This window comes from Ischnura elegans, chromosome 12, assembly GCF_921293095.1.
Source record: "Ischnura elegans chromosome 12, ioIscEleg1.1, whole genome shotgun sequence".
NCBI lineage: Eukaryota > Metazoa > Arthropoda > Insecta > Odonata > Coenagrionidae > Ischnura > Ischnura elegans.
In genome coordinates this window covers 16,571,207-16,693,102 of record NC_060257.1, presented here as the reverse complement: position 1 = coordinate 16,693,102, position 121,896 = coordinate 16,571,207, and the positions used below count along the sequence as shown (strand labels likewise).

The 121,896-nt window shown below is 37.5% G+C and overlaps 5 protein-coding genes across 10 annotated transcripts in view; 2 read left to right on the top strand and 3 right to left on the bottom strand.

Moving 5' to 3' along the window:
• Nucleotides 1–7,928: 7,928 nt before the first annotated feature.
• Nucleotides 7,929–14,048, bottom strand: LOC124169744 (unconventional prefoldin RPB5 interactor). Its single transcript, XM_046548440.1, has 6 exons — nt 13,874–14,048; nt 13,475–13,724; nt 13,117–13,266; nt 12,761–12,911; nt 9,588–10,107; nt 7,929–8,284 (listed from the first exon to the last, which is right to left on the bottom strand). Exons 1-6 carry the CDS (start codon nt 13,961–13,963, stop codon nt 8,159–8,161), a joined length of 1,287 nt encoding a protein of 428 aa, XP_046404396.1. The 5' UTR covers nt 13,964–14,048; the 3' UTR covers nt 7,929–8,158.
• Nucleotides 14,049–14,107: 59 nt separating this feature from the next.
• Nucleotides 14,108–67,142, top strand: LOC124169743. Of its 4 annotated transcripts, XR_006867224.1 has the most exons (11): nt 14,109–14,406; nt 14,476–14,604; nt 14,703–14,979; nt 15,199–15,394; nt 17,428–17,537; nt 20,563–20,704; nt 25,037–25,208; nt 27,384–27,546; nt 35,871–35,922; nt 36,005–36,166; nt 38,169–38,522. XR_006867224.1 is itself a non-coding variant. In XM_046548439.1 (9 exons), the coding sequence occupies exons 1-8, from the start codon at nt 14,239–14,241 to the stop codon at nt 27,537–27,539; spliced, it is 1,350 nt and encodes a 449-aa protein (XP_046404395.1). In that variant the 5' UTR covers nt 14,108–14,238; the 3' UTR covers nt 27,540–27,546; nt 64,663–67,142. The 4 variants fall into 4 exon arrangements, 2 of the variants coding, with proteins under 2 accessions (XP_046404395.1, XP_046404394.1); XR_006867223.1 differs by having other exon boundaries at nt 36,005–38,522; XM_046548439.1 differs by lacking the exons at nt 35,871–35,922; nt 36,005–36,166; nt 38,169–38,522 and adding an exon at nt 64,663–67,142 and having other exon boundaries at nt 14,108–14,406.
• Nucleotides 48,109–62,335, bottom strand: LOC124169742 (pentatricopeptide repeat-containing protein 1, mitochondrial). The gene is made up of 11 exons (XM_046548437.1): nt 61,867–62,335; nt 61,650–61,778; nt 61,401–61,572; nt 58,344–58,492; nt 56,129–56,302; nt 52,700–52,941; nt 51,023–51,146; nt 50,593–50,697; nt 50,300–50,430; nt 49,072–49,243; nt 48,109–48,382 (listed from the first exon to the last, which is right to left on the bottom strand). The coding sequence occupies exons 1-11, from the start codon at nt 62,185–62,187 to the stop codon at nt 48,194–48,196; spliced, it is 1,908 nt and encodes a 635-aa protein (XP_046404393.1). The 5' UTR covers nt 62,188–62,335; the 3' UTR covers nt 48,109–48,193.
• Nucleotides 67,143–72,036: 4,894 nt separating the features above from the next.
• Nucleotides 72,037–95,129, top strand: LOC124169293 (cyclin-H-like). 3 transcript variants are annotated; one of them, XM_046547859.1, is made up of 8 exons: nt 72,038–72,176; nt 72,283–72,445; nt 73,993–74,189; nt 75,579–75,780; nt 75,887–76,030; nt 82,688–82,781; nt 88,725–88,833; nt 94,685–95,129. In XM_046547859.1, exons 2-8 carry the CDS (start codon nt 72,329–72,331, stop codon nt 94,773–94,775), a joined length of 954 nt encoding a protein of 317 aa, XP_046403815.1. In that variant the 5' UTR covers nt 72,038–72,176; nt 72,283–72,328; the 3' UTR covers nt 94,776–95,129. The 3 variants fall into 3 exon arrangements, with proteins under 3 accessions (XP_046403817.1, XP_046403815.1, XP_046403816.1); XM_046547860.1 differs by having other exon boundaries at nt 72,038–72,179; nt 72,281–72,445; XM_046547861.1 differs by lacking the exon at nt 88,725–88,833 and having other exon boundaries at nt 72,037–72,176; nt 94,685–94,978.
• A 20,302-nt stretch (nt 95,130–115,431) lies between these two features.
• Nucleotides 115,432–121,896, bottom strand: part of LOC124168823 (ATP-dependent DNA helicase PIF1-like) — a 20,046-nt gene continuing 13,581 nt past the window's right edge. Inside the window, exons 4-6 of the mRNA XM_046547150.1 lie at nt 117,297–117,471; nt 116,325–116,487; nt 115,432–115,719 (exon numbers count right to left, since the gene is read on the bottom strand). Of these exons, the coding sequence (XP_046403106.1) occupies nt 117,353–117,471 (119 nt within the window). The 3' untranslated portion in view covers nt 115,432–115,719; nt 116,325–116,487; nt 117,297–117,352. The remainder of the gene's footprint in view (nt 115,720–116,324; nt 116,488–117,296; nt 117,472–121,896) is intronic.

Sequence of the window (121,896 nt, the reverse complement as noted above, 5' to 3'; positions counted from 1 at the left end):
GTTGGCGAGGAGAGAAAGCTTTTAGATGAGATACGCAGGAGACAGAAGGTTTGGATGGAGTTAGTGCTTAGCGGTGAGGGGATGTTGAAAATGGTGTTGGAGGGTAGAATGTTGGGGAAACGAGGGAGGGGAAGGAAAAGAATAGGATTTTTAGATAGATTGAAAGAGAGTAGGCCTTACAGTGAATTAAAGAAGGCAGTGCTGGAAGGAAAGGGAGGCTCCCAGATCACCTCTTTAGTACTCCATGGAAACCTACCTTAATCGGTAGAATACTATAATAATAATAAATAAAGAGCTTTTACAGTTTCCTAAAAATGCTGGTTTCACTCACCTTTTCCATGCTTATATCTTACCTATATCGTGAACAACCATGGCTTGCCCCCCCACCCCCCCAGTTTTGATCCTGGGTGCGCCCTTGATTAGTGAGTTTGTAGCAGCGATAGGGAAAACGTATTCTAGAACTCTTTTCTTCCGAGATGGCTTCGTTGCCTGGCATTCGCCCGGGACGTGTGGGAAATGGGCATAACCTCACGTAGGCTGCCGCATATCCAATTGCATGTATGGTTTTTGGGATTTGTTCTTGTCGATTGAGATGTTGTATTTTTCGTTGTTTTGGGGCGTGCATTAATTACGTCAGTTGATATAGGCGATTTTTGGACTCCGCCTCCTCCTCAGTGAAATATCGTGATTTTGTCTCAAACCCCCTCCCTCTATAATTTCGCGTAAGATTGTTCAAAATGCCTATTTTCAGTTTCAATACGTTAACTTATGCTTCGTTGCGTTGAATTTATGAAAAAAATCTTGTTAAATTATTTTTATTAAGATTAGTCAATAATAATAATGAGATGCCTTTATTAGGACTAGGTTGAGACTAATAAGTCCTCTCTTTCATCTAACCCCTCGTTAGCGTCATTCCAAACATATTTAATACGGTATAAACATCTACAATACAAAAATATACAATATACATTATTAGTGGAATATCAAATTAGATAAACAAGTATATTTGGAAATTTTGTGTGAAAAGATTTTAAGAGCTAAGACTGGTATTTAATACTACTAAGATCGAGTTAAGACTTGTATTTAATATTATTAAGGTCGTAGTCTAGAATCACAGGTGAAAAAATTGAACAATAAATTACTTAAATGAGGACCAATGAAATTGGTAAATGAATATTCATTCCAATTCAGTCCACGGGGACTTAGTGTACATGGAACCAAAATGTTCATGTGATTTTCAATTACTGTTTCTTGCGGAAAAAATTGCCACTTGATACTTGCCAGGACCTCCTCTCTCCCTCACGTGAGATTGGGTGAGAAAAGGCTTGACCCCTTTTCCCCACCTCCCTCTCCTCCCCCGAAAACGCCTTACGTAAATAATGGATGCCACCGATATCCTAGTCCGTCCATTGCCTCTTTATTTCACACGGTTGCGCCTAGTACCAGTTCACTTCGGAGCTATTAAATTGCCGTTTATCTGCCCCACTTCATTTAAACTAAGCCATTCGTGCGTTTTCATCACCAAGGTAATTAGAGTATTGTTGTAAATTGCACTGGCCATCACTATTGTCGCCGCGCAAAATTACTTCAGCCGTTTCCAAGTAGGCTTCCGTGGAGATTATGACGGTAGGCAGTGATTCTTCCGGGTATCCTTCCGTGTTTATCCATTTCTCTGGGCAATATTTCGCCAAATGGATAAACGCGGAAGGAAACCAGAAAGAATCGCTGCCTTACTACTGCTGGCCCAATAATATTTCTCCTCGAGTTGGAACAATATTTACTCCAAACAATAGCCGCTTAGATTTCTCAATAACTTACAGAATATTTTAGAAAGTTTGGTTTCCAATTCTTTTGATGCGACTAATTCTTTAAATCCAGAAAATTTGTTTGATTTATTGTTGTTATCTTCGTCTTACAAGGAAAGTCCTTCAAGTGTCAACACCAGATCTCGCTCAAAATTTTGCTCGGTGATGGAAACAGATACCCATGAGTTATTGTTGTTATCTTCGTCTTACAAGGAAAGTCCTTCAAGTGTCAACACCAGATCTCGCTCAAAATTTTGCTCGGTGATGGAAACAGATACCCATGAGGTATTGTTTTTGTTTCAACTGCCAACGCTCAATACTTTTCGTAATATTAGCGACGGAAAGTACCAGTAAAACGCCTTCATTTATGCGAGCCATAGCATGACAATACAACGTTAGTGCCCTTCCTCCTAGCAACGGAGTGTAAGGGTCTGTTTATGCGCAGAGGGTTGCATAAATTTAGTTTTCCTATTACTTTCCCTTGTTCATACCGGGAAAAGTATTGAGCGTTGGTGGCTGAAACAAAAACTACGCCTTATGGATATTCATTTTCTATCACCTAGTAAAATTTGAACTAGATCTACTGGTGACATTTGAGACTTCCCTCGTTAGAAGATCTTTGTTGGGCTCAAAATGTTGTACGTTAACGCATCTTCAGAAATGAGTCCAGAAAATTGAGTGGAAAAAACTCGCAAAAGTTAATATTTGTGTGCTTGTAGAGTAAAAATCAGTCCTCTTTTTAGCGTTCTGGCGTCACGCTTGCTTTGGAAACTGCATGAAAATGAAGCATAGAGTTTTACAAAGGACTGAAAAGAATTGCTTCGTTTTAACCTCAACAATTATTCAAGTTTTTAATTCTTGAACGAATCGTTTAATTAAACTCAACTTACGAATTCACTTTTGTTGTTAACCCCGCGTTTAGATGTAACGAGCATAAAAATCGTCTCCATAGTTCTATTTCCAAAATCGTCTCCCCATTTTCCCTAATTCTATCTCCTCGTCGTCTCCTCGCCAATGCCAAATATCCTCAAAGAATCAAGTACTTTAATTTTCTGTAAGTAATTACTTGCTATAAAAAGATTGATATTTGGTTCTCGGATGCTTTTGAGCACCACAGCAATGTCCCTATTTTAGAAGATCTTGTCCGTCAAATCCATTCCAAAATTTTGCACGTTAACGTACCTTCAAGGATGAGTTAAAAAAATTAAGTTGAAAAAATTCGCAAAAAGTTAATTTTCTAGAACATTTTAGACTTGCTTCCTTGGGACAGTCAAGACAAGGGATTTGCTTACAGGCGCTTATCTTTATTCAAGTTCGTGTAGACCGATTAGACTTGAATAGCTGGCATCAGTGGCATAGCATGGGCGAAAGGGGGTCGGACCCCCCCCCCCCCGAAATATAAAAACACAGTTACTTTGTTCATAAAGGAAAGCAAAATTTGAAAAATAATGAATTTACAAAAGATTTATTTGACAGATGAAGTTTTTAAATTTATTAAAGGTGAAACTTTCAAAAATGTCCGCGGTGAGGTGATGAGTGCCATGCGATTCACTTTTTTTCAATATTTGGCGGTATAATCATGTATAATGTTTGAAATTAGGAGGAATAACATTGATCTTTTATGAATTTGATAGATCACATCATCATGTAATTAGTTTAAATCCTCTAATTACTGTTAGTACTCTGTTTTTCTAAAATTTTCCCCTCTTGTTTTGGACCCCCCCCCCCCTCGAACGAAATTCCTAGCTACGCCACAGGCTGGCATGGATGGAAGCTATCTCCAGAAGTACTTTTGTTGACTTCAACCTCTATTTAGTAATTGCTAGGCAAAAACAAAGCGTGAAATCACGCCTTTTTTGAGCCACTAGTTGCCACTGTGGTCTGAGAATTCAACTGTCAGTATGGTGAGAGTTATTTAAGGATCCTTGCACACTTAAGGATTTTTGACCGTCGGTAAAATATCGGTCGCCCACATTCCGATAGTGAACCCAAGAAGACTGCATAGAGGAGGCCCTATTCCATCCCATAGAAGGCTGATTTCTGTTACCACTTCGGTCGCGTTTTAATCGGCTTTCAAAAATGTCCGCGGTGAGGTGATGAGTGCAATGCAATTCACTTTTTTTCAATATTTGGCGGTATAATCATGCATAATGTTTGAAATTAGGAGGAATAACATTGATCTTTTATGAATTTGATAGACCACATCATCATGTATATAAAATGGTTAACACCCCTAATTATACCTTATTTTTCCATGAAATTCGGATCACTCTGTCCGTCAGCGACGCGGGTGGCGACTTTTGTAAACCCATTTGAATGCGCGGTGTTTGACTGCACATTTAGAGGCCGACTCAAAGATTCTCTTTTGTAATATTGGTGAGTGAACCACTGGTGGGCATGAGAGCTTGCACATTGACCAGGTACCGATAAAAAGTCGGTTGATCACGACAACTATGCAAGTGATCGTTTGACCGGCGTGTGAGCAAGCAGCGCTCCAACGATATAATATCGGTCATCCAATAGCGGGGTGTGCAAGGAGCCTTAAGGACAATGCCGGATTTCAAGAGGGATTTAGCATAATATTGCTATCAACATAATGAGAATTCCTTGAACATTTTATGAAAAGGCGTTTATTTCCTTTGCAACCAGAGTACACGGTCGTTTACATATTAAGGCCGCTATCAACGATGAATGATCGCGTGATCATTCGCAGGATCATGCGAGCAAAGTAGAACATGTTCTAATTTTCACTGAATGACAATGCGCATGACGGTTCATTCGCGAATTTTTCCGTTAAACACGGAATGATCGCATTCGCATGATCATTCGCCGTGTGTGGCGGCCTTTACGGATGGTGTGATTATTAAGTATGCATACAGTAAGTAAGGGGGCGACCATTCATTACGTGTGGTGATTTTTGGACTCCCCCTTTCCCTTAGTTAGATATCGTGAGATTTGGATCGACCCCCTCTCTCTATTCCCACGTAAGATTGTTCAAATGCGTATTTTCAGTGTAAATACTATCTTATGCTATCGGCATAATGAAAATTCCTTAAAAAAATTATGAAAAAGCGTATGCTTCATTGAGTTGAATTTATGAAGAACAAACAATTTCTTTAATTATTTTTATTTTAGATTAGTTAAAAATAGTATTTAAGTTTACAAATATCGTAGTCAGAAATCATATTTTACAGTGTTTTTTTAGGAAAAAAATTTACGTGATACTTCCCAGGACCACTCCTGTCCCCTACGTGAGATTGGATGAGAATAGAATTGACCCCCGTTCCCCCCTAAACGCCTCACGTCATTAATGGATGGCCCCTAATCAATTATATCAAGTATTTCCGTTATTTTGTTGACTAAAATTCTTCCTCACCAGAGTTTTGTAAGTTGGATTCATGGTTGTTTGAAAGTTTGTAGCAGCGATAGGAGCAACTTATTTTCTGCAACTCTTTTTCTCCGGGATGGCTTCACGGCCTCGCAATCCCCTGAGACGTGAAAAAAACCGGCAAAACATATTGGCCGCCTTGTATGTCAGAGTGGTGAAACGCGTATTATTTCATGCGTCATGTTCATTGAGATGACTTCCGCTACATCCATTTCCTCCGGATTTCACTCCAACAATTACCTTAAGAATCATTTCGCATGGAACGACGAAAATATAGCCGTGTACGTCTATGGCCCGCTTCATTGTAACTGACGCATTCGTGCGTTTTCATCGCCATGGTAGCCAGAGCATTGTTGGTCTTCGACAGCGATCACCGCGGCAACTATTGTTGCCGCACGAATTGACTGGGCACAGTTCCCTGTCGCTAGGGCTGGGCAGTATTTTAAAATACATATTTGAAATATATTTGCAATTTGTATTGGTATTTCAAGTAGACCACCTGAATGTATCTTTAAATCATTTCAAGCAGTAGCGGATACAGAAAAAACTCGAGAGGGGGGCGAAAAAGATATCTTGAGTTACCTTTACTTGTATTCTAATAAAAAATAATCTAGTCACATGCAGAGTTTAAAAAAATTATTAAATTCATTACACATATATACAAGAAAATTCAGCCTTATGATATGAAAATTTATAATTCAGGTTCTGCGATGTTTGGCAATACGGGCGGGCCTGCAAGGGGGGCACGCGCCCCCTGTGCCCCTCATCTGTATCCGCCACTGATTTCAAGTACTCGTTTTTGGTATTTTCCCATTATAAAATAAAAGATATATTTGTAAAATACTGTTGAAGTAGCTCTGATAACTCTCCCGTAGCATATTATGACTAAGGGATTGCTTGGTTTTTGCTAGAATCGCTTTCTTCATGTTTGCAACTACCATGAAGTGCCAAGGCAGGTTATATTTTTTAAAGATCTGTTATAGTTTCCATACAAATGTATTTTGTATTTACCCAAAGAGGTATTCAAAATAATATTTTGTAGTTTTTTTTTCAAATACCTAAGTAAAAGCTATTTTGTATTTCAATTAGGTACATAAGTTTGGAGCAGTATTTTATATTTCGAATATGTTTGGAGTGGTATTTAGTCCTTCAAATACTCCTTGACCTGTATATTGCCCAGCCCTGCCTATTACCACCTTACCATTAAGGCCAAGAACAAAGGCGGAAGTGTAGCGGAATCAATTTGCTGAAAAATAAGATACTAATCATCAGGGGTGGTCTGGGATGTTTGGGGGCCCTCGGCTGAGGCTCATGATGCCAAATCCCCCTGTTAGATGGGCCCATCTCACGGGGGGTGGGGGTCCTTCCCATAAAATTTTAGGAAATGGAGTTTGATGCTAATTTGGATTTTAAAAACTAAAAAAAAATTTTAAAAATTGCAATTTTGTAAAAACGACTACTAAAAGTAAGAATTTCACAGCTTACAAAATTGAAGATGGTATTACGGTTCCATTATATGTTTAGTGAATTTGCTCCAAGAAACTGCACCGAAATCTAAAATAAATCTCTGAAATAACCTTATCGAAAATCCTTTCAAAAAAGCAACAGGTTAAATCATAGCTCAAAGCTTGTAGGTGGTGGAAGGGCTTCATATTAGCAATGAAAACATTTCGTGACTTTCACAATGTATTTTTTTAAATATTACGCCATTATCAAGTACATCAACACAAAAAAGGTTCAAGTTTTCCAATTATTTTGGTACTATCCTTGCCGAGCAATGCTGGGTGTCCTGCTAGTTTTTAATAGAATTAATGAGTGTGTTGCCACTCCTTTTATAGTTGAGTATTAATTTCTTTAAAAATTATTCATTAAATTCCTGCTAAACTTCATTTTAGAAGAGTCCAAAAGTGTAGTTTAATAATTTACGTACATTTTCTAATGATTGCAAAAGTAAAAGCTAGTGGTGGGTTCATATGGGGCTCATATGAGTAATTTTGATATTTAAAAATTTCTCCAGCACATCAATTCAGCTAATTCATAAGAAATACTACACACAGCAGGCTTATGCTACAATTATATGAGTATATTTATAGTGCCATACCATCCAATTAGAAAATCAAAAGTTAAAGAGTTGTAAAAAAATGAAATGAAAAGTATCCATGGACTTATGACACATATTGCTCATATCATTTCAAAACTTTTTTTCACTCTCTGATAGTCATACCCTCCAAATTTTTTAAATGTAAGTTACAATCTTGATAGCACATAGAATATTTTAAAATTTTGTTTTACAATAACATATTTAAACAATTAAACACAAAAGAAATATTTTAGGCATATTTTTTTTAGTTTTTAACAAAATGATTTATTTAATAAATTAGTTTTCAAATATCAGTTTATGTTGACTCCTTCCCCTTAAAGGTTATGCAAAATTTCATGCCTGCAAAATCCACCGTATAATTTGAAAACATCCATGATTTATCTGTTTTTTTGATTTTTATAAAGCAGTTCAAACAGTACCTTTTATTGATAATCGTCCAATTTTAATTCGAAAATGTCCATGATTTAACTGCTGTGGAGTAGAATGACCAATATGTCACGATAAGGGTACAAAACTGGAAGTCCATTTCTTTAAATCCATTGTGATGGAGGAGAGTTTTGGGAAATTGATGTATACAGTACATACTGAAGGCTAAGCCAGTGAAGACGTACAGCATTAAAAAAAGCCAAAGCACTTACAAAATGCACTATTTTATTAACCAATAAATTATGTACATAAGTAATTTCCAAAAATATTCGAATACTAAATTCGCTGCAATAGGATCAAGGATAACAATATTGTTTTCTGGCATTAAATGACTTGATCTGATAATGTTATCACAATAATAAGAAATTAAGAAGTTCCCAACAATTCAATCAAATAATTAATAAAAAAAAGAGTTTATTTTACATTAAAGGATGGGGTCTAATTATTTTTCTGCTTCTGCCTCATAGCTTTGAAGCGACTGACAGGTCTTGTAACTTGAGGATTGCTATTGGGTTCTGGAAGTTCTGCATCAACAGTGTGCTCAACAATAACATCCCCAAAAGCCTATAAAAATGAGCAATGAAATTGGTTAGCACAAACAGATACCTCATTGGCACATCACATTAAGTCACAGCAACAAATTGACTGCTACTTCGGTCACAGTGACCAGCAATGAAAGTCCCACCTCACCATGACAGTCAAAGAGACTGCCACAAAGCCACAGAATACCAGGGTATTTGTAATGCCAATGTTACCATTGTTTTAGCATGAGGTTTCTCGATTAGTTAACTTTTACTTACCCCACTACTTTTTTTTGCATAAAGCGACCTGGGCTTCGATGAGTAATCATCATAATTATTACTCAACAAAACCTGGGTAGGGTAATTCCACGTCAATTCTACACAGAAAAGTGACATTTTCAACCCGACCATGTCAGATTTCTTTCAAATTTGGTGTACTCAATGGTACTGGTAAGTGATGGAAAAATATCAATTTGTAGAGGTAAATTATGATTTTGACAAAAGTTACAGGTCCACAAATGTAGTGAATTTGTCGAAATTTCAGTGTCTCTCTAAAGGTAAATGACTATAATTCCGGTTCTATCTAATATAGAAAAATGAAATTTATGTTTTATGAAAGGTAATATGTAGGGCTTTACATTGATATACAACATGACCTATTTATAATAATTTCAATACTCGAGGTCAAAGACCTTGACCTTTGACCTTGAATATCTCAAAACTCCCCCCCTTCAATTTTTTTTATAAAAATATATGTTGTTGCTCATACATTTTACTATGTATACGCATACAAAATTTCAAGATGGCACACTAGGCATCATGCCCAAAAAATTATTTGTCTACAAAACTACATAAGCAAAATGCAAGAAGTACCACTTAAATATGAAATGCCCATTGTTGAACGGTATAGGTCATGGCTATATCATTTTTTTTTCTTACCTAAGAAAATATTGGTATAAGTAACAGTTAACTAACCAAGAAACCTTATAATGGAAAACCACACAGTTGAAAATGAGTTAATGAACCCCATCAAATGGCTTCAATATTTCCACTTAAGGAGGATTTGGATCATTTTATAGAGAGAACATATAAGTGTAGTTTTTCTGAGAAAGAAAAAAATAATATCTCAATATTTAATTGTGTAACTAGATACACTGATCTTCACCTTCAGGGAAATTGAACTTGCTTAAATAAATGAACTACCATCCACATGGCAGCCTCTATCACAATTCTGAGCATTTAATCTATCATTTTATAAGTAATGTACTTACCAATGAGGACAAATACACCCTGTAAAATCAGGTTCAAAGATAGCAATATAACTATGAGGAATTAAATGTGCTTACCATAGTTTTATGTTGGCTTGATTCAGTCTCACTACTTTCCCATTTGTTGAATGTCATTCCCTTCACCTCCTCTTCATTCATGTTCAACGATATATTGGCAATGTTTTCCTCAATACTCGGGGACCTACTTGATTGCTTGAGAATACCCTTAGGAGTGGGATTTGAAGAAAATAATGATGCATAGTGTGTGTACACATCTGACGGGCTCGCAAGTTCACCAGGGGACTTTGACGCACTTTCACTACGATTTTTTAATGCAGATTTATCACCAGAGTCACTATGTTCAAAGAATATCCTCAAAGGTGACGGCTTCTCTTCCTCCTCCACCTCCAAGTCCACTTCCTTCACCACTTTAGAAAACGAAACTCTCCTCTTCCCTTGGCTCTCGCTACTTGGAGGGTGTGAATCTTTTGAGCTCCCCTCGGTAGCAATTTCTGCAGTTACCAATGATGGGTCATCATCTGAGCTGCTTGTATCATCATCATCATCATCATCGTCGTCGTCAATGTCTCCTCCTGACCTAAATATTGCAAATACAAGCAAATATTAAATAAATTCAGTAAATTAACTTTCTTAGTGCCATGAGCCGATATATTAGCTTTTGCTCCCTGGGCAAAAAGTGCCACGAGCCGATATATCAGCTAGAGCATAGACTGGATTTCAAATCATATTAAGTAAATACATTTTGCTTCCTCCTTTTTCCAATTTATTAGAATATTATAACCAACAAATAATTATAATTTAGTAGTACTAAAAAAGTTATATCAATATCTAAAATACTAACTTCATATTGTGTTTATTCATTAAGTACTACACACCTATTTAATTTAAGTATGTGCTTTTCCCTAGTAACACCAAATTTTAGTGGCACTAAGACGGTTACGAATAGGGTCGTACACTCCGTACCAAAATCATAATTCCACTTTTTTAATATGGTAGATGGAAAAGAAAGATAAGGCAGAACAGAAAAAGAATCTTCTCCATGCAGCCATTATCTTGTAATTTTCAATAAGGACACCCAAAAGTTACCACCCATTTTTCATGACTTGAAGACATCATTAGAGCTCTGTTTCATAAATTTGTGGACGGAGAACCTTACGTTAAAACTGTAAAGAGAAACAACAATGAACTACACATCCATATGCCCAAGGGCAAGGAGTTGTGGGGAAACAACAACCTCCTTGGCATGAGTTTGTGATGCCATCAACTGATCTGGGAAAGGGTTAGAGCCATCCATTTTTTGCTGAACATAAATTGAGAAATAGGTGCTTGGTCGAAAAATGGATAAATGCAGGCCTCTTTATTTTACAAACTCTCCCGCCGTTTGTAATACAGCAGACTCCAGATTACCTGGCTGCGGCACATCCATGTTGGGGATTAGCCATGCATGATTTTCACTCTTGTTCAATGTTATCTGTGATCTTTATAAAAAATATAAAATCAGACGCAAAATATCGGAATTACTGCATTTTATAGCTGGGACACACCAGGCTTATTATCTCCATTGGAATCCCCTTAGTAAAAGAGAAGAGATGGCATGCTATCTGCACTCTCGGGAGCTCCGAGTTCCTGTTTTCAACAGCTCGCAGTGCGCGACCGCACTCCGTGATCACTGATACACATCCCACAGCAGTTGCAACCCAGGGAACTTGTGCAAGACATGACTACATGGCATGGTGCCTGACAGTGGGTCCTTTCCATCCATGCGTTGACTAGTGTTGACTCATGGAAATGGGTTGTAACACTCAAATTCCTCCCCATAATCGTTTGTTGACTTGTGTCACAACAGTCGGCGACACACACAGAATGGAACACACAAACAGCGATACAAGTCCACTTGTGTTGACGTGTGTCGATGAATGGAAAGCACCCAGTGTAGTTTCCGATGTTGCGCAGTGGTTTTGAAGCATTCGTGTAAACGAATTTCCTGTATCCATGATCATACAGCCACACGTGCTTGGTTTTCAAAACCAGGTTTTAAATGGAGAAGTAGTTATGTGAGTGTAATGATGTTATCGCTTCTAAAATGATGGCGATCTAGCGAAGAAAGCTTGCAATGAGTTCGGGAAGCATTTTAAAATAACAGAGTAAGTTCATAAATCATAATATTTTGTTTTTTTTTACGTAAATTATGAACATTACATGACATGATTAAAAAGAAAGTTTGTGTTATCTGTGATTCCCAATTATTCGTGCTGCCTCACCATCATTAGCCTCAATAATCATGAATGTGTTGCACAGGAAAATTTTTGAATGAGCCCATTTCAGGTATAGACCAAATTCTAACCATTTTGGGGTACATTAAGCATACTTAAATTACCCATTTGCAGAAGTGATGACACATTTTTCGACTTTCGACATAATATTATCATCGAAGGGAAAATTTATGTCCTTCAATCCTTCATTAGCATTTTAATTTAAAAATATGGTGGGAACTGGGACATGCCTAGATGTACAGAGTGACAAGTATATGACAATTACCTGCAAGAAATACAAGGCCATGTGATTTTGTCATGCTTAACGAGCAAGGAGGTCGAGGTTTAATGCAAAAGTAGATGACTACAAGCTTGAACAGACAAAATAATTGGACTACTATTACGAGAGCTGGTGAGATGAGGATTGCTTAAAATGTAAATTAAAGACTGCAAAGAAAAGTGTGATATTGAGGGTATTACATCATATAGCAGGACAGAAAGGCAATATGCACAGAGAGGCAAAATAACAAAAAAGCTATGCAAATGGTGGGTGAGGAAACTTCTACAGGAGATAAGGAGGGGATGGAGAGAGTGAATTGAGCACGTAGCTGAACACTGAGATCTGAATATTTCCAAGACCTCATTCCTTGATACCATTAGGTTAACAATCCGAGATGTAAAACATAATAACTAGACAAAATGTTACAGCTATCTTGTTCCTCCATATTCTGCAGAGTCGTATGAATTACTTACATGCCGAAAGAGAAATCTTAAAGCTAGCCAAAACATAACTGGTCACACGCAAAAAAATGTTGATGCAATTCTGGCAGAAAACATATTAAACTAATATTTTATTGTACATTATGCGTGAAATCAATGGCTTATTCTTTCACCAATGCTATCAGCCAATAAAATAGAAATCACAAGTTGGTTTTTGAGGCATACATCATATATTATTTAACATAAAAATTCAGATACCTTATTAGCTCATCTTCCATTTCTTCTTTCTTTTCCAGCTCATCCAATCGGCGGTTTAAAGCTTCTTCATCATCCAATTCCGTCCAATTTTCCTTATTCCTTAACTTTGACAGCTCCACATAGTGCTTCCGTACATTTTCTCGGTGTTTTTCTGCGTTGAAACGATAAAAATATCCGAGTATGAAATCAATTACATCCAAAAACTTGAAAAGTATCACTGACCACATGCTCTTCTGAGAGCAATTTCTCAAACCGCGTTCCAAATTAACCAACTACTTCCTGTTGTTACTCTCTAAGCCGTATCCATGGTACTAAAGCGTGAAGAGATCTGTATTTACAATTTAAAATCGACTCACCACGCCACTCTCTCTCTTTCGCCTCATCGTACTCTTCGTAGATTTCGCGAGTATTTTCCTCCGGAGGTTGTAAAACCTCATTTGTTGTTTCACGCCACGTCTTGATGAGTTCACGCTCTTTCACACATTCGTTGAGAAGAGCATCACAACCTGAAATAAGTAACGCAATGGAGTGGAAAGAGTAGTGCATTTTTACCAATTATATCCTTAATTCCTATAGTGCAAATATTAGTCTGGTAATTAATTTTTTCTTCCTTACTCCAGATTTCTGCATAATCTATTTTGATTCAATGTTTGTAAAAAGGGTTACTGTCAGTAAATAAATGTGTGTATATGAATAAATACTACAATGACTTACGTTCAATACGTCTTTGGCAAATTTCGGCGGCGTGCATTGCTGATGTTTTGACATACCAGTTATCACCAACTAAGGCTAGTATTTCGTTTGTATGCACCATTTTACCCCTCATCAGCCCTTGCGACCCGATTGGTATCATAACATCATATGACAACTCTTTGGGCAATGTTTCTAAATGGGAACGAACAGAAGACAATTCAGCTCTGTGTTTCTCACAGGTGTCATGCTTCTCCCTGTTAGCATCCAAGCTCTGGAAGAAACACAAAAGATACATGTCATTTTCACCGTTGGAAAATGAAAGAGGGCTACGGCTATTGATCCTTCTCACATGTGGCACATGAAATACATAAGATACCAGCAAAATGCCACTTGGATCAATCTGAGTTTTAGGATACTAACTCGCTCATATTGCTTGTTAAAAACATCAAACGCAGACAGCGGATTTAAGCTATTCTTTACGTCGCTATCACTTGAAGTTTTTGCATCCATTCCATCAGAAAGCGTGAACACTTGCAAAAATATATTTTTGTAATTCGCCTGCAAGCGCGAAAAACAACTGAGTTCTGATAGGTTCCGATCTATCGACCAGCAACCTGTCGACTCTCGACCAAATATCGGAAACAACGAAGAAACGAGGGGGCGAGGTTATGTGAAGTAATACACCAATGTTTTGGTTTGGTATAGTTAATGGTTGTCATCCTTTACAACGCACTCTAAAGCTACAGGCTATATGATAGAATTGATTTCGAAAAGCAGCGTCATTAATGCATGCAGGTGTGTATGAAAGAAGTTTGAAGATGCCGAGTAGCCCCTTTGGTGAAGCAAGTGCAGCTGCTGAGAATTCAGCACGAAGTCTTGTTAATACCTTGCATACCGATGAAGAGAACAGCCATAATTATTTTGAAGAATTCACAGAAGATTTCAACTATGAGGTTAGTATTTGAGACCTGTTTTGACCCGTATCAGGTGATGTATATTTCTCTAATGCTCTTCATTTTCAGTATGTGACATGCTATATGTGTAATGGATATTATGGACCCTGTTTTGACGAGCCAGTGTGTGCGACATGCCATGCCTTCTTATTTCCTGGAGATTTCAGTTACCCTGAAGCAATGGCAATATTTAGTGAGGTGCGTCTCTCCTTTTCTTCCCAGTATAATCAATGTTGACACACATTATCATGAATTAAGTTCATTCATCAACTGTTACGTTTGTTCCATACTAGCAGAAGACTGATGATGAAGACTCAGGAAATGATGAACCTTCTGACCCCACGTATTATGGCTCAGAGAGAAGGCAATCTTCTGCTGCTCGTGGATCATCTCCTGCGATGCCTCCTTTAGGTCCACCACCGTATGCGGCCGTACCTCCCAATAACAACAACAACGTCAGTCCTCCGCCTCCAGTGGTGGATCGTTTGGCTGAGAGGCTACAGATTTTAAGTACACCTCGTCAGATGCCGGATGATCTTAGCCCAGGACTTGTGGAATGCCTTCCTCCAGAAGGTATTTTTTTCTGTTTAAAGTTTTGTGCCGATACACAAAGTTGTTGCTTTATTAATCGTTTTTCTTCACGGGACAAATTTGCATCAATATTCAAAATAACTGATTTAATGGCAGCATACGCTAGTATAGCCCAAGCCTAATTTATAATGTTGTTGAATGTCATCAGTTTCCTACTTAACTGTGTCAATAGTGTTGATGTTTTTTTTTCTTTCCGCCCAGTTCTCCTTGTGGTATTTTCATATCTTGATGACCTATCCCTTTGGAGTGTTGCTCATGTTTGTCGAAGATGGCGACGATTGGTTCTTCGTCATGTCAGTGGAGAACAGTGGAAGAAACACACCACAACACGATGGCCTCTATTTTCTCCGTTGGTTCATGTTCCTATTGATTGCTGGGCAGCTGTGCACTCAAATCTGTAAGTCCATTACTTAGTTTATGTATTTAACAGTACTTCAGTGCAATTGAGTATGCAATGCCCGACTTGATTTTATAGAATTTCGTACATTTAGTGGTCATTTCCAAGAAAGCTTCCATAGGGAAGGAGCTGTCACAACTCTGAAAACTCCCCACTCCTGTTTCCCAACCCTTTCATTCATTATGACATGGTTTTTACCTCATCTCATCTGAAACAACCTGTTTTAGTAAAGATGCTGTGGCAGATGATGTTTATAATTTGATATTTAACAACTGATGCAGGCAGTTTGTTTTCATAGTTTGTGAATTGTAAAGGCCGTTTTGCACTGGGCACGTAGGTGCTCAGGTTAGAACTGCATCAATGTGTCATCGTGGTGTTTAATTGTGCGATTGCACAAAAAATATTAGAATGGGCTATTTTACCATCAAACGTCCATGCATTCTCTCAAGCGTTCTACCAAGTCTCTGCTTTACACAGTGCAATTTTGACTGTGTACTTTTGACTTCGTACACACACCAGATTATGCACTTATAATTAATGAATGTGCCTTTTGTAAAATGGACTTTAGTGTCTCTTTCAATTTAAATGGATCTGGATGAAACAGAGAGAATATTTTCAAGTATTTGTATGATATACCTTCTGGGCATGTCAGTGCTTACCTCTCCTGAGTCTGCACTGGTTTAACTCTCTAATGGGTGGAAAAATGTGTAAAGAAATGAATTTTTTGAGAAATAAGAGGTAGTGGATAAGCATAGGGATCTCTGTCTTTGCCTAGGAAGAATGTGTGTTTGGAAGGATATCACTGGCCACTGAGAGAGAGAAGTATACAAATGACATTTATTGCGAAGAGACTTTATTTTAAGGACATGTAAAAGCTGTTCTGTAGTTGGGAAAAATATTTAAGCGGTACTCACCAAAAATTGCCAACAGCTGAACATTTAGTATACATTCGGCGGCGATTGAAATGTCAAACTCCAACTCTTATATTAGTTCCAAGTTGTGCCACGAGATAACTCTGAACAAGTAAATCATTTCCGATTTTTCTTTCTGAAACCCATTGGACAATATACAGTGGAAACGAGACTCCAGGGCGGGCTGGAGAGGTTACACTCCTGGGGCAGGGACTGTAAGCGCTAGCTTTTCTCCTCTGCACCCAGGAGGGGAAGGAACGTGGAAGGAGGCGCCGCCGCAATAGGAGCCCGATGATGCCTCCTGGGAGGGGATAGGGAAGGAAGGGAAGGGACAAGGAATCCCGCACTGTCACAAAGGCGGGTGGGTCCTACCATTAGCGAAACCAAGCATAAGCAATTAATGTGCCAGCGATTTTAGTGCATTTTCCTATGAGGAAGAAAAATCCATCGATCAAATCGCTAGATTGGACAATATACAGTAAGGCTATTTTTTTATATATGTTAAAACGTAGTTTAACCGGTATGCTTATAACGATTTTGGATTTTAGGGGGCACGCCGGACCAGCCCAATTACACCACTGTGTAAAAGGTTTACTGAACATCTTAAATGTTCAGTGGGGAAGGGTTATTTATGTAGTATAATTGAGTTGGTAAATGTAAGTATTCACAGAAGTGGCCTAAATCACTTCTTACATGTACATAGAATATTTTCTCCTTAAGTACTCCATTCAATCTGAAATATTTTTATAGTGGAATTAATCCTGAAAACTAGATGATATTTTTCTGTCGCATGAATTTGGTCTTCAAGTGATGGGAATGTGCACTCTTTGGCATCTTGGCATTGTAGGATATAGACACATATTAGCATAGAATGGACTGCATCTGTTGCATAGAATGTGTTAAGCAAGGATTAATGATATAGTTTAGATCTTAATTAGTCAGAAAAACATATGGTCTCATTGCCAATCATATTTGCAAACACCTTTTGACAAAATGTTAAGATTGTAATGTATAACTTTTGAAGTTGAAAACTATTGTAATTTTTTCATCAAAGCATTTTTTTTCCAATACCATTACATAATCAGTGCTTATGTGTTAATCTAAGATTATATGATTTTGCAGGATAGACAGTGCTCCATGTAAGGTATGTCTTCAACAGATGGCACTAAGGTCACATCCTCCTGGAGAGGAGAATACATGGAGAAGAAATCGCTTACGGAATGAATTAAAGAGTGAGTATGAGCATGTGTTATCCATTTGCATTTACTTTGTCCAAGGCAACTGGCATTGTTGGAAAAATTTGAAGGAAAAAAGGAGTTAGTAAGGGGTATGCGGCAGCCATATGATGTGTGTAAACAGTATGTTCAGTGCAAATATTCCTCTAAGAATCATTTGCCTTTATCGGTATTGGAAACTGGATTTTCCAAAGACATGCCAAGTGTTCTGCCACTGGAATTACCAAAATATCGTCTCCCTTGGAAAATTTTTTGTCACTTTTAGATGACAAGATGGTTTACTTGACTCCATAGTGGTACACTGCTATGTAGTTAATTAATTTTTATTTCCTTGAATAATACCTATCATTATGTGTACTCTTAGCATTCTTAAGTTCTGGATTTAGCACGAGGACTGTGGCACTTTGCACACTAACATGTGGCCTAGTAGCATTGTATGACCTATAGCATAAATAAAATTGTATTATAAAGCTAACAGAACTCCACAGAGAGAAGACTTGCTGGAATAGTTCAAGTGGTAGAACTCCTGATAAGAATTAAAGAGATAGAGTTTTGAATCCCAGTCAAGGCAAATGATTTTTCCTCGCTGGACTTTTCGCAATTGCAGATGACTCAACAGGGTTCCCACTAAACCGTGAAAACCTTAAAACGGTGAATAAGCCATGAATTTAGTTTACCGTGAAAAAACCTGGAAATAGCCGTGAAATTCATCATAAAATGTTAAAAATCTCTCCAAATTGGTTGTAGAACTACGATTGACAGATGGAAAGAAAAATCCATATTTTGATCATGTTTAAAGGCCGAGTCACGTGCAGACACTGTCCCCACATTCTTCTACACACATGTATTCGAAGAGCAGTTATTGGTCCGTGTGCCATGACGACACATTGACCTGTGTTTGGAAGAGTGGTTACTGGTAAAGTGTCCATTAACCCTGGCGAAAAATCAGACACATCTTCATTTCCCTGCCACCCTACTCCCTCCATTTCCTCACTCACAACCAGGCCCTGCATTTTGCTAACGATAGGTGACGTTATGTGAGATGGCACTGTCATTGCTGCGTTTGCACTCACGGCATCTGTTGTGTTTGTTACATGTTTAGTTAACGTGCATCCGATGATTGTTACGTGATCAATATTTCTATCTAAGATGGTGTAACGTTTTTTTATTTCCTCTCAAAACTTCACAAATTTGGTATTACACTTGAAAACACATTTTATATGTTAAAAACTCGGGAGCAAAGACATCCGCACGCCACAACTTTTACAATCCAACTTCCCATACACTCCCTCCCCCGCCGTCAACAACAATTGCTCCATTCCCCTCTGCTACTCATTATTGCCCCTTTCATTGTCAGTCTCCCATCAATCGCCACAGCCACATCCAGCCCAAAACAACTCAAAATTAAGTGTTACAATGGCGTGTCAACAGACCGTGAATTTGACGACATTCAGACCATGAAAACCAGGAAAAAACCGTGAATTTTACAATTTAGTTGGAGTGGGAACCCTGCTCAGTAACGGTGCATCCTTGTATATTTCACAGTTATTTCCTTGAATTAAACTAGTTAATTTAAGTCATAATGTACTAATACTACAAGCAGCTGCTCATATGCAACATTCCTTGAAGCATACTCTACCTCCTTATCTGAGTTGAAGTCAGACCTGGCTTTTATGCACAATAGTTTCCTTATTGTTGGCTACGTTATTATGAATCAAACTGATGATGAACTGTGTGATGAACCATCCAATACAGGCTGAAATATAGTGTCCCTACTATTGGTTTCACAAGTTTTGTGGAAAAATTTTACCCAGCTCCATACCATCATCATATGTGTCACTGCTTTACTTATGAATGAATTTCTAATTATATTTTTGTGTAATTAAAAATTTAAATTTGCTTTTTGGAAAAAGGCAAGCAATTAAAGGAAGAAGAATTGATTATTGGAGAGGTACCCACTTAAAATGTATAGGGAAAGTATTGAAGATTGTATAGAAGCCTAAATTCCAATAATCCATATTATTCTGCTATTTTCTGCATACGGGTGAAATATTGCATTTAAAAGTTCTTGATTTGCATTTTTTATTTTTTTCCTGGCATGATGTTGTGATTCTTTATTTCTACTTGCCTAAAAGTGGCAGATGGTTGTAAATTATAGTGGTGGATGAACTTCCAATGGGAAGGGAATTTAGAAATGAAGTGTAAACGCGCAGTTTCTGTTGGGCTGGCACCCCAGAGGAATTATTGGAACAAGCCATTTAGTGAAGGACCTACGGACTGATCCCCCATTGACAACAACACACATTGCGTCGCGCACACGCCCTCCAACTTTTTCACATGAGTACCTTCCGCCGACTGCCTGCTGCCTACGGCGTCATCCGCCGTCCCTTTCCCCATGTGGCCACCAGCTTCCTGTAAGGTGCTGATGGCAGTATCGCTTCCCACGCAGGCACTTCTCATAAGTGCCATGTATGGGGATCAGAATACCATTACCATCCGGTTTCACGTCCCCGCGAACATAAGTTGTTCCGCTTACAGAAGCTTGTTTCAATTTTTTATCTGCTGTGAGTACATGGTTACTTGGTAATTTTTATTGCCTTTTACAATTTTCTTGAGGCTTCTTTTGTCATTAAACGTATGATGAAACATTGCACCAGTCATTTACATATTAGGTCTTGATTGGCAAACTTTCAGTTCTATGTAACTTAATGCCTTTCATGTGTTACTATCTGAACCCTCACCTTGAATATCTCCGGTTTTGAATGATTTGCCATTGTGTATTTCCTTCTCATCTGCAAGTGCTTCAGGTTTCACCTCCCATCTATAGTCAGTCTATGCGTTGTCATTTTCATGACTTTCATATTTCGACACCACTGTGTGGTGTAACCATTTGATTAGTTTAATTCTACTTCATGATGGCAGTGTCATATTACTTAAATTTTTTGGGTAAGTAGTTCCTCTCTTTCCTTCTAACTAATGATGAGTATCTTTACTTTTTTTTAATTATTTTTTTCGGTGGCAGACCTACGGACTGATCCCCCAGAAGGTATAAGAGCCACCCCCCTTGACCGGGAGTGTTGCCATTGGCAGGCAACTATCACTGGACCAACTGGCAGCCCATATGAGGGAGGGGTCTTCTACCTCTACCTTCAAGTGCCCTACAGGTATGTCATACATTGGGGTACATATTTTGTTGTGAGCTATCATGTTAGGTTTAAGTGATAAAAGATATGCTTCGGTTCTTTAATCCCAATTTTTTAAAAATATTTAGTTGTACAAGATGACGAAGTTGTCTAATGTTTTGTATGTATGAATTTATTATAAGAGGCTGTCTTCTATAAAAAAGTATGAGTATCTTTAAGTATGTATAAATATAATGTATACATGTATTATCAAGTGTAAATATGTTAAGTTAGACAAATTACTTACAGTGGAGTTTAAAGTATACCGGGACTAGCCGTGGTGAAAACTTTTACGGGAGTCACCCACAATGCACAATCGTGCAAAAGATCCACAGAGAAAAAATCATTCGCCTAGACCGGGATTCGAACCCGGATCCCCCGATTTCCGGATTCCGATTCTTCCCTGTGGATATTTTCGGACACTACCGGACAGTGGAGCCCATTTACTGCAAAGTTGAGGGGGCTGGCAGTTTGCTTCATTATTACCTTACTTGGTTATATTACCTGCACTCGTGAACTTTAAATTTAACCTCAAACCAAGCTTATTGTAGTTATATAGCGGAAATTATTTTCTAACCTCTAATCGGAAGGAGGAAAAATGTTTGAAAGCTTTTCGAAAAAAAAGCTACCATCTAAATCAAATGAGAAAACAGCTGCCTTTCTTCATTTGAGAGCCTGCATCTTCCACCAACCTCTAAAGAATTTCTCACTAGAGATGCTTAAAAGAATGTAAAAATTCAACTACCTTCCACACAATCACGAAAATAACAGGGGGAGGGATTTTTTTCGAACTGATTCATGTATTCTTGAAATTCGCCTGTTTTCATTGCAAAATTTTCACCATACCTCAGAATAAGCATCTGAGATATTTTCTGATACAAGCCACCCTTTCGAGACGAGGTCGTCTTTCAGCTTGGGTATGGCTTCTGTTCAAATACCCCTTCAATCGTGGTTAAACGTTGATTGGGGATACTGAATTCTCATAAATGCTCAATAAGTTTCAGTAGTACATGGCTATAATTAAATAATATAATTAATTAGTTGCTCTCATGATTAATAGGTTTCCAGGTAACTTGTCTTTATTCAATTTATCTCATCAGCAAGGACCAAGAGATTTGTGAATGTTTACAACTACATATTTTGATTTAGAGGGAGTTGGAGCTGCATGTTGTTTTTGGAGTCAGTTTTTCTCATCAGAAATAGGTGCCAATAAGAGGTTTGACTGGAGGTATTTTTGCTGGCTGGTTAGGCAGACTGGAGGTTAGGCATTTTTGCTGGGAAAGTGCAAGTATATAATTAAACTCACAACCCAAGAACTAATAAATACAAAATTTTATCTTAAGCTTGTATTTTAATGCATTTTCATCTATTATTTTGCAAGAACAAGAACTTGGTCCGAATAGTGCAAAATAATTCCATGAAGTGGAGTCACTAATCACAATGCAAAAAGGCGTAAAAATATGTGACCAGACCAATACTGTTGGATGCGGAAACTGGACATTATATAAGGGGATCATTATGTATTAAGTGCCATGCTCACTAGATTTTTCAATTTTCTCCCTATTTTTCAATCTACCTGGTAGAGTACTGAGTGGAATCTTGTGCTTTTTTGCAACATTATTCATCTTATTGTCGATTTCCGTAATAATTTAAAATTTTCTATTTAAACTTAACACTAGAGATGGGTCGAATAGCAGATTTCTCGAACTCGAATATCGAATTCGAATATTAAATCATTGCTCGAATACCTCGAATACTAAACGATGAATGCTGGAATGTTTGACTCGGTTGCCTATGCAACAGGCAACACAAGATTTTGGGGAGTAATTTTGATTTCCTTTAAAGGAATCTAACAGGAATTTAGCTGATTAATGGAATATTTTAATTTTATGGAAACAATAGGGTGGTTTCCTATTATTTTTTATTGCCTAAATCGAAAGATTATTACTCCTGGAGTACGTATTTCACGCTTTTAGATTTTTAAATGACGATATCTATTTTTCGCGATTAAATGAAAAGTGAAAATTTTTAAGCACGCAAAAACGCAACGCTTAAGTATGAATGTCGGGAAGTCTCTCCGCGTGACGTATTTCTGGTTCCCCCTCCCGCCCTGCAAGGTGACCTTGAGGCGAGGCTTAGCGCTGATACGACGCAGGCTGCTAGCGGCTAGCCTAGTACCCTGCTGGCTGGTAGCGCTTGGCTTAAATAAGGATTATTAATAACTTATCAAACGAGGAAAACTTTCCGACCGTAGCCAGTTTTAATAAGTGATTGTTAAGACATGTTTCCCTGAGCTCTGCGCCTCATGCATGCAATGGTAACCTCAGACGACGTATAACTCCTATCTTCTCGTATAGAAACTAGGTCCCTGTGACGTCACGTGGAGTGGCATCGCATGGGCGCCAATCTGGCCCTTTTCAAATGAGGATAAAAATGGACCATTGCCATTTGTCTAACCCTGTATTTCTAAAACAAAATAATTTGTATATTATGAATACACTAATGGTGGGTAACGAATCGCAATCAATGCCTTTCGTTTTCTTTGATGAAGGAAACCACCCTATTGGGCATACAATTAATTAAACTAACATCGCTTTACCTCCACTCCTGCTGCCAAGTGCTAGCTGACAATCTGAGGCATTTTGTAAAATACAAGCTCTTCTCCACCGGATTTTCTTCAATTATTTTCAATCCATCTTTGGGAGTTCTCACGAGATAAGAAGATGAATTGGAATTTCTATCAGGGAGAAACCAAATATCCTGAGAAGATATCCCTCCGTCTGGGACTGTAACAATAAAGATTAATAGCACCACTCATAAATTGTAACTTGATGTATGTTTTCGGAAAAAAAATACCGCATCAACTTCCGAGAAGCTCTGCTGCTCATATCGAGTCTCGCCAGAATGCCAAGTCTCCGTCGTATTTTTGACATTTATTTCCTCGCGTAAAATACTTGAATAAAGACAGAAATGCGTCGCGTTTGGTCTTGTTCTTTTTTAAATTACGCGCACATTACTAATATTTCAATCCAACAAAGGTGTAATATCAATTGCCGAAATTCATTGTTAGACACCTTTTGGGCTAATAGGTGATTCATGCAGCAGTTGACCTCCAGAAACTGGAAACTTAGAAGCAGGTAGGCCGAAAAAGGTCAGTGGGTGAGAAAAGGGGAGGGGGCGCGAAACACATTTCTTTTGATCTTGTGTAACTTGATATTTTTTTCGAAGCTAAGGTCTTCGTAATATGATCCCTGTGCGAGCTGGGATCTTTTTTTATTTCGGAGAAAAGGAAAGCCTCAGAGGGGGGGCTAGTGCTGAATGGAGGGGGATGTCGGATCTTGGGAAATGCGCAAATGTAACTATCCCATGGTACTCATGCAGCAGTTGACCTCCAGAAATGGGGAACTTCGCAGCAGGTAGGCAGAAAAAGGTCAGTGGGTTAGAAAAGGGGGGCGTGAGACACGTCTTTATTGTTCTCGTGTAACTTGATATTTTTTTCGAAGCTAAGGCCTTCGTAATACGATCCCTGCGTGAGCGAGGACCTTTTGTTTGATTTTGGAGAAGAGGAAAGCGTCTAAGTGGGTGAGGCGAGTGCTGAATGGAGGGGGATAGCAGATTTTGGGAAATGCGCCAATGTTACTATCCCACGGCACTGAGTTTCTCCCTATGATAGTTTCATCTCCTGGAAAAGATTCAAACTAAGTGCCTGTCCTTATTAGCCATAAATGACACAGGGTAAACACTTCGTCTAATTTATACGAAATCTGCGCGAGCTGGGGCCTTTTGTTTTATTTCGAAGAGGAGGAAAGCGTCGGAGGAGGGGCTGAGGGCTGATGGATGGAGGGGGAATCGGGTTGTGGGAATTGTGCTACGTAGTTACTATCCCACGGCACTGAGGTTTTCCTGGTGGAGGAAACCGGGGATTTTCGGATTTTTTCGCCCGGATCAATTTAGGTTCCCCGCGTCGAACTCTTTTCACCGCTCTAACCCGCGAATTTGATGTAGTTCGTCAACTTGCCTAAAACGGCACGGCATGCACTAAAAGACTAGAGTTTTCTACATTTTTCCGAGTCAACTACCAACGATGTGCGTGCGACAGTGTACGAATTGAAATTCAAAGTATTCGAGGCGGTACTTTTCGCATAACTATTCGAGGCCTCGAATATCGAATACTTTCTAGTATTCGAGTATTCGCGAATACTATTCGCACATCTCTAGTTATTATGTATATTTTATATAGTTTTTTAACTTAACCATGTAAAATTGATTCTTAAAATTTATGCTAATTTGGTTCTTGATAAAATTGATTTTCAGCTATCCAATGTTCCCTCCAGTGGTGAGATTTGTCACAAGAATATTTCATCCTAATGTTTCTCGCCATGGAGACGTCGGTATTGACTCTATCCACCATAATTGGTCCCTGGCGTTGACCCTATCCAAGGTACTGATTTCAGTACAAAGCCTCCTTACGGACCCTTACACAGAGGTATGTGTAATTATTATTACCTTTCATTATGTATTTTTTTATCAATTCAATTTATAAATCAAAGTAATTTATGTTCTAAATTGACATAAATTGCAGATCACGGAGAGATGTTTTCTCACGAGAAAAAATTCCCTTAGTCGAGGAATCGAACCAAACCTTTGCCTTTTCAGGTCAATTGGGAGATCACTATGCTCTCCAGGTTCCTGAAGTACCATGGCCAGTGGTGTAACTAGGCATTTGCTTTGTGGGGGGATGGTGGGTCATATGGGTTGACACCCCCCCCCCTCCCCGTCTGTGATAATTTTTGAAAAATGACATGTCTGGAAATACATTTCACATCATTTTGGCACTTAAAATTTAACTTTCACCAGATGCAGTTATTATATTTATTTATTTTCATACCACCGAAAACGGCTCATGTTGGCCTTTACATCGGGGCTTCTCAATAATTTTTAGCACAAACCCGTGACCTCTTGTTTGCCAGGCGAGGACTTTACCCTGCTGCCACCGAGGCCGGCGACTATGCCAAAACTAGACAATGGTTTTAAATATTTTTCTATTTCTCACCGGCTTTGGGGGGGGGGGGGGGGAACTATCCCCTCATCCCCCCCCTATAGTTACGCCACTGCACCATGGCCATTGTGCTGAGAGTCTTGGTACTAGGTGTAAGATGCTTACACATTACTTGTTCTAAATTGAATAATTGCACCTTTAAACCTTTATCTCTGGTGTCTCACTGATGAAATTTAATTATGGCTAGATAAAATACATAGGTGCAGAAATTATCATTTTAAATGCAAAATTTCATTTACAAGAATACTAAATTTTGTGTGTGGGTACAAGTTTGTGCATTCTGTCGACTGGTAATTTCTCATGATGCAACTTTTGCTCCATTGAATTAAAATCTTTCCAGAAGGGTTTATTTGTGCAGTGAATGCAAACATTTGTCGAGTTATTCATTCAAATATAATTTTTGCAATTATAACATTAAATTTTGTCATTTGATTCTTTCTCCCTCCACACACGTGGCACATCTTTCAAGCCAAACAAAATTCTTTTGTTTCCTTCTCCTCCTTTTGGAAACGTATAGTTGCCAAAATCATTCTCCTCTTATTTTGTATGAATGGTTTTTTTTAATTCAAGCATCCTTTTTTAAAATTCTGATAGTTAAACATTAATTTAAAGCATCTTTTTTAAGTGTTCTGCCACCCTCTCGTTTGCCATAGATTTCTGAATGTACATATGTACCTCGTTTTGCAAATTTTTTTACAGCTAAGCACATTTTAAATTTTAATAACTAACAGTAAGTAAGTAACATAACTTTGTTAGATGTATGCCTGCTGGTGGAGTCACAAAACCCATTTACAACCATGCTTACCTACAAAATCTAGATGGGTATCTGAGGGGAAGATATAGGTGTTGGAGTTTGTCTTCTTGTGCACGAGTCAGAAGGGAAAAGACAGTAGGAGAAAGGTCTGCACTGAACTCAGTAGGTATCTTCTGGCATTGATGGGTCTCCCGGCCATTGGGGGTGTAGCAAGTTTGGAGAAAGAAAGGAATGTTCAGCACGGAGCATAATACCCCAATATATTTTTTGATAACTTTTATGTACTTAAGCCACTACAGAGAATAAGCAAACCGAGGATAATAGTGGCTTCGTAGGACATTAATAGGTAATTTTTTCCAGCTTTGGTAAGCACAATGCGTGCGAAAGGTAATACGCTTGGATTTGGAACTGCTACATATTTCTAGGAATCTGCAAATGGGTCACCAATGGCTAGGTGTTCAGAAATTTTAATGTGAAGTTGAAGAAGGAAGTGCTTTTGAACTCTGTCACTGATGAAACCATTTTGGTTGGCAGGTAGAGGAAAGAGGGGTGAGATCTTCACTTGCTCTCTGCAGGGCATTTTAAGGGAATTTTTTGAAAGTTTGGTGAGCAGAATGCTTTTGAAAGAAAAAGCCCACAGTTATGGAAATGTAAAATCTTAAAATTAGACTGTTATTGCCTACAATAATTTGGACAGAGTAAATTTCTGTGTGGCTCAGGAGGTTTGAGGTTGAAGAGTAATGTTGTATAATGTAATGCTATATCACTGTACCACCCTCATCAATGTAAGCTATAACTGTTTGTGGACTAAGTGAGGTAGTGCTCACATATGCATTTCTCCCTCATAGATTTGTATGGAGCCCCGTGTTGGTGAGCTCTACAACCAGGACAGGAAAACATTTGAAGACGTAGCTAGAGCATGGACCTGGAGGTATGCAATGCATGATGTGCTAGTTCCTCTGAGCAGAGGTCTTCCTACATCTGACAAAGAAGACAAAAACTAATGTGATGGTGAGTAATCTATTGGTGTTTCCCTCTTTTTAGCACGTTTTCTGCTGCTTCGGTCACAATGACTGAAACATGTACTCCATCTTCACACTGATTTGGTCATTACGACCAAAGAATGAGTCACTTTTTTTGGCCTCTCGTAGTTTGCTGTTGGTCACAGCTACTTTGGTGCCTTGTATATGACTTGACCTACACGGCGCGCATAGTTGAATGCACACAAAAACTAAAATGGAAAGGATCCAAGTATTAAAGTGAATGGGAAAAGAAAAACACTTGCATACAATGGGTCAGTTTGTCTGAAAATCCGTGGCAAGGGACATGTTAACGCATTCGCTCTCACAGCAATTCCCATTTTCACTCCCAGGAGGCTCAAGCCCAAATTTTTTATTCAATTTTTAATTTAAAAATGGAATGAAAAAATTTGGGGATAGCCCGTGTGACGTCATTCTGGTTCCAGCTGCTGCTATGTGAGGCCACCTTGGTGCGAGGCTATTAGCGCCGCTGTAATGCAGGGTGCTAGCAGGTAGCAGAGTACCATGCTAGCAGGTAGAGCTTGGCTTAAATAAGGATTATTAATACCCTATCAAACAGAGGAAACTTTCCGACCATAGGCAGTTTTAATAGGTGATTATTAACACGTTCGCGGCTATCGTGAAATTTGCCGTTTCTTCCCCATGGGCGTCAATTTTCATAGAAATTAAATCGATCCAATCATGTTAAAATTAATGCACACTTCTTTGGTATAGTTGAAAATGATGAATAGCAATAAATTTTGGAAAACCTATGCACCGATATTTAGTAATTAATTAATCCCCTTTTGCATATGCAACCACGCATTACACGTTTTATTTTTTTCTGTATTTATTTATTGTCACCTAAAATACCTTCAAAATGTACAAAATGGAAACAATGAAATAATTTATACACTTAATCTTATTATAATCCCAGAATGAAATATTTAGCTATTAATTAATCCCCTTTTGCATATGCAACAACGTATTATACGAATTATTTTCTTCGATATTTATTTACTGTCACATAAATGCCTTCAAAATGAACAAACGAGTCGTGCTTTTAGGTATGAAAACGATGAAAGTATCAGAAAAAATTCGATATTTCATAGTTTTTTGCAACTGTTTCGAATTTATCTTCTGAGCCTTCATTACACTCTTTTTATTTCGCTGTGATGCCTTGCTTCGGTTTTATTGCTTTGGGAACAAAATGCAGCAGGAGGAAATCATACATCACGTTCCTACTGTCATTGTTAGAGGTTCTATGCTTTCAGGAAGTCGCGAAAATGATTATCCCCAAAAGAACCGGGAAAACCTCTACCTTTGTGACGCTGGCGACTGACCGCTCAGTCCGTAGCGCCCTATACGAAACAATGGCTTTCCCCTTCTCTCGCCTTTTGGGGTGGACGTTCCATGGGATTTCGTAGAGACTCAAGACAGGCCTAACCGCACTTGTCCGGTGCTTAGAAAAGGCTAGGGCTGAGGATGTTCCGCACCCAACCTCACGCCTCCTAGGAGAGGGGTGGTGGTTGGGGCAGAACCTTTGAATCTATTATTTCCATAGTCTGTGGATAAGAAACCAAATTATTATTGGCATAGGTGAAGCTTTGCTTACAGTTTTATTACAGGAAGACCCACTCGTGGGTGCAGTTATTATGGTAAGCTTACCCACAATTGGGTGTGGCAAGTAACCCTTAGGAGGCTAATCCCCTGACAGTGGCCTTGTCACAACAATGCAATCCACACGTCTTGTTTCAAATTAGTCGAGCCGAGCGGAGGGCCTTACATGTACAATGGTGAAAAATTTTTCCTTGCTTTGAGAGAAGAACTTTCAGTCTTGGCTAATAAATGAGTGCCACTAGATATACAAGTCTAATTTGCTTGTCTTTTTGTGGAGCAGTGATTTTTGTGTTATTAGTGGCTAAGAAAAATTAGAGGAGATGGCTGACACAGATGCATCTCAATTTAGTTCTGACTCCGATAATTCATACATTCCATCCCATTTCGAAGAAGACAGTGAATCTTCATATTCAGAGGACGAAATTGGAGAAGATTCACCTGAAGAGGAAGAGCATGTCGCATTATCAAGCTCCGATGAATGGGGAGACTGCACCAATGGTACAGATGGTACCTTGGAGAGGTCGATTACATTTTAGGCAGTATCTGCCTGGAAAGGCTCATAAATATGGAATAAAATGCTACAAACTGTGTAGCCCTGACTCATTCACGCATAATTTGCAAGTGTACTCTGGGAAAAGTGAAGTACCATACACGAGGGAGAAGGTTGGACATGGACACAAAGTGGTACTGCAACTGATGGAGGGACTTTTTGATGCTGGGTGGACATTGTACATTGATAATTTTTATACAAGTGTGGGCCCAGCTGAAGACCTTTTGGGTAGGGAGACCTATGTTTGTGGCACAATGCAGGGGAATCGGAAAGGTAATCCACCAGAGGTTCGTCAAAAAAGTTGAAAAGGGGGGAAATTATTGCAAGGCAAAATGGAAAAGGTTATAGAATGATGAAATGGCAGGACAAAAGACCACTTATGATGATATCTTTTAATCCCGACCTTGGTGAGATTTTGCAACCAACCACGTCGAAATCTAAGCGAGGGGAAATAATGAAACCAAAAGCCATCATAGTCTACAATAGCGCGAAAAAGGGGGTAGACATTTCCGACCAAATGTCTGCTTATTATAGTTGCATCAGACGATCTCTCCAGTGGTATAAGAAACTGGCATTAGAACTGCTTCTTGGGACATGCATGGTGAATTCATGGGTTTTATATAATAATTATGGCCAAAATAAAAAAATGGAAATGCTGAATTTTCGAGAGAAAGTTATTGATGGATTATTGAAAGAAGATGTTGTCTTTAGCGATGTGGCTGGGGGAGGTGTTCCAGCTTCGAAGAAGAGGAAGTCCTCGCACAACCTAAGTAAATATGAAGGTACTGCAAGGATAAGTAGGAAGAGATGCCTCAATTGTTACGATAGAATACATAAAGAAAAGGGAACGAAAGAGGCAAGCAAGAGGGCAAAAAAAGTGAACACATTTTGTGAGGAATGGGATGGACACTTTAAAATGTGCTTGGATTGTTTCAACAAAATTCACCATTGACATTGTCAAAGAAAATAAGTGAATATATTGAAAATAATGTAAATAAGTGATTATATTGAAAATAGTTTGAAATTATATTTGAGATTCGGCAAGTTTTCGATGTGCTCATTTGTATTCCCCATTTAGAAAATTGTTTCCATTGATTCAATTAGGATATCCAAACTGAAAATGACATTTATAATAGCTTTGAAATGTTTTCTCCATTTTTGTTTTCGATCTAAATAATTTTTCCGGTGTGTGCTACCCTCTAAATATCTAGAGAAGTGGAACATCTTCAATATCTGAAAGCCATATAATTGAAACGGTGAGTGTAGTAGTATTTCAACGTGTAAACAAGGAAGGTAATCGTCCTTCTTGTAGGGCCATCTTACAGTCTTATTGAAAACGAAAAAAGCATTTCTAGCGATGCATAACGCCACGTAAATAGTAGGAATACTTTAGTTAACCTATCTTTGTCATTAAATGTAAATTAAGCCAAACCAACTTAATTCATATTTAGATATACTTTTGATAGGCGATGCAAAACATAAAATTTACGTCTAGAGATTGCCGTGTCAGAGAAAATAATGGCTCAATAACGAATCAACTATATGTAGCTCTCGTCTACCTTCAATATGACTGCAATATTCTTTATTTTCTTTTATTACTGAAAACATAAACATAAACTTCATAAAACTGCCTGCGGAATTGACAGGGGCGCCGACTTATAGAAAATATTGGGGGGGCCCATATCGGGGGTCTTGCCCCGGGAAGAGGTTAAATTCAAAGTGTGTCGCAGCACCGTAACACTATCATGATTCTCACCACCTGATTCAGTTAACCTGCTTAACCTTATAATTATTTGTTTTAACACATTGTTGAATTTATTTTAAAAGGTAACTATTGTCAAACATGGGAAATAAAAATTACCAATATATTTTTGTGATTTCACAAAGCATAATATAACTTAATTATTTTCTTGAAACATTGAGGGGGCTCCACCCCCCCAAACGAATCTTTGAGGGGGCTCGGGCCCCCTCAGGCCCCATGGAGTCGGCACCACTGGGAATTGATATGATTGAGAAATTCTTACGCAACACAACTAGAATTTTTTAAACCCCTGTAATCGACGGATAGGCAACCCGCAATTCAAGGATTACGTATATCATAAAATTATGGAAGTTGATTACCGATGATCGAGTTCATTTGAATATCTTTACGATTAGTTAAACTAAAATTGAAAATATTTCACGCAAAAAATGCAAATAAAACATCAAATACTGAATCTTTACATCATTGCCCGTCATTTTACTTGCTACCTTTCTCTAGGCAAAAAGTTCGGTTTGGCATCAGTTAACAGTTTCCTAAAAACACCTTCATGGGCGATGAAGAACGTAATAAGTCCGTCCTCATGGGCGTACGTGGGCAGAAGCTCCTTTAATTCGCATGGGAAACGTGACCACCGGTGAGTCATGCCGCCCATAGAGCTTAGAAACGCATGACCCACCGGTAGGTCATGTCGCCCACGGGGATAGGCCAGCCATGACCCACTGGTGGGTCATGCCGCCCTGAACGTGTTAAGAGGTGTTTCCCTGAGCTCTGTGCCTTATGCATGCATAGTAATCTCAGACGATGTAAAACTCCTGACTGCTCTTATTGCAACTGGGCCCCTGTGATGTGATGTGGAGTGGCATCGCATGGCCGCCAGTCTGGCCTTTTTCAAATGAAGTTAAAATTGCCATTGACATTCGTCTAAACTGGGATTTCTAAAACCAAATACCTAATTTCTATATAATGAATATGTATACTAATGGTGGGTAACGAATCGCAATCAATGCCTTTCGTTTTCCTTGATGAAGGAAACTACATTGTTGGAGTTTTTGTATTTTGTGGTTAACAATGCTTTTCCACTCACTGCTTAACACGTTGCATACCGGGGTACAGTCGGATCCGGATTCAACATCTTCGCATTTAACGTTTTTCCGCATTTAGCGTTTATTTTTTTGGGTCCCGATTCATTCCCTATTAGGACAATGTATAAATTATCCGTATTTAGTGTTTCCGCATTTTGCGTTTTTCCGCATTTATGGTCGTAAAAATTTGTCCCGCTCAAGATTTTTTTGCCCGATTAAACGTTTTTTCATGACGGTTCATCCAAATCTTCGAATTTATGCTCATCAACAAGAACAGTCTCATGAAAGTTAACCAAGAGTCGATAGAATCTACCGGGGAACGCTTCTTCAACTGCTTTCTTCCGCGAGTGCAGCGCTGCGACCTTCAACTCGCAAGTTGGGTGATTTGTCTTCTCGTAACGTTTCGCTCCCCTTCTGATCCAAACACCAGGCACTTTTTGTATCAGATCCGATCTAATGGAGCAAAGTCATTCCTTAATATCCTCGAACTACCTTATCCTTCACTTCTTGAACTTGACTTCGATGATACGTGACGACTGATGACACGAGTTATCCTCCAAGGGCCGCTACAATAATGGTTTTCTCGTTATGTTTTCAATTGATGGCTTATGCCCCTTTCAACTCTACTCCTTACGGGCAGTCTATTATTAGTCCAATATTTTTCCAGTCTGCTACTTTCCCTTTTCAAAAGAGGAGGCCCAATATCAATTGCTCAGTTCACTAGAAGATTCTTTCTATAATCCATTCCAAGGTCTGTTTCCACGGAGGAGCAGCGAAAGAACAGAGGAAGTGTTTCCCCTGTCATGACCGTGAGTGAGAGAATTCTTTCCCAACGGAACAACATTATTTTACATCGTAATTTAGATATCCCGGAGCCAATTTATCGACATGCGGCTGGTTGGTATCGCTGTCGATTCAAAAATATTTATCTGGTGCTAATTAATGTCAAAAGTGAATGAAAATCGGAGTTTTGACGAACTATCACGGTCCATGACTCTAAATAAATCGCTCATGCTGGAAAAAAATCACCGCATACTCACGGTAGAATAGATGAGCGTGGAAAAATACGAAAATCCGGCAGGTATCCCTTGGTGGTTGACTTCGACATCATAGCCCTGACGAAATTGCCAAACTCCAGAGGCACTGACAATTTTTCGGATGAAATCCAGTTCTGTTGAAGATTAAACCTTTTCACTTAACAGAGTTTAGCTAATCGTTATTCAAGGTCCAACCAAATTTTATTAAAAGCTGCCGAGAAACAAGGCGAGTCGGAGTCAAGGTGATCAGCGCGCCGCGTAAGAACTTCTCCCGGCTCCATTCGACCTGCGTAAGGCCGCGGATATATGACAACGAATCTGGTGTTATCATCGAGTTGAATCACCATCGACTTGTACGCTTGCTAAAATAAGATTCTACTTTTTTGGATGACCTCAAAATCCAAAATGTGTGCATAGGAGGCTTTTTAAAGGCTCATAAATCCCTTGTTTCGCCGAGGCAACAGAAAACGTTAAGTTGGCAAAATTCCAGGAAACCTCCCTTTTACTAGATATTCGGTAGTTGAGAATTCGGGATTAGCAATCTTCTGCTGTCCCTTTATTTCACTCATTCCTCATGATTTTTCGAGTACCTACTTACACCTTTTCTTATTATACATATTAGAAATGCTATAGTCACCAACATGTCACTTTTACAGAAAAAATTCTAAATTTCATCGAGACCACTGAAATATGCATAAAAATGGAATCACTAATGTCCATAATAATAATCTGTGTGGGAATGCTTTTAAGTTGATGTTTATTAGAATTTTCTTAAAATATTTCATTAAAACAATTGTCATCCTCTCATTACTTATTTTTACTACCCATTTTTTTAGCTGATTCCTGAAAAGTATTATCCAACCTTCATAGGGCGGAGAACATTTCATTAAAGAATTTTTTGCTGCATTCAGCACCTTTTAGTTACTTATAAATAATATTTTTTATTCATAAAAAGCCATTCCAATCATTACAGACCCTAAAACCTGAAAAAAAATGGCAGGTACTCATTTAGTGTTTTTCTGCATTTAGTGTTTTAAGTTTTGTAAATCAGGATTCTTCTGTATTTAAATTCCTAGGAACGCCAATTTGGAAATATGTGCCTATTAGGGCGTAATGCCTTTGGTTTAAACATGGTTAAAAAGCTAATGTTAAGAATATAACTTTACCCAATCAAATGTTATGATGCATCAATTCATTATGAATTATGAACAACAACTGAAAACGTACAAACGAATACGTATTGAATGCTTTATAATTGTTTAGGTTGACGCACCTAAATGACGAGAATCTTCGTCATCCGTCTGGAACGTTCGGGAAAAAAATTACGAGAATTCTCGCCATCCGTACGCAACGTGTTAACTAGAATCCTTTCCCTGTTGAATGTTTTTGCCACCAGCCTAATTTCTATGCCCTCTTTTCTGATACCCCTTGAAATTTTAGTGTCAACTGATATTAGCAAATGATGAGAAACCCAAAGACATCTTCCCACAAACATGTTCTGGAAAATATGTAGTATCTTAATAGCTGCATTTTTCTAATTGTAGTGAAGCATCCACCAACCAACCCCAAATCTACCATACCATCTGAGACTTCTTACAAGGAGACGTCGCCAAAGTGATGTTCGGGATCTGGATACGGATGTTATTTTCTGAAACTATATAGGTAGGGTAGAAAAAGTGCTGCGGCTTTCTTCCACATAGGCCTGGGTTCGAGAGATATTCGCTTGTAAAGACTTCGCGCAACATGACATCCCTTGAGTAATCGCCTTGGTAAGGCACAATTTGGAGTTTCGTTTAAAATCCATAAATTGATATTAAATTTAAAAAATCGCGAAGTAACTATATAAAACGAATGGGGATTAAATGTTACAGTGATTTCAAAAATTAGAAGAGAGAAAAACACGGCTGTAAGTTAAGAGGTAGCGATTACTCAAGGGATGTCATGCTGCGCGAAATCTTTACAAGCGAATATCTCTCGAACCTGGGCCTATGTGGAAGAAAGCCGTGACACTTTTTCTACCTTACCTATATAGTTTCAGTTAATAACATCCGCATGCAGATCCCCAACATCACTTTAGCGATGTCTCCTTGTTAGTATCAACAAACTTTGTGTATGTGTCTTAAAGAGCCATCGTTTTTGTTGGAGCCCTCTTTTGTTTGTAGCGTTCAGAAGTAGAAGAGAATAAGGATTCTTGGCTGGAATCAATCTATGCATGAATGATGGAAACTATTGTGCATTTTTATGTGCTTCTATTCCTTTTTTCAGGTCCCTTGAAGAGGACACTGATGCCAGAAACTCAGTATTATTTATTTTATTGGTAAGGAATTATTGCATTTGATGACTTATATGATAAAAGATTGGTGAGAATATATAAGTAATTGCTTTGTTTCTATTTTTAGAACACTTCTGAAGATTCAAGTTTCCATGTATAATTGCTGGAGGCTACTTGTTAGCATTAAATATTTCATGATTTCTTTGGTGCTGATAATTTGAAATTGAAGTAGCTTGTGGACCTTAAATAGCACTGAGTCTTGCTTGGTGCTTTAAGAGATCTGAGTGAGGTACTTTACTGAAGATATATGTTTTGTAAAAAGTGCTTTCATATGAACTTCTTTGTTCGATTTGCTTTTTTAATTCATACCAGTGATAAAACCAAATGAATAATTTATTATAATCTCTCTTCTACTTTTGTCAAGTTTAATTTTGATTGTGACATTGTCACAAGCAATTGACTTTCATCTGGATGAGGTGTTTATCTCATCTGAACTTCTCTAGGTAGATTTTCTCATTTGATACCTATTTAAAATGGATCGCAGTTATTGTGAAATTCTATGATGAATGACTTCATAATTTTGTTTCAGATAACAAAACATTTAAGTACCCATGGCTTACTGTTGAATGTTTTTGTGTCAATGAGCATACTATACATTTATGATCGAAATTAAAATTTTATTATCGATTAAACATTTTTAGCAATACATTTTCATTTTGTATGATGCAGCTTTGTTTAAAAAAATTAATAAATATTTCGTATGAGATTAATTTTAGTAATAACTGCATTATACCCACATTAGTATTTTTTTCAAAAATATAGTCACCTTTAATTTGTGGCAACAGGTTTATTTAAATGCTGTTCAAAAAGTGTGGGTTATTTGGTACAAACAAGAATTTCAAAAGCATGAATAAAAATTCTGGTGTGGAGAAAACTATGAATCTTATTTTTGTTTTGTTGTTAGTCATTGGGCCAATGAAATAATTATTCAATTAGTTATTCATTCTCATAAGTATGAGGATGTTGTTTTTTTATTTTTCCTCTGATTATTCACTCCTAACTTTCTTGTTTCACTTTTAAAATTTTTATTCTTAGAAATACCTTTTTATATTGTTTTATGATGGGATGAGATGGAATTGAATCAATAATATCCACACCAATATTTCCATTTATTGGTGTTAAAATGTGAAAGGTCAGGTAGACATAAGATTGTCAAATCTTCATTCAAATTGTGGCTTAGGTTCCTCAATTGTTATTGGGCTGTATTCATACATGTTTGTTTTTTTTTTTGTGGGAGATTTGTCTTTGTTCAGAAAGTTCTCTGTGGTTTCATACCGAGACAGGATGTGTTGCATCAATAGGCATTGCCTCAATGGCTACATAAGCCTATATGATTAGGGTTAGGTTGGTTAGTCCTGATAATGATGCAATGGTTGACCATGAAATATTGAGAGTGTCGACAGTATTGACTTATAATTGAAAACCCAGCAGAACTTACTGAAAATTGTTTGCCAGGATACTGTACCACTCGTAATCACATCCCCTGTAATAATAGGTGTGAGAAATATGTGAACATGTTGTATGATAATTCGTTTTGAGAATTACCATTTTCATAATTTGTAGAAGATTATTTTGCACACTCAAGTGGCTCTAAAGGTCAAGGACCTCGGGGATAAGTGTTGAAAAGGTGTGTGCAAAAATATTTTTTATCTTTATTTCTCTAACCCCATTTTTTTATGAAGGCAGAAATTTTCATTATATAGCAGTGTTGTATGAGGGTTAATCTGGTGATTAAATGGCCGCCATCGGGAAATCCTGAAAGAACCATCAGTTGAAAGTCATACTCATAGGACAGAATCTGCTGTGAATGCTGGGTCAGGGTGAAATTAAGTCAACTCATGATTTAAATTTGAAGTAGATATGAGTGTATATTTCCATTCGTGTATGTCTGCCCTTTTTTTTCTTTTTATGCCGTGGTATAATTGATGAACAAATTACTAAAGAGAAACAGAGAAGCATTAAAATAAATCATTTTTCAGTACTTTGTTGAAAATTCCGAAGTGTTGCTAATACTGCATGATTGCACACAAAGTCTCACTATTTCGTCGAAGTAATGCAGGTGGCTCTTAAAGTTCTTACATTACATTACAATCATAGTACCGAAAAAACAATCGTTCCTGTACTGATTTTACAAGGGCCAAAATGTATGTCCTAAAAAAATGAGTCTCTGCAAAATTTATCAGTGAGGAATTAATTGCTCAAATTGATTGATCTTACTTTTCTCATTTCAGTTGTAGATATAATGATAATGGTAAAATTCATTGTTATCAATGAAACCCATCAGAATTTAGTTAATGTAACCTCCGATTAAGCAAAATGAAAGAATTGAAATCATCAAAAATGCCTAATTTTCTGAGATTGGACTGAAATCTCACCAAAGGAGAGTACTATAGCCTTAGAAACACATATTTGTTAACTAAAGCATGAATCTATTTCTCTCTTTTAATTAGTCTGTGATTCAAATTTAACATGTATTTTTTCAATGAAACTTAATGTAACCTAGAGTAGTAATTAAAAATGTAAAATTGTCATTATGTGTTTTGGTTTTTGTCTGATCTGTTTATTGAATAAAAATTTTTGTAATACTTCTTGAGTATTCTGTACGAGTAAATCCATCATTTCTTTAAGTTTTTAATAAACTCAGAGCTGGAATCTTATGTAAGTGAATAAGTAAGGAATATGTAAGTGATTATAAGGTGAGCCAATGTCTGGGCCGATATAGGTCATTGTTTATGGGAGCCAGGTAATTACTTGTATGATAAATTCCTCCAAAAGCTATGGCATATTGTCTGTTTTACACTGATATATACTGTATTGGTTTGCAGGGATGGAATAAAGATCGCAGGGACTAAACATTTCCTTTCAACCGGCAAGACACTCTCTCTCACACATACGTACACCGAGAGAGAGACAGGCTGAAAATGCCAGGAGGAGAAGCTCAAGAAGAGAGGGTCAAGATGTATATTAAGACGAAAGAGGTGTGAATAGCGCTATTTCAGCTTCCAAGAGGCCCTTTTTAAAGCCGAAGTGATGTCTTCACAACAGTGCGAAGTTGAATTGAGGACATCACCAGAATAAATAAGGGAAATGAATGTGAAGGAGGAAAGAGGTATTGCTGCGCTGTAAAGTTGGGGGCTGACCGGGGAAAGGGAGAGGGATAGAAATGGTCAGTGACCATTACCACTAATAAATAGGAAGTGGATAAGGGTTCAATGGTGAATGAGGTTGGTGTAGTGTGTGGAAAAGTCTGTTATATAGGCATTAAAAAAATATGCCGCAGCGAACAAATTCTGCGTTGTGCACGCAAAACTTTGCTTCCCGGTAACCGGCACTGGCCCAGCGCGGCCCCGTTTGGCAACATGACATTAGTAGAAGTTATTGGCATTCACAAATATCAATATTTTTATAGATTATGGATCATAGTAAATTTTCAAATAAATTAAGAAGTGTTTCTATCAATTTTATTTTTCTTTCGGGGTAAACTGTAGGACTAGATAGTGTTTAAACATTTTCATTATTTTACAACAAAATATGCATTCTAAAAAGACGCAAAAGCCATTTTATTAATCTACATTAATGTTTGAAACTCATTGTGGAAGGCGGATGTTGTAGATGTAGTTGTTTTCCCTTGGTTGAGTTACAAAGTTCACGAAGTTGACAAAACGGCTAATTTTATGGTGCACGGAGTCATTTATTGCACTTACGTGTCTACATTTTTGAATTTTTCATAAAACGAAAAATTAAACAGAATTAACAATAAAATTTCCTTTAAAATGACGTATTATTCATTTTTAAATCATTCACTGAAGTCCAGATATAAATTTGTAAAATACAGCAGCACATCATTTTGACACCGACAGTAGGTCTGGGTCCCATCTCTACTCTTGCTTGCAGCCCTGCTTTAAGGCTGTTTATCAGATGTTGGGATCTTCAGTTGTTTATTTATCACGTTCCCTGAGCTGATGATTGTGTGTGCAAAATCTCTGCCAAATTTCTTCCTCTCCATTCAGTTGTTTGATGAGTCTTTATTCATTCCAACCCTAAGATTGACAGAACCAGAGGCTGTGCTGCACACACTGAAAAATAACCAATTTCATACTATCGACACAGAGTATGCTGAAAATGAGATGTTGGATCTCCCACTTAGTACTAGGTTGCGTGCTCAATAATTAACCTTAGTTTTGCATGTCCTAGTTCTTGGCACTCATTTTTGATCATTGTGACCAATAGGGTAGTTTCCTTCATCAAAGAAAACGAAAGGCATTGATTGCAATTCGTTACCCACCATTAGTGTATTCATGATATACAAATTATTTGGTTTTAGAAATACCGGTTTAGACGAATGGCAATGGTCCATTTTTATCCTCATTTGAAAAGGGCCAGATTGGCGCCCATGCGATGCCACTCCACGTGACGTCACAGGGACCTAGTTTCTATACGAGAAGATAGGAGTTATACATCGTCTGAGATTACCATTGCATGCATGAGGCGCAGAGCTCAGGGAAACATGTCTTAATAATCACTTATTAAAACTGGCTAAGGTCGGAAAGTTTTCTTCGTTTGATAAGGTATTAATAATCCTTATTTAAGCCAAGCACTACCAGCTAGCAGGGTACTCTGCTACCTGCTAGCATCCTGCATCGTACCAATGCTCAAAGCCTCGCCCCAAGGTCACCTCTCTTGCTGCAGCAGGAACCAGAACGATGTCACACGGAGTTTTCCCAGCATTCATACTTAGCTGTCGCGTTTTCGAGCGCTTGAAAATTTTCACTTTTCATTTAATCGCGAAAAATAGATATCCTCATTTAAAAATCTAAATGCGTGAAATACGTACTTCAGGAGTAATAATCTTTCGATTTAGGCATTAAAAAAATAATAGGAAACCACCTTATTCACACAGTAGAGACCATGGACATTAATATTTGGTTGGTATGCCACGAAAAATATGCCTCGATGCTGCTACCGTGGAATTTTTACTTTTTTTCTCAGTTTCTTTGGTTGCTCTTTGATTGGTGCCCTTTATTTCCTATGATCGTGTTTGAGTCTAGGAGTACCACTTTTGATTTCTCAGAAAAGTTAACCCAAAGACAAGACATTACATCACACATTTCCATACCATGCATGCCCCAGAATCCATTTTAAATCATATTTTTGAATAATATACAAAATTCTATGGCCCCACGGCATATATTTTGTCCCACCCACAATTTTCGTTCGCTCAAAGCTTCAGTGATTAAAAATGTAGCCAATAAGCAACACTCCAGGAATTTTTGCATGCTACTCTCCACATCAAACACTACATTCATGGAATTTCTCAGTTGTTGGGTTTTTTTTTATAAGTTCAGCCAATTTTTTTTGGCCTGAAATAAGGATTTTTTTAGTTCTGATTTCAACTTGATTCTTGGCAATAGATTATGAGCAAGTTTCTCTTCCTTATGTCTGTACTTATGTACCCAATTTTTTCTAAAGTACTATTCGATATGAGAAATTTTTTAACCTGTTCCAGTTTGTGGCCGTCTACTAAAATGTTAAAATTCCTTGCTCTCAAAGCTTCACACAACTGCATTACTTTGGTCTTCTTTTGATTTATACTCGTACAATATTCCTCAAAGCAAAAACATCCATCAGCACCTTCAAGTCTAGCAGCAACTGATTAATCAATGCCAAGGGCGCAGCTAGGAATTAAGGCTAGGGGGGGTTTAGGTGCAACTAATTCCGGGGTGTGTAGGGGTATAGAATACCCACCAGGATAAGCGGTATGTGCGAGATTAATAAAATGCGGACTTTAAAGATAAATGGTGAGTTTTACGGCTTTCTGAGGGATATTTTATTAATTCTTATACTATTCTATAAGTAATATCAATCCAATTAAGCAAAATGGATTAAACTTAAAAATTTCTCGGAGCTCTGGGGGGGGGGTTTTATCCCCAAAACCTATCATGGGTTGATCCCCCCCCCTTGCTGCGCTATTGATCAATGCTACATCATCCACAGATTGGACTTACATATCAGTATCCCCTCTAAAACAGGTGAAATCCAATCAACACCGAAAATCACGTTTCTTTGGAAGAATTGAAAGATTTTCCTTCTCCATTGAAAAATCTGCTCCTTCTGTAGATACATTAAAGTATGGTTTTGCTAGTAGTGGTCCATGTCTCCCTAATGACAGCGTGGGATTTCCGTATCCTCTCCCTACCAATTCTGTCCTCACTCGGAGGCGTCGGCAAGCTCCCTATCGCAGCAGTGCCTCTTTCCTTTTTTCCTTACCCACCAAACCCCTTCCTGGGATGACTGGGTGAATCATTTAAGTGGTACTGGGTCCCAGCCCCTGTGGGTGTAACCTTACAAGGGCCAACCATGGGTCCTCATCCGCTGACAATAGGGTTCTTCATAAGATCATTGAAGTTAGGCTATGCTGGGCCCGTACTAAGGTTGGATGGTTGACCATTCATACCCTATCCAGGGTGTTCTTTTCTACTAGTGGCGGGCAATATTAGCATAGGGCAGGCCCAATGGACGAAAAAGGCCTAAGTGGAAGGGTATCCAATGAAGGCCCTCCCAACATTAAATCTACCATAGATATAACCAAATTTAATTTCCAAATTTTAGTCTCCATACACCTCTCTAATGACCTCCCATTGACCAATGTTAAATAAAGATTTCAATTGAGTCATACATCTATCAAATATATATGCTCATCTAAAAAATGGCCATTATCCAAACCAAGGTTAATACATATATCACATATTTTTCTATGTCCATTATGTTAAAAACTCATCTGGATATTATTCTAGTTTTTCAACTCATACTTGGGTGCTCAATGTCACTTTTGCCTCATGGGTTGATTTCCATTCCTGAATCCAAACTCATTGCTGCCCAAGTGCTTGTTTGCCCTCTCCTCTTTCATTATTTTATTACCTTCAGCATCTCTTTTGTCACTTAAGAAATTGAGCTTATAGTTCTGCTTTCCTCAAAGTCTACACCCTTCTTCTTTTCTTGGCACCTATCCAGTTTCAAACTACATGTATAATTTCACTAAATTTTCAAGTCAATGCATTCCATCATATATCCTGTGCATAGGTTGAAAAACCTCACACCCCCAATCTTCCGTAAATACAGTAAAACCTCTATGTAGTGAACCTTTTTACATCGTAAACCTCCATACATCATATCACCCCTACGGTCCCATCAGATTTACATGTAAATTTATAGGCAAACCTCTTTGTAGTGAACCTCTTTATATCGTAAAACCTCCATTTATCACACCAAGGAGATACCCCCGAGACGGCCTAACTACCTCCGCAAATCGTACCGAGACAACAAGAGACCATTAATGCAGCCGTGATTACCTACATGGAATGACATTTTCAGCGATAAATGTTTCACTCTTTTTTTTCTTACATATCTTTAATATGCTGTAATTTTCACGTTAATCATTAGTCGTGGCCATTTTGTTCAATATGAGAGCACCCCTAACAGTAAATGAGAAAAAAGTTATCCAACTACCCTTATCATTTTAAGTGACTGTTGAATTGAGAGAGATCACATCATTTTCTCCCGAATCATGGTAAAAATCATGCCATAGTGCTCGCTTTCTGTAATGGGGAAGTTGCATGAAATTTTTTTCATCGAAATAATATATGATTCTTATAGCAATTTTCACCAGGAATCCATTTTCACCAATCAAACTTCCCGTAACACATTGATTTTATCATTAAAATGCATTTAAAACAGTGAAATGCGTCTGCAAACGCGAAGTTAGCTCTGATTGTTGGTGACGTCATTTCTCCCTACGGCGTTTTCGTTTTGCATGTACGGCCGCAGAAGCTACAATGAAGCAGTCGTTGAGTAAGTGAATATTTCGGTATTTTTTTAATCCGTGTTTTCTCTCAGACATTTTATGACGTTATTTAGTCACGTCAAGTATATTTTATCCATTTTCTGTATTCGTAGAACAAGAATATATCGAATATATACGAAATGGAAGACGATTTCGTGAAAAGGCTGTTGCGATAATCTGCGAGAGGTGAATTCCATAATGATGGCATTATATTTTTAAAGTAACCCAGACTTTTTGACTGCAGAATTTAGAGAAGTGAAGGCTTCGCAGTAAGTTTTTCTCGTTTATTATGGCATTACTGGACCAGCTTTTACGAATACAGTAGTAGCTACTCGGCCTCCGTTGAAAATTTCTGCATGAAATGTTAATGTGGTACAAGTAATGACTTTTTGCTTTCTGTATGATATCAGCTTTTTGATTCAGTATGTTGTGAAATGCTTTCTGTGCACAGATTTAAGGTAATTTTTCTGTACACATTATGCACATCATACTATGTACAGTTTTAAGGTGTGTTCTGTATGCATACTGTCTGAAGTGTGTACAGGTTTTGACATGTTATGAACTTTTGTAGCCGCTTTTATAGTGGCTGCTTAACGATAGGCATAAGCATAAGATAATACAGCTTTTAATGTTAGCTATGAAACTTCTATTAGAATCATCATCACTGGTCAACAATCCTAGGATTGGTTTGACGCAGCTCTCCACTCAGTTCTCCTATCAGCTAATCTTTTCACTCCTACGTATTTCTTCTCTTTCACATCTCTCTTTACTTGTTCCATATATTTTGTTCGAGGTCTTCCTTTTCCATTCTTGCCTTCCGTCTGTCCTTCGACGATTGTCTTCATCAGGCCATCATGTCTCAAGATGTGGCCTATAAGGTTGTTCCGTCTTCTTATTAAGGTTTTCATGAGGCTTCTCTTCTCTCCTACCCTTCTTAGGACTTCCTCGTTACTAACTCGGTCTATTAGAAGCCTACAAAATAATTATAAGCTATTTAGCAAACGTATGACAAAATTCAATCATTTATGTTAAATAGTATTAGGTGCGCAACTAATCTCTCGCTGTTTTTTAAATGAAAAATACATCTTTATTTAAAAAAAAGGTTATAAATGAATCATTCAAAGTATTTTCCGTCGCTTCCTAAAAAATTTCCCCATCATTGAGGCAGAGCCCGAATATCGTTATGGTAGAAGTGATTGTCTTTTAAAGCTATCCTCTAATCCTGCTTTTTTGCACCAAACGGTTGTCAATGCAGGAATGAAGGACAAGCAACTTGTATTCCCTGACCTTTCTTATTACTCTCTCCACATGGGTCCTAAAGCTTTCTATTTGCTTAGTTAGCTTAACTTCATCTTGAGGGCTCTCTACATTCTTGGAAACTCTTGGTGGTCTAATTAACTCTCAAATTTTACCACTGAATGAGTGAACAGTTAGTTTGAACGCGCGATCTACTTTTACCCCACAGCCTTTTAGGATTTGCTCAAGAAATCCAGTTAATGCGAATGACACTATCTATTGCCCGGCCACCATTACCCCTCGAAATGAAATTTTCTGAAGAAGAATCATATGATTTATTTTTTTGATTGAGTCTAGATAGAAATATTTGAGCTATAAACAATTCATTGATTTTATAGCAATGTTAAAAATGATTCCTTTTGAAATAATTGCGTTTGAAAAAACATTATTTCTATTTTTTCTTCACAATCAGCAGTATAATGCAGTGACTAGTACTGTAAAAAAACGGATTTAGAGTTTCCTTCGCAATTCACTTTTTTACTTTATACCTATCGCAGCGTAATAAACTAAGCGCAATTTTTTATACTGATCGCAGTAAAAAGAACTGATCCATACAATAGAAAATGTCACCCACTGCAGTGAGTACTGATCTATTTTTTTATGCTCCAATTCAGGTTAAACTTTGCCAAATTGGGTTACCTGGCTTTTCTATTTCTAAACAATCAATAGTTGACTCTACAATGTAGAGTCTACATGTGAAGGCGAGCAGGAAAGGGAATTGGCATATTAAGCAGCATCTTATTTTTGTCAACCCAAAAAACTAGATTTTTCAAAAGACTAGCCACCGGAATAATGGAAGCAGAGAAATGTCGTGCCGCTGTCGAGGGTGAGACATTGAGATCTTCTAGGCTAAAATATTGAAGGATTTGTTGAGTCTAATTTTCCTGAACTTAGCAATAACAGGTAACCCAGTCTTTCCTGATAGCATATCGACAATAAAATAATTTTCACAATCTACTCTTAAATGCAATGCTGCTTTTTTCCAAGAAAAACACAATATACTTGACCCTTTGGCTACATATCTCCCTGTCTGATTCCATGTCAGTCACTTATCATATTCATAGGAGAAGTAGCAGCATTGGCGGAAACAGGTTTCTTTTCTGAACACAAACAATTTTTGATTCTGGTTTCAATTGGCATGACTTTTCCTGACCTCGACTTTCCACCACTTCCTCAGGTTTTATTTACTCCTATGGCTCAGTCAGTTTATTTGAGGAGGTAGTGATTATGCATCAGTGAGTTTCTTACAAATTATACACTGCTAGGTAGCAAATATGGTTTCGAGGGAGTTCAGTTGGAATACTATGCATGTGAATCAATTGATTTCGGAGAGAGGAAGGGTAGCCTACTGTATGTACCCTTTAAGTATTCTTATCATGATTAATCATTGACGAATTCAAAACATACAATAATTATAAGACATCGGATACTACGAGGGCCGTCAACCTACGATAACTTAGCAAAAACAGCATGCAAGCTACAAACGGGTACTGCGCGATCAGGGCAACTGCACGTCCTCTGCACCACACGCTCAAGTCATTTCTCAGCATAATTCTGTCGTAATTACTTAAGGTAAAGTGATCTTCACGAACAAATCCCGTCGTTTTCGTCGACAGATCGTTCTTCCTCTTCATCACCTTAACCCACTTCTTTCTTCTCGCTTTATTATTCGACATAAGGACGAATATTTTATTAGAATTTCGAGATGTATTTGAACGTATAGGCACCACGCAATATTTATTATTCGATATTATAAACAGCACTTCACGTAGGTAAGCATACCGTCTTCCTGGCGTACGTATACCGCAACAATCTCGAAGCTCCACGCCTCGGACGTTAGCAACTCTGTTTGGGGAGAAATGACGTCACTCCTCTTGGACACACTACTTTCGTTCGCACCCCCCACTCCTCCACTTTGACCTTTAATATCTTGAAAACTAACGCTTGTATTGAAATTTCCCCCGGTCGATATTCTTTCCTAGAGGTTTACTACATTTTGACATAGTTTTCAAAAAATGTGAAAATTCCCCATTAATAAATAATAAATATATTTTCACTGATGCATTCATGTTCGTTTAAACACATAAATATAATGGTTTTAAAGACAGTAGTGCCTTTCATTTCCAAAGGATATGAAAAAATGGTGCCCATCACTAAAACCTCTCTATAATGAACCTCCTCACATCAAATTGCCCAAATTTTGGTCCCCTCCATTACGATGTAAAGAGGTTTTACTGTACTTCCTAAACACTAAACTGCTGTCATACATTCCTCCACTGCCTTTTTTAGACACTCTTCTCACTCTCTGTGCACATTTTTTCATTCTGTTTATACCCTACCATGTTTACCAGTCAATTTGGCCTTGGCTTTTCCATTCCTGATACACATGACATGCAGTAATTTTACCTCTCCTTTGTTCGGCTACTTTTTTATTTTGTCTCATTATATCCTCTTCTCTTGACCTTCTCATTGCTGTTGCTGGTGCCTTTATTTCTCAATTATAACTAGGCTATGCTCAGTTCTGTAGCTAGGAAAAAAATTTAGGCAGTACTTATCAAAATTTGCCAACTGCTGAACATGTATTATACATCCGGCCGCAGTTGGAATGCCAAACTCTTCTATTAGTTCCATGTTGTGCTACGAGATGACTCTGAACAAGTAAATAATCATTTCAAATTTTTCTTCATGAAATCCATTGGAAAATTTACGGTAGGGCTATTTTTCACAGATTTAAAAAGGCAGTTAAACTGATACTAAGTTAAGTTTGGATATTGAGGGGTACGCTGTACCGGCCCAACTACAGCACTGGCTATACTAGACGAGGATTTACAACTGAAGTTGATGTTGATATTACAGCCAGGACTCGACAAAATGCCCACCGTGCTGCTCAAGCACAAAAAAATTCCACAGATTCGACCACAGTTTTCATATACATAACTACTACTTGTTTGAGTTTTCCCTGGAATTTCTATTACATACTTCCTTAATCTGCATGAATCCTCATGCATAAAAAATATATAGAAAAAAGCCTAAAATTCATTATATTAGCCTCTTTATTACAATTTTTTATGTACAAATTGAATCTCCTTACATAACAGGACTAAAACCTAATATCTAAAATTAAGTGGATATTTTTGAACCTTCAACCTCTTCTTTTTTAAAGTGCCTTCGAAACTGTGTCCATGGATGCTCTTCTTGGGCCTCTGAAGTATCTACTTCCTTGAGCCATGACGATAATCTTGAGTTGTATGTTTGGTAAGCCCTTTCTGATACCTTCTTACTTTTCTGGACACTGTCAGTCACCCTCTCCTTTTAATGTTGCATTAAAAAAGAAAAAATTATTTTGTGACAAAAATGTAATGTACTTACACAAGTTCCTACATTAACACGTTGCGTACCGGGTTATTAAAATTCCTAGGAATGCCGAGATTGGAAATATGTGCCTATTAGGGCGTAATGCCATTGGTTTATGCACGGTCAAAAAGCTAATTTTTAGAACATAACTTTATCCAATCAAACGATATGATGCATCAATTCATTATGAATAACGAACAACAACTGAAAACGTACTAACGAATACGTATTGTACGCTTTAAAATTGTTTAGGTTGACGTGCCTCAATGGCGAGAATCTTCGTCATCCATCCGGAATGTTTGGCGAAAAAATTACGAGAATTCTCGCCATCCGTACGCAACGTGTTAATATTGAACACACAAATTTATAAGGTAATGGCTGAATATGTGCAAGGATTTTCCTTAAAATAAGATTTCCAATGATTTTTCACAATAAATTACAAGTTTTTTTTCGGCAGAAACTAAGGTTTTTAAATTAAGGCAGTGGAAATTAAGGCACAAACAACTTCAGTAGACTGCAAAGTTAAAAACTGAAATTATGCTGTTGTGAATTTTCAAAGCAACATTCCTCCTTTCATTAAACATGCAGAAATCATCAATGCCACGTGGCAGTAACAACGGCATTGTGATGGACATTCAACTAACCTCTTTCACAGCATTTCGAATTTGGTCCTTGAATTCCTGCAGATGCTGCAAGAGTCTAGCATTAGCACGAACCTCCTCTTTGATACAGAGGTCCATTAGCTCCATAACATGGAAGATTTCCCAGCGCCTGCATGCAGACCTTATTAAGGAACCCATAATTTCTGCATTCAATCTGAAATGATAAATACAAACATGTGCCTAATTTGCAACTAAAGAGCAAAAACGTTCATGATCAATGCAACCATAGAATTGATATTGTACTGAGATCAGTAATAATATTAATAATAATACATAGTTTATTAGTCCAGCGATCAAGTACATGATATAGGACAGGTCAGACATGTTAGTTTAATTAACAAAATTACAAGAATGAGAAGAAAAAACACTAAAAACAATATTATATTCGATCATTAATGAGATCATCAACTTTGTAGTACATTTTATGGAGTAAAATTTCCTTGATTCTGGTCTTAAATATAGAAGAACTATTAATGCATTTCAATTCATTGGGCAACGCATTATACAGTTTAAGACCCATTTAGTTGGGACCACATGATGCAGTTGCAGTGCGCATATATGGTACATGTAGGTCGTTGGAGCTTCTGGTATAAGTAATCTTATGATAAAGAAAACAATATGCTAAATTAAAAAAATAATCATTTTTTATTAAAATATTTAATTAATGAAAATATATACGTATGTATATGATTAAGTATGCACAACTATGTAAGGTGAAATTCCGTAAAAATTGAAATCAGGAAATTTACCCTTGATATATGTCCCTCGTTAGATTCATTTAGTTTATGTAAACATGTATTCATTACCCTAGTAAAAATTCCAGCTAGAAATTGGACACCTTCAGTAGGTTGTAGCTGGATCATGTTATCTAGCCGAATTTAGCAGGATCTTGTTAGATCTTTCAGGATCTAGCCGGATGCAGCAAGATCTAGCAGGACGTTTGATGTTCACGCAGAATGGGTCCAATTTCTAGCTAGAACTGGAAGGATCTGGTAGGAACTAGTAGGATTCAGCAGGACAAGTGTAGCAGGATCAAGCTATTAGTCTGCATACTCAATGGATACAAAAGCAACATTTCCTGATAGTCCACATGTTTCATAAACCACCGTATATCGTTGTGGAGGTTCTAAGATTGCAACAAAATATGTATGCCACGGCAGGCCAAAAATAATAAAGGATAGTTTTTAATTATTCTAATTAGACATCTCACCTAAATCCTGCTCCTTTAACATCCGAGACAAACGCCTTAGTCTCATTCTTGTTCTTGCAGCCCATAGCTAAAATTCCAAAAGTCATTATGTTAGGTGTTAGACCTGCAGTTGTTATCATTGGTATGACTGCCTGGAAAAGAAGTAGATTCATGAATCCTAAATTGTGAATAAATTGAGTAGGAACAAAAGACAATGTAAAAAATAATAATGTCATTTTACGGGTCTTTTTTTGGAAAGTGTAGAGCAGCTATCAATTAATAATTAGCGATACACTATAATAGATTAATCTTACCTTCGCACCATCGTAATCAAGTCTTATTGTTCTTTTCTTCATTAGCATGTTACAAAATTCAATATCCTTCTCCAGATTATTCTCCTCAATAGCTAAAATTAGTTTCTGTAAAAATGCAATCATACATATTTTGAACCAGCAAGTTATCTAAATGTAGTTTCAAGTTCTTATTTCAACACTCATACCAAATAATAAGGATGAAAAGTATTTGCTCAGCCCTTATAATCAAAAATTACGCAAACAGTGTTTTACGGTGATATAAAAAGGTTAATACTCCACACGTGATGGTTATATAATGGCATCCTTAGAGGTGAGAATACATTGGTTGAGCATGGATTTACATACACGTTTAGTAGATGGCAAATTTTAAAGTTGAATTACGTAATTAGATTTCTTTTCAATAAAGTTGGGAAGAGGGGATAATAAAAACCTTTTCTGCCTCCTCATTTGGAGGGATAACATCCAGAAGTTGAGTAAAAGTCTTGATACTAGGGCGTACGCCTTTATTGGCCATCTGCTTGAGGAATCCATCAAGTCCTCCAAGAGTTAGAAGCCTTGAAATGAGACATGGTTTCATCAAAATATAAATACAAAAAAATTTAATTTACATCAATAAATACAAAGTTTTCATCAAGAAAAAAATTGATAGCAATAGTAAATCACAAAGGAAATACATTAAATAGCCCACATTGGCTTCTGAGCACAGGAACAAGATTGAAATGGCAAAATCCTAGATCATGTGATGAATCTGATTGGCCCTATTGGTTTACCACTGAGATAATTTTTATAAAAACCAAGGATGAAGTCCCCATGGAAATATGTGTATTTGACTTAGCTGGGATTCAAACCCGTATTTCCCAATTGCCAGTCAGGCATGTTAACCAGTTACACCACCAAGTCATTTTCTCAGAGCGAACTTTGCGTGGGGTTTAAACCAAACAAGGTGTTGGCAGTGGCTTAGTAAGCAAGACCTCTGTCACATGTGTGCCACAGCAATGTGGACCTGTGACATCAACACCTTGTTTGGCTAAAACTCAACCATGGGCATACCCAGCGAGGATCAAAAGGGGGCAGCTGCCCCCCTCGAGAAGCAAAAGTAAGTTTAGTTCCAAACGAAAGTATTTTTTTACATCTAAGATAAGCGATATTAGTATAAAACATGTAATTAAAATAAAAATGTTTTTAAGTACATCATTTTAAAAACTAATAAAGCTGTTATAATTTTCTTGAAATTTTGGTTTCCATGACCTTTTCTGTGTTACAACTGGAACAACTATGGATTCCCCCTCCCCCCTAGTTTTGATCACAGGTAAGCCCTTGAACCCAACCCGAAGTTTACTCTGAGAAAATGGCTTGGTGGTGTAACTGGAAAACATGCCAGACTGGCAATCTGGAAATCAGAGTTTGAATCCCGGCTGTGACAAATATTTTTTCATGGATAACTTCATCCTTGGTGTTTATAAATTTTCACCCATGCACGTGACTGCATACAAAGTCACTTGTTTTGTGCAGAGATAATTTTTGTTTTCATATTGTTTATTTTGATTGGAAATTTCATTTCCACTTAAATTTTATGCCCACAGAGAAATAAAGCATCAGGATTTCAGCAAAATCGTTTCATTTGTATTTACTTTGCCAACTATTTCCTTAATAATACAGAAGTTGGGGTTTCAATGGTTATATTTCCTCAGAGGAGAAAAAAAATCCTTCAAAGTTAGACCAAAAATATAGTCGAACAAGCAAATTGAATGTGTACAAAAAATTATGTATTGATAATCCCAATACTTGATCTATTCAACCAATGGCCACTCAAGTATAAAATCTATTTAGTATACGTATAGATAGATATAAAGAGTATATTGAGAGTTTTCATTTGCTGCTCAATTTTCTAAAGGAATTCTCAGAAAATGAAGAATGTGAATGCCAGTACTTTTATTATCAGTTGATGTCAGTACGTCAAGAATAGCATACTTTTGAATTCCCATGAAAATTTCATATTCTTCATTTCACCCAAGAGCCTTCTTATAATCAACCTGGGGGATTCAACCAATACTAAAAGAACCTTCAGCAAACTCTTAAGTTCATACACCCTTTGTGCCATAATTACCTCTCCTCAGGTGTAACAGGTTTCAAGTAATTATTGGCCACATCAACCATAAATTTATTCAAGTTATTTTCTTGATTGCTTCTCATATCCACTACTATAACCTCATCTTCTGGTGGTGAAACCTTTTGACCTGCTTTTCCAACATCTCCTTCATTTTCTTTTGTTGTTTCAGATCGAACAGATGAATTAGGTGGAAGACTCTCAGTAGTTAACTCTACTGGTAGTGTCAATATGTCCCTCCTCTGCATGTAATGAACAAAAAATGATTTTTTGAAGGAAATTAACATTGGCAAGAGACCTTAACATCTCTAGGGTCATTCCACCTCAATACAACAAATTCAAATTTCCTTTCTAAGTATTTCATCACAGACAATAAAACACAAATGCCATATGCACCACAGTAATACCTTATTTCTCTGATTATAGTCCCCTTCTGAATATAGTCCCCTACCGTAATTTTGAGGCTTCAGTTTTGGGAAAATATTTTTAACAAATATGCATTTAAATATACAGCTGAGGACCTCATATCTGGAAATCTTGGGACCAAAGGGTTTCTGGATTTCTGGTCTTGAGGGCCTTCCCAAAGATATTTCCCATTTTTAATAACTCCTCTTTGATTTAAAGTAGGTCAGGCGAATTCTCCATTTCTCTAAGTCATATAATCAAGGAGAGGGAAGCTGATGACTTGTTTCTTCACTCGCATTTTTCCATAGTGAAGGGTGTACATGTGGTCACCTATGCCACCTCTACATATATGCCAATGTAGCAAAGTAAGCCATGAGCCGTTCCAGATTTCTGGTTTTCCGGGTTCCAGGATTCCGTATTTGAGGTCCTCAACTGTAGTCCCCTTTACTTTTACCACAGGCAAACATTGAAAAAAAGGGGGACTATCTCCTTATATATTTCTACTGTATAGATACCTTTTTCTCAACTTATACGCAACCAAACTCTACAAATGTGGTACCAAAATGCACAGAATTTATCAGAGAACATGCGACGGCATATCTTACTTCCTAAATATTGCTATTGTTTCCTAAAATTGGTTTTAAAAAATGGCCCTTGATATTTCTCTTAGGGGATGAGGCAATCCGCCATCTTGACGTCACACACTAGCTCCATGGTGCAGAGCAAACCTCTATTTCAGGATATTAAATTGATACCAATTCAAATACATATTATTATATTTTTTGCAACATAACGTGCTTTCAACATTATATTTTTTGCAATATAACGCACTTTCAACATATTATTTCAAGTTAACACAGAAAGGTCTTGGACTAAACACGTACTCAGTCTATGGCGAACCATTTTCTGCAGGAATACCTATTTCTTCTTCCACGTATTACTTAACTGGAAGCCTTTGTCTCTGTTTAGGTTCTTTTGGTACCTAAAAAAAGAACCCAAACAGAGACAAAGGCTTCCAGTTAAGTAATACGTGGAAGTCAGTGATCAATCACTATAAATCACCCCAATTCAGAAAGGGCCAATCAGGACCCACTTGAATGGCCCTCATGAGTATAAATACCGGAGAAAAAACTTGGCTCAACATTAACCCCTGATGACGATGACGGACTTAGTCATGGAAACGTTGGGAACTACAATCCGATACGACACCCGGTGGGAAACCCGAGAAATATTCCTACAGAGCATACGCCGGGAAAAACTCTGATTCTACAGAACCATTTTCTGTCTCTCTTTCTCTGGCCTTAATATTTTTGTAAATATAGTGCTTTCCTTAATATTTTTGTAAATATTAAGGAAAACGCTAAACAAGTACTAACAGAGGATAGTGTAATTACATCTATTGTTGTGTTTAAAGAGGTCCTCTGACCTCAATTTTTACATGAACATTCCAATTAAATTTGTACATAAGACCCTGCCTTTTTTTCTACATTTTAAAATTAGAAACACGCCTAACCTTCTGAGGACCTGCATTGAAAAGAGTGGGGGAAGCCTGCTGGGAGCGGGCGCATCACGCTCGTATTCAGATAAATACGGTACTCAGATAACAGGAGACCCAAAAAAAACCGAATGGAAATCGCTGTGCGCATCATTCTTATAGTTCGGGGTTCTTCCACTGTATGAGTGTTAATTCACCTTTTCTGAGTCATTATGCGGAACAGCGTGGCTTTAGCAAGCCCCTGTGACAGTTTTCGTTTGAAGAGTTTTTTGACCACTTCGATGTTAAAAATGGCTGATATTCAGAATGCAGCTTTGAAAATTTTTTTTCTCCTCTGTAAAAGAGCATCAGATGCGGTTGATATGTTGTCTACAACTTGCAAAGAACACGCCTCAAAAAGAACTTAACACGTTTCGTACCGGGGTAAGCTAATGTTTAGAATATAACTTTACCCAATCAAACGTTATGATGCATCAATTCATTATGAATAACGGACAACAACTGAAAAGGTACTAATGAATACGTATTGTAAGCTTTAAAATTGTTTAGGTTGACGCACCTAAATGACGAGAATCTTCGTCATCCGTCCGGAACGTTCGGGAAAAAATTACTTGAATTCTCGCCATCCGTATGCAACGTGTTAAGTGTAGGAGTGGTATTTGTGATTCAAACATGGCAACATTTTAATTGAAGGCATTCAACACCAGGGCCAGCTTTCCACGTCCAGAACTGATGAAAACGTGGAAAAAATTCGTGCCCTAGGGCACAATTTTTTTCCGTAGAATTGTCACAAGCTTGGGTACGAGGATAAGAGGCATACTAATGATGAAGTCACTTAATAATCTGGTCTTTCATGGAGTTCTGTTTAGTGCTTTTTAGCTGAAGATTTGCAAATGAGACAAATCGTGGCAAAATTCATCCCCCTCCTGTTGATTCCTGATCAAACAATTATTGGCAAAAAAAACCGTATGCCACCGCTTCCTCATCCACCCTACCCAACAGATTTCGCACCCTACCATTTCTTATTGTACCCCCGGATGACAATGTTCATGAAAGGGAAACGTTTTGATGACATTCCGAAAGTGAAAACGGAATCGAAGGTGGAGTTGAAAGGTATCCGAAATGAGGAGTGCTAAAGGTGTTTCGCACAGTGGGAAAAACATTTGAGCCAGTGTATCAGGGTTTATGGAGAGTACTCCAAAGGGGAATAGCATTTATAACACAAAAAAATCAAAATCGGAATTTTTTATAAATTTTGTCCGGTTATTTTTGGGTGCCCCCTCGCATGAAATATTATTGGCGAACTTCATTCAGAAACAAATTCACAATTGCTTAAAAGTATAAGATACACGGCAAGGAAAACTAAGATACAACGAAAGATATATCTTCCTCATTCGGTCATTCGTTAATGGTAATAAAATTAAAAAAATGCCTAAGTTGTAAGAAGACTAAATTCAAAACTTGTAAAACTGCTCATTTCACCATGCTCCATAAAAAGCAATAAGCAATCACAAAAGAATAATAAATACCTGTGGAAGAGCTTTCTGAGCAGTTCTTCCAGGAATTTGTATGATGCTGTCATGGCCTGACAATTTACTAATTTCAATGCCATCCCCACAGCCACACTCCTTGCAGCACCTTAGCAACAGGTTGTACGTGTAAACAGATGGATTGATCCCATTCTTTCGCATTTTATCCCAAACCTGAAAAGAAATTTTCAATAAATATATGTACATAGATGTTTATATTGTAGTAGTTTGAGGGACATGTTTGCAATCATTTGTTAAAAATGTTGGGTTATGCAAATTTTTATTTTTCGAATTTCTGCATGGCTATATATGTAATACAAGGTTAGGGGCCATCCATTAATTACATGAGGCATTAAGGGGGAGGAGGGGGTAAACCGATTCTCACCCAATCTCACGTCAGGGAGAGAGGGGACCTGGCAAGTATGAATCACATAATTTTTTTCCCACAAGAAACAATGTAAAATTGCTAGAAAACTGGGTTGAAACGAGTAGAAAGTGTTTCTCTAATACAATACGACCAAATTCTAAACAATAATATGTGTTTATCTTATTTATATGTTTTACAGTAAAACCTCTTTACATCGTAATGGAGGGAACCAAAATTTGGGCAATTTGATGTATGGAGGTTTACTATAGAGAGGTTTTAGTGATATGCACAATTTCTTCATATCCTTTGGAAATGAAAGGCACTACTCTCTTTTAAACATGCATACATTAGTGAACATATATTTATTATTTAATGATAACAAAAAGCAAGTGCTACCCCGTGATTTTTACCATGATTCAAGAGAAAACGATGAGATCTCTTATCATTCAAGTCACTTAAAATGATTAGGATAGTTGGATATCTTTTTCTTATTTACTGTTAGGTATGCTCTCATATGGAACAAAATTGCCATAACTAATGGTTAACGTGAAAATTACAGCATGTTGAAGGTGTAAAAGAAAAAAAATAAGTGTGAAACATTTATTGCTTAAAATGTCATTCCATGTATGTAATTTCGACTGCATTAATGGTCTCTCGTTGTCTCGGTACAATATGTAGGCAGTCTCAGGGGGTCTCCTTGGTATGATAAGTGGAGGTTTTATGAGATAAAGAGGTTCACTACAAAGAGGTCTATAAATTTACACATAAATCTGATGGGACAGTAGGAGTGGTATGAAGTATGTATGGAGGTTTATAATGTTCACTACATAGAGGTTTTACTGTATATGTATTAGTAATCTTAAATAATACCGTCTGTAAAAAAAGCGAGACAGAGTTTGAATAGCTCTATCGTCAAAAACGATGAAATCAATTTCAGTTCAACTAAAACCAAACGATAGAGAATTTATTTCTCTGCTGGATCATTTGCATGAAAAATTTTCTGCACATAGTATTTCCTGAACTTAATTTTTTCTTAACAAAGTACCCATTTTTTTTTGCATAAAATTAAGTTGCCCAACTTTGAGTGCTTGGTTTTCCCGTTGTTTTCGTTTCAATAACTAGAAATTTAGATATAAGAAAGCCAGATCTATAATTTAAAGTTTGCAGAAAAAATTGTTTATATCACTGAAATTGATGGATTTGTAGTAAACAATGCCAATATCTGCCAACTTCGAAAGCAATGTTTCAATTGACCCATTGGTTTTGAAGTTAGCAGAATCACACGATATCACACTACACAAACAAATTGCCAAAATCACCTCACTTAATTAATGGACAACCCATTACCCAAATAAACAGCTACACTATACTATGTACTTGAGAGGATTACAACCCTTATTTAGAACTATAATAAAACTATTTCCAGGAAATATTTCAATTTCAACATTGCTCCAAAACCAAACAACTGATTATGCTTGTTACTATATCAGAAAGGATAAAGAACATAGAATAAAATGTCCCTTTCATGCCAGAGCCAACTGAGGCAGTAGTTTTCGGGGGGGGAAGGGTCAGTTCATTACTTTCCGTGGTGCCATGGGAGTAAACAATACATCTCAGCAAGTGGTCTGATATGAATACATATAAAAGTGGCTTATGGGTATTCATTAATAATTTTTAAACATAAAAATTGATTATTAAGCCGCTTGAATAACTTTAATTAGAGAGTCACCTAAGAGATCTTTACAATTTTTCCAGAAATTACAGCAACATTACAATAAAGACATTATTAAGAAAATATTGCATAAGGTTAAGGGAAAAAAACACTACGTACTTGAATACGCAACTTACAATTACAGCATGACGAAATCCCGCCTCTTTATCAGAGACACAAGCTTGAAGTAAAAATGCAAAAGTTGATGATGAAACTCCAATCCCACGATCAAGCATTTGATCAACAAGGCTGAAGGCACGAGTTAAATCGCCACCACGTCCAAATGCTGTGGAATGAGAAATTAGAAGAAAAATATGAAATGAAAATATGTAAGAATAAGGTAGTTCATAAAAAAATTGGAAAAGTGACCCAAGAGATCACTTCCGTGCTTATTGCTTGCATTGTATATCTACATTTGGGCATGTATCTAACACTTGTTACCCCTCCTGTTTACAAATTTCAATTCAAATTTCAAATTTGAAGTTATACAAATGTAAAATACAACTGGTGACTTGATAAAGTGTCAGTAATTATCTGAAAAATACCACACAATCAGAGAATAAGCTAGCTCCACAGAATTTCAACTACCTATATCAATACCATTGTCAGATTTGGGACCACATCTTGGATGTGCTGGAAATAAATTTGCTATGTATCATGGTGTGCACTAATTGAATGCAAAGAGTAACTTAACTCAGTGATAATTAGTATGGTGTGTGATAGTTTTAAAGGGAGAGAAAATTGAAAAAATAAGGAGTCTATGTTGGAGGGAATACCAGAAAGCCCTTTTTCCACAAAAACTTTTAGTACAGCTGACTCTTGATTATCTGGGTGCGGTATATTAGTAAAAGGCTGCACAAGATTGGATAAAATAAGAAACACCCAAATAAGAGATGAACTGGGTGTCCAGGCAGTCACTGACAAACTACAAGACTTGGCTTAAATAAGGATTATTAATACCTTATCAAACGAAGAAAACTTTCCGACCTTAGCCAGTTTTAATAAGTGATTATTAAGACATGATTCCCTGAGCTCTGTGCCTCATGCATGCATTGGTAATCTCAGACAATGTATAACTCCTATCTACTCGTATAGAAACTAGGTCGCTGTGACGTCACGTGGAGTGGCATCGCATGGGCGCCAATCTGGCCTTTTTCAAATGAGGATAAAAATTGACCATTGCCATTCGTCTAAACCGGTATTTCTAAAACCAAATACTTTGTATACTATGAATACACTAATGGTGGGTAAATAATCGCAATCAATGCCTTTCGTACGGGTTACAATATGTATTTGGTGTGTTATGACTCTGTTCATTAAATTGAACTACAGAACTAGATCATAAGTGGAATGGGTAGGAGGATGACTGTGAGAAGGTACCAATTTGACAAGATATCCCGAACAATGAAGAGGAGGTGACAACAGCAGAGGCTTTCAATTTTTTTGTCCATTAAGAACATATTATGTGTTCCAATAAGGGTATTGATCTCATAGACAACCCAATTTCTAGCACGGATCACTAACTTTGCGATTAATGTGCTCAGTGAGAAGAACCACACTTGGAAGACAACCGAATGCAACCAAAGACACATGTCAAATGAGGGACGTAATGACAACAGCACAGCGTATAACTTAAGCTGGGATTTCTGGGCTAGAGGATCCGACCCCTCAGCTGAGCAATGGTGAGGCCTCTACATGGCAAGAACAGCCACTGCAACGGTTGATCCCAACTGCTGAGCCAAGCGTGTAGAACATGTGTTAGGAGAGTTTTGTTTGTGGCTTTTCTTTATTTGTCTTGAAAACAAGTTGCTGTCGGTCAAATTGTTGGCGCATGAAGCCCAAACAAAGGGGAAGAAGTAGTAATTCTTCAAAGATAAACAGGTAAAATATCGTTATATTATGTCCTTAAGGGGATACAAAAAAGAGGAAGCATTAACCCTTTTACTGTCACTGGGCCAATATATCGGCCCTAGCTTGTTGAGCAAAAACTGTCAGGGGACGACTTATCAGCCCGACTTATATGACTTTTTTTTCGTGATTGTGGCTTTTTCAACGGCTGTTATTTAAGTAAAACCCCATAATCTATCTATGGTTATTAACATATCTTAAGTATTGGGAAAAAATCTAGATGTATTAAATAAAATTAAATAGCTGAAAATTTTAAAAATTTGTAATGTTGCAAATTCCGGTCGATAGCCTTGGGAGTCTTCGCACATCCCACCCAAAAAATGATGGCAGTGAAAGGGTTAAGAAGACAACAGGACAACTTCATCAGACACTTAATGATGCACGAGTCTGACGCATAGCTATCACAAACAAAACCATATTTGGGGTGCCGACAGAAATGGCAGATTATTCCATGAGAGAATGAAAGCTATTTCTCTGTTATGGTTCAAGTGGACAGTCATCAGTAGCAGAGGAATGAAAAATACTGTGATGAAGTTAACCCCCCTTCAACAGCCATCCGAATATGCCCTACTCACCCCACCTCTTTTCAAATAATACATAAACCTTTTCAGGCACGTAATCATACCTGATAATGATGTAAAATCTGAAACTGCCCTCATCAAAAATTAGAAGACTACATTCTTAGTTCAACCAAAAATTTTAGTAATCCTAAAATAAGACATTTTACTGAGTGGGAAAAAATTAATAATGGAAAACTATCATAATTTTCTTTCATAATACATGCAGAGATAAGGAGACAACTGTTAGCCAGGCATTAACTCATTTGGTGCAAACAGTATTATGTCATGAAATTCGTACCTACATGAGCTTTCAAAAACAGAAAGATAGCACTTATTTCAAGGGGGCACACAATGAAAATTGTGAGAGGGAAAGTCGACGGGAAAACCACATGAAGGAACTCCAACCTCTAAGAGTCTATTTTAGTATTACAACTCAATGTTACCGTAAAGAATTCGCCTATAGTTTACTTCAATTTCAGCAAACCACTTATGAATTGAAGTATGAGAAATTAGGTTTTTTTGCAAGACATTAACTGACCAATATTAATAATGATGCACCATAGGAATCACTACACCAAATTAAATTATCTCTTTGAGATTGAGAGAGTTTGTAATAAATCTCTTTGCTTGCATCCCAGCATAGTGAAAGATAATTACTAAAAAGATAAATTTTGGAAAATATTAGGATTGAGGAGCTATGTAAATACATTTAAAATGCCATACAACCTTTAATCATAGCGTTGTAATTTATATCATTTGGTTCATATCCATTTCCCTCCAAGGAATTTAACAAATATGTAGCTCTCGATAGCGTATCTTCTTTCCAAGGACTATTGGAGCACGCATTGAAGAGAGATGTGTACACGGAAGGTCTTGGCTTTATGCCTCTTTTCTTCATCTGAAAAAACGAATAAGGAAGAGAATAGTCATAAATTTAAACGAGGGAAAACTACATGAAAGCGTCACAAATCTAACCTCATTATATAGTTTGAAGGCTTTCTTAGTGTACCCAACACTTCCGCAAGCCTTAATTAGAAGTCCGTAGACGTAGCCGTCAGGTTTTGCTATCTCTCCACTGTCCAAAATACTCAAAGCCTCTGATACCTAGACGAGAAGTCAAAGTTTAATACTTCTAACAAGATTATCAATAGAAGTGATGTGAAATAGTTCTAGAAATTATAAAATAAACGACCTTCCTTTCCTTCAGGAGGGCTTTAATTTGCATGGCACATTTAATATCATGGTTATACGGTCTTGACAGCTTCTTTTCCATCTTTTCTGCCTCTAACTTATCCAGCTTAGTAGGCTCCACGAACTGGTATTTATTCTTTGGTTGAGAGAGGGTTCCAAATTTATCAGGCTGATCACTTTCAGGTGATGAATATACACCGGTAACTGCTGCCTGTGCCTTCTCACTAAATTTTCTACAGTGGAAAACATTGTTCTCACAGCCTCTTTCAAGTTGTATGCAAGATCGCACAGTGGAAAGTCTAATACGAGCGCTATAAAACATAATTTGATGAAAACAAAACGGGTTTTTCCTACACCAAATCAAAATTTAACTTTCTCGCTGTCGACAGTTTCGCACATGTTTACCAACCCCGCGACTCCAATTTTACGAATTTCCTAACTCAAATGTTCACAGGAGATTGATTGATAGACTGCGGGGGAGAAGTTGAGGAATTCGTGGGAGTTGAAGGTTTTTACCCCCGCCACTCTAACGTTGCAACCGCATGACGTCAGGATAACAGCCAATCGGCAGCAACCAGCATGCCAGCAGCAGACGACAACGATTACCGTTAGGACACGTTAGGATTCGTTTGAATGGCAAGGTAATCGGAGGTAATAATTGGTGTTCGTAAGGTCTGAATGCTGCAAATATGCCTTCGTCTAAACGATGTCATGCTTTTGGATGCGGCGTGCGAAGAACTCCTGATAACCCTATAAAATTGCATTCATTTCCTCGGAATGATTTTCTGTAAGTTCAAAATGAAATACTTTAGTAGGATAAGTTGTCCATGAATGCATTGGAAGTGAGCGGATGGACACGGGGGTTCCGCTGCATGTGCCTTGTGCTTCCAACTTACTTTAAAACAAGATGAAACATTCGGTTTTGATATCACATACCATACAATGTACTTATTCTTAGAGTATCTGTGTTTTTTCATTAGTGTGTATACCGTGTATGTCCTGTAAATGGTGCTATAATTGGAGTGATGCAAGTGTAAAGAGTATGGACTTAGATACTATTAGGCCATTATTTTCTTCCGTGCAAATGACATTCATTTACAATAAATAGGTCATTTTAACGCGGGGTACTTAAGTTTTTGCTCCTCATTTTTGAATGAATGTAATCTATTCTTGGATATGATATACCTATTAATTTTTAACTTAATTTGACTTATATGCTCTCCCTGATAAAAATAAACTCCACCATGGTGGGTAAAGGAAGGGTAGTTACCGTTGCACAACCCACGCCCTGCCCACCATTAAGGGTAAGGGAAGGGTAGAAAAATCCTTCGTCTACCCTTCCTTGGAACTCCTTCCCTTACCATCCATCTACCCTTCCTCTACCCACCATTAAGGGTTAGGGAAGGGTAGAAAAATCCTTCGTCTGCCCTTCCTTGGAACTCCTTCCCTTACCATCCGTCTACTCTTCCTTTACCCACTATTAAGGGTAGGAATATCCTTCGTCTACCCTTCCTTGGGACTTAGCATTCATTGCTGAGGAAAACATATCCTGAAAGTGTCTCTTCACCTGCTAAAGAGTATTGAGTTCTGTTCGAGAATATAAGCAGTCTTTGAAAGCAAAGATAGACGGGCTGCACAACTAATCTTTAAAATTCCCCTAAGGAAAGCAATAATATACATATTCAGTGGCATAGTCAGGGGTGGGATCGCGGGGGGTCCGAACCCCCCACCCCCCAAAATATAAAAACAATCATTTTCCTTCATAAAAGAAAACAAAATATTGAAAAATAATGAATTTAAAAAATATTTCTTTTACTATTGAAGTTTTTTTTATTATGAAAAGTGTTTGAATTAAGTTTAAAACCCATTACTTAGTATCCTGTTTTTCAAAAATTTCCCCACCTGGTTTTGGACCTCCTCCCCTCCAAACGAAATTCCTGGCTACTCCACTGTACACAATAGTTTCTATAATTTTGTGAAAAAAAACTCATTTAGAAGTTCTTTCATTCACATTTTTAGGATGTAACTTATTTGTGTAGCTGACAATGAGACATCGCGAGAGTGATGTTCGTTATTTGAATGCGGATCTTATTTTCTGAAACGAAATAGGTATGGTAGAAAAAAGTCACAGATTTCTTCCACATTGGCCCATGTGCGAATCTCATCTAAAGTTTTTGTAGTATAAGTCCCGTTGAGAAGCACCACCTCACAAGTACTTCGATAGTCGAGGTTGTTAAGGTGCTACTTCATCATCCTCCAATTAGTATGTTTTGGGTTCAAGACCATGTGAAGGTTAATTTTTTTTCTGTCTTATAATTTTAGAAATCACTGTCACAACTCATCCCCATTCGTTTAATTTAGTTGCTTAGTGATTTTTTTTAATTTTCATGTTAATTTATGGATTTTTAGTGTTTATATTAGTCCTACCCTTCCTCTACCCTTCATTGAGGCTGGCCCAACCCTTCCTCTACCCTTCCCCTACACTCCAGGAAGGATAGGGCCTACCCACCAATTTTCTAAAATACCCTTCGTCTACCCTTGCTGAAGGGTATAGGAAGGGTAGACCTATCCTTCCCTTACCTTCATTGGAGGGTAGACCTCCCCACAATGGAGGAGTTTATTTTTATCAGGGCTTATTCGTTCTACCTTTTTTATCACTATCTAATTTTCGTATTTTGCATGTCGGGCTTGCTATGATTGAAACTTAACCTTATGAAGGTCATCTGAGACTCTTCGCTATTGCAATTTGTGTGCATAATGACGAAAATATATTAACATTAATTTTTCTTTAATGCAGGTGCGCTGAGTGGGTTAAAAGGGCTAATAATCCGGCATTGATGGGAAGGCCAGCGAATAAAGTGAGCAATTATGCTTACCTGTGTGAACGTCACTTTACAGCTGACCAATATCAGTATCCACTGAAGAAAAAACTTCACATAGATGCCATTCCATCAATTTTTCCTGGCTCTGAGGCTTGGCCTATCCTTCTAGAAAAAGAAGCTGCTTCTATGCCGTGTCCTCCATCTTCACAAAGGTATCCTCATCCTACTCAAAAAGGTATCCTCTTAGAGTTTTCCTATGCGAGTTCCTCATCTTCTTCCTCCGTTGCTGAACCTCTCCCTTCTGATGATGAGTTTTCTCCTGTGTCAAGCCAAGCCAAAAAGCCAATGACTCATTTGGAATCTTCCCAAGGGGTAGTAGCCCCCCGTGAAACTTCGGCGCAGCTCACAGAAGCCCTGGGCCCACAGGCCCAGCAGCAGCAAGACCAAACAGCAGTGCCGGCACCAGCCCCCCTAGAAGCCAAGACCTTTGCATCCCTGCGTTGCAAATCACCAACAGCCTACATCCAAGTTCCCTCTGATGAGGAGTGCTTGCAATTGTTCCATGCTGTTAGGGATAATTGTGCATCTACTAAGCTCACTCGCAGAGACTTAAACGAGCTCGATGCTATGTTATCCATTGCGGCAGAGTGGCCAGTCCTACCAAAGCAGGTACGCCACATAGTTTATAATAGAGTCCGTATCTTGAGAATCGTCCAGGCCCATGGCTGGGAAGCAGCGCTCCGTTTGGGGGACTTGCAGGAGGACGAGCTTTTCCAGGCTATGCCTCACTCTCCAGCAGCACCACCACCTACTGTCATTGTGCAGGCACCGCCAGAATCTGGAGCCTCTGTGTCTGGCCCCTCATCCTCCTCCAGCTCGAGAACATTCACGCCCTTTTGAGAGTACAGATGGCGAGAGAGTGGTGCCGAATCTGTGAGGAAATAAGGAAACTCTTTAGGTACAATTACCTGGGGTTGCTGAGGTGCCTGGCGCTGTCTAGGATGACTCTTCTTTAAATCCTCCACCTCAGAGGCCACTGATGCCCCTAGGAGATGTCGACTTGCTGCCAGCCCCATTACTGGGTGGTGATGAAGAAGATGATGATATCTTTTGAGAACTGTTGGTCCTGGAAAGATTTGGGGAGCTGGAGAATCCCATACAGCTTCCTTAAGTTGCATCTGATGATGGCATTGGCTGCAGATGAAAATAGCCACTCTTCAGTGACTACAATCAACTCTTCACCGTCATCCACATCAGCATCGTTGTCAGATGCACCCTCGGAGTTCATGACCAAGGATTTGGAGAAGGATGGCATTGATTACATGAGTAATTTCTTCACTGCCATTATAGTCCTCCCCAGCATCTAAGCTACTGTAAAAGAAACCCCATAGAATTATTGCCATATGTGCCAAAACCTGTGCCTGTCAAAGCGTTAGTACAGTGACTACTAAATTTTAGAATTCCCATGTGCAAAATTTTATCCATATGCTAACCTTTTGATACATGAATTATTAGTGTCAGGAGCCAATCTCCCAAAGCCAGAGGAAGCCCCATTTGTGTTTCAGCCAACAAAATCAGATGAAGTGATTACTAGATGGGTTGACACCTTAGTTTGAGTGTGGGGTTTTGTAATGACAAGACCACAGTGTGCTTTTCCATGAGTTTCAATACCAAAAAGTTGTTTGGGTATTAGAATAATTCATGATCTGTCACTTGCACCCGCCATCATGGGAGGTGGAACAAGTAGTGTACACAAAATTTTAGATCCAAATGATCTGCTACTTAGGCAACTCGCTGCTAGTGTTTGAAGAGTTTTCAGTAAATCAACTGCCTGTTATTATTTTGTTTATGGTGACATGTCTGGGAATTCCCCTAAATAAGAGTTTTAGTGCAACACGTGAACTCAAGTATCTTGGTGTACACATAAAAATGACAACGATGCAACTTCGACTGACCTCAAATTCCCTCCAGAGAATCCACTGTGTCATTATAGTGTAATAGGCAGGCTCAGGCAGCAAGATTTTCCTAAAGAAATTGATGGTGGGTGAATTAAGTTTGTGGAAGTTAGGCATATTAAAACAAAATGAAAAGCAACTTTATACTATCCCCGCTTATTTTAATTCTCAGCCGAGTGTTAACATGAGTGTGGAATGTTCAAAAGCGTTTTCCTTTGTATTAGATGTTCCTAAAGCTGTAGGGTTTGTGTCATGGTGCATCTCCACAAAGAAACTACCCTAATTTATGATAAAAGACTTGTCACAGATGAGAACAAAGTGGGACAAGGGACTGCGGCTGTCTCCTAAGGAATTTGCTGTCTACTGCATCACTTTTGAGGTTTATGAAACTGCCCCGCATGCCTTTGCTACCTTGCCAAAATTCTGCTATGTGGCAATAAATCATGGCAATAATTCAAGTGTTATATGTTCATTGATTAAAGTACATACATGGGCTAATATTTTCTGTTTCTAAAGTAATTTGTACTTGAATTTAATATAGGACAGTCACAAAGCCTGACCTGGCGGTATATCCCCACTGCCAACAATCCTCCCGACCATCCTTCCCCGAATATGCCTGCTCGGTCGTCTATTCGTCAATGACTGGGAGTATATATGGACAGGATGACACCAGGTTAGGACAGTTGGTCGGATGGCAGGCAAGGGGATATGCTGTTGGATTTGAATATTTAAAAGAGGTACTTGATAATCAAAGCGGTTGTTCCATGAGAAATGCAAAAAAAAAAGAATTGCCACCCTTTGCAATTAGGATCACTCACACAAAAACATTTTACAAACAAATTGATGGATACCGTGTTGGCAAATCCATAAAGCTTTTAATTGAATTTTTGCTGCATTTACTGAGGCATTTATGATTTTTTGAAATTTTCAAACCTTGATTGGTGCGAAATTTGGGGGGTCCAAAATTGGGGGAAATAGAAAAACAGGGTACGAAGTAGAGGGTTTTTAAACGAATTTTAACACTTATCATGACCAAAAAAAACTTCATTTGTCAAAGAAATCTTTTATAAATCCATGATTTTTTCAATATTTTGTTTTTTTTTTTTTGAAGCAGATTAATTGTTATTTTATATTTTGGGGGGTCCCCCTGGCTATGCCATTGCGAAACCAGTTGGAAAAATTTTCAGCTGGGATTAGTGTTCCTACTGGTAATTCTCTTTGAGTTGAAAACTATGTGTACAGATGTTTTGGATATATGCATGCAGGCAGTGTGCGATTTATACATGTAGGTGGTTTGGCCAGGTTGGCTCTTCAGCGATCACCAAGGCCCCACAACACTCATGTCTATTGTGAAGTGTATCTATTTGAAAGGTGTTACAAAAAAGAATATTCTTAGAACCAAAGTTTTTTGTAATTATATAAAGTTCTAAGTTTTTATTTGTAACTTTATTTACAACATACTAAGTGAGAAAATATCATAAAAAAACAAATAAAATAAAGGTGTTCCAAGATTAAAGAGAACCTGACGCATATTTGAGAAGGTTGTTTGAAAAGGTCATTTAGAGATTTTTTTATATTACAATGCAATTAGATGGAACAAATTTACTAAACAGTTACTAGAACCATAAGACATTATTACAGTTTATAAGCTGTGAAATAAAACTTTTTCGTGACTTTTGTCTGGTTTTTAAGAGCCAGAATAGTGCCAATATCCATTTCCGGGAATGCAATTTACTAAAATTTTCTGGGAGGGGTGGATATGTATGAATGCACCCATTGCTTAATTATTAGTACATATGTACATACAATAATATTGATGGTGTAACTTGGCCTTTAATCGCTACTTTAGTTAGAAAAACCACCATACTTCAGATGGAGATAATTTCACTCCAATAATGCCTCCTATATGTATAGCTACTCTTACGTATATGGTTTGAAATTTTGAATTGATTACTATTTTGTGTTGTATGCACTAAATTGGAATGGGACAATCAAATGTGATTTTATGCTCACCACACTATATAGTGTGCAGTACAGTATATAATGTCCTAAGTTTGATGGAATATAAATAAATTAGACGGTTTCAGGTGTAGTAGCATGTGTGGAAACCAAATTGGAAGCATTGATGAAATCTTTATGGGTTTGGCACCAGGTAAGTCTGTTCAAGGCTAGTGTTTCAATGAGAAACTCTCTCATCATCATCAGGGCTAAGACTGAATGCTGAGTTTGGTCCATGCTGGGTTTTAATATTGAGCGAGCCAAAGGACAGTTGAGACCCATTGTTGTTCAGAAGATTCAAATTGGCTCAGGGGGGTTGGAAATTTAATTGAGTCCATGATCGTTGCATTTTATCAATCAGCGGCCCCCATATTTGGCTGATGTCATTTGAGGTTTTTGCTTCTAGGAGGGCAGCTGCCCCCTCCTGCCCCTCGCCGGATACGCCCATTGTTTCAATAGCTTTGTACTGTTAATTAGTCTGTTTAGATTGTAGCGGAATGTACGGATATCACCATTGGCGGAACGTTCCAATTTATTCTTAAAAACTAATCTTTATTCGTATTAACTATGAATTTTGTTGACCCATGGTCAGTGTGCTTAAGACTAATTTCTGTTGTAAACCACTTTCAATCACAGACAACAACTTACTATTGCCCCGTTCACATTACCATCTTTCTTAACCAGCGTAAGATGACGTCAGAACCAACGCGCGTTCACACTCAACCATGGTTAGACCCTGGCGACATCTGATGAGTGGTAGAGTAATTCCAAGTGAAAAATGAATTGACAAGAGCGAATAACTCAGAATAACTTGTTGGAAGGAAATATAGAATGTGCAGGGAAAAGTTCTTGTGTTAATTGCACTGATATTGATGATGAATTTAAACATATGTGCATATTATGAGCTGCTTATGAATTAAAAATTGCATTCCAGCGTCGACAATCATTGTTCCTTGCTACGTAGAAGGTAATTCAAATGTGTTCGTCCAACTAATCATTTCATCCATAGTGTGGCTTGCATTATTCTACTGCTCTATTTAATACGAATGAAAGCGAATATTGCTGATAATTAGGTTGATATCAACAACATATACTACTACTTGCCCTTGATTCGGATGTGTCGACAAATCATTGATGTAGGTGAAGAAAATCGAGGACCTAATCTTGAGACTTGAGCCTCAATATGAGACACTTGTGATTTGGGATGGAGATACACTTTTCGCTGCATTACATTCTTAGCTATTATTGTTTTCCGACTTTGACAAAGGACATGATCCACTCTGATGCTATACCGTAAATTAAAACCCTTTTACCTCTTCTTCAAATGTGGACGAATAACTTGCAGAAATGTGACGATTGTTGAAATTTAACTTATGAAATAAGAGAGAGAACGTGGTAATTTTTGCGATATGTGGTATCACCCGACGTTTCTAAATTTATTTTCTATCGTTACATCTGACTAGCCGTTAGCCTGATACTTTATATTGATATGGGAAGAACTTTTGTTCAAGGATGAACGTAAGTTATCTTTTTCAAACTGGGACATAGAACTCTTAACAAAACATTAAAATCATTGTGACCTTCGGATTTTTATTATGGTAGTTTCGCACATTTTACTTAATTCTAGCAAAATATTAATATAGATTATTCAATCTGTCCGTAACAATACAATACGAGCTAATAGCTAATTCACTACGAACTATAAAGTATATCGCATAACTTCAATCAGGTTTAAAATCTCATAAGTACTATACAACACATTACGGAATGAATCAATAGCACTTTCCTTTGAATTAATTCTGACGAATATAATTCAACAATAACGGCCGTCTCCTCTTCGAAACTTTATTTTCTGTTTTCTTTCCTCCTATCCCACTTCGTTGCTGCTTCGCCTTCTTCTTTTTCTAACCAGCTTTTAACCAACTTGCGTTCACACACGCATGAAGTACCGCCAACCATGGTCGGAAAACGGTGGTCAGAATCCCAACCACGGTTAACGGGAACTTGCGTTCACACCTCGTTTTGTAACCATGGTCGGGGCTAACCGGCGTAAAAAGGACGTAGTGTGAACGGGGCATATAACGGCTAGTAAAACGTAATACGATATTTTGTCTTCTTAGAAGCAGTAATAACGTTACCCTGATGTGATCTTTGCAAATTCCCCTCCTAATCCTCCTATAGGCGAAAAAAAGGAAATTAGGGAAGATAATTAATATTCGTAATAAGCTGGCAGTCAATTAGCCCCCTTCTTAGTAAAGTGGTCATGCGATTGGCACGCCAAAGTGGCGCGGGCACTTACTACTTCGTCCGTTTTTTACTTGTTTACATTGTCCCTTCTCGTCCCCTCACCCCCCCCCCCTCCACTCGTGGATAGAAGATGAAGGGTGCGGTCCGTTGAACGCTACCAATGCTTCGGAGCGCCACCAAGCGGTCCGTTATTCGCTACGGAGCGCTACAGGTTAGGCTGTGACGTCACGGCAAACGTCATACACCCGTTTCCCGCCTCGCTCCGGACCAGCTCCAGACGCTCCCCTGAAAACTTGGGTCAGCGGAGGAGCGAGTCAATTTTTGGCGGAAATTCGAAGGGAATGCACTGAGGCAATGGAGAGTTTACTCACGTTGCAGATGATGGACGCTGAATGTGGACGCCTTTCTCCTATATAAGTGACTACGAAGTAACGGAGTAGACGCACTTAGTAAATAGATGTAAATTTAATTGTGATTTAAATAAATATGTAGCAAGAACTAAATATCGACAAACATTCTCGTATCTCCCCCAAAATGAACTCAAATGTCTTTGGAAGCAGCCTTTACATACAAAAGGCAACAAAATTATTAAAAGGGGCATGTAATATAAAGAAAGGATTGTAAGAACATATATCGACAAATATACTCATGCCATAAATTAAAATCTGAAGAAAAATAGGATATACATGAAATAGATTAATGTTTTTTAATAGTCGTTAGCCATTATAAGTTAATATGTTTCAACTGGGAAAACGGTAGAGTACCTACTTTTTCCTTTACTAGGGTAATGAGTTTCATTGAGAAGGGTAGGCGAGGGTTGGTGTGAGAAATACAGTCCAAAGTTTCTTCCTTTACTATGTGGAGCCTCGGTATTGAAAAATAAAATTCATTTTAATGATATTCAAACATATTTATTAATATTCAATGATCATAGTCACCTCAATTCGCAATTAAAACCACATCTTTGATTTCATAATCCCAGTTTGCCCACCCTCGTTCATTTCCGCCATCTTGACTTCGCTCCTGACCGGTCCGAAAAGAAATTCTCGTAGCGAACGTAGCGCCTATGGACCGGTGCTCCGGAGCACTTCCGTCTGTAGCGTCTGGTAGCGAAAGTAGCATTCATTGGACCGCACCCGAAGTGAGATATTCGTATTCTTGGCTGAAGCCATAGAGCATGGCTGAAGCTAATGTTTTCATTTGAATCGTGCAAATTCCAAGGGACCACATATTTGATGACGGATATTTATCAGTGATGCATCCTAGATTGTGAATAAAGGAGAATCAGAGTAAGACATGTCACTTTCTCCTTAATTGGCTGGATGGTGATCTTTTTTACATAGTGGTTTCGTATGCATTGTGCGACTAATCTTACAACAAATTTTCTTTCATTAGCCCCGCATTGAACTTAGTGATTGTAAATAATGCTGTTAGTATCAAAATGTATCCATCAAGTACGCAGAGAAAATTTTGGACTTTTAGCGAAGAGAATGACCTCGAGAGATCACGTTTAGAGGCAAATAGGAAATTTGTTCTCAAGCATGGAGGACATATGTCTGTGAGTATATATTTTTTTCTCAATGCCCACAAGAAATGGAAGAGTCAGCGATACATGATGATAGTAAATGTTGCATTCTTTAATTAATGCAAGGAAATTGCTTTAAAATTACCAAATAATTCTTCAGTCAGTATTAGGCAGCCATGTGTGTTTCTAGTTTAAAGTATACCGGGACTAGCCGCGGTGATAACTTTTACGGGAGTCACCCGCAATGCACAATCGTGCGAAAGATCCGCAGAGAAAAAATCATTCGCCTTGACCGGGATTGTCCGGTAGTGTTCGAAAATATCCACAGGGAAGAATGACGCCTTGGTAGCTTAACTGACTAAAGCACTCGACCGGAAATCAGGGGATCCGGGTTCGGATCCCGGTCAAGGCCAATGATTATATCTCTATGGATCTTTCGCATGTGTGTTTCTGTTGATTCGGGTATTATTTCAAGAAATGGTGCAAACTCCTTGGAAATATTGGAATAACCTTTACAAAATAGTGAAAGAACTCAAATTCCGTTTTGTGAAATAAGTTCATATATATTCAAGGTAACTAACAACATGCTGTTCCATGAGGTGTTTTCGGGCATGGTTGAATTCCTTCTCCACTGTAGATTTTTTGGACTTTGGAGGAGTGAGTTGTTGCATCATCACATGGCAAGCAAAGCCGCGAGGCAGCAACATTGTGTACATGGCACAACAGCCGTGTAAATTCTGACAAACGTTTAACAGTAATGGCCATATTCCTAGTTTTTTGGCCTGTGAAAAGACCGGAAATAAAACGTTATATCTCTGCTCCCACAAAATTGGTTTCCCATGCAGCCAATTTACTCTCTGGTCTCCCTCGCCAAGTAAATTTGTAAGCAAAATTCCGAGCAGCTGTTATTTTGCCCAAATCTGTTCATACTCAAGGATTGACTGTGGACTTGAGGGAAGTGAGTGGTCGAGTACAGCCATAATCGGCGAACCTGAGGCTCTAGGGTGCGCATTCAATTAAACTCCCCGCTGAGTGAAAGTTGTACAGTTGGAAGGTGCTTTGTAGGGCTCTAATTGGGGCCACCTATTCCAGATAGGTTGAAGGGTAGGAGCTGGGCAAAAGGTAGTCCATGTGATGGTGTCATAAACCTAACTGTGGAAAAGAGTGTGCAGAACAGTGCCAAGTCTCTCTTCCCTTGAAACGTAATTCGTAATAATGGATTTACGCTACTTGCTGGCCCTCAATTTAATAAAATCAATCACCTGTGTAATACGCATAGATATCTTTATGCACCGCATTCAGTCTTTTTAGGCAATTTAAATGGTTTGTATTCATATACTGTGTGTTTTGATTATATAGTGGGTTTTTGGGATTATCTTATTGCCAAGTTTAGGAATTGTGATGCGGAGATAATGATCCCTGGCATTCATTTTTGGCATTGTTTCATATGTCAATACTTAGTGGGCTCATTGCTATCAAAGCTTGACCAAATTTAATGATAGGTCTGAAAATTTGTGTACTCAATCAATTTTTACTGTGATGGGCATATTTTTGCTGTATTTATAATATTTATCTTTCAGGAAGAACAGCAAGAATCCTTTTTCTTGACACCCAGTGAAGAAAGTATACTCAGGCGTCAGTATGAACTACAGCTAAGGGAGTTTTGCAGGAAATTCCAGCCACCAATGCCAAGATCTGTGGCTGGTACTTCATTTCATTACTTCAAACGCTTCTACCTTCACAACTCAGTGATGGATTATCATCCCAAAGAAATATTGTTAGTATGAAATATAATAAAAATTAGAACCCAATTCTATACATTATCTCGAGGCCAAAAGGAATGTGCTTGAATCATAAAAGATTAATTCTGGTATAGAATATTCCTTAACTCCCATTAGCACACTATTTGGATGATCCTTGAAGACCATCCGGAATTATTATCCAAAATTTGAGATTTACCACCCTTGATATTCTTTATGCACTCTTAATTTTGATTGGTCCAAAGTTTTCCAAATTGTCCAATATGACGTACAGTAAATACTGATTATGATCTGGGTCTTTGGGAATGGAGTTTTTACCCACATTATTGTGGGAATCAAAGAAAAACCTCTAGTTAAATTTTACCATAATTTTTTTGCATAATAGAATTTGAAAATGTTATTTTGTCTGTCAAGGTATCATCCACAACATATTTGAACTAGAATTACCAGAATAATCTTATATTTCCTTTTGGCATTACAATTGATAGGGAGAATTTTGCCAAAGTCACCCAAAAGTAGAAATGGAACTCATAATGTTACAACTTAGGGGAAAATGGTGGGAAATCCTGTATATCAGGAACCACAGTTTTGTGGGTTGTATTATAAGTGGTTTTTAGTGTATGAGTGTGGTGGTGTTAACCAATTTCTCTCTAGATTTTTACATGACAGTGACTTCCATGATGATTTATCCTTAGCAAATATCTATCAGTAAGGTTGTTAACACTTATTTAAATTTGCCAATTAAATTTTCATATGCAACTGTACATTGTGCATAGATCGTCAAAAATAATAGTAGTGACAAATGATCTGGTATTCAAGATAGTGTATGAAAGACTAAAACTTTTTAATTCTTCAAGCCACAAAATGGTGCAGGCATAGTTGTTGACATCACACATGTGGTGTTAATTATAATATGGTATGGTATTTATAATATTCAAGTCATTAATTTTGTCAACTATTGGTTGTGTTATAAAAAGTGAAGTTTTAACTTGGGCTTTCAAAAAATTGAATGCAGCAGACCATGAATTGAATGGTTGACCTTGATTTAAATAATATAAAATGCTAATTCCAGAGATACTAGACTCTCAATTACTTACTCTTTGCCTTTAGGTTAGGAATATTTATCATCATATTTTTGACTTATCAATAAATTTAGTGATGTTTACTTTTGAATCCTGCGTTTGAATTATCATTATTATTATAATATATATACGTAACTGGCAAAATATACATGATTGGTTTTCGTGGTACGTTATTTGATTTTTGTTTGTTTCATCCAAGAAACTTTTGGATTGTAACAGACTTTGATAATTGTAATAAGCTAAATATTTCAATGCAAAATGTTTACACTTTTGGTTTATTTAGCTGGTATATTTTTATTATGCTTTATCATTTTCTCTCATTAGAGTCACCTGTGTTTACCTTGCTTGTAAAGTTGAGGAGTTCAATGTGTCCATTTCTCAATTTGTTGGAAATATTCGAGGTGATAGAGAGAAAGCCTCGGATATAATACTCAACAATGAGCTATTACTCATGCAGCAGTTAAATTATCATCTTACTGTTCACAATCCGTTCCGTCCAATTGAAGGACTCTTAATTGACATTAAGGTGAGAACTGTGATGAATAATATAAAAAATTGAAAATGGTTAAGGAATATTTTGTTCTTATTCAAAAGTGTACTTCATCATTGATGTTTTTTTCTGTTTCACGAAGACTCGTTGTCCCACACTCCAAGATCCTGAAAGACTACGGCCTGGGATGGAGGAATTTTTAGATCGCTGCCTCTGGACAGATGCTTGCTTACTCTATTCACCATCTCAATTAGCATTAGCTGCTCTTCTGCATTCCACATCCAAGGTAAGGAGAATGTCAGGATTGATGATTTAATGCTACTTTGTAAGCAACTTTTACAGTTGGGCTATTTGCTCAGGCGTACATAGTTTTATTCATAAATTAAATGATAGAATCTGTAACTGATTTGATTTTCTGCTGAAATCAAAGATTTCTGCATTCATTCACTCATTTGTATCACAAAAATTTGTGAAAAATCTTTATATTGGTTTGATGCTGCTCTCAATTAACTCTTCTATAAGCTAATCTTTTCAAAACTACATTTTTCATCTCTTTCACATTCTTCTTTACCTGTACATAATGTATATTTTATTCAAGGTCTTCCTTTTCCATTCTTGACATCAACTTGTCCCTCCATGATTGTCTTCATCTGACCAATGTGTATACATTGAATTAGAATTAGCAATTTAAAAATTTGGCAAGGGAATGTTTTGGAACTGCTGAAGATTGTTCCAAACAAAATATCTGGGAGTAATTAGGTACATTCTTTAAATTATGTAAAAATCTATCATGCCACACAGGTCAATTCTGTAAAAATTATCTTGTGTGATAGAAACAAAACACACCATTTTTGAAGTAGCTGTTGGTGGTTCAGAATTTATTTGTAGATTTAGATAACCAAAATTGTGTATCTCAAGCTCTAGCTTTCAAAGTTAGTTGGTCATTAAATTTGTTACTTTTTTGCTCCATCTATTTTGCTAATAGCCATTCTCCTTTCCTTTATCAAGTAATGTAGCCATTAGTTAATTTTGTTGTAGGTTTTCGCAGCAGTCCATGTCAGGCTTCTGGGTTTTGTCGACCAAGATGCAGTAGATTTTGAAAGCCTGCCTAGAGGTAGCTGTTAGTCTTTCAGCTTGAATGTTTCATCAGGCATATTTTTGCCAACGTTTTGGGTTGGTGTTAAAATCATAAAAAAATCTTGCTGTCTTCCTTACCCACGTTATTGATTGGTATCTGGAGTGCTACAATTTAAACTTCTAGAAGGTTGAAATGTAAGTGATTTTAACCTTCCGTTGGGCGCAATGGAACTGACAGGCTCAGAGCGACAGATTTTTCATTTCTTTGCGCCAATAGGCGGCATAGACCCTTTATGCTTATGCAGCGGACTCCCGATTATCCGGGTTGCGGATTATCTGTGCACGATTTTCACTCTCGCTCAATTTTTTCCGCGATCTTTGTAAAAAAATTGGATGCAAAATCATCGGAATTATGGCATTAATGCTAAGATACACCAGTCTCATTATTTCCGTTAGAATCCCCTTCATAAAACGGAAACGATCACGCACTAGCTGCATTCACGGAAGTACCGTGTTCCTGTTTTCCAAGCCTCGCAATGCGCGACCCCTCTCCTACACGTCCCGCAGCAGTTGCGACCCGGCCAACTTGTGCGAGACGCGACTACGTTGTGTGGTGCCTGACATTGTAGTTTCTGACGTCAAGCAGTAGTTTTGAAGCATTCGTGCAAACCACTTTTCAATATTCGTGATCACACAGCACGGATGTGTGGTTTTCAAAACCAGGCCTTACATGGAGCATTAATAACACGAGCACAACCATGTTATCGCCACTAAAAAGATCGCGAACTGACAAAGAAAGCTCTCAATGAGTCTGGTAAGCACTCTTAAATAACAGAATAATTGCATAGATAATAATATGTTGTTTGTTTTATGTAAATTATGAACATTACAAGGCATTTAAGTGAAGGTTTGGATTATCCGTGTTTTCCGATTATGTATTAACTTACGAAGTTTATTTTGGAAATGGGCTAAGACCCTTGTTTTTCTTTTTTCTCGTCACTGAGCGACAGAGGGCGACATAAATGGTGGTTAGGCCGGCTGCTGCTAAAATTCCATGGGTGTTGGAAACAACTATCTTACGCTTACTTAACAGTTGCTATTCGCTCCTAACTACAAATTTATTCCATTAAATTCTAATAATAAACTTTGCAATTCATTATTTGATTACGTTTTCTAAACTGGTCGGGAATTTCTTAAGCGATTGTTGATATTGAAGTACAAGAAATGGGAAGTTTATGTTGGTATAATTATTTAACGATCTTTCACAGCATAAATCGATATCAAAAAGCCTTTTCTGAGAATTCTACCGTGAATAACCACCGAGTACGTTTAAATGAGGCCACTAAAGACAAAAAAGGGCGGACGAAACAAAAGCAAACTTAATATCGTGACTTATGAAAAAGGTTTGAAATTACAGAACTCAATTTTGCGAAGTGCCAATTTTCCGGTCCGACTGACTTTGTGTAATCGAGAGTGTACTGTATTCGTGCTCTCTCTCCCCATCATTAGCCCGGATAATCGGTAGTGTACTGGAGTAGCTGTTTGTTTTGTCGCGCTCCATTCAGCCTTTTGTGTTTTGCATTTATGCCCACAGGTCAATGGTGGATTGTTTGGCATAAATTATTATTCCATTATTAAGCTAAAGCAAAATACAGTAGACTCCCGATTATCTGGGCTAACTAAGGGGAGAGACGGCACAAATAATCGGAAAACACAAACTTTCTCTTAACCCTTTCACTGCTGTTCAATCTCCGAAAACCTTCTCCTCACATGCGGCGAAAAGGTTAAAATGCGTTTCGTGGGTCCATGAAGCAGGTACCTCCACGATGGGTGTGGTACACCCTCCAAAGGGTCGCTAATCCACGACCCTCGACGAGCTCACCCACGCAGGACCGTCTCCTCGACCCTACCAGCGGGGGCTGAGTTGTGAGGGAGCTGACTTCCCGAAAAGTGACCGTTCTGACTTCGTTTTGAAATTATATCAATCAATCCGATCATCAAAAATTATTGTTTTCATCGCACTTCTCCCAATCAGGCAATCAAGTACGTCTTTGAAACGTGTTTCTGCAATGAAAAATAACGATTTCGTTAACTTTGCTAAAATCGTGGCTGGATAACCGGAAAATGGCCATTTCAGCAAAGTTAACAAAATCGGTATTTTTCATCACAGAAACATGGTCCAAAGACGTACTTGATTGCCTGATTGGGAGAAGTGCGATGAAAACAATTTTTCGATGATCGGATTGATTGATATAATTTCAAAATGGAGTCAGAACGGTCACTTTTCGGGAGGTAAGCCCCACGCTGGTAGGGTCGATGAGACGGTCCTGCTTGGGTGAGCTGGTCGAGGATTCCGGGTCCCGGTTTAGCAACCTTTCGGAGTGCTTCGGCGAAAGTGCTGACCGCATGGCAGGGACGAAGAAAAAGTACGTCCACAGCAGTGAAAGGGTTAAAAGTCTTGCAATGCTTATAATTTTCCTAAAACATACAACATATTATTATTTATGCAGTTATTCTGTTATTTAAGAGTGCTTCCCGGACTCAATGAGAGCTTTCTTCCCCAGTTCGCAATCTTTTAGCGGAGCGCGGTCGTGCACTGTAAGGCTTGGAAAACGGGAACATGGTGCTCCCGTAAATGCAGCTAGCGCACGATTGCTTCCATTTTACGAAGGGAGATTCCAATGGAATTAATAATCCTGGTTTATCCTAGCATTAATGCAGGAATTCTGGTGATTTTGTGTCCGATTTTATTTTTTTAATAAAGATCGCAGAAAAATTGAGCGAGAGTAAAAATCATGCACTGATAATCTGCAACCCGGATAAACCACAGCCAGATAATCAGGAGTCTGCTGTAAAAGCATTACATGTTAGCTAAACAGGGTAGCAAAATAAAAAAGCACTGTTCTTATAGAATTCACATGCTAATATACTTTACATATAATAATACTTAATAGCCTAAAGAGCACGTTTAATCACACCTTGCTGGATCTGTCCGGGGCCATATGACGGTGTGTGAAGGGGTCTATGCATAGCCTGCAAGACATCACTAAAGTGTTAGACTACTCTTATAATGACGCTTTAAACTTATAGATGTACCACTGAGCTGTGCTGAGATTTAATAATGTTTTTTTAATCTGTGCCTGTCAGACACACTGCCTGAACTCAGCAATTCCAATATTGCCCCTGACGAAAGGTCAAAGCATGCTGACTTGAAAGGTAGTATGGACTGTGGTTTGGTGAATGGTATTTTTGTGTAATCTAATTGTGTGAAAAATATGTACGCGACATGCCTTTTCTCATAATTGAACTCCTGACGCTGTGTTAATGAGAAATGAGAATTGTTAATAAATGAGAAATGTTATCCAGCACATTGTGAAAGGTGACATTATTTGTATTGCACGTGACGTTACTCCTCACTGTCTATTTCAGATCTATCCCGTCTTAAATTAGTTCCTTTGTCTATGCTCCCATAGTAATGAAAAATGTTCAGTTCATTTATTATCCCCTTGAACATTAACATATACATGTCGATGGCTAAGTTTTAACTACACGTATCTCAAAAATAGCAACTTTTTAGGAGAGAAAAAAAACTATTAATTTTTTTTTACTGGTACACTGAAATTAAAAACCAAAAGTTCATAAAACTGAAAAAGAAGCATTCATTTGCAAATGTTTTTTGCTTGTATTTTATTTTTTTTGTAATGTTATTACACTTTGTTTAACCCTTAGGTGCACGCTAAGCGGGGATTTTGCCGCATTTTTCAAAAATTTGAAATAGCGCGTTTACTGTGAATGGATCACTTGTGGCATACTTTGTTATTCTATTTCTGTACTTTTCCCTCCACGAAGAACATATGTTTGCGTCAATGTGACCACCAACTATTGCGTTACAATCTTACAAAGTGAGAACGACGACAACTTCGGGTGATTTGCCGCTAGATGGCGTTCACACGATACTAAGGAACTACTGATAATCTGTCGTTACCGTGGAAAATTGGAAGCATAATCCTTTTTGCAATACTATGTTAATATGTTGTCTCGTATTTATTATATTTTTGTAAGCATTTGCATTATCATTTCTATACTATTATTACTTGTATAATTAATGTCAACCTCAAACCACATGTAGTAATTTAAAAATTTTGTCTTCATACTCAAATATGCATTACATTTATGTAAAAATGCACTACATACACTTAACCAGTGACCGAAAAATAAGTGATGCACGTTTATTATAATGTATTATGCATTGGAACATGAAGACCAAGGGTCGGCACTTTTTGTATCTACCTGCGGGAAAAGTACATAATGCGGCAAAGGCATTATAACATTAATTTGCATGAAGGAAAACTGTTATCTCATGTGTACTCGAGAATCAGAGATTGCATCATTACTTCTCGTATAGAAATAATATCTTTATTTGGAATTAAATGCACTCTCTCTGTAAATAAAAGTTGAGGGAGATGCTAGAAGAGGTTTTAAACAGATGGAACAGGCCTGATGATTTACAGAACAGCGTTCGGGATAGCAACGGGAATTCATGAATTCGAATGGGAAAACAACAGCAAAGCATTACTATTTAAGTCTTGATTTAGCCATTTATTTGCTAGAAAATGGTCTAACTTTGTTAGGTACCCTGAAAAAATCCTTAAACCCACAGAGAGTTTCTACCCTGAAAAATTCGATAGGCTGCAACTTAATTTCTTGGTTTCCGGGATACCTGCACTCTTGTCTCGTACTGCACTAAACGAAACAAATGTGAAATTCTTTTGAAGTGCTTTCTACGTTGCCCTGCAAAGAGGACATCGAAACGAACTGCAAAAACCTGAAATGATCCTGACCTACAACTCAACCAAGGGAGGTGTCGATTCTGTGAACCGGAAGTGTGTAAATTACTCCCCTTCAAGACGAACACGAAGGTGGCCTCTATCACAATTTCTCCGGTTTATTTATATAGCTACTCTTAGCGGCCACGTGATTTCTGTAGCTAAGAATTTCGAAAAAAAATCCATCGAAGATCAAGAATGGAGTTCATGGAAGCTCTCGCATTTAGCCTTGCAGATAAACATTTTAAGTCCAGGGTGAAAAAAGGTAATCTTCCAATAGACACATAGGCTTTTCTAGCGATGAGACTTGGGAAAATTCCTGAATTATCTGCTTCTGCATATGAACGTCAATGTAGGGCTGGTCATTGTTTTACACGTGGAAAATATAAAAATTATAATACGGTAAATAAACGAATATTTTCTAATAATATTCAATAATCATTCCATCTGCGTCAAAAAATGTCGCAAATGTCATTTCAGTGATGGCCAATAAGGATGAAAAAATTGAAAAATTAATTTTGCTTGTAAAGTTTGTTATTTAAAAAATTTTAATTATTGCATTAACGATTTAGCATATACATTTCCTTTTTTGTGTGTTTTTTTGACTTTATTCCAGATTTCCTTTTGTCTAGATTGCCGTCTGCAATTCCTTTAGAAAAATTAGTCGAAGTATTTTTCAAGAAATTTGCATATAATTATGTGATATTTTAGTTTATAAATGAATGGGAAAAATATTTTAAGTGCTTTTATTTATTAGAAGTTACCCAAATACGTTAAAATACCCTCAAATTTGAATTTATACTTGGGAAAATCAAAAATGTAAAAGTGCGGCAAAAACCCCGCTAGCGTGCACTGGCGCTATACTTGCAGGCGCGTGCACCTAAGGGTTAAGATACCTGTGTTTCAAACCGGCCGCATTTGAGATAGGTGTTGTTAAAACTTAACCATCGATATACATTTGTGGCTTGAAAAATTTTAGCTTTGAAGTTCTGGTTTTATCATAAATTTTTTATTATTTTGTTTTAATGTTTTATATGTAGGTACAAGAAAACTTGGATTCGTATGTGACTGACACTTTGTTTGGTGGTGACAAGGGAGCTAGTCGACTGCCTGGCCTTGTGGAAGCTGTTAGAAGTATGTATAATCCAAGGCTTTGCCACTTTTTAAAGGATATGAAATCTTCATAGATTCTCTCTTAAATGTAATACGGGAAATGCTCTTTGACAAAAAAGACTTAAATTGATGCAAAGTATGTATTTTATAAATGCAATCATTGAACATAACATGGCAATGGGACACAACTTTATTTTACAGAGGTTGAAAATTATTGTTTGGCTTAAAATTTGTTTCAAAAATCAGTTGTAGAGTATATGTATAAGTTGAAAATTCATGCTTCTTCAATACATAGCAATGATAGATGCATTATTTAAAAAAATATGATTTACGGCTCCGATAAATGTTTAACTGTAGTTGAGTGTATGTTATGATACCCATTTTTTATATGATTGAGAGAAAATCAATTTTTCATGAGGTTATTTATACATTGAAACTTTGAATTTATTTATGTTGAATTTGCAAAATGTGTGTATTCAGCCAGTGGGCTGAAATATATGTATGTAATGTGTAGCAGAAATATTGACAGCACAATATTTTCAACTGTGTCTAATGCCTATTCAGTTCCCATAAAGCTTTCCATCAGCCTCTTATCATTATCCATAAATTTTAATTACTGTATTTTTCCAAATATAGTCCCCCCCCCGAATTTTGAGGCTTCAGTTTTGGGAAAAAATAAGAAAAAAGGCATAGGACAAATCACTCCCCCCCTTTACTTTGACCACAGGCATTTTTGGAAAAAAAAGGGGGGGACTATAATCAGATACATATATACGGTATTGAATGCCATTATCATGCTTTATTTTTGTGGCTGTTGTCTTAAGCCCTATATTTTTCTCATCATCATCACTGGTCAACAACCCTAGGATTGGTTTGACGCAGCTCTCCACTCAGTTCTCCTATCAGCTAATCTTTTCACTCCTACTTCTCTTTCACATCTCTCTTTACTTGTTCCATATATTTTGTTCGAGGTCTTCCTTTTCCATTCTTGCCTTCCACCTGTCCTTCGACGATTGTCTTCATCAGGCCATCATGTCTCAAGATGTGGCCTATAAGGTTGTTCCGTCTTCTTGTTAAGGTTTTCATGAGGCTTCTCTTCTCTCCTACCCTTCTTAGGACTTCCTCGTTACTAACTCGGTCGATCCATTTGATTTTCATCATTCTTCTGTAGCACCACATTTCAAAGGCCTCTATCCTTGCTTTCTCCGCTGCGGTCATTGTCCATGCCTCACTTCTGTATAGGAGCATACTCCAGATGTAGGTTCTTATAAATTGTTTCTTTACATCCATATTTAAGTTTCCCGCTGTAAGCAGGTCTCTCTTTTGGTGGAATGCTCTCTTTGCCTGGGCTATTCTGCTGATAATTTCTTTCTTGCTTCTCCCGTCACTAGTTATCTTGCTTCCCAAATAACAGAATTCATCCACTTCTGTCAGATTTTGCCTCCCTATTTTAATGTTGGTCTTGACTTCTTCTCTTCTGCTGCATACTAAGATCTTGGTTTTCTTCGTGCTTATTTTCAGTTGATATCTACTCATTACCCTACCCATATTAACCAGAATATTTTTCAAATCCTTCTCTGTTTCTGCTATAACGGCTATGTCATCGGCAAATCTTAGCATGCTTATTTTTTCTCCATGGATATTCACTCCCAATGCCTTTTCTTTGATTTCCTTAACCCTAGGAAGACTGAAAAAAAATTATCGCGTAGTGGCCTGACTGGGTCCAATGGACCCTCAAACATTTTTTCCACAATATTACTAGTTTATGATGAATTTAGGCTAAGTTTGGTGATGGTTTCCATCTTATTTACTTCCCCAACATATTTCTTCACCTCTTTATTATTATTTAGTTATTTTGTTGGAAGACATTACTGCAGCGAAGCATAATATTATTCCTTCTACCAGAAATATCACTCCACTTTTACCATTTTCATGTAAGTTCATTAGCACAATTACATTTACACAAATTACAACATGGATTATTTGTCAATGATAAATAAGTCATGGAACAAATTAAATGAAACAAATGTATGATGCATTTACAAATGTTATTAAAAAGTGTTATGCTACTACAAGCACTGATTGCGTAGAATTTCTGAATGCTCTTGGCATATTTTTTGTGCACATCGTGATGGGGATGCTCATGTATTTCTATCTTTATTGTAGTTTCACTTACGACACTTATTTTCCTTGGCTGCTAAGGTTGTCAAGGACTGTGTCACATTTTCTTTTTCACGATGTAAATTCTTCCTATGTTTGGTTTTATTTTGGATTCCATGAGATTCATGAGATACTACTTTGTTAGGAAACCCTGTAGGCTGTATGGCATTTACAGACGTGAGCTCGGGTGGAATCCCTCGTTTATTTTACCTCATGATCTCTACAATCGCTAAACCTTTGAATAGTAGGCGGTCTACTTTCACATATTATGTTTCTGGCTGATTAGTCCCACAACCATGCCTGTAACTAATATTTTCCCTTGATTGACCTCTTGACTTTTATTAGAGTCTCTGCCTGTGTATACTTGGATATTCCACTTGTATGAATCACTACTACCACTTGCAGCCAAAATTTGAATTTTATTCAAAATTTTAATTCCATACTTTCCTGGTTTTGATGAAACAAACTCTCTAAAGGTACAGCGCCCAGGGAACATCAATAACTGTTCGTCAATTGTCATGCAGAACCTTGGCACGGATGCATATTTCAAATATTCATTTCGCCCATCAAATATCTCTCTAATAGCCTGCAACTTATCTTCGCCTCTGCTTTTCCTCATTCCTGTCGCATTATCAAATCGAATAACCTGCAGTATTATTTTGACTCTATAATACTGTTGAATATTGGTCACCCGTTTAGTTTACTCCAAAGTTGTGAAACATTTTCATTTTTGACTTGTAAAAATGATAATACTAGCAGTCCCAGAGTCTTATTTATTTCAGAGTCATTTTCTTCATTCTGCAAAGCTTGAAAAACTGTGCGTCTTTGGTGGTCTATTTTCTAACAACATCAAAGATTTTTGGACGCAAAATTAGCAAAAGAGCAGAAGACAGAATAAAAATTCCGCACGGCACTCAGGATATGACGCAAAATATTACGCCTTCGCATTCTACCCTTTTTAGTGGAATGAGGTTTTGTTTATCACACCTCTTTCAGATTGCATGAAATAAAAAATTTATCCCGATAGGAATTCCCCATTTTCGTATTTTTATCATCTTCTCAGCAAGATGAAGAAAAAATCGCCCAAGGTTCAGTTCCTCTCCATTCTTTTTCAAAATTTTAGGCTTCACCTCCACCGGAGTCACCACTACCCTCTTCCTGTCAGCGCTGTATGATTAGATGCCTAACATGTCCTTCTACAATCTTTAGATGAATGCAATCTAAATGTGTGTCACTATAAGCAAGCCTGTGAATAAAGTGACAATGAAATTTATCAATTTTTTCTTCCACACTTTACTTAGATATGAAAGGAATATAACATTGTTTGTGCTACTCCTTTGTTGTGAATTGAGGAAAAAATTAGCGAAGCACTGTCTCATATTATGTTTCTGATATCATCAAGCAATTCTAAGGGCTCAATCATTTTACTAGAATAGCTAATTTTTACAATAATTATAAACAATGCTTTTTATTATTACCTCAAAAATATCTTGATAGTTATTTTGACTGTAATATCCAAAGGGCGACGCCGATTTCTTAGTTCCTCAACTACACAGTGTATCAATTGTCACTCTATGAATTCAGTCACATCAATACCACATAACACAAAATTTGGTACCACTAAGCATCCTGTAAAGATAGGAATAATGAAATTGCTGTATATCATAGTAGATGAAAATCATTCTTCGTCTAACTAATCCATCTGAAGAGTAAACGATTTCGTAAATGTGGTAGATACTGAAATAGTACATTAGAATGAAAGATTATCATCTTTTATATAATCCGTAGAGGTTTTTACTTACCATGTACGGTATCAAAATGTAATTATGGAGTTAAAATTCTTCAATGTCTTCAGTTAGATAGTTGGAATAAAAGCAAATGTCGGCAGGCAGCAAGACCACTCCAGCTTGCGAGCGTAACTTCTGACTGACCACCACGAAAGCACCTCAGATGCTAGATGCTAGAGCAGTCTCACATATAAAGCTGACAGATTATGGGACTGAATGTAGATAATTTACACTGTCTATGCGTCAAACCAGAGTAAGTTGCAAAAACTACCCATTACGAAACGATGTGGATACATGTTTGTGACCGTATCACTCTAAATGTGACATTGTAAGAGCATATGAAAGGCTTCAAGCAAATCCATAAAAATTGCCCACTAATTGGTTATAAGTATCGCCTACGACTTTGTTTATAACTACATAAGCATTGAATCTCCCAAAACTACAAAGTAAATAAGAAAATTGCTAATAAGTTGAAATGAATTACCCATAGCATTGAAAATAGTCGACTGGGTCCAATGGACCCAGTCCGTCCACTATGTAACTTTGTAGTATACTATAAAATGTAATGAGCCCATTTTCGTTATTTCTTGCTATGTTTTAGAGGACATACATTTAGGAAAACTCACGGCGTCAAAATCTGTTTCGTGCATTTTTGACATAATTATAAACTTTCAAAACTACCAACTGGGTCCATTGGACCCAGTCCGTCATTCTAGGGTTAATGGCTTTTTCAATGTAAACGTTGAAAATTACGGGTGACAATGTACAGCCTTGTCGCACTCCTTTCTTAATTCTTGCTTCTTCACAGCTGGGCCCTGATTTTATCACGGCTACTTGGTTTTTGTATAAACTGTGGATGATTCTTCTGTCATTATAAAGAACCCCAATTTCCTTTAGGATTCCAAGCATTGTGCTCCAATCCACGTTATCAAATGCTTTCTCTAAGTCCACAAACGCAACGAATGTTGGCTTGTTCTTTTCCATTCTCTTTTCTATGAGCAGTCTTAGGGCCAATATTGCTTCCCTTGTGCCTTTGTTTTTTCTGAATCCAAATTGGTCTTCATCCAAGTACTCTTCTGCTTTTCGTTCTATTCTTCTATAGATGATCCTCGTCAGTATCTTTGATGCATGTGTAGTAAGGCTTATGGTCCTAAAATCTTCGCACTTCTCCGCTCGTTTCTTCTTAGGAATAGGGATTATAATGTTCCTCTCGAAATCCTTTGGTATCTCACCTGTCGTATACATTTCACTAATGATTTTGTATAGCTGGTTCAACGTCTTCTCTCCTGAATTTTTGATTAGTTCTGCAGGAATGTCATCAATGCCAGACGCTTTATTTATCCTGAGGTCTCTTACAGCCGCATCAAATTCCGATCTTAAAATTGGGGCTCCCATGTCATCGGCATCCACTTCCCTCTCGTTTTCGATAGCATTCGTTCTGAGGCGACTTCCTTTGTACAAATCTTCCAGATATTCCTTCCATCTCTTCCCTTTTTCTTCGTTTTCAATCAATAGTTCTCCGTTTTTGTCCCTAAGGGTATTACATCTTACGCCCCTTTTCTTAAAGTGGTTCCTAACTATCCTATAAGCAGCCTCTACTTTTCCATGTTTAAGATTGTTTTGCACGTCTTCGCAAATGCTTTTCATCCACGTTTCTCTAGCCTTCCGCGCTTTACGACATATTTCGTTCCTTATCCTCTTGTAACGATTCTGTCCTTCCTCTGTTTTTGCAGCCTTGTATTTTCTTCTTTCTTCAATGAGATCTAATACTTCCTGCGTGATCCATGGTTTTTTCATAACGACTCTTCTTTTACCAAGAACTTCCTCAGCTGCCGCCTGCAGACCACTTCTAATGGTTTTCCAACTCTCTTCCATTGGTTTGTTGGTCGGATCCTCCCCAATTTTATTTTCTACAGCCTCTTTAAACGCCAGTTGATGCTGAACCTCCCTCAATTTTTCAACCTGCCATAATATTTTTCTGTGGAAAGTAAATTAGCCAAAAAATTGGTATTTTCAGAGATACGTTCCATGGCCAAGGCAGTTGAGCCACCACCTCGTGACCGCATCAGACCCCTGGAAAAGAAGTTGGAAAGGTGCCGTACTGCAATCAGGGAGGAAGAAGCAAGGTAAACGGCCCTTTTCAGGATTACAGAGTTACCTCTTAGCTGTGAATACCGTAAAACCATGAAAAAGCAGTGAATTTTGTCATGAAATCTTAAAAATCTCTCAAACTTGATTGTAAATCTATGATTGACAGATCAAAAAAAATCATAATGTTGACTATGTTTCAAGGTAAGGCCCTCGCAGACTTAGTCTACATATTTATCTCCACATGTATATTTGAAGCTCAGTAATTGGTCGGTGCACCATGACGACTCGTTGACCTTTCGCGCCGGGCTCCTTCACGGAAAGTTGGTTTTGCCTGTACGAAGGCTTTGAGCATTTCTTTTTCGCCCTGTACGGAGTTGTTTCTCGGCAAGGAATTGTCCAGGTAGTCGCTTCGTCCACTTAATGACCTTGCCTAGCGAGGTGCCGGACACTTTCCTCAGCAACTGGGCAAATATAATCCTCGACCCTTTTCCCGAAGGCAGCCCATCACAGCGTACTTTTGCGGTCAGCTTATTGTTACTAGTGCGATTTTAATTTTTTTTATTGTTACTATTGCAGCAAGTGTCAGTTCATCTATGTATACCTTTCATTTTGCAATGCCTCTAGAACTTTTAAACGAAGTTCTACGGTTATTTTTATGGTTTTCAGCAAAAGGGCATTATATCTTTATAGGACTTTGACTTTCTTGGACAGACGTAACTTCCTCCATGACTGTCAGCACGGATTTCTAAAAGGTAGATCATGCAAAACACAGCTCATGCTCTTTCTTCACGACGTTATAAAATCTGGTGAATCGAAACGACAAGTTAACGCACTATTTCTAGATTTTAAGAAAGCTTTCGACACTGTACCTCACAACATACTTTTATACAAATGACAGTCATGCGGATTAAACGAAACAGTTGTAAACTGGATACGCGACTTTCTCAGTGATCGTAAACAAAAAGTAGTTCTTGGCAGAATTAGCTCTGATGTTGTAAAAGTTACATCAGGTGTTCCACAAGAAAGCATAATCGGCCCCCTGTTGTTCATTATGTACATTAATGATCTTTGCTCCCGCATTAGCAGTAAAATACATTTACATATTTGCTGACGATGCTGTCATCTATCGCGAAATTAGTGATCACTCTGACTATGAAATTCTATCATCTGACTTAAACAACGTTCATTTGTGGAGCCAAGAGTGGGGACTCGAACTTAATCTGAGCAAATGCATGGCGGTACATTTCTTGCGGAATTCATCCAACTCTAACCATGTTTATGCAGTGGATGGTGTTAACATAAAGGCAACAGACAAAGTGAAGTACCTGGGAGTTACGATAACCTCGAATCTCACGTTGGGAACACACATAAAGAATATTTGCGGCATAGCCCTGAAGAAATTAGGATTTGTTAAGCTATAAGGTGCTATTTTGCTCTCGTCCGACCGTACCTTGAATATGCAGCGAGCGTATGGGATCCGGTGCAGAAAGACTTAATCTGCGAACTGAATAAAATACAGTAAAACCTCTTTACATCGTAATGGAGGGGACCAAAATTTGGGTAATTTGATGTATGGAGGTTCACTATAGAGAGGTTTTTACCATTTTTTATACCATTTTTTCATATCCTTTGGAAATGAAATGCACTACTGTATTTTAATCCATTATAAATATATGTGTTTAAACACACATGCACGCATCAGTGAACAAATATTTATTCTTTAATAATTACAGAAAGTGAGCGGTATTGCATGATTTTTACCATGATTTGAGAGAAAGCGATGTGAGCTCTCTGAATTCAACAGTCACTTAAAATGATTAGGATAGTTGGATACCTTTTTTTTTACTTACTGTAAGGTATACTCTCATATTGAACAAAATGGCCACAACTAATGATTAACGTGAAAATTACAGCATAATAAGGTATATAAGAAAAAAAAGAGAAACATTTATTGCTGAAAATGTCATTCCATGTACATAATCGCGGCTGCATTAATGGTCTCTTGTTGTCTCGGTACAATTTGCGGAGGTAGTTAGGCCGTCTCGGGGGTATCTCCTTGGTATGATAAGAGGAGGAATTACGATATAAAGAGGTTCACTACAAAGAGGTTTGCCTATAAATTTACTTGTAAATCAGACGGGACCGTAAGGGTGGTATGATGTTAGAGGTTTATGATGTAAAGAGGTTCACTACATAGAGGTTTTACTGTACAAAGGAAGGCTGCGCGTTTCGTCAAAAACTGCCACGGGCATACAGACAGTGTTACCCAGATGTTAAGCGAATTAGGCTGGAAGCCGTTGGCTACTCGGAGGCTGCGCGCTAGGCTTAGATTGCCCGAACAATTGAGAATGGATATCTTTAAGAGCGACACAGTGAACATAATATTGGAGCCACACTATATTTCCAGGTCCGATAGAAGCGATAAATTAAGAGAGATGTTTTGCCGAACGGATAGATATGGGAATTCGTTTTTCCCCCGAACCATAAAGGACTTTAATAAACGCTAGTCCCAACCTTATTAGAGCACTTCATTTTCTTTTTAGTTGTAAACGGCTGGTGTCCTAACACCCCCTGCCACACGCCTTTTAGGTGGCTTGCGGGGTATTACATATGTAGATGTAGATATTATAGACCAACAAATACTTTAAAGGGAATGAAATCTTTAAATGTACCTAGCATACTTTTAGGTATTTACGATTTATGATATTAACATATTTTCTATCCATGATGCCCAAATCCACACTCTCCTCATTCACGTCTGCTTTCCACAAGCATTCTGAAAACACGAGAAGGAAACATTTCGAATTTTTCCTGAAAAATTCGTATAAAACTACTTGAATCTTACGAATTTGTAGTTTGAAACGGCTAAATTATATTTATAAAGCAATTTCACTTAGATAAATATAAATTCATATTACGCACGAAATAAGAAAGAGAAGAGAATCATATTTTATTACATTACGAGGGCTTTTATTCATAGGAGTTCAATCGGATATTTCACCAAATTTCACCGCAAATGTACACATAGAATGTGGCTAACAGAGTAACGTATATCTTTAGCTGTAAATCATAACAATATCGCTCCTCTAACATCTTACCTTAGCGTCTCCAAAATTTGTTCTAGATGATGATGAACTCCGTTAATATGAACGTTAGAGTTCCGTTTAAAATTTGGAACCGATCAGCAGAACATCCAGAATGTAATTCTTGGCATTGATTTTCAATAAATGCAACATGTACGTTTTTAGCTCTTCTAACGAATAAACAAATAGGTGACCATGAGCACCTTCCTTGAGTGAGACATCAAGTTGCGGAATGGGCCGAGATAATCCCCACACGGACGATAAGAAAGGGTCGGACCTCTCGTGCCTAGGGACCCTAATGGTGCTTGGGACCCACTTGGCATGCTTGACCGCAAAGCTGTGAAAACACAGCCTTCATCCTTTAGCATCGAAAAAATCAAGCCAGGAAAACATGGCTTTCGGCCTTTAGCGTCAGAAAATTCAAGCCGTGGAAACACGGCCTTCGTAGGGAAAAGGTTAAGGCTGTGAATGGAAGACCGGTAACTGAAGTTTTCAAATATGTACCCTGGCAAAAAATCAGACACTTCTTCACTTCCCTGCCACCTTGCTCCCTCTATTTATCCATTCACTACTGTTAGCTGGCCCTGAATTTTGTTAACAATAGGTGACGTCATAACAGATAGGACTTACATTGCTGCATTTTCATTCACGACATCTTTCACGTATGTTAATTTTTCGCTAATGTGCGGCTGGTGATTGTGGCATGGTCAATATTTTTGCCTAAAATGACGAATCAACAGGCCATGACTTTGATGACATTTAGATTATGAAGACCTGAAAAAAACATGAATTTCATAATTTAGTTGGAGCCTTGTATTTGTTTTTATGATTGGCAAATAAGAATGATTTCAGGAACCTCCTCCCGGAAGTTTATCATGGACTTTTTCAAAGATGAAAAAACTCTGGGAGCTCTAAGGATACTGAAAATGGTTACAGAAAATCATGTTGCTTGTTTATCAGCTTAATTGTTGCACCTTCGGCTTGCCAACATAAATAAAACGTCGTAGATTTAAAATGGATTGTATTTTAGTTTTTCATATCGTTGTTACAGCTGTTTTGGAATCGTTCGTACATTCATGGAGTAGGCACCGTACTCCGACCGTCGCCCTGTTGTGACGTTTGCTTGTCCCATCGTCCCTTCCAGTCCCTTCACACACTATTGTCTCTTCTCCCTTCCCCTTCTGAGGCACCCATAACAATACAACCCCCTGCCCGGGCACCTTAAATGCGGTCCATCCCCTTCTGGGGTACCACTCAGTCACTCATGTCTCTCCAGGCATCTGTGCGCCATCTTTCGCCCCAAAGACCAACCATTTCATAGCCGTAACATTAATCATAAACAGTGGAACTTGGTTATAACGGCATCGGCTGTAATGTCAACTCGAGTTTAACGTCACATTTTATACAGACCAGCCAAAATTGAACATTTAATGTTGTACGAAAACCCATTTATGTCATCAACAAATATTGCGACGCTCGGGTATAGCGTCAAAAATTGTGCGATTCTTAGGTTGCAAAAGTGGTACTGTGATTGTATTATTTCCCAAAGTTCATAGAAACCATGTGTAGAAACATCAAAAGCAAAAACAGGTCACAAGCTGGAAGTTGAGCTGGTGACGGGATGCAACTCTTTTGTTTAATTGGTGTCTGGACATATTCCAGTGTACGAGTATATTTCAATAAACAGTGTTGTGTATAGCAGAACATTTGAGTTTTTACTTTGTCCTTTCACTCCGATTTAACGCTGCTTTTTTTATAACGTCACTCGGATATAACGTTAATAATCTTCTGGTCCCTTTGATGACGTTATAACCAAGTTCCACTTTACGTATGTACCTATTTTATGCTTCAGGGAAAGTAGGGAATATGACATTTATTATCTATTATTATTTAGCTTTATGGCTAGTAATTGAACATAATATATACCTAGGAAATCATCACCAGTTAATATGTGTGAACCAAATAATTTTACCTGTATTTTGCCCTGATGGTACTGGGACTGAGAGAAATTGTTTTTCTGGGGAGGAACATACTAACCAAGTTCCAGTGTATTTAAAGCTATCTTATAAACGTGCGGTAATGCATATGCCTGCCAATTCTGAAATGTCTTTGAGTACAATTTTCAAAGCACATCAGGCTCTTGCCCTCACAGTTGTTAAAGTGAGGTGTGATTTATTTTATGCATGGTAGATTATTAATGCTCCTGGTGATATGCTGAGCATAGCCTTATTCAGACTTGGATTTTTATTGCTCTTCCAAAATGTGGACTTTTGACATGTATTTCCAAAATGTGGTCTTACATCTTATGAGGCAATTAAACGAAGTTACGCCGCAAACCATTCAAGTGGTCTTACATATTTGAATGTGGAATGGTAGTATGTTAAACAAGTCATAATTGCATCCTAGCCTAGTAGTAGCTGTGTATGTTACATGTTTTGTAGGGTTCTAGACTTATTAATTTGTTAGCACATCATTAATGTGAAAGTCATCCTTTTTGAAGTATGCCAGAACTTCAACTTTGGAAATGCTTTTGATCATTAGTAGGAGTCAGAAATTTTTTTTATGATTGTAAAACATACCCATTTGTATCATGGAGTCTAGAGGGAAAAACACTGTGGCGGATTCTTCTACTTAGCACAGTATGTATTTGAACGCAAGTAGGATGTTTCAAAATTTTAATGCATTCAAAGTATTTTTGCTTAATATCTCCTTATTCCTTGTCCTACAGATTGAAAAGTAAAGGCCTCATTTTAAATAAGTGAGCATGTATTAAAGTCAATCCATGGGACTTTCTTTTTTCCAGAAAGGGTCGTGGGAAGAAAGGTGAAGATTTTGTAGATGAAGATGATATGTTAAGGGCAGCTGTTGATGAGAGAAGTGGAAGGTTATCGTGATCTGCACAAATCCTGAAGAAGATTGTCTCTGATGTGCCAATGAAATTGGCTGTAGCCAATTATCTTACAACTTCATGAGAAATAATGCACTCAATACTGTTATTCCTTTTTTCTAGGAAGGATAATGTGCGTAATTGAGACTGAAAATGTGTATTTCTATACATTTTTTATGGTAATGTTTCATGGGTGGGATCATCTTTGGACGAGTCTTGAAAAATGTTCACTGCACAGTGCCATAGAAGATGAAAAATAGGATTTTTTCACTATGGTTAATGCTGAGCTGGATCAAACTCTTCATAATGATTCTGCCTATGCCTGTATTTATTGAGATGAATAGAACTTATCTGAAAAGTATCCATTTGGTTTCATTGAAAATCTTCGTGAAAGTTACACATTACGTACATAATTCAGCCCTCTCCCTCCTGTGTCCTTACCTTACCAAGTATTTAATGTACCTATTTAAGATTGTTTGAGGAGAGTTAGGAATTTTTTTCACTGATTGATTGGCTGCTTTAATTGTTGAAATTTCTATCCCTGATGCTGCTTAAAACAAAGATATAAAAATTGAGTAGAAAAAAATTTTGCTGTTCGTGTCAATTATTTTAGATTGTTTTGGGATAAATTTTCATTTACTCTGCAATCACTGGGTGCTTGAAAAGTTGAAATGTATTCTTTCGACCAATGTAAAAATTAGAGATATAAAGAACACTATGAGAAAATTTTTTATTTCTCATCTGTTCATATTTTATGTGGTTTTGGGACTGCATGTTTGGAATTTATTCACTGAATGTCTAGCTGCTTGAAAAATTGAATAACTATTTCTCCTCATAAACAAGGGCATACCCAGGATCATAACAAGGGGGGGCAAGCCAAGTTCTGACGTTTGAAAAAATAGTTTTATTTTTCTTACATATCTTATACTAATACATATCATTTTTTGTGGTTTTAAAGAAAATTTGTCGAACACCTTAATTTCAATTCAGTACTGATTTTTCTTGAAGACTTTTGAGATTTTTGCTTCTAGGGGGGGCATCTGCCCCTTGCTGGGTATGCCCATGCTCATAATAAAGCCTTAAATACTTAGGGAGTATTTTTGCTGCTCATGTGAGCTTAATTCACATTGCTTAAGAAGAATATGGAATTTATTCAGCAATAGGGTGGTTTCCTTCATGGAAGAAAACGAAAGGCATTGATTGCGATTCGTTACCCACCATTAGTGTATTCATAGTACACAAATTATTTGGTTTTAGAAATACCGGTTTAGACGAATGGCAAGGGCCAAATTTTATCCTCATTTGAAAAAGGCCAGATTGGTGCCCATGCGATGCCACTCCACGTGACGTCACAGGGACCTAGTTTCTACACGAGAGGATAGGAGTTATACATCGTCTGAGGTTACCAATGCATACAAGAGGCACAGAGCTCAGGGGAACATGTCTTAATAATAACCTATTAAAACTGGCTAAGGTCGGAAAGTTTTCTACGTTTGATAAGGTATTAATAAACCTTTTTTAAGCCAAGCGCTACCAGATAGCATGGTACTCAGCTACCCGCTAGCATCCTGCGTCGTATCAGCGCTCAGAGCCTCTCCAAGGTCACCTCACAAGGTGGGAGGGGGAACCAGAAATGCTTCACATGGACTTTTTTCCCATCCTTCCTACTTAGGTTTGCAAAATTTGTGCTCACCGCAACAGTTAATGTCCACTACATGCTGCACTCCAGGTCACCATATTTCATTCAAGACTGCTAATTAGAAACATATTGAGCATAAACAGAAGGTATAGAGACAAAAAACAAGAGTTTGGGTATTACTTCTGTTTATTTTCCTTACTGGTCTATACAATACAATGGAAAAAAGAAAAATGTGATTACATGAAAGGAAAAGCAAAATATGTAGTACAGGCATCCCCCGAGTTACGTATGTCTCGACTTACGTAAATCCGTACTTACGTAAGTGATAACCGTATTTCAAATGATTACGTTAATTTTCGAAAGCGAGCGCGAAGAAGTAGATATTCGCTCGTACAATCTATGGTAGAAAAAAAATTGAATAGTTATCGAGTTTCTTACGTGCTAAAAATAACAAAGTGACCTATTTTTGTCATTCCTCGAAGGAATTTTCATTAATTTCTGTAGAAAAATCGCTTAAAAATCCCAAGTCAGCAATCAATTGAAAGTTTGCAGTTCTAGCGATGGATGTGGTTGCGCTCATTCCCGTACGATACAACTTGTTATACAGCATGCACACCGACTTTCAACTATTTAAAAATTGTATCCTTAAGTTTGGACATTTCCATCTGTGGAATTAAAGCTTTGTTCGCGTCGCTTGCTCCATCTGCACCTTCTGCACCGGAAGGTGCAATGAAAATCAGGCGGGTGCAGGAAGGTTCAACTCGTGCGACGCGAACGGCAACGTAACAACAAAAATGGCGCGGGACATGATTATAATAAACATTGTCGAAGAGGATTTTTATGAAGACTGTAATGTTATTTTCCCAGCTTTCATTCAGCCGCGGGATAGATATAACGTATTATTCCAGTAATTGTTGCGATTTACTCGGGTTTGTTATGATTCTGGTTGAACTAATGTTGAACACATTTGTTTATTGCTTGTTTGTTGTTTGATTGTATTGGCATTACGTTGCAAATGCCTCTACGTCTTCCTTTATTAAGAACTAGCTGACCCGGCGAACTTCGTATCGCCTAGCAATTAATGAACTTACAGTTTACTTACACCATTTATAAATCAAGATTTTTAATTTATTATAATGAAATAAGGATACAAATTCAATAAAACTACGTAATGAGTACCAAAATTGCTTGTCAGAAAGACATTTTCTTTATTGAATCTACATAGGGTGGATCGGAGCACGTTTACGCGGATTTTTTTCAACAAATTTTCTTACGTTTTAGCTTAAGAAATTTTGGGCATTGTGGTTTAATAAAGCAGTTCATGAAATAAAAATTATACGAATTCAGTGGTTGGCTATTTGCGTTATTAGCTGTAAAAAAAATGTTTTTAGGTCCAAGTCCGTTGCATACACTTGGCCCATTCAGGGGGGAGGTTGACACAACCCCAGACCGACGCTTGACTGATGCTCAAAATCGTGCAAGAAAAGCCCATATGAGGCAGCATTTGCATTAAATGACTTAAGGCGCGCCAGTTTTAGTATCTCTGTTTGGTAAAAATGCACTGCGTAAACGTACTGCATGCGTAAACGCACCACGGTGAGCCCTACACATTCGGGTTTAATGTCTTGTGTCAAGCACCTTCTGATAAACAACAGTTTTTGTTTTGTTATCAGGCGCAAGATGAGGCAGATGAAGCTAAATAAATATAGCGAAGCAAAGCAGTGACGCAGCGAGGGGAGGTTTTGGGGAATAACCCCCACGCCCCCTAGAGCTTAGAGAATTTTTTTATGAAAGATTTTGTTATTAATATTAGGGGGACGGATGACTAACAAACAAAACATATTTAACTATTCACACAGCCGCAAAACCCACTATTTTGAACTGTTTATCTATTTTGTAAAATGTCTGAGGGAAGTGCCCCCACACTTCCCGCTTACCTTAGCGAGTTTTCTATACCCTACAGACCCGTGGTATTAGCTGCGCCCAAAACCCCCTATCCTAGCTACGCAATTGAAGGGAAGGAAGAAATACAGAGGATGGTTTATCGACTCGTGAACATAGCACGTTAAATTGACCATGAGAAAATCATGGGTTTTCATTAGCACATGAGCACAAACAACACAAAAACTGAAAGACTGACCATGCGATTTTTTTAATCGTTATCACGAATGCAACACGAATTGGAAATTGAATAAGTTTAAGCTCAAAAGGGCATATGAGTTGAGATAATGGAATCTACGGAATAAGGACTTCTTCACCTTTGAATTTTCCTTTGAGTGAAGTTGCGTGAATCACATTCATTACCAATTATTTTAATCACCAAACACGTTCCGTTGGATAGTTATGGTTGGTTTAGGCTTCGAAAGATCATGAACACAGAAACTACATTTTTCTGTAAATCGTGCCTTGGTAAGCCAGGTATGTCCAAGGGCTTAAAATATTCAGATAGATAGTTGGTGATTTCGTCTTCGTTTGTTACACATTTAAAAGATTCGAATTCATGCAGAGTACGAACTATTTTACCTCGTTTTAGTCATCCGCATCTTAGTTCTTGCTCGCTAAATCAACCATCTTTGATTCTTTTGGAGATCAATCATATTCTGGAACTCTTTGTTGATGAGCTCACTGAAACTAATTTGAAATCATTCCAAGGAAATGAGTTAAAACTACTCGATTCCTCGACAGGAACACGGACATTACCGTTTTTCAACAATTGCTTGGAGATTTGTTTACAAACACGGTAGTGAAGTGTCAACTCGAGCTGGGCCACGGCTGGGCTTACAATTAGCTCGAATTAAATTTTTAAAATGTAATTTCAATTTAATTAATATTTTGAATATATTTAGTAATTAAAATGTTATATTGTTACTAAATTCAGTTATTAAAGTGGTAAAAACAAAACAAATTATTTAATTTGTAGTTTTGACCGACTTATCAATTGTTGTGTTACTATAACTCCTAAAAGCATGTCCATAGGAAAGAGATGAATTTTTTTTGTGAAATTATCCTTTTTTTAATAGCCTATATGTTAACGCCGCCTGAGACGAATCCAATGAACCAAATCTCATTGAAATCGGTGCAGCCGTTCTCGAGTTATAAGTGTTCTAACTAACACGATTTTCGACTTTCTTTTATATATATATAGATTAGAAGAAAACGTTTGTATGTGAAAAAGAAAAGGGCTGTTTTTAGGGTTTTCCCGGCAATTATTCGATTTTTTCTCGCCGTAAGAACCATCCTTGGACTTCAACGAACATTTAAAAAAAAGAATTGGCCAAATTGGTCCAGGCGTTGTTGAGTTATGCGCTTACCAACACATTTTGCGATTCATTTTTATATATAAGATAAGGTTTTAAGCTTTTGCAATAGGGTTGTTCACCATATTTTTTTTATTTAAGAAATCGAAAGATCGTGCTTCAGAAGGAGCAATGACAATAATATTATGCTATTTTCTTAATTGTACATGTTTAGAGAAGGCTTTAAACAGTGACAAATTTTACGTTACGCCAAAAAGCCCTACTTCCATCTTGAATTGATGTGTGACGTCACAAGCCTGTTTCAAGATCTCCAGCGTCTGCCGCCAGATCAGTGTTTAAAGAAAATCCAAATTTATCCTTTAATAAGAGTAATAATAAGCAAAATTACCCTTACTTGTACATATTTATTGCTCATCATATCATAAATAGCACTACAACGTACACATTTCACGAGTTGTCTTTTTGATACGAATTATTCGAATATATTCCGAATCAACTGATTCAATGAAAAACTTGACTCACAATAAATATAAAACACTAATAAAACATGATAATCGGTTTTCCAATCACTGTGCACACGCTAAAAGAATTTGCACCCCTTGAAGTTCGAAAGATTCTCCACACCTCACTTCTCACTCATCACTAACGACTTAGAATCAGTGTACGTTATTTCACATTGACATTTCGAGGACAATGAAATGAATAGGCTGAAACAAATAGCTAAACCGGTTATTGTAACATCAAAAAACTTCGAATTTCACTATTACTCTTACCCGTACTCTTACCATAACCAAAATATGACCAAAACAAACAACAGCGCAACGAAATTCGTGAAATGTAAACACTCATGAATGCTCAAAATGAATAGGTAATAAAATCAAACGGAACTTAGAAGCGAACAAACGATTGAAAATTAATATGCGTTCGATGTATCCCTAAAGCACAACTAGCTCAAATATGAAAAATATCCCCTAGGCAATAGTTAGATACCTTAGATCGAAATGTATAGGGTTGATTGAACTAGCATGGAAGAAATAAATAATTTCGTCGAAGCAGTTACATTCACAACTCACTTCACTCTTTACTTCATCGTCTATATGCAATCATTCACTTAGGGGTACATTAAGGGCACAAATTGTGTTCACTTGCACTAGAAGCACAATGAAAGTTCACTGCACGTAGTTTCCTAGCAAATGCAGCAATACAAAACTTTCAATTCCTGTCAACGCTACATACATTGCCTGCCTAACTTGAAGAATGGATTTCATGTCGCCTTGATCCATCCGGAAGCTTCATGCACAACATAGGACATTTCAAAATAAGGAATAACCTTGGCAAATGTCCAGTCGGCATGCAGAGTACTCAGCTTGGCATCGAGCGATCGAGGGTACAGGCCAGCCGTACAGGCTTGTGTCGTCATCACCTCTATTTCAAGATGGCCGACCGTTTTTGGCGGCGTTTAAAATTGTTCGAATTTTGATTGCTAATAATTCCATCATTACTTTTTCAACGCATCTGTCATTCATCCCAATCAAAATGAAATTACATCAGAAGTTATACACATTCGTTTTTTTAGACCGTTTTGATAGGCTTGAACAACCCTATTATGGCAAATTTGATATCGATATCCTAGACCTAAAGCCCGTATGACACTTGCCAATTTATTGGCCAATATATTGGCCAATAAATTGGCCCAATATTGGTAAAAATATTGGGCTTTACGCATCGTATGACACGTACCAATATTTACACCAATATTGGCCGTTATAGTGTTCTAATACCCCACTAGAGAACGCCACATAACACAAAATGACAAAAGAGCATCTCAAGACGCAGGTTAATTGCCAATGAGCTACAGAATGGGAGGTGGCATAATAATTGTAAATTTAATAACTATTTCGAGGGGCTGCAAAGATATTCTCGAATTGCTCGAAATTTCATTCGGGTGAGTTCCTTGAATGATGAGAGATAGGCAATATGGTGATCTCATAGGTGAGCCAAGATAACGTAGCGGCTCGTTTTGGCTGGAATATGTTCATCGAATAAACAGAGATTGTGTCATCAATTGGGACTTTCACCCGAAACTTTAGCGCTCAAATCATGAAAAATAGTTTAATAATTGTAAAATAAACAAAATATAGACGCTATCGAGGAGAAACACGACGTTTTTATTCATTAAATATCCGAAATGTTATTTACGAATTACCCACTTTAGACAGTTGATGTTTGTGAATTTATATTCTCTCAAAGTACACATTAATTATTTGAGCTATTTCATGGGTTGCTATGCTTGTAAAGTTTTTATATATGATATTAAAATTCCGAGGTGAAATGTTTTGCAAAGAGCTTCTAGTTTTGGCCACTAGGAGTCGACAAGACTGAGTTCTGATTGGAGATTGGCCTCGAGAAAATAGAACCTGTTCTAAATTGTAGATTGGCCAAGAAATTGTGCCCAATATTGTGAAACTGAGATTGGGCTAGAAATTGGCGTGTGTCAGTGGGTACACAATCCAATATCCAATGGATTGGCCAATAAATTGGCAAGTGTCATACGGGCTTAAGTTTATTAATTGGTGTGAGAAAGATGTCAATGAGCTGAAGTTACCATTTAGATGTAAACATTTCCTTTTCACTTCATATACGCCTTTTAGTTATGCTAGTTGTTTTTATTAAAGGCTATTACATTTTTATTACGCATTAATTTCTTTACTCGATTACTTCCAGTAGATGGGGAAAATAACTTGACAACTTTTTTAAAAGGATTCGTGACCACCGAGACTAACAATTTTGCTAATCTCGTTCGAATTTTTCGGGAACACGAAGTGGTCCGTAATGAAATTCTTAAGTGTAATGACCAAAGGCAATTTGGAAGGCATTCTCCGAATATTTTTGTGTCTGGCATTTCCTTCGTACCTATACTGCCCATATGAATGAAAGGATATTTGTGGCTGCCTCATTCCATATTGGTCCAAGTGGTTCGTTGGTTCAATGGCCTCAGGGTCGTATATAATATAAGTATTACCTCTGTATTCCCAAGATCGTCGAGGAAATATTTGCCCCTATCTAGAATCTGAGATAGTATTTTATTATCGTTGTAAACGACCATCTATTTCATAGAAATCATGGTGAAAAATAATGAAAACTCGTTCAATACTGCGGAAAGATTAATTAACATTCATGAATCGAACTAACGGAATATCAGTGCATTTCATTGAGAAGGTTGGTGGTGTGAAAGACGTCATATTATTCGAAGTCATAATTCTAAGTGTCAGTTGTGGCAAAAAAACATTTTTATTAATCACAATATCACCTACCATAGCGACAAATACCACTCCATCCTCATCGAAGAGTAATTCATTGTGCTTGTCTACATTGGTATAGCTGTCATTTTAACAACACTACATGGATCCACTCACGATACTGTTTCATTCACGAGAAAAGAATGTATACCTACGGTACGTTTTGAAAAATTGCTATTGGATTGGCATCAGTCCTCCGTGGGAGTTATAGTAAATGTATATAGTCGACGACGCGAACAAATCGTTTTAGAAAATTGTTTATTGATAGGTTACTATGCTAAAACTAAGGTATTTTTCATTCGAATAAGCACTTTCGCCACGTTTAATGAGAAACGTCCATTTCATTTGACTATATATCATAAGTTCGCTTGTGTTTACTATTTAACCACTTGAAAAAAATTATTATTATTAATATTTCACCCAGTCAGATGTATTTCAAATATCAGATGTTTTATTTCCGAAGAAGTAACGTCAAAATGAAATACCTTCCAATTATCTATCATGGCCATTTGCTTTCCGCCTGTTTTCGTCTGCTATTATGCCTCGTTCACATTACGATCGTCCGAGCCGTCGTCGGAACTATCGTGCATTCACATTACGATGGTTAAAACATGTGCTGCGCTCTAGTGCTGACATCTAAAGTGAACAGGAAATTGACGGTTAGCAAAGCTGTTGAGGTATGCATGGACAAGATATTACTGTGTTCAACGTGTATTTACCGAATAATTTTTCTTCCGCCCATATTCTTCCTTCCTAGGACAAATCCATGAAAAAAATAGAGCTTCACGAGCTTTTCGTCTTTCTCTTGTCGCTTCCGTATCCGGTCTCCCAGCGCCTAACCATCGTAAAGTGGCAACGTTCGGAACTACGTCAACTTTAGTCAGGACTTGCATTCACACGGCTAGTTCGGTCAACTATCGTTAGGACGACGGCTCGGACGATCGTAATGTGAACGGGGCATTACCCATGATTCCTGAAGTTGCACCTTTTGCTCCACCTCCGAAGCTGGTGCAAAAGGTGCAGATAAAAGTTGCACCTTTTGAACCTGCACCCGCGACGCGAACAGCGTTCGTCACTTGCAACTTCCGCGACGCGAACGCAAAAGTGGCAGAAAGGTGCAGGAAAGTGCAGAAGTTGCAGCGACGCGAACAAAGCTTAAAAGAAAATGAAGTTCAAGCAGAAATTTTTATTGCGGAAAAGAATTGTTTAGTACCCACGTAACGGCATTGAAATTTTGAGTGTTGGCAATGAACGCCGCGAAAAAGTTAAGGAAAAGTTGACACACGATATTAATTGCGTAATTTTTTACATGTTTCTGGCGGAAAATTTTATAAAGCTGCATTTTCTCGTTATCTCATATTGTGTGCAACTGTAAATGAATATTGCGTCATTTAAAGCTTTTGCCCACTAACTTTGGTGCACGTTAATGACGGAGTTGGCTGAATAAAAGCTCACTTTTAATTAGCTTCGTGCTTTGGAAATACTCTTCGATGTTCAATGTTTCCAGCGCAGTAAATATTCAAATGATGATATTTTCACATTATTTTATTGAGATATGAGATAATGAAAGTATGCTTCCGTGCGTGAAAGATTGAGGGTATGTGCGTGTGAATGTATCTAAGAATATAGTAATTTACTGGTATTTTTTTGTGTGTTATTTGCTCGTAATCCTAGACTCTCCTCCTACGTGTATTAACTGTGACAGTGAAACCACCAGATTCATCGGTCAACGTAATACATAAAAGGCAGAAGATATAATGATTAAAGGTTGGTAGACAATGCATTCTTTGGGCCCTTAGATCGCAGAATAACATAATGAATCAATTTAAGTATTCAGTTTAGTAATGTAGCGTTGAGATACCGTACTTTCCCGAATCCACGCAATCAGTCAACTCTGGGAATAATATTACGCAATTTGATTGGCAATGCTCGAGATGCAACTGTCAGACTATATTAATGTTTACCGATTTTGTATCTAATAACGTAAGAATACGCGGTAGAGTTCATGATATCGCAGTGAATTGAATGAAACTTCACCGAGAATTTACCGCGCATTTCTCTGCTGAGAATTTCACCGCGCCGATCGAAATCTCTGAAGCACTAACGCAAAGGTTCGACTTACGTAAATTTCGACTTACGCAGAGTCTGCCGGAACGCATCTCTTACGTAACTCGGGGGATGCCTGTACAAAAAATAAATGAGATGTTGAAGTAACAGTAGACATTATCAAATAAAAAAACCCATGGCAATGTGGCATCAAGCACACATGATATCATACCAGGTGAATTGCAAATAGGAATGGCATATCATCCACAATAAATTGGCTGCAAAAACTATCTTTAAAAACCTGATATTATCCATACAAAACAGAAACTGAATTGATTATTCCTTGATTAACTCAAGAATGGCACAGAGGCAACAAATCAAGTGCTACACAAAAACACTAGGATCATACAGAAGATTTGGAGAATAAATGGAAGGAATAAATAAACAGGTCATGGTTACAAAATTAGAGACTCTTGGTTTGTATCTACCAATATAAAACATTTTAACAAAGGATTTGAAAGATTCAAAATTAATCCAAGCAGGAATCTTGGCAACAAAATAATATATATAAAACAACAGGTATTTACTTGTGGCATGGTACAATAGGTGAGGGTCAATGTTGGCTACCCCTCAAAATCCCAAATTGGCTAGCCCACGAAACTTAATATGGCCTGCATTGGTTACATTGATCACCACATCATTAAAATAATCTGAATATATCGTTTACTCCATGAAACTCAATTTTGGCTACCCTTTAATAATTCCTATGGTAAATGAAAGAATTCACTGATATTTTATGCCTCAGCAATAGTTTTCACCCTAACATATTTTAAATAATAATTGTTGGTCTATATTTTTTACCAAGAGGAAAATATTTAACAATTTCATCCATCCTTTCCAACCTTAACCAGAAAAACTTTGATGCTCATTAATGATATATGTTAGGCATCTCTGAATAAAGAGGACTATATAGCTAGCCTCAGTGGCGCCGGGGTAAAGTCCCCGACTGCTAACCTAGAAGTCGCGGGTATGAATCCCGCCTGGGTGATTTGACCACCATCCAGGACATGGATGTATGTGATTGTCAAACAAGTTAATCGTAAGAGAGGACTATCTAGACCTAAATTCACCTGTGAAATAAAGACGACATTGTTATTATTATTATATTTATCTTGTTGTTAGTGAGTTCTTATTGCTTTCAGTGGTTGCATTCCTCTGCAAGCAACCAAATCAAGAATGCAACAGTGCATATCTTGCGTAACCCCAGATACTTCTTCTATATCAAGGGAATTTAAGTTCATATTGGGTCAAGATACCAATGATATAAGATAAAACAACAGAGCTCCAATAGTAAATAGTACTAATACAAATATAGTAAATGGTAAGTTCCGATTGTAAAAAGTACTTCTACACATTAATAATTAATGCTAAAATAAATTTTAATGCAAAAAATATATCTTATTCTAAAAATAATCCAAATCAGCATGGGAATTTATCAACAACTACCCCGGTTAATCACAGTAAAAAATTTCTAATAACCCTGTCCTTCTTGAAAAGGACCTTATTTGAAAGTTGTCTTAGCCCAATGATATAGCCAATCATTTCAATCATCATTTTCTTATCTTCCTTGAAATGACATTTCATCCAAATCTTGCTCCCCAACTACCTAGAGGACAATACCCAGTCATCTCAGCTTCTAATAACATTTACCTTTGTCCAATATGTGAAAAGGGAAGTTAAATTAAGTAGAGTCCCAATTTGGCTCTATAAAAGGACTTTCTGGTGAGCTTGCTGTATACATATTTATTGACTCTGTTCTTGATGGCATAGATGATAATGCAAATATAATTAGCATCTGTTATATCTTAGAAAAGTTTTTGACTCTGTTGACCATGTTAACTCCAGTGCTATGGACTAAGAAGTATTGTAACAGAATTAATTAATGATAATGAGAATGTAATATGTAACTACATATTTCTTGTGGAAAAATGAAGAAATGGTCGTCCTCGTACCTGGAGGTTATCAGAGGGGTTCCCCAAAGGCTCCATCCTGGGGCCACAGCTATTTCTGTTTTACATTAATGACCTACCAAACCCCTTAAACGATGAGGATTTTATGTATTCAGACGATACCAATCATCTGTTAAAGCAGACTGGAAATGTAGTTTTTCCACCTCAAAGGGGGTATCACGAATATGTAGAGCCGATGTTTTAAAAATAAGGTTTTAATACATAAAAGTAAATCATCCTATATGCTGTTTCATACGCCATAAATTAATATCTCTATCCATATGGAGTGAAGTCCCCAATGCAACCATGGAATAGATAGTCATTGTAATAGAAAATGGCATAATAAAAGATAGCTACTAATATTTCAGTAGAAGAAGGTTATTACTAATGTAATTTATGAGGTGCTGTATGGATCGATGTGTCATATGGCTGATTTTTTTCATAAATTCTAGCTGAATTTAAAGGCACATCCCAGTCAACACAACAATTATGGCCATACTGTGGCAAGGCATTATGGCCATTGTGGGTTGCCATTATGGTTTTGACCCCTGGCCACACTGTGGCTAGCCATAATGTGGCTTTAGTGTGGATATATAATATATTTGGCTAGTCACTTATATACTTTATATAGATATATACTTTGGCTAGTTGTGGATATAAATATTTTGGCTAGTCACAATGCTCCACTACTAATATATTAATATTTATACATATAATAATTCCTTTTTACTAGTATTATTATGCCTCCTTCAATCCTAGCTATGCCCATCAATGCAAAAATAATGATTTTTTGGAAAATTAGATGCAAACCAAAAATTTTAATTTACCATCAATTTAAATAATAAATACGTTAAAATGCCCTCTGGTTGGCACCCCATACCCCAAGTAGCACTTTGCGATATAGAGTATCAGAAAGGTAAATGCAAATAAAAGTTCCTACTTAGTAAATGATGTTTGTAAGTACTTTATTATTGCAGTAAATTCACCATAAATAACATAATATAACCATTAATGATCGCCTAGGTTAGCCACTAAAAAAACATAACAACATTGCAGATTAGCTAGTATTACAATATTGCCTTGGATTTGAGACAGTAACATGTTACACATCCACCTCAAGTTATTTTAGCTAGGCTTATGGACCAATCTGTAACAGGTAAAATCACATATTTAGTCATTACAACATTTACGGTAGTCTATCTTATCTTCCCCACATTTTAACATCACAGTACTCACGGAAAGACGCCGAAATAGATTAAATCCTTAAATAATGTGGAAGCCTTTAATACATATTATTCTTTCTTTATATCAATGAAATCAACCAACTCTCATTTTGATAACTCATCAACAAGTCTGCATCTATAGCAACCGTAAACAAACTTTATCATCTGTGGCAGCTGTGGCTTTCCAAAGTGTGGCCATAGTTGCATATGATTTTGGCAAGCCACACTATGGCTTGCCATATGGCAACCACAGTCTGGCCATAGTATGGCAAGCTGTGGCTAGCCATAGCCATAGTTGCCACAGGTAAACCACAGTTCGGCCACACTGTGGCCATAATTGTTGTGTTGACTGGGAGGTCTATGAGAGAGGGAGGGAGAGAGATAGTGAGAGGTCCACTTGATTCAGAGATATTTACAACAAATATAAATCAGAGAATACAAAATTTTTTCTGATTAAGTTTGGAAAGGCGCATGACATAGATAAAATTTTTAAATATTTTTCCTTAGAAAATGAATGTATACCAACAAGGATGATATCTACTTTGCAGCAACTTGTCACACCATTCTACTTCCTTCCTCCAACCAGAATCACTCAATTTGCAAACCCTTTAATACCTAGGATACCATTCTCTGTCGACACAGTAAACTATTCCCACAACCACATTTAGAACATATGCAACCCAATGACATCCATTCTGTCTTTCATACCAATGTTATATGATGAGTGAAGTCAAAACAGCCCATGCTTGAATGAATAAAAATTGTAGTCACAGCGGTAGGTTTCCGCGAATGACCACATCCTCAGCCAGGCAATACCGGATAAACACCTTAAAATAAAGATAATTTCATAGGTACACAGACAAACAACTGTATTTCAAGTGAAGATTACCGTCGTCCGATAACGATGTCGCCAGAAAAGGCTTAAATGATTCTCTGTGCACACAACGGTAGTTATAACTGATGAAATATATATTCTTAAAGAGTCCTTTGGTTCAGATTGTGAACAGTTTAATTAGTATATAAGCACAGCACACCATACACCTTTTTATATTCACCACAAACTAATCTTTTTCCTAACAACAATCAACCATAAACAAACTATTTAATAAAACATAAATAAAAACATATCATGGCAGCCTATGCAACCTGGCATGTTGCTTCCACATCATATTGCAAATTGCCATATTAACAATAACTACCGTAAGTTTCAATGCGTCACTTCAGTAGATGTATCAATCTAATAAAAATTTGAAAGTCCTGCCAAATCACCAGCATAAAAATATGTATAAAGAATATAATATCTCTTAAATCACATCTCAGCTCTTACCATGCATGAAGACATCACCACAATGAATTTTAGTGGCAGGAAAGAAAAAAACACAGAATTAAAATACAGATATTTTATATTGTCATTATTCAATCACAATAATAGTTGCAATTCTCTCTTGTTACCATGAACTACTTTGCTGAAACAAATACTGTCTTTCTCTTTTGATCAAAAATTATTTTAAGTGCATTGGCAGAAGCCATACTAACTATCTTCAATAGTTTCTCCAACGAATGTCTATTGCCACATCGTCACATCATCCACTTAAAAAAAAAAACAAATCCACATCCACCATTGTTATATATATGGAACTTATTCCACTGCCTTTCTGTCTTCTGAATGATAGTTTGGTAACTGAAGAAATGGCACCTTCCCCCAGTCTCGGCACCTTTAATTCAACACGAATTATCTCCCCAACTTCTCGTGCAAGGCCACAGATTCTTTTCTGACATCACTCGATGTGAAGTGCAGCTCACACACCTAAAGTTAATAAATCAGAAAATAGCAACTAAATTACTTAGTCATTTCATTTTCAGTTGCTGTAGTTGCTTCTGCCAATCAGCTTCTTAATTGAAGGCATCGTTCCCGCCCCCAGGCCTGCCTGTGCTGACTCCATTCTCGACGCAATTATATTTCCGCTAAGAAATACCTCTTCCCAAGATACGTCAAATTCTCCAGTTCACTCAAAGCACATAGAAAAAGGGAACTTAGTAGCAAAAGCTGGACTTAATCTGAACAATAAGTCCATCTAAAATCGGCATCCCCATGTGGTCGGTCTTTCACGAATTATTTCTTGGATACTTCACTTGCAACTGCATCCAACTTCTGAACTAACTAGCGTGTCTGGCCCATGACCTGTTAAAATACGACGCTAGAATCCTCTCTAGCATTACTTTTACGTTTTAAATTTCGGTTCACTTCAGAAATAGAACTCTAGCAGTTAGTCCAACGAGTTAACATTTTATATTCACTTATTCACATTCTTTTTACCCACAATTCAATGAAACAAACAAAAGACATACAAAAATCATTCTATAGGGCGGGATTAACTCAAACAAATTAGGAACAACATTTGAATATATTTGTTAAATATTTTGCATGGTTCATCAACTTACCAAGGCCTACATTTGAGCTGAGATTCATTGAATTATTTTACCGAGGCTGATTCACCATTCTAACTCTCCTATCGCCTTAAAATTTTAATAGCTCTTATAGTACTCTTTTCCACAGTTAATTCCTAGGTGGCAAGTTTGATGGCAGGGTAGTGATTGTGGTTTCATCAACCCAAGGAAACATTGCTCTTGGAGAGAACTTAATTCTTGGCTTGTCTCATGCCTTGTCTTCATCATCCTTGGGAATTGCAGCGTGGGAGGGAAATAAAGGCTTGCTTCTTTCCTTTGGCAGTATTACCTCTGAATCTACATTTGTGCCATTTACCACTGCAATGGTTCTGGAGATCATGTAATGGGTTTCTCCGTTCTGCCGTTTAAGTATTAATTTCTAACTGCCACCATTGATTAAAATATGACTGAATTCATAGGATCGCATTAGACATGAGTTGATACCATATTTCTCCGAATATAGTCCCACCCCCTAATTTTGAGGCTTCAGTTACGGGAAAAATATTAAAAATGCATTTAAATATAGTCCCCCTTAACTTTTACTATGGGCATTTTTGGAAAAAAAGGGGGAACTATATTCTAATAAATATGGTACTTAGTTTCCAGGGAATGAAAAGAACAGGCTGAATCACCCAAGTAGTGTTATCATGGCATGATTACTCTTTCATTAATTTTGCCTAAGATCTTATGCTGAAGGATAAGAGCAGAGAAATCTGATAAAAATGAATGAATATAATGTAATGGTTAGTTTTTAAACTAGTTTTTCTTGTCGAATTAACATGGAAATGACAACCATTGTGCAAGTGAACAATTAAATTTTTAAATGCAATGGCCAACAATGGCAGTGTAAGCAGCTGAGCTTTTATTTGTTTCCCCAATTGAGTGGCCAAAGTTTCTTCATATTGCACTTAAATTGTCACGCTAACCAACAATGTAACATTTTACATTCATTGATATGATACATGGGTTATTCTACCCAAAGTTTAACCAGGTGCTTACCCCTTGCCTGAGTCACGAATTTCGACCCGAGGTTGGCATATAGTCTTCATTTCATTGAGAAACAAAAACCCCAAAACGTTTTGTAACACATACAGGTTTACAAGATATTGCAACTTTGTAAAACTCAAATTTTAACAAAAGGTCTAGGGTTTAGACATATCATTGGAGGATATAAGGAAGATTAAAAAGCATGCAATGGCTGCACTGGGTTGTGTCCACAATAAGCGAGGAAAATGAAAGGGAAAGCTACATCGTCAAAAATCGATTTGAAAAATTGAAATACAGCAGACTCCTGATTTCCCGGCTGCAGTTTATCTGTGTTGCGGATAATCCCGGCATGAGTTTAATACTTCATCAATGTTTTCTGTTATTTTAAAGAGCCTGGATTCAGGGGCGCAATTAGGAATTAAGGCTAGGGGGGGGTTTCAGGCGCAGCTAATGCTGGGGTGCCTGGGGGTGTGGTATACCCGCCAGGGTAAGGGGAGATGTGGGGTCCCCCCACCAGAAAAAAATTAAGATACATAAATGGTTCAAAATGTTGAGTTTTACGGCCTTCTGAGGGATATTTTATTAATCCTCATACTATTCTATAAGCAATATTAATCCAATTAAGTAAAATACATTTAACAAATTTCTCTGAGCTCTGAGGGGGTTTTATTCCCCAAAAATCCCCCACCGCTGCACCACTGCCTGGATTCATTGAGAGGTCTCTTTGCCATACCACGATCTTTTTAGCAGCAATAATGTGATTGTACTTGTATTCCTTCTGCTCCGGATAGACCTGGTTTTGAAAATCACGAAATCACGTATCCTTGGCTGTGTGATCATGGATACAGAAAAGTGGTTTGCATCAATGCTTCAAAACCACAGTGCGATGTCGGAAGCTACAGTGGAACCTCATTAAAGCGAGTACGGGCTATAGCGAAACCCCCGCTATTACGAGAGATAGCTGATGCACCGTCAATTGACCCTATAATAAGCATGTTAAAAAATTATTTTTCACGAGGCCCTTTTGGTGTTGGATCTCACCATAGCGAGGGTTTCACCGCCGGAAAAACTTACATCAAGACTCCTTAATCTCTGTAATTGCTAGCGATTTGTTATAAATTAAGTTAATGGAGTGCTCAGTCTCAAATTTATGCGGTAAACTGTCGTTCAATAAATAAGTAGTTAATTTTGGTGAAAATATTGTGGCATTAGCATTCGCGAATGCTTGATCTTCTTTTGTTCCTCGGACGGCAGAAAGCTGTCATCAGCATACCCGCACGTCCATGAGTTGCATGAATAGAAAGCATTTGACGGCAGACACCATGGCCAAAAAAACACCAAACACGTCTAAGCGAGAAAATAAAAATAAAGGAGTAATATGAGAGTGTCGAAATTAATTTATCTTCCTATTCGCTCTTCACAATTAAAAAAAAACAAAAGCGCCCACGTAATGCAGACTACGTAGAGTTATAAGGAGCTTTTTTCGGGTGGTTTTGCCCATTCCAGTCTGCAGGAACTTCTGAGAAAGGGGCTACGCCTAAGCCTAAAGCGGAGTATTTCAGGGATAGATTGCGAATCGAGAATTTCAAGAGTGCGGAGAGTAGATTATACTGATGCAAAGCACCAAAGCGTTATCTCCCCTCATCAATGCTGATGATGCCTGCGGTGTAAACCTGAAGTCGTGGAAGAAAGGACTCCGATCATAAGTATCTTAAGAAGTATTCGCCGCATGATATAACATAGAAGAAACGGAACTTTTTTACATCCTACTCCCCGACAAAATCCTTGCAGTACTAGGTATTTCTTGCAATGATGCCTCTAAAGGTATGTAGTGCACCTTAGCAATGATGTAGGATGTATGATGCAATGATACTGAGCGTGAATTGTCCGGATGGATGTATTTATTCTCCGTTGGGGATTCACTAGGGTGAACTATTCGTGTCAGTGGTTGGAGTCGTACTGGTGCTCTGTTCCGTCATGTGGGTAGCCGAACATCCACTGGTGGCCGCTGGAAGAACTCACAGAATAACTGACTCTCCTTTGCAGTGCCGTGGTAAACTCGGTGTATTATTTCAAATACGTCGCGAGCGAAACACTCAAAAAGGAACTTTTTTTAACAACGGCAATTTTAATCGCATCATTTTTCAAGCTTAGCATACTTTTTACTGTAGATGATGAAGATATTACATTATCTGATAGAAAAAGTCTTCTAAGGCAGGAATGTTATACAACCTTCCACCGTTTTCGACTGCAGAAACAAATGCAATACATTATGTCACTTCACTGCCGCTTAATGTATAGGAACAATAAAAATACACCAATGGAAACATTTGAGGCATTAAATAACCGCGATACAGTTTTATTAGTTAATTTTTGAATTTTCAGTGGAAAATACCAAAATAATAGAATGATTACGTAAATGCACTAATTAAGTGCATAGAAAAATGGCTTCGTCGGTCGGTCGTGGCATAATGATTTACAAAACAATGCTTTGCATGATATTTATTCAGTGCGGCGCTTATAAATTGTTTGAATAGTTAGTCGTTGTTTGAGCAAGGAAATTTAGTGATGCAAAAAAACATCACCTTTCGCCTGGATTTATGCTTACGTTTATCGGATAGAAATTAATCTGTCGCTGCACCACTCCTGTTCCTGTATAACTGTTTGCAACAGGTATATTGGCTATTATTTGCTCCACCTCCGGTAAAGCGACAATTTGCTATAGCGAGTGTTTATTGGTGCACCGTGGGGTGTCGTTTTATCGAGGTTGCACTGTAAACTGTCGGGCAAAATGCGACATAGTCGTGTCTCGCACAAGTTACCTCGGTAGCAACAGCGGGACGTGGATACATGAACCCGGAGTGCGGTCATGCACTGGGAGGCTTGGAAAACAGGAAGATGGAGCTCTCGAGAATGCAGCTAGTGTCATCATGCAGCAGCGGTTCTAGAGTATCCACACTGGCGATTGCCTGGTTATGACTCATCCAATCTCTCTCCTTTCACTTCCCCCGCTGCCTTTACTTCCACAAATCCCTTCCTCTTCAGTTAGACCTTCATTAGTCACGGCATTAACATGCCTGAGTGCAACAAAATGTCTGGTACTCTTGGGCTGCATTAATCAACATGTGAGACCACAGCAATAATTGCGCATTTGCATTGCAGCATTCTTTTAAAGACCATGGATAACATTTTTGTTGACTTAGGATTGGTTAACTGTTGAAGAATCTTTTAAATTAATCAAGAGTTTTTTCCCTGCCGCTTATTGTCATTTTCATTCCTTGAGTAGACGTTCAAGTAAACTTGAAACATTCCTTGCTGGCAAGTAAATGAAATAATTACGTTTTACAAAGAAGACACTGATGGAAATAATAAGTCTGGTGTAGCTTAGCATTAAAATGCAGTAATTCAAGTGATTTTGCATCCAATTTTATTTTTTATATAGATCGCGGAAAACATTGAAAGAGAGTGAAAATCGTGCATGGATAATGTGCAGCACGGATAAGTCGCAGCCGCATAATCGGGATTCTGCTGTATCTACATTTTCACAATTACATATTTTAATCGATGCATTATATTGAGATACATTGGACTTTTAAAGAACTCCATCAATTTTGCCTATAGAATAGTCTCTGAAATTCTATGAGCAAGGAGGAGAAAATAGCCTGGATAACCCACAAAACAGATGATTAGGAAATTGATAATCGAGGGTTGCCTGTCCTCAAATAACTATAGACAAAAGAACCAGACTTCTGAAATCCCGATTGGCAAGTTAACATGGTGTAAGTTTATTTCATAAAGATCGAATAGTATTACAACTTGACTGCGACTAGTTTCAATGAGTTATTCAAAGAAAGGAGAGCATTAAGTTTGAGTTCCATCGATTATTCCATGAAGACTTTACCTGGTAACTCCATTAAACGTGACTGGTTGATTTGATCTGCATCTTTGGTATGACTGCACAGACGAGTAGCCAGGATATACCTCCTTCCTCAACCTGGTTAGATATCGTTGAAGTAAGTTTCTCTGAAATCTCTTCTTTGACCCTAAGAGAGGCAAAAGAAAAGGTGTTGTCACACTGAGTTAGCTGATGCAGTGGATGAATTTTCATTGAAAAAATGATGGCTTTCAGGATGCGTAAATCAGGATAACTTTTATAGTATACATGCCTTCTCATAATAATGAATTATGTCCTGACCACAATTATGAAGCCTTTATAATTCTGAGAGCTTTGTAATAAATATCACAGAGATCAAACCTTTAGAGCCATTGAGTAAAAAGAGTACTATGGATATATGAAAAGCTATCAACCAAGAGAAAAATCTTTTCATTGCAAATACATACGACTTATTTGGGTATATTCTACCAAATTACATAATTATATGATGCTCAAAACCATACATGTGTATCTAAATATGTAACTCATTACTTTAGAGCCTCAAGAAAAAAAGCATGACTGCATACAAATATCAAGATGAAAAACTATGGAATAATTACAAAGACTGTCACTGAAATACCAAGTTTCCCTCACTATCAAGGTTTGAAAACAAATTTTAAAGGGATATTGTATTCCACCTACACTGATACCAACCTAATGTTATTTATTTCCAAATAAAATATAGAATGGACTATTTTCTCTAGGAATACTTACCGACCAATTCTTATGCTCTGAAGTATTGAAACAGACTCAGGATCCCTTTGCCGATGTACTTCTTGCAGCTCATAGCTCTCAAGGCCACATCTTTCCCAAGCGCTAGATTGAAAGCAGAAAGTTGCTGGGCCATCATAACCTCCACTATCTACCTGTGCACTACCTAGAATAACAACATTTCCTTCTTAAAATTAACAACAATTGATAGTAACCCTTAAATGCAACAAAAACTAAAACATTAATATATAAAAGAGGAAGTTCTTATAATTGTTAGTCCAAGATTGATAGACCCCAAAATCCACTGCACCGATCATTGGGAAATTTGGCGCATACATGCATATTTTCCCAGAGAATGTTTTTGTAACTTGCTCTCAAGGCACACAAGGGCTCCCCATTAGTCCATTTAGAATACATTAGGATGTGTAGTGCTTAACCGTCCCAAAAAAGTAAAAGTACAAATTTCTCAGATGTGTAGGTCTTTTTTGGTGCTCCAGTGATAGAGAAGAATTTTGCTACCCAGGTCGACCCAATCAGCGGGTGATCAGTCAACAAAGGTGGTGGTTCATGGGTTTTAAAGGGTGCCCAAGTCATTGGTAGTGTCCAAATACTCGTCTTATCCACTATTTGACCTCCAAGGCTAATACTGAGGTCAAAGGTCATAGAGGTAAATGTGGGACCATCGTGACAACCAACGTGTCTAAACATAGGTTTTAAAGGGTGCTCAAGTCAGTTTTGCAGTTCATTCAACAGTATTGTAGATTTTTTAGATCTGAAGGTCAATAAACAAAGTCTAAATTCATTATTACGAAAAAACTTTTTTACGAAATGTTGAACACTTAAGGAAATTAAAATAAATTGAATTTGGGCCATCAGTGTGGCCCACACACCCAACCGCATAACAAGATTTTATGTGCCCAAAGAAGGGTTAAGAATATCATTTTCCTCATGCAGTTACCTTAATGAAGAACTCACTTTGTTGAGGATTTTGCTCAAATCCAGCGTCAAGCAGCTGTTTTTCCGTGGCCTGCTTAATCTCCAAAAGGAACTCTTGCAGGAAGGAGGAGCGTGCCTGGAGACACTGATCCTTGAACATCCTGATTTGCTTGTCCAGACAGATGAACCTCAGGAAGCCATCTGATGGGGCCACCTACAGTTCAATAGGGAAAATTTCCAAAATAATAAAATGTCCATAGAAATTTCTTCTTCAAACTTTCCTCAGGAGAACTTGCAATCGTTGTATACCGATGCCAAGTCATGTAAATCATTGACTATTGAGAATCTTTAACACACATTATCAGCATAATTTTATTGTATACCATGGTATTCATTTCAGTCAAAGTACGGCTTGGTAGGGTTGAATTACAACAAAAACTTCCTTAAAGAGCCGGGCTCCACACTGACAATATCTCAAATTTTGAGGAAACAGAGTCAATTCTGCAGCAAGATTATCATACTTGTGGAGGCGAGAACTACAGATACATACAAACACAAAATTCTTGAGCGTACACAACATTCATACTGTGAAGTAATAAGGTAAACTATGAACCACAATAACAAAAATTCATTCAACAATAATTATGCCTAAGAACTAGCCCACGGATCCTGTTGACTGCATAACTAAATCAAGGAAGCTAAAAGAATGTAGAATTCATGATGAGAATCTGAGAAAAATTTAACAATATTCATGCTTTGGTACGTTGCAAATTGGAATATACTCAGTTCTTAACTGGTCACCGTATCATAATACAGAGAATCCAGCTTGAACCTGTCAAAAATAAATTTCTCAAATCGAATAATTAATAAATTAGGAATCTCACTGTCTGATTACAACACTTTATACCTTCTATCCCTCCCCAATTTAAAACCCTTACCTACACGACAGACGATCTTGCAAGGATACGTACCCTATTCATCATCTACATTATTAATTCCTATACATATATTTTTCCTATCCCCTTTAATTAGTAAATTGTAATGAACCGCCTCATTGTTGTATAACTCTTCTCCTGCTTATTGCTAATTACCACTGAAAAAGTTATGCCTATAAAAGTTATACTTTGCATTCCTGAATTATGAGGTAAAACTAAAACTATAAGGAACTGTCAGTGAAGCTTTAACGAATCTAGGAATCATCAAGAGAATGTTGAAACTTTTAACTGGATTCACGTGCTGAAAGAGTACATGTACTAAATATACTAGGATAAGCTTGGATTAATAAACAAGGTATGTACAAGTATCGAAATCTCCACGTCTTAATATAAATTGAAAGGATTATTTGTGGCCAAGTTGATCTTGCGATACTGAATATTAATAATAATAAATAATAAAAAGATTTTATTGTCGTTTAACTTTTCAGTAATAGACAACGTCAAATACAAAATAAACAAAGATACATGTACATTACTTGACTATGTGCAATATTGATTAGAGTACAAAGAACAGAGATAAAATGTTACATGTTACAATGCAGTGCAATCAAAAAATTCATCAAGAGAGTAAAAAGGATTGTTCACAAGTAATTTCTCCTGCTTATTGCTAATTACCACTGAAAAAATGTGGCTATATCAACGTTAAATGCATGCTTGAAACCTTTCGTGCAATGATCTCCTAGATCAATTAACTGATATTCTTTATCGAATTTTAAGTTCATAGCTAATTTAACCATTTTGAACCTGTCTACAGGTTTGGTTTTCAAACATTAAAATTGAATACTACTCACAGGAACGGCTTTTTTAAAACTGAAACAGTGTATCACTAAATCTCTTTCTTTTCACATAACTATATTTCCGGTCGTGATTGGTTTTTAACCCTAATAAGGTCTCACTTACGCCTGCAAAGAAGTTGATATTCGTTGAGATTTTCAAGAGGCTGGTAGGAAACTATTCGAAGAGGAATACATTGACTATATCTTTAAAAAATATCACTTATGTGGTATTGGATTGTTAAGTCTGCCATTTAAGGTTCACTGAAAGTCTTACCATTTATAAGATACATGTTCACAGAATGAAATTATAGGAAACTGTCAATAAATTAATATTGCAGGTCATAAACACTAGGCCACAAGACGAGTGAATGCGCAAAAGGTTACGGATCATGCAATATTTGCTATTTAAACTACGAAGGAAATAAAACTGGTTGAAATAGTGTTTGGATGATTTAGTCCGAGGAATTTTCATGACAATGAATTCCTTCAAAAGGAAGGTCATTCAAAGAAAGTTATAAAAAATCCTGGTCACTGTGTGGATATGTTACAAACATCGAATCCGCAATCATCTGACAAGCAAAAGATTTGTAATAAAATTTCAATATCTCCTACCATCACCTGCTAAATACTTCCTTAAATCGATGCAACAGATTTTTTCTATGTTACATTAATTCATCAATTATATTTATCGCTTCCTCAAAGTACAGTGGAGCGATAGATAGAGACGAAAAATATCAGCTGAAAGACGATTTGCGAGTTTTGCATGACGTTTTATGAAACAATGGTACGGCCGGTATTCGCGGTGTGTAAACGGGAAATTATGATCATACCATTGCGGTGTAAACGGGAAAGTATAGGTGTGACCATGGTCGACAATTTTGTAGTGTAAAGGATAGGCATACATATTGCGCAGGATGCTATGGCACTGAAAATTGTTTTCGAAAGGCTTCGACGACATTATAAAACAGGCACTCAGCATTAATTCCCTTCATTAAAACCCAACCCAACAGGTGGGCTTTTCAAACATTTAAATTAAATGCTACTAACAGAAACTGTTTCTTTAAATTGAAAAAGTGTATCAAAAAATCTCTTTCTTTTCACGTAATTATATTATCCATGAAACACAAATGCCAATCGTGTTTGGTTTTAACCCTAATTAGGTCACCTGTAAGCCTACGAAGAGTTGCTATTCGTTGAGGTTTTCGAGAGGCTGGCAGAAAACTATTCCAAGAAGAATTCACTATATATTCAGAATAATATCTCTTATGTGGTATTAGATTGTTAACTCTGCCATTTAAGGTTCACCGAAACTCTCAGCATTTATAAAATACAAGTTCACAGAAGGAAATTATAGGAGAAATACTGGATAAAAAATATTTGAATGGTTCAGTCCGAGGAGTTGTGATGACAATGAATTCCTTCAAAAGGAGAGTCATTCAAAAAAAAAGTATCTAAAATCCTACTCACTGTGTGAATATAATACAAACATCAAATAAAATAGATCATCATTATCATATGGTTGCCATTCATATGCCGGACCACAGCGAGTGGGTGCGCAAGAGATGCACAGAACACATAGAGAGCTGCGGAGTTATTGCACGCATGTACTGCCATCCGACGGGCAAAATCTGAACTTAATCGTACCAGTGCTGCCATCTAACCCAACCCAACCGTGCCAGTGCTGCCATCTAACCCAACCCAACCGTGCCAGTGCTGCCATCTAACCCAACCCAACCGTACCAGTGCTGCCATCTAACCCAACCCAACCGTGCCAGTGCTGCCATCTAACCCAACCCAACCGAACAGTGCTGCCATCTAACCCAACCCAACCCAACCGTACCAGTGCTGCCATCTAACCCAACCCAACCCATCCCCTACCCGAACCGACCACATGGAAACCGAGCAATCCGTCGTTAGGGGACAGCGCCCCTTTGGCAACATTGTAAACTGAAAACATATGACGTTTGAAATGCCCGCTATTATGTCCCCTCACGCCACCCCCGGCGTTGTACGAGTGAAGTACGTTAAGTTTCACGAATTTTTAGGGTTTTATGTGGTGTTAGTTGTTGAAAATTGAAGTTTCTGAGGGTAGTGAATTTTCCTTTTTTTCTTGAATTCCATTCGCTGGGCTTAAGAAACATGTGTTTGTGAGGTATTTTTTGTGAAAAACGCCTTTAACGTGTTCAGTGCCGGTGTGCGTAGAAAACTCCAGGAGTGGACCCAATTAAGTTAAAGTTTTTAGCTTTCCAAAATATCTTGAGTTGGAGAGTGGATTCGGGCGATCAGAAGAGACAGTTTCACCTCCACGAAAAACAGTAAGGTTACGCCTTACTTACCCTTTCACGCTGTAATTATTTGGATGAAATTTCTAGCTAGATGTGGCTTGGGGATGTTGATGAATGTCTCCAATACTAAAAGTGGTGATTTAAAATATTGTAGCGGCAATTCGACGGAAAATTCTTTTATTTTAGTTGTTTCTTGTATTATTTCGTTCAGTAAACGTGTGTTTGAAGGAGGTACTGGGAATTATAATTTTGCAGCCAAGTTTATAGTATCGAATATTCTTTCTTAGCTTGCCCTTTGGTGTGTTATGCGTCTGAAACTCAGTACTCAGTTAAAAATACTTATTTAACTATTCATTCGTAACTTAGAGTTGAAAAGCTGTGTGAATTATTTACGCCCTAAGTTATATAATCGGGTATTTTCGATGAAACTTCCTGAGTCATTGTATTTTTGGCGTAGTACCGTACATTACGGGGAAAAGCACATACATTTTAAGGTATTCTTGCTTTCAAATTAATTTGAGCTTATGTATCATTTCGCAAGACCAACGATACTCACTTAATAAGTTGCATGGAAAGCAATGAT

Bases quoted from the DNA above. Each gene is read 5' to 3' on its own strand.
- LOC124169744 (XM_046548440.1), bottom strand. From the start codon at position 13,963: ATGGATGCAAAAACTTCAAGTGATAGCGACGTAAAGAATAGCTTAAAT. The intron at 12,912-13,116 runs GTGAGTCGATTT...GTTTCAACGCAG, and splicing joins GAAAGAGAGAGAGTGGCGTG to AAAAACACCGAGAAAATGTA. The intron at 10,108-12,760 runs GTATCTGAATTT...TGCAATATTTAG, and splicing joins ATGGAAGATGAGCTAATAAG to GTCAGGAGGAGACATTGACG.
- LOC124169743 (XM_046548439.1), top strand. From the start codon at position 14,239: ATGCATGCAGGTGTGTATGAAAGAAGTTTGAAGATGCCGAGTAGCCCC. The intron at 14,605-14,702 runs GTGCGTCTCTCC...CCATACTAGCAG, and splicing joins CAATGGCAATATTTAGTGAG to AAGACTGATGATGAAGACTC. The intron at 14,980-15,198 runs GTATTTTTTTCT...CTTTCCGCCCAG, and splicing joins GGAATGCCTTCCTCCAGAAG to TTCTCCTTGTGGTATTTTCA.
- LOC124169293 (XM_046547859.1), top strand. From the start codon at position 72,329: ATGTATCCATCAAGTACGCAGAGAAAATTTTGGACTTTTAGCGAAGAG. The intron at 75,781-75,886 runs GTGAGAACTGTG...TGTTTCACGAAG, and splicing joins GACTCTTAATTGACATTAAG to ACTCGTTGTCCCACACTCCA. The intron at 82,782-88,724 runs GTATGTATAATC...TGGTATTTTCAG, and splicing joins CCTTGTGGAAGCTGTTAGAA to AGATACGTTCCATGGCCAAG.
- LOC124169742 (XM_046548437.1), bottom strand. From the start codon at position 62,187: ATGTTTTATAGCGCTCGTATTAGACTTTCCACTGTGCGATCTTGCATA. The intron at 61,779-61,866 runs GTCGTTTATTTT...CTTCTCGTCTAG, and splicing joins CCCTCCTGAAGGAAAGGAAG to GTATCAGAGGCTTTGAGTAT. The intron at 49,244-50,299 runs GTGAGATGTCTA...TTATCATTTCAG, and splicing joins GTTAAAGGAGCAGGATTTAG to ATTGAATGCAGAAATTATGG.